The sequence below is a fragment of the Diadema setosum genome, unplaced genomic scaffold (assembly GCF_964275005.1).
Source record: "Diadema setosum unplaced genomic scaffold, eeDiaSeto1 scaffold_57, whole genome shotgun sequence".
Classification (NCBI taxonomy): domain Eukaryota; kingdom Metazoa; phylum Echinodermata; class Echinoidea; order Diadematoida; family Diadematidae; genus Diadema; species Diadema setosum.
Genome location: NW_027307683.1, coordinates 1 through 132,500, shown reverse-complemented (window position 1 = coordinate 132,500; position 132,500 = coordinate 1). Strand labels below are relative to the sequence as shown.

General features: G+C 38.4%; 3 protein-coding genes across 3 annotated transcripts; all 3 read left to right on the top strand.

The window, feature by feature from the left end:
* The first annotated feature begins 2,789 nt into the window (after positions 1–2,789).
* On the top strand, positions 2,790–5,541 carry LOC140245904 (uncharacterized). Its single transcript, XM_072325381.1, has 3 exons — positions 2,790–3,008; positions 4,666–4,760; positions 5,373–5,541. The coding sequence occupies exons 1-3, from the start codon at positions 2,790–2,792 to the stop codon at positions 5,539–5,541; spliced, it is 483 nt and encodes a 160-aa protein (XP_072181482.1).
* Positions 5,542–12,600: 7,059 nt separating this feature from the next.
* LOC140245905 (uncharacterized) lies at positions 12,601–14,892 on the top strand. Its single transcript, XM_072325382.1, has 3 exons — positions 12,601–12,810; positions 13,669–13,763; positions 14,733–14,892. Exons 1-3 carry the CDS (start codon positions 12,601–12,603, stop codon positions 14,890–14,892), a joined length of 465 nt encoding a protein of 154 aa, XP_072181483.1.
* Positions 14,893–71,248: 56,356 nt separating this feature from the next.
* LOC140245903 (uncharacterized) lies at positions 71,249–128,879 on the top strand. The gene is made up of 4 exons (XM_072325380.1): positions 71,249–71,499; positions 76,964–77,165; positions 127,759–127,862; positions 128,588–128,879. Exons 2-4 carry the CDS (start codon positions 76,965–76,967, stop codon positions 128,727–128,729), a joined length of 447 nt encoding a protein of 148 aa, XP_072181481.1. The 5' UTR covers positions 71,249–71,499; position 76,964; the 3' UTR covers positions 128,730–128,879.
* Positions 128,880–132,500: the final 3,621 nt, after the last annotated feature.

The following is a 132,500-nucleotide window of genomic DNA, read 5'->3' as shown; positions in this document are numbered from 1 at the left end:
GACTAATATCCCATTCTCACTTTGGCCATGCAGTCACATGATTTTCACAAACACGACTCATAAAGATAATCAAGACGAAAGGGCGAAACTTCAACAACCTGTGATGGGGCTGGCTCGTCTGTGTGCCAGGGTCGGTTCGCCTGTTGGGAGAACAATGATACATCCAACAATACGTGTTTTAAAACAATTTGTATAAGAGAAACTTGAGCCAAAGAAATAACATTTGCCGAAGGACTGGAACAAATAGGCTTATCCAAGTTGTACAAAATGCAAATGTAGGTGACACGTAGATGGATTAACTCGTCCAGACTCGAAACGGTGGTAAGAAAAAATGCTCTGAAACAACAATATATTCGTCTGAGAGTAGCCAGATTTGATAAAACATTTTCAACATAGTATGGAGAGCGGTGATAAGCTGTACAATACGTACTGTGCTCATAAGAAGTGATTCTAGTGACTAATGACTTCAATCAAAACATATCCATGACTATCATTCTTGACTTTCTCTTCAAAATGGCAGCGTATAGGGCATGGCAAATAAAAAAAAAAACTGTCCAATTAAATTTTAAAGTCTCTAAAATTAACTGTTCCTTAACGCAATTGGCAACACCTCTTCAAACAGTTTGAATAAAATGTGCCTAATTCATGCTACTGTTGAAGTTGAATATCAAGAGAGTTTAGTAAACATGTATAAACGGTCAATATTTTGTGACCACGAGTACAAACGTGTGTAACGGTTTAAAATTCATAACACTTGCATTTCATTCAGTGGTTTCTCACGAAATATGTAAAATTTCATTGAGAATTGGTAATTTTAGGAAGAACAATTTGTTGAGTAACTCATGAAAGAAAAACAAAATAAAAAACACCATGTTTATAATAACATTGCATGACTAGCAATTAGTGAACATTAAATCGTTTTTTTCAGATATCGTAAAATAAGTACAAAGGTGATCAATCAAATCGGATGAAAGGATGAACGGGAAGAAAGAAATTCGAGAAAATACTGAAGCAATAGCTCTACACAGGGTTGTTACGTCTGGATGTTTTCTAAATTACTTTATATATTTCCCAGTAGCACTTGAGCAACAAATACTTTAAGGGGGAAGAGATTGCAATTGATAATCATTGACCCAAAACACTATTTCTCATGATATTTTGTGTCCAAATAAAAGGAGAGTTGTGAAATAATCCCGTCTCTGCCTCTTACAATTTGAATGTTTTAATGAAAACATTAGATATTTTAGAATGCTTTTACTTTCTTACTTTAAGTCCGACTTTTATATAACAATTTGACCGTGTTTGGAATTGCATATTACGCATCTTACACACGGCGAGACAGCTTATTTCATGATATTCCTGTGTTGTATGACCCGCAGTGGTGTTCTTGGTAGTTTGCTTTGGATCTTGATTAAGAACTTTAATGAATGTGCTTGACGATGATTATTATAGGATCTAGAATGCTGAGAACTAGATTGCTTCTTCAGTTTGTCAGAAAAGAATCCGATGGATGCCACATAGCAGCTGTTTATAGGACATTGACAATACTCCTCAAGCACTGTCAAGTGCCATGCATTCTCGCAGTGACTTATGTCGCTCCCAAAAACTCAAAACAGCCACAGGAACCACAAACCTATATTTTGTTGAGATACTGTGCAAAGTTCAGGCTTTGGTTTGGCTTTAATGGCGTCAAGACAAAAGGTCTAAAGTAGATCTGCTGTGTTCAACTGATATTGCACGCACAGATACGCAAACAATTTGTATGTCAAGAAGTCTACGTGCTCATTTTGGTGCGGGGGAATTCCCAAGCACTTCGATGCTTCCATTGCAGCTGGTATTGTATAACTCGCACACAAGCAAATTGTATCAATATTTGTGAGAGACTGTCACGGTATTGTCTGGACATTACTTCCTAAAAGAAACCTGATGCAGTATTCCATAGTACTACTACAAGTGTCCGAAAGACATATTTGAGGGAACGGTAAGAATGCATTTTTTAAGAGCTCCATTCTTTAATAGTTGTTTGATTTAACTTTTGATTAAAAAAAGAATCTTTTTAACGAGTAGACCCCTTTGATTTTGGTGTACCCTATACCCCCTATTATACCAAAGATAACAACAAGAACTTGAAATATACCACAGTTTGTAAGATACAACGCGCTGTTTTATTGTTTTTACGAAGACGCCCTATAACTTGGATGGAAACATTGATACCACGTTGCAAAATCTTCGTGTAAGTAATCAGCGGAAATGAGACTGAAGTCTATTCTTGAAAATATAATACAACGCAATACGAATGTAAGAAAGTTGTTTAAAATGCTTGCTGTATTCAAAAACTATAAATGTCTTTATAACCCTATGCTAGTTCTTAAGCATTACATTTCTATTTTACCTCATGTGCAGAGGGTTGAAGAAAATAATAGGCTTTTGTCCCCTTGATCACTGAGGGTTGCTCCGATATATAGCAGGGCATTCCTAAGTTTATCCTAACCCCTTGGTCAATATGTGTGTTAAAACAAAAAGAAAACTCACATTGACTCGAAAATATTGCTGAGTGTACGCCTCGTCTTGCTCTCGTGCACGGAGTTAGAATTGCTCAACATCAGGCTTCTTAATATTTACAGTTTACACCCAATTTTATACTTAAATGAGGATCAGTGGGGAAAATGTCTTACTCGCAGGTATGTTTACGAGTGTCATGATCAAGACTGGAATCGCGAACTTTAAATAGTCTGCTTCGTCACTGTATAATCGCGTCTTTGCTGAAAAGTGGTCAGAATTTGGGCGCCATGGCAGAGTTGGAAGAGTTGGAAGAGTACAGCCAGTATTCTGATGCGATCAGAGAAGTGATGGATTCGGAGGGTGTATTTCCAGACGAGATTCCCAAGGAGACAGCGAGGCAGGGGGTCCGTGGATACGCAGTGGTCCATTGCAGCCACTGCGAGTGGTCATGGAGTAGCTACAGATCTCATGTCGTCATTCATTTAAGGAAACAGAGGGTGGTTAGGGTAAGTGGCAAAAATCTAAAACCTGTACTGTTGAAATGCTTTCCATGGTTCATGAGATCAGTTCATTAATTTTTCATGACTTGAATGGATTTTGCGATTTTTTTAACGCAAGAATCCCACTGTCTTGTTGAACTGCGGGAGGATGGAATAAACATGTCGCAATATTGCTCTGGTATTCAGCAAGTGTATTAGTAGCACAACACGATCATTATTTTTGTTTAATACAACGTATTTTCATACACGCACCCACACAAAATCAGTAAAATAATGTAATCAAGGTGACTACTATTAACCGAAGTGCACTGAATGTTGTGACTTTTATGATAAATTATAGGTAAGTGATTAGGTATCATTGGCCGAGTCTGCAATCAGCATAGTCAAACATTCATGATGACGACTCATGAAGCTTGCATCGCCTTCCTATCTAGCCTTTATTCAAGGCTTGCTTTCTAGCATGTATAGCTAAACGAAAGTGCAAACTGACTCCTTTTTCACCCAGAATCTGATAAAACAGTGAAAGAATTAAAACAGAGAATTTGAGAGTTTCCCCATGTTTTCATGAAATAAAAAAAGCACCAAGATTGACAATAAAAAGAGGAGACGATAACTTGTATAGGCCTACGAACCTCATTCTTCCCATTGGTTGTTATGCAAAGTGTCATAAAATCCTATGCTTTGTTAAACTACAATTTTCCATCCGGAATGAACATTGCTTGTTTATTACGACACTACGAACAAATTGAGGAGAAGGACACATCCCATATATCTACACCTGTGCATTATTTCTCACAATAAAGAGAAAAGAATACCAATTCCTGAGTATGAGGACTGGTCAGTGTAATGCTTAACATGTAACAGGAGTCGCGAACCAAAACAATTATGGAACGAACCAAAGCGGTAGTGGTATTAGAGAGGCGATAGAAGTCGCATGGCCATACATTCTAAACTTACACTATGATATTGATCTTTTTGATAGTCATCCGACGCCGTCAGTTATTAGTATCGTCGCTCCCATGTGGAAACTATTTAAAAATCTCATTCGTTAATTTTTGTGAGCTCCACTAAATGGGGACATTTTATTAGCATGAGTTCAAATATCATTTTTTTATATCGTTTATTTTGATATCAATATTGGCTGAGGTAAATTGTTTTCAGGCCCTATCTTTGATAAAACAACAAACAAGAGTTTTGTAATAGGTATCCACCTGTCACGTAATAATGGAGGTAGGCTGTCATTCTCTCGAATTTACCCTTGTGGTTCTTTTGCAGTGGTTCTTTTGCAGTTCAAATATCAATTTTTTATATCGTTTATTTTGATATCAATATTGGCTGAAGTAAATTGTTTTCAGGCCCTATCTTTGATAAAACAACAAACAAGAGTTTTATAAAAGGTATCCACCTGTCACGTAATAATGGAGGTAGGCTGTCATTCTCTCGAATTTACCCTTGTGGTTCTTTTGCAGTGGTTCTTTTGCAGTTCAAATATCAATTTTTTATGTCGTTTATTTTGATATCAATATTGGCTGAGGTAAATTGTTTTCAGGCCCTATCTTTGATAAAACAACAAACGAGAGTTTTATAAAAGGTATTCACCTGTCACGTAATAATGGAGGTTGGCTGTCATTCTCTCGAATTTACCCTTGTGGCTCTTTTGCAGATCTGGAAGCAGAAGTGCAAGAAATGCGATACGGAAAATGTGATGACTTTTAGAGATGTAGACTTCACGCCACTCGTCGAAAAGGCCTTAAGGCAGTAAGTTTATAATGTTGTTGATAATTATTTGACACATATTATTTTGAAACATCATAATATCCAAGCGCTATTACAGCAATCCCTAGAAATGGCAAAATGTTGCAGGTTCAACACTCTTTATTTTCATACAGCTAAGTGTCTAAAAATAAGCAAAATTTCATAGGTGATAACTCTTGATTATGTTAAACACACGTAATTGTGTACTGATGGCATCCTGTGGAGTTATCTGCCCACAAAAATTAAAAATAAGTGTTTAAACAAGTTGAATCAATAGCAGATTATACATGCGACGAATGGGCAAAATACACAGAATTTCTTACAGAACATTGAAGCATTCATTTGACATTGAATACATCGCAGTTAAATGAGTTGTAGTATAGGCATAATTCTACGGGAGAATTACGAGGTTTTCTGTCTTATATTCACGATTTGTAGCTGCTTTTGCATGTTTATCAATTGTTTATTTGCTTTACCTCTGAACCTGTTACTTGACACAGCAGTTTGGCGCAATCAGTACCTAACTCATGTATTTGACCCCGCTTGCACATATAACAGGCACATACTCCCACAGTTTACCCCCACTTCACACTCCTCTTTCCCGTCAATGCACAGAGAGAAAAAATTCCGGAATTTAACGCACAGGCACGATGATGACGTCGTCGACGATGATGACGTCGTCGACGATGATGGCGGACGTCGAGCTGGACCTCCGCATGAGAGTAGTCTCTGTGAGAAGTGTAAATACGGCAAAACTCGGTGCTGGTCTCCAACCTTCAAGTAGCTTCACGACAGTGAAACTTTGAAGGATATGGAAATTCGGGGAGAATACAAAACAATGGTTTATTATCGCGTGTAGAAATTTGACTGTCTTGACACCATAGAGCTTATAATGAATAGGTACTACGAAAAATCTCTTTTGTTTGACATCAGTTGAACCTATATGCACATCATGATCCAAGAATGTGTGTTTTTTCCCTGTAAGCTTTGCACAAATTGCATCCGAGCATTGAAGCACATAAGCATTCCTGTCTTTTGATTATTAGTAGGGACAGAGTACATGATATGGACCATGCAAACTTTTCAACAACATAAGCTTTTAAGCTTTTTACTTAGGATAGAACCAAAACAAAATGCTTTACCTCCTTTTTTCTTTCCCTATAAAAATCTAAATGAAACAACGCAAAACAAGCAGCCACCAAAGCACGTAAATCCTATGTTACTGGGTTCTTACATTTTCAAGAAACACCGCCTTTTTTCTATTCACTGACATATGCGAAACTTTCATTTTTAATCATGTTTTGTCATATAAAGCAACCATTAATGATTTAAGTCTTTCAAAAAAAGTTCACCATTTTTAGTAGCTGTTGATAGGATGGCGTCATATCTTATCTACAGTGTTTGCCCTGATGGTATTCAAATAATCATTTCCCTCTCTATTATCATGATTATACAGTTATGCATATATATAGCTTGATTCTTGAATGCTGCAAACATAAATTTCTTTATGTTTTCTGCACATCGTTCTTCAAACATGACATCACGAACACTCTTTTCAAGCAGCAACACCTGCACAAAAACTTTCAAAAATATTCATAATTTTTTAACGGATTGTCCTCAAACTTTCACCTGTGTGTTTAACTAACACAAATTGTATTGCTACATTCACTCAGCTCACACAGAACGTTCGGGCGAACTGGTTCTTTCATGTGTGAATGGACAAAGACTCTGTACTAGCTCTCAGCCTCCTTCTTTTGCTTTCTTCTGATAGCAGAGGGAAAAAAAGGCTATAGTTGTGTTCAGCTTTGTCAATTGAAAAGAGCATCTCACACCTTGGAAGAGGTTCATCTAATTGGTAATTCTCTAATTAAGGCGAACTTTCGTTTGTACACAACCAAAGAAAACTATTTACCTTGCGTGAGCTTTCGCCTACTGTCTGTAGGCTTCATCAGACTGGCGTTGACTCTGAGACTGTAAGACTGCCTACACCCCATCTACGGCGAGTCAACGAGTCAATGAATATCGCATGTCATGGGAAAAATCATGTTTATGCCTCATTTCAATATCAAATAATAAAGTTAGACACAGTGAACTTACAAAGTGTAGACACAGCACTTGGTTTTTCAAGCCCTTTATCATACCTGTCAATATTGACACACCTATCATTGCTTGTAATTGTTCTGGTAGTTATCAAATAAATTCATTTCAATTTATACTGCTTTTTTTTTTCCTTATTCCAAGTGACAATAAGTTGCTTTTCAAGCCCTTTTTTGTACCTTCTTATATCTACATTCGTTTTGATGTTTTATTTCATTGTTTTATTGGAATATTTTTCTCTTTTTTTTTCCAAGTGCTTTGAAATTTGATGATTTTGTTGGCCCGGACCGGCCACCAAGAAAATAAAGTGAGTTTCAAGCCTGGATATATCTATCTATCTATCTATCTATCTATCTATCTATCTATATATATATATATATATATATATATATATATATATATATATATATATATATTAGAGAACCAGAGAGAGAGAGAGAGAGAGAGACAGAGAGAGACTTTGATGGGAGATAAGCAGCTGTATACTAAGGCCAATATTTGGTTCAATTGTTCTACATTACTAACTTTCCTGGTAAGGCTCTTACAAAGATTGTCCGGAGACGTTCAGGAATCTATCATTAGCTCTATAAACTAAAGAACGTCAATGTTATCATAGCCGAATACAAACCCCCTTGCAAGAAATATTTGTGCTGTTTCAGTTGTTGAAGGTATGCTGCACTGAAATGTCCCAACCCCAAAGTTCCCAAAGTTCAGTTCAGTTCAATTCAATTCAGTTCTCATTTTCCATCCAACAAGGACTGAAACAAAAAATAGTTAAATATAAAGCATGCATAAAACAATCACATCGTTTGATTGATTTCACTCACGGAAAAAGAAATGCAAAACTAAAAGTGAATCGCATGGTATAGTATACAATAAGATATGAATAGTATAATTAAGAACACCTATGCATGCTTGGAAGGATAACAATAAAGTAGGTATGGAGTCCGAGATTACAATCTGAAAGAAGGCTTATTTCAGCACTGACAAAAAAAAAAATGATGCTGCCCTTGATACTCTTAACAGGAGATTCAAATCCTGCCTAAAATGTAAACTTGGAGATCTTTTTTTTTTTTTCACAATGTCCCTGTTGTCTCAGGTGTATGAATATTAGTATCTTTTAGTAGGAATGACAGGGCCATCTGAACAACCAGTTCCAGCACTGAAGAGGCAACTCTGTGTAAGAAGACCATAAGCTGTTAAATTGACATCAGTGTCATTGTTATATAATAATTGTGATTATTATTGTTAGTATCATTGTCACTATGATCATCATTATTAAGATATCAGGGAAATAGATGTATACTTATTATATCTACGCATAGATGAGTCTATTCTTCGTGATTGTGACCAACATACTGCATTGAGCTCGATTTGTTCTCCATTTAAGCTCAAATTGCAAAATAAAGACGTTTACGCAATTCATATTATTCCTTAAATTACCTTGTGAAAAAAAAAATCCGGCCGTTACCATAGCAACTGATTCCATTCAATTAATGAAGATACCATGTTCATTGCCTCTTTCACTACCTCACGTTGCTCCATCGCAGATTAACCGCGCAGCGACAGTGCAATAATTCAATGGCATGATGATATATGATATAATTTTTCTGAAATATTACGTTTGCACAAACCAATCAAATACTTCACCACAGACATGTAATCTAACATTATCTTCTCAACAGAAATGTGTTATGTAGCATTGGCATACAAGAAAAAAAAAATAGATTCAATTCCTGTATAACACTTCCGAAGTATACAATAATCATACTTTACCATAATTTCAAACACAACAAGGTGGTTATGTGAGGTGGTGGTTACATGTTATAACATGGAAAGGTCTTGTGATGCAGCATTCTTTGTTGAAGCATGCTTTCTTTGCAATCAATGTAAATGCATGGAGCGTTTTTGTTAAACATAATTGATGAATCACTGAAACAAGTGTCAAACTCAAAACTAAAACTCCAGATCATCACTTTAATGTCAATTGCACAAGCACAAAATAATATTCTCATTAAGTTTGACCTTATTTTGCACGTAAACAAATCACAACTGTGAACTCCCTTATTCCTGCAGTGCTCTACGTTGAATAAATAGCAAAACTCATGTCTGAAATGACCGAATGATCATGATGATTCGTTTGTATAGGCTCAAGTATTACATACAACAATTTCATATTTTAATTAGCACGAGGGCTACCTGTTTTTACAGTTAAATCAAATTTTCACACAACCACTGACGCATTAGATTCATATCTTTGTAAACACTTTTGTAATTCATAAGCGTTGAGGTTAGCAATATCAATGCTTTGGGCCCCAATCTATGTGCATGTATTTCGAGGGTGATGTTCGTTTTTCCGAAGACTCTTTAATCCGGAAATGAAATTGGGTTCATTAATCCGAACATTTTTGGCGTTATTCCAAAAATGTAATAAGGTTCGTTATTTCGTTATCATTACTAGTTGTTCTTTTTCCAATCAGATCCGATTATTCAATGCTTTCTCACAAAAAAGATATATATACATATCTATATCTATCTATATATATATATATATATATATATATATATGTATATATATATATATATATGTATATATATATATACATATATATATATATATATATATATATATATATATATATATATATATACATATATATATATTTAAAGAGTAAAATCAGTCGTATAAACACCGCAGGAGCCAAAAAAAATTTCGACTGACGTTTCGGTCAAAGACCTTTATCAAAGACTTTGATAAAGGTCTTTGACCGAAACGACAGTCCAATTTTTTTGGCTCCTGCGGTGTTTATACGACTAATTTTACTCTTGATATCTATTTACTACACACCGACGCAGAACTTTCATGTTTTGATATATATATATATATATATATATATATATATATATATATATTCACAATCCCATTGAGTGATTCGTAATTTTGAGAAAAAAAAAGTTTGTTTAGTAATCAATGGAAGAGAAATGTAAATAGAAAGTAACACCATTATGACTTACAGTTCCTGTAGCAATTAGTAAACATGACAAGTATATTGTTTCCTTGTTCTTCAGATAGCGGAAAATAAGTACAAAGGTACTCAGTCAAATCAGTTGCGGTCCCTAAGAAGAACGGAATTCGAGAAAATACGCAGCGATAGCTCCATAAGAGGGTTGTTACATCTGGATATATCTAGATTTTCAGTAGGAGGTGAGTAACGATACTTGGGGGGGGGGGGAGTTGCAGTTAATGAATCATTGACCAAAAACACGATTTTTGTATGTTTTTCTACACTAAAGGCGAGTTGTGAAGTGATATCGTCACTTTCTCTTCCAGTTTGCCTGTGTTTAATGAAAGCATGAAAATTTTGAACATGTTTGGCATTGCACATTGGGCATCTTACACACGACGAGACAAAATATTTCATGATAATATTATAAGGCTATATGACCCGCAAATACTGTTCTGTTTGTTTGCTTTCCATTTAGAATGAGAAATGTAATGAATTGGCTCGATGACTCAGCAACTGTTTGTGGGACGTTGACAACAAACACTGCTATGCATTCTTGCAATGATTCAAGGTGCTCCCATTAACTCTGAACAGCCACAGGAACCACACAGGAACCACAAACTTAAAAAAAAAAAAAAAAGGTGCTCCCATTAACTCTGAACAGCCACAGGAACCACACAGGAACCACAAACCTAAAAAAAAAAAAAAAAAAAAAAAAATCATTTAACTAATGTGCACGCACAACAATTAACTACGTCAAGCAGCCGACGTGCTACTTTTGTATACGGAGGAATTCCCAAGCAATTCGATGCTTCCATTGTAGCTGCTATTGTAACTCGCGTACACGTCATAAACAAATTGTATCGACGCCTGTGAAAGATTGTTACGATTATAGTGTCTGGACACTACTTTCCAAGGAACCTGCATTTCCATACCAACACCAGTGTCGGAAAGCAATTTTAAGGGAAAGGTAAGAATGAATTGCGTAAGATTTGCTTTCTTCATTGGTTTATAAGTGGTTTTTTTTTTTTTTTTAAATCTATTTCCCGAGTAGGTCCCTTTTTGGTCTACTCTACCCCGCCTATAGCCCCGGAGACCGCGCCGCAAGGCGCGGTCCTGGCGGCTACCCCGGAGCTGAGCTGGAGCAAAAATCACGAATAACTCCCTATTGCCACATACGGCGACTTCACTATCTCAATAAAGCATGGCTTAATTTTTATCATAAACACAGTGACAATAAAAAATGAAATTTATATTACCCAATCGACTTGGTTCTTCTCACCGATTTATCTGGAAACTAAAACATTTTCCACATTTTTTAGGAGTAATAAGCGGCCTGCCCTAGTGGAGAGACTTGCTGCTATATCCATTAGTACGCATCTACGCATGCGTAAACAATGACGTCAACGTTACGGATGCTCAAGGATATGAATAATGCATCATCGCACGGTGCATATAAGGTGAAACGAATATGGATCATGTCGCGAGCAATACAGCTGTCAATGCACTGCACTGAATGCATGCTGTGCGCATGTGCAAGTGATTGTGAGTTTTAGTGAGCATCGGTGAGCTGAAGATATTTGCCTTATAAGACAGCATTTTCTGCATCATAAGCAATGAAATGCATCAAACAGTCACCGATTGGAATCATTTAGGTTTAATTGATCCATGTAAGTATTCCTAGTAGTTTTTGTTGAAAAATTAAGGAAATATAGCGCCGCAACGGCACCCGTTTTGTACAACTCTTAGATCTTTGATGCGAAAACGGCGCAGCCGTGTGGCGGCTGTCGCAGTTACCCCGCCTATAACCATAGGAATGTATACCACACACCACATCTCGAAAGATAACGTGCTGTTTTAGCGTTTTTACCAACACGCAAGATAACTTGGATGGAAACATTGGTACCATGTTCTTATCTTCGCGTCATCAGAGGAAATAAGACTGAATCAGTGAGAAAAAGTAAAGCCCCTCGAATGTAAGAAAGTCGTTAAAAATGCTTGCTGTATTAAAAAAGAATACATATCCTAAAGGGATGGTATAATATTGTTTGAGGTGAGGATTCAGCTTTGTACTTTTTGCGAGATGCTTAGAAATAACTTTAAGAAATGTTGGAGAGCATATGGTGCTAGTAGGAATATCAAACTTTATTTGATGCAAATCCGTTATCAACTGGCTGCGATATAAAAAAAGAGTAAAAAGAAAGTAATACTAATTAATTTTGGGTCCCACCTTTTATTAGGATAGCTTTCTTTTGGATATGTCAGCAATTTCAAGGATAACATTCATCAACTAAATTCTAAATTCATTTTAGAAATACATTTCATCTCACATTTCATTACAGGTTTCTCATTTAAAAAAAAAAATCCTCAAAAAGGTTGAAAACCTGAACCCCCATCTCAACCCAAGACTGTACCAACCCGGGACCATCCCTTTATTACTTAATAACCCGATGTGCTAGTTTTTGAGCATTACATCATCCTTGGTTTTAAATTGCGTTTTGCTAAGTTACCTTATGAGGATTGAGGGTTCTTTCCTTGGTCACTGAGAGCTGTTACTATCACAAGGTGTTTCTTGCCCCTTAATCGATGTGTGTGTTAAAAAACAAACAAACAAAAAAAAAAAACACCTTACGTTGACTCGGAATAGTATTGACAAAATTTGGCCTGCTCCCGGGCACTTGTGCTTACGCCATTGTATCACATTTTTGCTGATTTTTTTTTCCAGAGTTTGGGCACTAGCCATGGCAGAGGTGGAAGAGTACAGCCAATATTCTGATGCGATCAGAGACGTGATGGCAACGGAGGAAGCATTTCCCGATGAGATTCCCGAGAAGACAGCCAGGCAGGGGGTCCGTGGATTCGCAGTGGGGCATTGCAGTGGATGCGCGCGGAACTGGAGTAGCTACCGAGCTCATGTCGTCATTGACTTAAAGAGGCAGACTGTGCACAAAGTAAGTGGCAAACATTTAAATCCTTTACTCTCAAAATGCATTCCATAGTTAACTTGAACTTGTTTGTAAATTTCTGTACGTTAGGGGTACAGTCTGTCTCAACGTGCTGTTGACGTGTGGGGGCAAGAAATGAATACGTCGCAATAGTAGTTGTCTTGGTACAGTAGTTGCATTGGTAACACACCAGCGAAATAAGTGTTTGGGCATCGTTAGTTGGGTGCAGTCTGCTGATTGGGCAATCATTCGTGAAGATGACACACAGTCTCAGGCCCGTAACTTGAGGGGGGGGGGGGGGATAAACGACACCCTGTTGATGAACGGCACGGCCTGTTGTCAGGTATGTATAGCTCACGATATATAGTACAATCTCACACTAAGCAAACAGAGTAGAAGAAGTTTCATCAAAATCACTAAAACCATGAGAAAGCTTTGAAAAGAGGAGTTGAAATCATAACCTCACGACTACCAATTGGTATAGTTTGGCAAAATATAAAGCATGTTCTCAGCAGTTAATCTACCACCCTTTACTCACCAGAAATGATTGCTGCCCCTTTATTATACGACGCTACATTATTTTGAGAAAGGTACATCCTTTATCTATACACGTAAAAAGATAAACTAACTGATTATTTGAGGACTTGTTATTATGACATATAATATGTAATAACAATCACGAACAAAAACAATAGTTTGACGAATCAATGGCCATACATTCTTAACATACATCGGAATATTAATCCTGTTTAGGCTTTCAACACGTTCAGTTGTTAATATCATAGTGTTGTGATAGGTATCCATTTATCACACGTGTTGGAGAGGTGTCATTCTCCTAAATTTCCATTCGTTATTCTCATACAGATCTGGAAGCAAAAGTGCAAGAAGTGTGATACGCCAAATGTAATGTCCTTTAAAGATGTGGATTTCAAGTCGCTCGTCGAAAAGGCCATAGAGCAGTAAGTTAACAGCGTTGTTGATCATTTTGACACATACTTTGGTACGGTCTGATGTCCCTCACGTACAACAAGCCAGCAAAAGCGCATAAACTTGAAAAAAAAATGTCGTTTTCAAGTACATTTACTCTTAATTTCATGCAGATAAGTTTATAATGTAAACTCATATCACTTCAACTTATATCAACTCATATAACTCATATTATGAGCAAAACATTATATATTGAAGTTGATAACTCTTCCCGAGACCTAAATCAATTTCACTGAATAAACTCTATCATGATGTGACGATATCATGTGGTATAATCTTTCGACTGAGACTGAACATTTTAAAGCACTTGTATTAAAGATATAATTCGTGTAGGGATTTGTTCAGGGTTTTTGTTTCGTATTACAAGTTAGGTTAGTTATAGGTCTTTTTGTCTTACCTTCTCTTGTTTCTTCCACTTTTTATGTATATCAGTCAATCGATCATATAATTTCTTGTATTACGTGTGGGGGGGGGGGGAATGCACCCTACAAACACTGCTTCCACATTCCTCCCCATTTCCGACATATCCGTATACTTACAATATTTTGTGAACTAATCCTTTATTTTGTATCATGATGAAATCTTTGTATTCAATTTCTGTAATATATCTATATGTTTCTGTTTGAAATGAAAAAAAAATAATGAATGAAAAAAAATGAATATATCATAAACAAATGCGCACAATGCCCCCCCCCCCGCAAAAAAAAAAAAGAAATACACAGAAGTGCTGATGGAACTAGGGCATATTCCTTCATTTAACAATAACAATATATATCATAAACAAATGCGCACAATGCCTGTATCAAACTCATGCGTTTGACCCCCCCCCCCCCAAAAAAAAAAAAAAAAGAAGAAAGAAAAAAAGAATCAGCTGCTTGCACATCATACAACATCTCACAGTTTGCACTCCCTTTCCACGACTTTTTCCCGTCAATACACAGAGAGAAAAAATTCCGGAATCCAGTGCTCAGGCACGATGATGACGTCGACGACGACGATGGCGGACGTCGAGCTGGACCTCCGCATGAGAGTAGTCTCTGTGAGAAATGTGAATACGGCAAAACTCAGTGCTGGAAAAAGAGGTCTTCAACCACCAACTAGAATGAGATTTTGAGGGATAATGGCAATTCGTGCAGAATAGAACAAAGCAATAGTTATTATCGTGTGTAGAAATGTGACAATTTTGAGATCAGTCAAACAGTGTAGACCCTGCATCATGATCCAGGAAACTTTTTTCTTTCTTTCTTTCATGTCTTTGCAGGAATCGCATTGAATCATCCGCATTCCTATATTTTGATCAATAGCCATGATAGCAGGGACGGAACAAGTAGCCTATTATGGACTCCTTAGAGGCAAATCTTTTCAACAACCTTCACTTTTTTCAGCTTCTTGTGTAGAATAGAACCACAACTTAATGTTTTGCTTCTTCTTTTCGTTCCCTATAAAAAAATCAAATCAAAACAAAGCAAAACAAAAACAACAACAGCAGCTAAACAAAAGTCATTGTAACTGACTTCTTAAATTTTCCAGAAAGACCACATTTTGTCTAGTGATTGATACGCAATTTTCATGCTGGATCATGACTTGTCATACAAAATAAACAGTAGTAACGTCTTTCAAGAAATTCTCACTATTTTCACTCGCTCTTGATAGTGGGTGCACGTCACGAAACCGACACCCACGAGTCACGCAGCCCATGAGTCTACAGCCAATGAGTTCGACACCAAGGAAACAAGGCCCACGAGACCGACACATTAAGCCCCGTGTTGTGTCTGTCGAACACGTGGGCTCTTTTTTAATACCTAGAGTCGAACTCATGGGCTTTATTTGCCTAGTGTCGAACTCGTAAGCTGTATGACACATGAACCTTTTTTTTTTTTTTTTCAGTGTCGAACTCGTGGGCTGTATGACTCGCAGATGTCGATCTCGTGGATGACCCTTTTGAAGGTTAGGTGTATTTCATTTATACAGTACATAGCCTGATGGTATTCAAACATTGATTTTTTTCTCTATTACAGAATATGCTGATATGTTGATTCTTGAATGATGCAAATTGCCTAACCATTTTTCTTTTTGTTCACTTCATACATTCGATTTGATCTGGTGGACACAAACGCCATGACTTTCAGACAAACTAACAAATACTGAGCTCTGACGGTACTGCTATGTTAGATTGTTGTTAATGAGTGAATAAATACAGACTTTTACTTTCTCGTGTTTAACTAACAGCAGAGAGAAAAGACTCATTTCTTTGTATTGTTGAGCTGAAAGAGAATCTCATATTCATGTTTCAGAAACGGCTGTCATTTTTATACGGTGGGAATGAATCACTATCGATTCATACAGTAAGTCTAGCTAAAGACCGTCAAACATTTTCCTATTGTCACAGTCAAAATATGGATAGGCATTTCTATGGTTCGAAGTGTCCGTGTTGGGCATTTAACATTTAACCCCTTTTTGTGTTCTCTGCCAGTTATCATGATCAAATTTTATCAAAAATTAGAATTAGGTAAACCTCTATGATTAATGTAATCATTTCATGAATATCGGTTGTTATAGGTAAAGTCATGTTTATGCCTCATATCAAATGTGTTAGACTCAGTGAACTTACAAAGCGAAGTCACAGTACTTGTTTTTTCAAACCCTTTATTATACCTGTCAATAATAACACAACACATTCATCATGTTTTTTTTTGTTTTTTTTTGTTCAACATTCATCATTATATCACTAAACAATGTGACATGAAAGGCCTAGGTTGAGTCCTGGATTAAACAGGAGGCACAAGGCAAAAACAAAGGACAATAGAGAAAAAAAAAACATGTAAACACATCTTACATAGTAAAAAAAAAACACACTTGTCAAGTACAGTTACATAATCACAAAGAAATTGACCAAAAAATACATTCATACAAAAACAGATTAAAACATGCAATATTTCATTTCAAAACATACCTTTCCATCGTAATAATGCAACTGTATCTCATTCTATTTTTTCATCTCTTTACCTTTTACTATATAAATCGTTCTCTTTAACCTTTCTCTCCCTCCCTCTCTCTCTCTTCTCTCTCCCTACCTACCCGTCCTATCTTTCTTATACCTTTCTTTAACTCCATTACCCATTAATTCATTTTACACCTTCTTAATTTCTTCTCCAAAAAACTTCACTTTAACTTTCTCATTAAAAATAACAACAATCCATTAACAATACCAAATCATATACCATCAAATCTTATATATCATATAATAACAATAAACTAAAAATCTCAAATTCTTTTTTCCTTGTGTAAACCTAATCATAAAACCTTAGCACTCAAAAAAAAAAAGAACTTTACTAATGATAATATACAAACATCCTATCTCTGTCTCATTGTTATGATATCTATCAAATATTTCAATTTGTGGTGCTTTTCTCTTACGACGTATAAATGCGTCGAAAATTTGGTATAAATAAATATCACTGATTGACTTGAAAATACCGTACTCCTCTCCTTTGTCATCTCTTCTGTATTGGTACCAACTCGCAGACTATACAGGGCCTATTATATATGTATATATATATATATATAAGTATTATATTTTATATATATAACATATATGCATATAATATATGATATGGTTGTTTGCGTGTTTGTGCGTGTGTGAAAGTGTTTACATGTGTACGTTTCTGTTTCTTATCATTTATTTAACGCGCTTAGAAACATCAGTATTAAGCGCTATATAAGTGTTATTCATTATCACTATTATCATTTCTAATCAACCACCCCGAACATCATCTTCTATATTACAGAATACTATTCCCCTCTGAACAATAATGATCTTTAGATAAGTGTACCGAGGAAATTCTTTCACATTGTTCAATTAAGCTAGGAAGATAAACAGCAGTATATTGAGGTTATTATATTTGGTTGAACTGTTCTTCATTACTAACTTTTCCTGGTAAGTCTCTTATAATGATTGCCCGGGTACCTTCAGTAATCATTCGCTCTTAAACTAAAGAACATCAGTCTTACTGTAGCCGAATACAAACCCCCTTGCAAGCAATATCTGTGCTGTTTCAGTTGTAGAAGACAGTTCTGCAGCATTAAGATGTCCCAACCCAAAAGTTCCTAAAGTTCGAGATTATATCTGAAACAAGGCTTATTTCAGCATTGACAAGAAATTTGATGCTGCCTTTGATACTCTTAACAGGAAGGCATGAGTTCAAATCCTGCCCCAAATGCATACTTGGACAAGTTACTTTCTCTCTCTCTCTCTCTCTCTCTCTCTCTCTCTCTCTCTCTCTCTCTCTCAGTGTCCATTTTGTCTCGGGCGTATGAATATTAGTATTCATTAATAGAGGTAACAGGACCACCAGAACAACCACTGCCAACACTGAAGAGGCAATTTTGTATAAGAAGACCATAAGCTGATAAACTGACATCATTGTCATCGTGATTACTATTGTTATTGTCATTACGATCATTATATTAAGATATTAGGGAAACAACAGCTGCTGTACTCATTATATCTACGCATAGATGAGTCTAATTCTTCGTGATTGTGACAAACGATGCTGCATTGAGCTCGATTTTTTCTCCGTTTAAGCTCAAATTTCAAAATCAAAAAGTTAAATAATCCAAAATTACGCAATTCATATTATTCCTTCAATTACCTTGTGAAAAAAAATCCGGCTGTTACCATAGCAGCTGATTCCATTCCATTCAATTCCATTCCACGTTGCTCCATCGCAGATTAACCGCGCAGCGACAGTGCAATATCATTTAATTTGATGAGATGATGATGTGTCATATAATTCTTCTGAAATATTACCTTTGCAGAAATCAATCAAATTCTTCAACACGGAAATGGAATCCAACATCATCTCGTCAACAGAAAAATGTATATTGTGTAGCATACAAAATAAATTCAATTCTTGTATAACACTTCCGAAGTATACAATAATCATACTTTACCATAATTTTAAACACAATAAGATAATTAGTTATTACATAGTAATTACTGTCATATGTTGCCGATTTAATGCTATCTAGGTCAGCATATATGCTTATTACTATGCTGCCGATTTGATATTATCTAGGTCAGCACATAATACATTCGGAAATTAATAATAAAATATAATAATAGGCAATTTCTGAATTATGTCTACTTTCGGATCAGGTATGCTGGTAACAATAATGGTAGCGTGATATCACCCAGGGTATAAGTGGTAAGTTTGTGGGGCGTCTTGCCTCACATCAGTGTGCGGATATACACAACAAACTCATGATCTGTTGACAGAATTGTTACAATATATAAAGCTGGATCGTCATAACTGTTGATAATTTTTTGTACAATTATTGAACATACTCATATAAAATATGAAGAAAATAATGCAATATGATTTTGGTCAGGATTGATCTCTTGCATTATATTTACATGTATATATATACAATCAAACCTACCTTAGCGACCACTTGTCTATAGCGGCCACTGAAAAATCCCCAAGAGAAAATGCCATGTTATATACCCTGTGTATAGCAGCCACCTGTCTTAACGCTTCCAGCGGCCACCAATTTTGCATCCCGTGGTAGACTTTAACCTGTCCATAGCAGCTCTATAGCCGGTCACGACCCATACGGAGCCGTAGCCGAGCTGATGATTCAGCATGTTTTTTTTTTTTTTTTTTTTTTTTTTCGCTTTGCAGCCGTGCCTGTCATTCATGGATAGCATTCAGTCATGGCGCCCCGATACATTCACCCACCATGCAGTCATAGTCATTATGATAATGCACATAATAGTAAAATATCTTGCTTGAAGTAGCCATGCTACTGTGCAACAACTCGATCAATACCGGCATTGTTCAATACATGGAGCACACGCGTGCACACGTGTACATATACTATAACAAGTATTTTCAGTACATTATGATAACTGGCTGACGTAAAAGAATTTCATGAATTTGAATGACGTAAACCCGCTTGCCAAAACAATACATGATTTAAATTGCCCACGGTGGGAAATCCCCGTGAACGCTTCGCTGTTTCGCGATACCCACCATGCCCACACTCTTATCCGTAGGCGCTATAAGCGATATGCATAAGTTTGTTGAGTGGCTGGTCCAGCCTTACTATGCTACACCGTACAAGTGTCTCTAAGGAAATTTCGAGGTAAAGGTAAGTATAAAACTGTTTACAATTTCCTTGACTGAAATCTCAAAAATATATAAAGTTTTTTTTTTCTTCTCTTAATGTTATAGGGCCTTCTCTTTTAGTTCTTTTTCCTGCCTGATATATCCTCAAGACTTCGTTCCTATACCCATTGTGAATGTGGTATATTAAAATTGTGCTAAAAACGTCAAGTTATTCAAAATTAGCATGCTCTGGGTTCATAGCTTACAGGTTGTCGTTGTCAAAGTAATATCATTCAGTCATTAGAGTAGGTCATTTCCCTTTAGTCGTTTGTTTTTGTATTTAATGTGGGATTTCACATATACAATGTAGATCATTGGAATTCAGGTAACGAACCCACTGGCTGTGCCCACCCTAATCTTCTGTCGCCGTGTGTGTCTGTTCAACCTCGCAGTGTAGGCCTGCCCTTGCCTTTTTGTCATTGAGGCGTACAGAAACTCAAAGCTAAAACCTTGCTCTTCGGTGTCTTTGTGTGTCAAATTCAAAATAATACGCAAAATGTGTATATACTCGAAATAGACTCCTGAGAATCTTTCCCGCTCTTCTTCGAAAGAGAATGCATATTTTGTTACAGGAGTGTGGAAGATTGATATCTATGATCTATTTAAAAATGTTTTCAATATGCGCATATTTTTGTATCTTCGGCTAGTCTATGCACCTATAGTCCATAAGTTAGGCAAGGCCAGGTAATCGTAGAACTACCACCTGAGGTGGCAAAACCCTTGTGGTGCTAATTTGCTCGTTGGGCATATAATGCTAATGATAGCAATATGTGTAACTAGTAGCAGCAGTAGTAGTAGTAGTAGTAGTAGTAGTAGTAGTAGTAGTAGTCGCCGTCTTCGTCGTCGTCGTAGTAGTAATAGTAATAATGATAATTATAATGATAACAACAGCTATAACAATAATAATAGGGGTTATTTACAATGCCCTTTACCACTCAGTCTGAGTGATCAAAGGGCACGAAAATCTCACAGCATGAGAGAGAGAGAAAGAAAGAGAGAAAGAATAAAGTTATTGACTAATCATAAATTTTGTTATATATAACCGTGCAACACAAAACAAAACGTCGCACCCCTTGATTTTACGTGAGGACTTAAAAAACGTGAAATGGGTCAACCAAGTCAATCTTGAGTTTTTCATATTTTCTGAAAGAACTTTCTTTCTTCTACGTTATTCTTTAGTTTGGGATCATAACACAAATGGGAAAGTGTGTTTTCTGAAGTTTTCCTACAACCTCTATTTGGAGGAGAGTAGAATGATCAGGTATGTATTAGAAGTCCCTTTTCATTTCTTGAAATCCTTTGTACACTCTTCACTTTCAAGTCTAATAGCTTTTGAAAGGATGAGGCTAACTGCTTTGAAATTTTTCATAAATCATGGACAGAATGTGTTAATAGAACATGTTCAATTTCAGCTTAATCTGATATTCCCTTCATTGTTGTTCCTCCGGTGGTTGACATATCCTGTGTTTTGTCCCTTTCATCGCACAGCTAGCGGGCGGCTTGGTGAAAGATTAAGCGCTTGAATAGACCCTGTACTTCAGAGCCTCTTTTCTAATTCAGTTTACACTATTCCAGAGTGCATGCTTTCTATCCAGTATTTAGGTAGGTTAGGGGAGTCCATTTGGATTGAGTTATACATCATTTTAATGCTTAGAGTCTGCTCTTTCAGAATCTGCCCTCGACTAAAAATCCATGTGTGGCGACTTTTTATTGGTTTTGTGATGCAGTGTCATAATGAGATAAGTATATGTTTTCAGTGCTGTCTTAAAGGAATCTACTGAGGAGATAGCACAAAATGTGCAAAGAGAGCTTGTTTCAGAGAGGATCTAGCGTGAACAAAAGACCTGACACCCGACACGTTTTTGTTTTTGGAACAAAGAGGAAGCCAGTTTACAAGAAAGGAGTGATTTTACTGCATGGAGTGTACTATTATAATAGAGAAGCATTGTACTGTGGAACAATCAAATCATAGCCAAAAAATAACAGCTTTAATTGAATGCGGTACAGCAAGTAGCCGGTGGAGAGATTTAAGTACAGGAGCAATATGAGTTTATTTTGGTACTTCAGTTTTGGACTTTTTGCAATTGTGGCAGCTGACTGTGAGGCAAACCAAAGAGAAGGACGTTACCAAAATCTAAACGAGAAGAGATCAATACACGAGGAAAAATAATTATGGATGTTATGACATTTTGAAGTTTTCAAAACAGTTCACGTACAGTGGATATAGTAGAGCAGATAAGCCGAAGAATTGTGCAAAATTTGACTAAAGCATGAAACTTTCACCATTGTTAGTACATGCTATAAGATTAATTTTAAGATCGGGAGGTAAGTCTGAATTGACCTCTGATGACCTCTAGAGGTCAATGACCTCAAAATCTAAGAAAATTGATATTTTGCGTCATTGGTTAATGATAAACACAGTAATGATGTACTAAAACTTAATATTTGTCACAGTGAAATTGTCTTTATGTTCCACAGAGCCCTGACAGGTTTCTACCTTTGACCTCTGATGACCTCCAGAGGTCAATGACCTCAAAATGTCAGAAAATTGATATTTTGCATCATTGGTTAATGATAAAACACAGTAATGATGTACTAAAACTTAATTTTTGTCACAGTGAAATTGTCTTTATATTCCACAGAGCCCTGACAGGTTTCTATCTTTGACCTCTGATGACCTTCAGAGGTCAATGACCTCAAAATGTCAGAAAATTGATATTTTAATGCGTCACTCATAACTGAAACACGATAATTATGTACTAAAAACTAATTCTTGTAAGAGGAATTGCCTCAATGTTCCACTGAGCCTTTCGAGTCAGATTTCTACCTTTGACCTCTGATGACCTCAGATGACCTATGATGAGGCCAATGACCTCAAAATGTCAGAACATGATATTTGGTGCAATTGGTTGATGACAAACATGATTTAGATGTTATATTCATTTGTATTACAATTGAATTGTTTTCCTATTCCACAGAGCAAGAGAAATTACTCACGTGTCTCTACCTTTGACCTCTGAGGAAGGTGACAGGTCAATGACCTCAAAATATCAGAATATTGATATTCTATGTATAGTCAATGGTCAACTTTGTAATACCCGATGTACAATCATTTATGCTATTATAGAAGAATCTTGTCATTCCATGGAACATTGGTCGTTAGCCTGTGCATTATATCCAACTTTGACCTCTCAGGACAATGAGAGGTCACTGAGGTCACATGTGTAGGCTTACCTGTATTGATGTTTGGCTTCATTGGTGTAATCGTAAATGCTTAATCATGTACAAATCACGCACTGATGTTTTGATCAAAGTATGTATGCATATTCCACAGAGCATTGGTTTATAGTAACAGGTCTCTGAAATGTGAGAGGTCAATTACTTCAGAAATAAGCTTAAGTTTCTTGAGTGATGGCAGTGACCTCAAATACAACTGTTATGTTTGGGTTAGTTATGTAGACTAGCAAATATAGGCAAATATGGCCATTATCTCGACACTCGAGGAAAACAAGGCCCACGAGACTGATATACAGAGTGTTTAATCTATTCAGTGTAAGTCTCATAGATCTTTTCCCCCATTTGTCGGACTCATTATGGGACTGGTTTGCCTAAGTGTCAAGCTCATGGGTAATATTTGCATAGTTTCCAGCTGGTGGGCCTGTATTGGCCAGTGTAAAGCTGGTGGGTTGTTACAGTATGACTGCGATGAATGACTCATGGTCCTGGAGTATACAGTCCACAGCTGCGACATCATGGACCATCTTGAAAACTTCGACATACTGTGAGGCCCAACATGCATTCCACATGAAGCAATCCTGTGTATTGCAACTAGCTATTGCCATCCGAGACCTACCCAGGGAATAGATAAGCATTCATGGCAAACCATGGAGAAAGCGGATTGTGCAAAATATTTTGGAGTTCCAATAGGAGGCTCAGCTGGAATCAAATCGCCACAGCAGTTTAAAAAGGTTATACTTCAACCAAAGACTCTCTCCAGACGAAGATACGAGTATCATAAAGTTCAGGTGTTTTGCTACTCCATGCCGCTCAGGACTGTCCTGGAATATGCATGCATCATCTGGGATCCATTCACCCAGGTGAAACATCATGAAGTTTGGAATGATCCAGAGAAGATATGCACTCTTTAACTGCAATGACCATCATATGCAAAACAAGCAGTGTTACAGCCACACTTGAAAAACAAAACAAAGCAAAACAAAACAAAACTACAATGGCAATCCCTGTAAGAAAGTACAGCTCAGGCAAATTCAGCGATGATGTTCTGCATCAAGAACCCCACAATATTCACTCCGCAGGAAGTTGTGGCTCTATTGCTGCATTCTTCAAAAAGGGCAAATGACCAAAAATGTCAGGCATCATTTGCAAGAACACAAAGTAGGCCTACTCCCAAAAAAGGTGGCGGCTACTCTCGGCCACTGTCTCTTGTATCTCTTTAAAACACTTCAGGAGAGAGATACTCAATATTCAGCTCTGTTATTAAAGATACATATGTCTCTCTTTTTGTTTTTGCATTTGTTTGTTGTTTTTTGCTTCATATAGCTCTTTGGATACCTTCTTTAACCAATTAAGAAAAGGCTCCATGGCAGAATATTACAAGATTACACAGTATAATGAAGAAGAAGAAGAAGAAGGAGAATAGGAAATGAGATCTGCTGTCAATGATGCAGAGCCAATACCAATCAGTTCCATGGCAGATCTTAGTCGGCACTGCAAAGGTTTGGATGTCTCTCTCTGTTGACAAAGGATATTCTAAAGCTCCAAGTAAGTCCATGGGGTGGTTTACATTGTCTGGGCATAGAGGGTTGGGTTGGGTATATGAGGATATGATGCTTTGTTATAACAATTAGGTCTGAGATATCTATTTTTTATGTTTGTTTTGACCATCCCGCATGGATCTCCAACGAAAAGGAATGATAATGTGTTAGACCCAGCCGCCATCGTGTTTTTTCAATAGATTTTGATATTACAGTGAAGTTGAGAAAAAAGTAACCGCTCATTGTCCTAGATGGAAGTCAAAATTGAACTGTGTGTGGAATACTCTGCATACAATTTTGGACACACACACACACACACACACAAAATGCATTTTTTTGGAATATAATTATTATTTCATAACAGCTGGCCATTACAAACCAATGAGACCAGACATAAATATTCTTACATTTTGATGCATATCTTTCAATATCCTCCAGGGGTCAGAGGATCATCGCTAATGTTCATGTAAGTGAAATGAGTACACGCCTTTTGAATTGCTCACTTTTATTGCTATAGAAATACACAATATGTGCATCATGTCAATCATTAAATATTGTATCAGTTTCATTTTCAGTCTTGGATTATTTTTTCTATGTACAAATGAAATCGTGGCAAAGTAAACAACATTCACATCAAAATATAAACGAGAATACTAAAAAAGAAATGGATGTAATAACGTGCAAGGCAAATACCAGGCCTACATCATCTTAAGGTATACAGGTGAAGAAAATCACCTTATTGATAAACAATTAACTTGACTGGGATAGCGACCACTGAACAATATTGTTTCTTAAAACTCTCTCTTCTTTTCAACAAGTGGAATAAAACACATGCACATACCGGGGCATCAGTTTGGAGGAGGGGTGGGGTGGTGGCAAGGATAGTTGACCCCCACCCCATTAAATTCTTAGATGTGGACTATGTTTTGTTATTGTTAGTTTTTGTTGTTTTTTGTTTTTTGCTTTTTAGACAGAAAACTGCCCAGTTTTTCACTTTAAGTGTGCATCGGATTGTTAAAATTTAATTCTGAAATGCAAAATCTCCCTTCTGTGAGAGGGGATATCTCCTTTCGATAGACTCCTTCCCCCTGCTTGGTTCCTTCCACAGATATAACATACTTTGGGGAATGATTATTTCCCTTATTCTATGAAAAATGTTTTTAAGAGATATTTTTATTTGAATTCCAAAGATGAAAAGGCTTTCCTATTGTATATGCACGATTGTTCATTTTGGAGGGCAAGAGGCATTTGCCCCGCCTCCCGAGAAAATATGGGAGGGGGAATGGTGGGGACATAAAACTTTGCCTCCAAGTATTTCCTGAGATTGAGATTTCTTTTCTTCACTTTTTTGACAGAAAATGAATTGTCACTGAACATTTCAGCTATGGTATGCACCAGATTAAAAGGCAGAATCTCCTTTGCATACCCCCTTCCCCACACTATCTTTCGTTATGTCCCCTTCCATATACGCTCAGTGCTTTTGTCCCATTTTTTGTTCTATATCATCACAAAGTATGTACTAGATCTTTAATTTCAGTTCCGACATATTAAAGAAAATCCCTCTTGTTGGAGGGGGTAGTGTATCTTTCAATTAACAATCCCTCCTCGGTTTCTACCCTTAGATTTGGTACACTCCTTTTACTGAATTTCCCAATTATTCCATCATAAATGTGTATACTAGATTTTTTTTTTTTACATTTCTATTCTTACTGCAAAGGCTCCCTCGCATGGGAAGGATTGGGGGACAGCCCCTTTCATACCCTCCTCTCGCTGTATCAACCTCTCCTCCATGCATTGATTATGGCTACACATTTGGGTATGGACTTTTTTTTTTTTTTCAAAATGGTAGTTCAACCAAGAGTGGCACGAGATCATTGAATTGCAAACAAAAGAATGCAAAGCTCCATAATGTGGGAGGGGGATACCTCCACCCACATCCTTCTGTCGATTGGTCTTCCTCCATAGATGGCTGACTTACTACACCTTTTTGATACAATTTCGAGGTATTCCTTCAAAAGTGCCTGTGTGCCAGGTCGTTGAATCTCATTTCTCAAAATACAAGAGCTCTGTCGAATGGGAGTGGAATACCCTACCCTCGCCGACGCTGCGCTTGCTGGGTTCCCATCCATATAGACTTGGTACACCTTGGTGATCCATAATTTTCCAAATATTCCCCAAAACGTATGCATCAGATTCTTAAAACAAAAAAAAAACTTCGTCTTTGGGAGGAGGGTAGGTGAGATGCGCCCACACCCCATCAACTTCCGTATAAGTGATGACGCACACATTAAACAAGAGCTACACTGAATCACTGATTTCAGGTCTAAACCTGCAAAAATTCCTATCCCCCACCCACATCCTCCCCCTCCGCTTCATTCCTTTGCACCATGAACTTATGCTTTAATATTTTCCAAGTTCCCCCCCCACGTGAAAACAGCTCGACACCCTTGCTCTGTGCACATACCCGACTTAGATAATTACCTGAAAAGTTCTGCGGAATGAGTAGCCACTTTGTTGGTAACAGAAATGCATGGTTTGTAAGCCCTACATTATAAACAATTATTAACTATTAACTATCGCAATATCAATATTAACATCCTCACATTTCATTCGAGGTATTTGACCTTGTGTGATTTTCATAGGTGAACGGTAATGGCTCGTTAATAAACATGGCCTACGAGTGCTCTCTAAAACATCATCATGTTTACCATTGATGATGCCAAACTATTCTGATAATTTGAGGTCATTGACCTCTCGAGATCATCAGAGGTCAAAGGCAGAAACTCGTCTGTGTGCCTTGGAATATGAAGACGATGTCATTGTACACAGATATGCTTGTTTTGTACATCTTTACCATGTTTGACCTTTCACCAATGATGTCATACTTCAATATTCTGATATTCTGAGGTCATTGACCTCTCAAGGTCATCAGAGGTCAAAGGTAGAAACCTGTCTGCTCTTTAGAATATGAAGACAATTTCATTGTAAGACAGATATGCTTGTTTTGTACATCTTAACAATGGTTACCATTAACCAATGACATCACAGATCAATATAATATTTTGAGGTCATTGACCTCCAAAGGTCATCAGAGGTCAAAGGTTAAAACCTGTCAATACTCTGTGGAATCAGAAAATGGTTTCCCTGAAGTATAGATGCCTGTTTAGTGAATCATAACCACATATATCATTCACAAATGTCTAAAAACATCAATATTTTGATATTTAAAGTTCATTGACCTCTGGAGGTCATCAGAGGTCAAAGGTAAAAACCTGTCAGTGCTCTGTTGAATCTGGAAATGATTTCTCTGTAGTATAAATGCATGTTTAGTGCAACATAACCACATATATCATTTGCAAATGTCTAAAAACATTGATTTTCTGATATCTAAAGTACATTGACCTCTGGAGGTCATCAGAGGTCAAATCAGACTTACCTCCCGATCTTAAAATAAATCTTATGGTATGTACTAACACTGGTGAAAGTTTCATGCTTTAGTCAAATTTTGCACAATTCACGTGATTTTGAGGGCTTATCTGCTCTACTAATATGAATATGCAAATGAGTGAGCTAATCATATTATTCTCTCACAATTTTCCATTAATCGTGTACCAAAAAATGACGAAAATTCAATATTTCTGTCATTGAAGTATGAAACATGATGTTATTCGTGGTTGAATTACTTCAAAATAATGATCAGTTAGAAATACCATGATTTAAGTCTCGGGCATAATTGCGTTTGAATTAAAAACTGGAAATGTCAAAATTTTATGTACAAACTATATGGCAAGTTGTGGGGGATGACATGCTCACTTTACTCCTGTACATAACACAACTCACGCATTATTAGCCTTCATTGATAAAGTAGCTCATGCTTTAGATGATGCTTCCCACACCATCGGTGTTTTTCTCGATTTTTCGAAGGCTTTTGATACCATTAACCATTACATTTTGCTTTATAAGTTAAGCCATTACGGTATCCGTGGGAGGGCTATAGAGTGGTTTAAAGACTATCTCACAAACAGAAAACAATTTGTTTACATAAATGATTATTAGTCAAGTATGACGTCAACTTCTTGCGGTGTCCCCCAGGGTTCTCTTCTTGGCCCACTTTTATTCATACTGTACATCAACGATCTCCAAAATTCGTCACAGATTCTTTCTTTTATTTGTTTCGCTGATGATACAAATTTATTTCTGTCTCACCGTAATCCCACTACCCTTGTAAGCATAATGAATAATGAATTGAAATCTGTTCAGTCCTGGATTTACGCTAACAAGTTATCATTAAATGTTGATAAAACATATCATATGTTATTTAGCAATTCCCTGCAAGTTATTCCTGATGATGTTAAGATTATTGATGTTAATCTAACCCGAGTAGATATTACCGAGTTTTTAGGACTTTACATCGATAGCGACCTCTCCTGGAAAACTCATTTTATTTTTTTAAGCAAAATTTTGTCACGAAACACAGGAATCCTAAACAAACTGAAAAATTTTTTGCCCAACCATATTTTGCAGATTGTATATTCAACCATGATTTCCCCATATCTTAACTATGGAATTCTTACGTGGGGTAACGCATCCAAATACTTGCTGGATTCGCTTTTTCTTCTTCAAAAGCGAGCGATCAGAACTATTATTCATGCTGGGTATTTATCTCACACAAACGCCTTATTTCAAAAAAATAAGATTATAATATTGATAGACTTGTTTGATTATAACTTAGGTATTCTTATGTATAAATTTTCCTCAAAAGATCTTCCTGATTTTTTTTTTTTTTTTTTTTTTTTTTTTTTTTTTTTTTTTTTACAGATGTTCATTAGAAACAATTCTGTCCACCACTATCCAACTCGCCAGAGTGACGCTTATGGCCTTCCACGTACTCGAACAATTTTCGCTAAAAACACAATTATGTATACAGGTCCAAAATATTGGAATGATCTCCCAACAGAGGTTACAAGCTGTGTGTCATTATCATCCTTAAGCGTAAACTCAGACAGCATGTATTGAATAGCTACAACACACAAGTGCACTAACATTCCTTTTATTATGCTCATGGCTGTTCTGTTATACTACTCGATTGTTGCCATGTGAACAGACTTATGCATATATACATTTAGTTACATGCTCTCTCAAATTCCTGCCCATCGGTGTTTTTCCTTCCACTTCTAGTAAGATCTTCGGTCGTGTCGCATAGCGTCCAAAGTTCCCCCTTCTTTCTTTCTTTCCTTTTTTTATGCGGCATTGCAGCTGGCTGGTATATCACATATAGGAATTGCAACTGATTCATGTTTTCCATTTTTCGAATCTTTCCCCGTGTCTATGGAAGCCGGAATATTTAAAACCTATATTTATGTCGTATTCACACTATCACTCCCATGTCAAAATTGCTATTTGAGCAACTGCTATAGTGTGCAGCATGTGGTTACTTGTTCTCATTTTATCACACACATACATATATGTGAGAAGAATCTTTTGTATCCCCGGGTATTAATAGTCATTCTCTTTTGTTTATCCTTACTTTTGGTCTTTAATTGTACCCGTGCTCCTCATCCGTACCCCACACTAGGCCGCTTGTTGGGACCTACACTCAACAAGCTTTGCTTTTTAGTAGGTTCCATCGTATTTCTCTTTGCATCCTTTACTTTGATTGAAAATGACACATCGACCGCTATGTATTATGTTTGTATTCCTATTTCTTTATATATGTATCCAAGCTGGAAATGTATTATCATATTTTGTTATATATCATGTATTTTTCATCGAGAAATACGAAAATAAAATTGAACTTGAAAATTGAAAACTTTGCCATCTGCATATTCATATTGACCGTTCAAGAGCTTAAAAATGTCATAACTTCCTTATTATTCAACCAATTTCGATCAAAGTCTTAGCGTTGAACTCTTAATATTTTACTCTTTCTTATCAGACTAACTTTTTTTTTCACGCATCTCTCTCTCTCTACCATGCAACAGATTCTTAGTAGGTATTTTTCTTTGTCTTGTTTTTGTTTTTCGTTGTGTTTTTATTGAGCGAATTAAAAATTAAGTTGTATGATAATGAGGTTGATCGTGAGTAACAAAGAAAACATCAGCAGCAATAATGGGTTGGAAATGTTTGTTTTTTTTCCCCCAAAACTTTTTAGCCCTTCATGGACAATTTTATTATCTCCATGTCAACATAGTACAACTCAAAACATTCAACCATAATCTCTTTTTTTAAACATTTCTCTCGTAAACATTTACACGAACAAATGTTGGAGTGACTGCCACTTTAAACTGAACTTGTTGCGAGTACCCGATACAGAATAATATCTCTATCTGCATAATATTCAATATTTTTTTTTTCTTCACAGAGTTAAACCTAGGGACTTGGTTTTTAACTTTTGTACAAACAGTTGTTGCTTAATCAAAATCACAACACAATCTAGAGCGTCGTTTCTTTTTTCTTTTAAACTAAAATTAATATTTTCCAGACTAAACTTTATCTGTGCTCTAGAACCTTGATTTATCCATTTTCATTTTCACTCCAAATTGACTTACTAGTTTCACATTCATAAAAGAAATGTACAATATCTTTCCACTCTTCTTTACAAAACGAGCATTTATCACTACTCTTATGCAGTTCCTTATTTAAAAACAAAATCCTATTTACTATTTTATACTGAAAATATCTCAACCCAATGTCCAGAGTGAAACGAAATATCATAATGTGATACTTTTCCATTATTACAGTATCAGGGGGACTATCCAAATGTTTTTCCCATTTAGAACATATCAAAGGCAAACATTTGTTTTTCCAAGAAGAGCTTTATAAATATACCTACATCCTATAAATTCTTGCAGTAGTATTTTATTACGTGACGGCAATAACGGATATACATTTTATTTTTAATGTACATCTTTGAAAATAACCGCCCTACCAACACTTAATTATTTGACTTACCGAATAATATGACAGGTAATCAAGTTTACAACAAAATTTCCGTTCACATTCTTCAAAGGTCAACAAATTTCCCTTGTTATCAACCAAATCGTTGATATGCCTGATACCTTTTTCATGCCAAGATTTGAAAAATACAGTTTTCTGCCCGATTTGAATAAAACTATTTATCCACAATGGGTAAGTTAAGAAATCAGATCCCTCTGCACGACATGATAGGGACATGGCATAAAATACATCTTTCAAAAATGGATTTGCAACTTCATGGGATAAAGTTGCAAAATGTTCATCGTCAAACCCTTATTCAAATGGCTTTGTTATAAATGACTGCATTAATTGACTGACATCATTACATGTTCCTAAAACAATTCTTCGAATCCATGTCAGTTTTAATGACATACCAAAATACTCAACATCTGGCATCCTATGACCCCCTCTTATGTACCAACCACTTGTTTTCTTTTTTTAAATCTGGCTTATGAAAATGGTTATGCTTGTTTCCTACTAATTATATCTGGTTTATGGAAATGTTTATTATAATGAATTACAGAAGAATAACAATAAGAATGTGTAATTATGTACTTTCCACGCTGTTACATATTGCAGCTCGTACTTGATTACCGATATCTATATGTTCCATTATAATGCAAGATCATCTTAAGTCTATCTACATGTTTTGTTTTTATCTATTTTTTCATGTCTTTACCTTTAATATATTTGTCTAATTCTGCAGTTAAGGAAATTCCTGACGTAAAACCATAATAGTAAAATATCACCATTTTTTACTCAACGAAATAAAGTCCTTCCTGGAATGAGAAAATAAAAAATACATGTGTTATCAGTAGAAGCAGTATTGTCACCATTATTATATTTGGGATTATCATCATCATTCTCATTAACATCATTTGCATTATAATGATTAAAACAATGAACATTTCTTCTTCTTCAACAGATGAGTCTGTTCTTCGTGCTGAAGTGACCACGAAGGAGTCGGGACTATCTGTGGCACAATTAAGTCTGGACATCTCGGAGAGCTGTTCCAACCAGCACGTGCCTTCAGCAAAGGGGTGAGTTTGGTTTAGTGAAAAGGAAAAGAAAGACGAGCAAAAAAAAAAAAAAAAATAGCTTATTGCAGTGTTTATACTGATTGCAGTGTTAGCTGTGTTGTCACCCTTTAATCATGGGAACTTAAAGGCATAATTTACCATTTGCAGATGAAACAATAACCCAGCATTAGTGCTTTAATATAGTTCTAAAATGTGAGTTAGGAATAGGAGCAACTATTGTAAAAATTTGAATCCGTATAATCGATTTTAAGTATTGTTAAATACACAAAATGTGAACAATAGTTATAATAAAAATGTTTCCAGACTATTCAGACTAAACCGACTACAGTTACGGTTTTATGAGAAAAATGTCTCCTTATGTTTTAGGCTTTATTGCAAAAATTGTATGTGGTAGGATGTTTTGTGATACATCTGACCTACAAATATGCATCAAAATCAAATGTGGTATCTTGAACATTTTTCAAATCACTGCTCCAAAGGTAAACAGGACCTTAAGTTTGACATATCATGTTATTCCTATGAAAATCGCAATATCTCCCAGCCAAAATGTTAGTAGGCCTATACATCACACCAGAAAAGAGGGTCTGATTATTCTACATCATAATACCTTGCATGTCTGTATCTTAAATCGCACTGATAATATTATGACTGATGCATTGTTATGTCGGAGAAAAGTAACAGAACGGATATCCGTTGTGTGAGTATGCATTGACTAGCAGTTCCTATAATGTTTTTGAAGAAAGATCACGGTTGTCTGGTTTAAAGTTGCTGCACCAGTCGGCTGTTTTTCAGTTTAGATATTCTCTATTGTGCCCTTCTGTCTTGGTCACACGATTGCGTATTTAGTTGCGTACTGCAGCGCTTTGCGGGGAATGTGTACCCAGCAATACGAGGCAATATTTTAGGTAGCAGTCACACTGTTGCGTGTTAGTTCGTACACTGTAAAAACATGGGTGTTAGATTTAACACCACGAGTGTTAAATCTAACACCGATCAAACTTCAATAAAGGACCACACCCACAGGTGTTAAAAATGCACTGTGATGGTGTTGAAAAGTGTTCACCTGACACTTCGTGGTGTTAATTTGACACAGTACCAGGTGTTATTTTGACACTGTACTGGTGTTAATTAAAAAATGACACCACATGGTGTTGATTTGATACTTGTTGGTGTCAATATCAATGGTTTAACACCCGTCCAGCTTCAATAAGGGACCACACCAGCTGGTGTTACTTTGGTGTAAAATTATTTTCACATTTTTTCAAAAATCTAGTATTTCAACGTAAAATTCTTGATCGTCTTGTTTAAATTAAAAATCAACAAGAAGTGCAGTTACTAAGAAACTCTTCAAAAAACAGTTTAAAATTTGGAAATGACACCCGGGGGTGTTAATTTAACACCATAAATGAGCACCGAAAATTTAACACCAGCTCGGTGTTCACTATTTAACACCGGACTTTTTGCAGTGTAGGTGGCTCGTGTGCCGCTAGCACAAAGACTGTGTACTGTTTGGCTCGCTGGTGCTCATGTAGCATTACGACTCAAGACTCAGTTTGCTCGCCACGTTGCGATTGTAGTCAGGAGTATTGCCGAGCGTGTTACAAGTCACAACTTGGGAGAAAGTTTTGCAAATATCGCAAAGTGCCAGTGTTCCACGCGTGAGTTGCAAGTGAATCCGTCATTTTGCACGAGTATTTATACTAGAGTGGAACTAGAGTGATAATGAGTGTAATTGAAGACCGAGAGAGAGTGATATATGAGTTTAATAGAGTAATGCGAGTGAAGTCGAGTTTGAATGGAAGAGCAATAACTTACGCACGAGTAAGGCTGCTCTATCTACGAGTTGACACGACCTTATTAGGAGTGATATAAGAGCTTTGTGTGAGTTGTTGGAGTTCCACACAATCATAAACATTCCCACAACAATAAACATGTGACACTGCGAATACACGAAGCAGGCTTCAAAGTTGTGATATTACCTTCAATCTCGAAATCCCCAGGTACATAATACTCCTCTGAAGCATCTGTACCCTCAATCATGTATGTACAATTTTATTCGCCGATGATAGCGACAGAGAAAAATGATTAAATAAAAGAAATAAAGAATACACAATATGCATTTTTCACTTATGGATCTTAGAGAAATAAGAATCATGTATTATCACTCATTTTATACTCCCTTTAAACACATTGAGTACCCTACCTCTATACCTTTAAAGTGATGGTATAGTTTTGGTTGAAATGAGGATTCAGGTTTTTACTGTTTGTGAGATAATTTCAAACCACTATAAAGAGCATGCAATTCTGATAGGAATTAATTTTTTTTTTGAAAATTGGTTTTGAAATGGCCGAGATTTCCAAAACAAAATAAAACAACTTGTATCAGAATGTCCTTTTAAAAGTGGGTCCCACCTCGCAATCTTCAAGTAAGTGATATACGAGTTTCTAAGAGTGGAGTACGAGCACTACGACTGTGTTGCGAGTCAGGCTCAGCACCCGCTCAGTTGCCCATGAGACAATTATGTCCCAGTCACACAGTGCCTTACGATGGGTTACGTTCGCCGCGGATAGATACGGATGAGTGGACGCAGGGGGACGCAGCGTGGACGCAGGCATCCGCAGGGTCGTATGTGAACGTAACTGTATGTAACTAATCCGTAAAGAAACGCAAAATGACGGCGCCAAGCCTGCGAAATTTTGAAATGTTCAAAATTTCGCAGAAGGACTCCACGGATGCAGCCTTACGCAAGTAACCGTAACTAAACGTAATTACCCCTAACTGAACGTAACTATCCGTAGCTTGGACGTAGACCATCCGCAAAAATGTTTACCTCCCGTCCATTTGTGTTCATTTGAGTCCACCGTAAGTATCCGAAATTAACCGCAAGTTAACGCATTACAACACTTACGTCCGCTTACGGACAGTTACGGATGCTGCGGGCGATTGCGTCCCTTGACGTTTTCCGTTTTCCACTCCCATGGGAACAGAGAGTCATGGGAACCACACCACTCATGTTGCCAAAATGCAACGCATGTAATAGAAGGAATACTACAACATATTATTCGGAGCGGTGGAGCGGCAAAACCGCATGGCCGAGTTATGAAATTTCTCCCATAAATGGTCATTTTAGGCGGCACCCATATAAAGATGACATCGGTTGACCATTGGTGCTGAACTTTTTTCTTACACTCTTTGAATGTATATTTTTCGAAAAAGGTCAATATTTAGGGTAGGGGATGGGGTGACAACATTTTATTTACTTTTCTGGTCGAGGAGGGTGTGGGACAGCGATAAACTATATAAAATGAGCACGAATTTATTATTTCTCTTACAGTCTTAGCCACTTTACACTCCTGAATGTGGATTACATTTTTTTATATTGTATGTGGATAGGGGAGGGGGTGTTCTAAAGTCCATTTTTTTTTTAAATCTGGAAATTAATCAAGCATTACTTTATGATAACAGTCTCCTTATCATAACCCATTAAGTCATGAATATCGATAAACAATTAAAACGTAACCAAAGTTTGCCTATTCCATGACTGTAAATTATATTTTCTTCCCCTATTGTTTAACTTATCGAACAATATTGTATTTCATTTGTGGTATAATTGTATTATGTATTTTGTTCATTAATGATATATATCAATATTTGAGTTGAACAAAATTCAAACTTCAAGTTCAAAATTTCATTTTTCTTTTATTGCTATAAAACATATTTAATGAATACTAAAAGTCTTCACAACTTGTTCGTAATATGATTTTAGTTTTCCCCAGTGTACATAAGACAGTCCAATATGTGATAACCTTGTTGCCATGAATACACTGACTGAGCAGGGATCGGCACAGAAAACAACATTGCCCATAATTATTCGCAACAATCTGTACCTATCCGTAACTATCCGAAAATATTCGAAACTCCGTAAATATTCGCAACTCTCCGCAAGTGTTCAGAAGTATTCGGAAGTTAACGCAAGTCGAAAAAAACAAATTACGTGTCAATTCGTAAGATTATCCGCAAGTGTACGCAAGTATCCGTATCTGTCCGTATCGCCCGCATTTTTTCCCGTATGTTTTGTAAAATTTTCTGGTGACGGCAAGGAATCCGCGGGAGTCCGCAGAAAAATTGACTTTTTTGGACGTAACGCCGGACGCAGAGCATTATGTGACTGGGGCCTAATTAAGTGCGAGTTCAGAACGCGCACAGCGAGTTCGCAAGAGCGAACAAACAAAACATGTCAACACATACAGCACATAGTTCGCTTAGTCAGCGTAATGGCTCGTAATTCCAATCGACTCTGTAGTTGTATTTCACATTGTGCGGAGAAATATTGTGCAGAAACTGTGCTGCTAGATAAATTGAGAATAGTACAAATATCACTATAATCATCAGCATCATTACAATAATCATTCTTATATTGCGTTTGTTGTCTTTTTCTCATCATTGTCATCGTCGTTATGACCATTGTCATGCATGAGTATATGGAAGTGTGGAACATTTCAGAACAGCACGTGCATCATTTATTGCATTTTTGTACTGTTTTTGTTGTTAAAAAGACATAATATGAAAAATACCTAGCCACGCATTTCTTTTTCTTGTTCTGTCTCCCTGGCTTTTATATGAATATACTATCATGAAAGGAAAACAAAATGCTACATTTTACTAAATGAGCACATAATTAGGCCAAAGTCAACCACATCTGGCCCGGTGTCACCAAAACAATTAGTTATGGGCACCCGGTGACCTTGAGTGGCTGTTGAAAATCAAAGTGTAACACTAAACCATGTTCAAGTTGGTCTTACTTAAGCCCCAGTCACATAATACTCTGCGTCCGGCGTTACGTCCAAAAAAGTCATTTTTTCTGCGGACTCCCGCGGATCCTTTGCCGTCACCAGAAAATTTGTATAAAACATACGGGGGAAAAATGCGGGCGATACGAACAGATACGACCAGATGCGAATACTTGCGTCCACTTGCGGATATTCTTACGGATTGGCACATAATAGTTTTGAACACTTGCGGAGAGTTGCGGAAATTTTCGGATAGTTACGGATAGTTACAGATTGTTATATTGTGGACAATATGGTTTTCTCTGACGATCCCTGCTAAGTCAGTGTATTATGACAGCAAGGCTATCACATACTGGACTGTCTTGCATTGTACACTGGGGGAAACTGAAATTGAATGGCATATAATACAAGTTGTGAAAAAATCGTAATCCTATAATTTGCTTTACAGTAATAAAAGGTATATGAAATTTTGTAATTTTATTTGTGCAACTCAAATAATATATGACTAGGCGTCATAAATGTAAAGAATACATAACATAATTATACCACAAATAAAATACAATATAGATCGATAAGTTAAACATTAGAGAAGCAGTCATAGAATAGACAAACTGTGGTTACGCTGTCATTGTGCAGCGATATTCATGACTTTTATACTGGGTTATGTTAAGGAGAGTTTTATAATAAATCAGTGCTTATCAAATTTCAAGAAAAAAAGACATAGGGACTTTCAAACACCCCTCCGACATACAAGTACAATATATATATATATATATATATATATATATATATATATATGAAGAGTTTGTTTGCAAAAAACAATAAGTCCATTTTTGACGATTTTGAAGTACGGTCTCTGTCATAAAGTACAAAATAATACCTTTTAAATGATATATTGGTCACCACATATAAAGGTATATTTTTGAAGTTATTATCAAAAAAAGCAAAAATGTTATTATTATTCTCTTTATTTTTCTTGACCTTTAATCGCAAATTTGACAAATATGGACTTATCGGTTTTTGCAAACAAACTCTTCATATATACATTCATATGTGTGTGTGTGTGTGTGTGTGTGGAGCATAAAGTGGGTAAGACTGCAGAGAAATATAGGTTTTCCCGGCTAATTTCGCACTTTTGTCAGTCCATTTGATAAAAGGTTCATTCAATTTATCGAAAATCCTCGTCACTGCACATTCTGTCATTGCAAGTTGGTCGTTCAATTTAGCATTTCGATCAATGAAATTTGAACATGTGCCTTTCGAATTCGTAAAACGGGCATTCAAAATTGGTATTTCAGTCATTCAATTTCGCGTATGGACAGTCCCAAATTCCAAACATGTTCATACATATTAACGTCATGTTATTTCTTTTTTGGAAAGGTAATAGCATTTAAACGCGTATTTCTATGTGACTTTTTTGTTTCATCCACGCACTGTTAAGCAGTAAAAGTATCATACTTTTGACCCTATATAACTCGAGTTTGTTGTTCTGTAACGCCCCCTTTCTTTCATACATTTCATTTTAGGCCTACATGTACCAATACTACAGATTAACTTCATCTTCTTACAGTCATGACAAGACAAGCACAAAGAATTATAGGAACATTTGATGATCATAACCTTGACTTCCTAGAACTGGCAGACACACTCAGAGTAAAGCCCTCAACGGCCAGATAAGTTGTGGCCACATGATGCACTATCTTCAAACTAAAAGACTCACTAAACACATTGAAGAAAAAAAAAAAACTGTTGCCAAAATCTCTAAAATGAGTACGAAAATATGAAATGTAATGACGCTTTCAAAACAATAACTTTGTTGAAAAAAAAAAAAACTGAAGAAAGAACCAAAGCATAAACATGCGTGTTAAATTGACTGCAAAAGATGTTAAATTGGATGCCCAAAAATGAATTTGAATGAACGAGTGCAGCATGTCCGTGATCACGTGACTATATCATTTTAAATTGAATGAAAGAATAACGAAATGGTGCTTGTTTTACGAATTTCAATTGAAAAAGTGTTAATCAGAATGAGGAGAAAGGTAATTTAAATGCTCCAAAATGAATTTGAATGAAGAGATCATATTGAACTACCGATCATGTCATCTACGCTAAATTTTGCTAAAGTGAATGCAGCAATTAGGAATTGGACTGACAAAAGTGCGAAATTGGCCGGGAAAACCTTTATTAGATTCGTTCTCATTTTATAATATAGTTATCGTTGTCCCACACCTTCCCCGGCCAGAAAAGTGAATAAAATGCTGTCACCCCATCCCCTACCCAAAATATTGCCTTTTTCGAAAAAAATACATATTCAAAGAGTGCAACAAAAAAAGTTCAGCACAAGGGACAACCGATGTCATGAGTAGGCCTATGGGTGCCACCTGAAATGATCATTTCATAATTTGACCATGCGGTTCTGCCTCTCCACCGCTCCGACTGTGTTGTAGCATTCCTTCAGGTAAATGCGCTGCAGCTTGGCAACATGAGTTGTGTGGCTTCCCACGAGTCTCTGTGTTCCCATGCGAGTGGAAAACGGAAAACGTAGAAGGACGTAATCGTCCGCAGCATCCGTAACTGTCCGCAAATATCCGTAAGCCGTCGAAAGTGTTGTGATACGTTAACTTGCGGTTATTTTCGGATACTTACGGTGGACGTAAACGAACGCAAACGGACGGGAGGTAAAACTATTTGCGGATGGTCTGCGTCTAAGCTACGGGTAGTTACGTTCAGTTACGGATAGTTACGGATAGTTACGTTTGGTTACGTTTACTTGCGTAAGTTTGCATCCGTGGAGTCCCTCTGCGAAATTTTGAACATTTCAAAATTTCGCAGGCTTGCCGCCGTCATTTTGCGTTTCTTTACGGACGAGTTACGGACAGTTACGTCTACATACGTCCCTGCGGATGCCCGCGTCCACGCTGCGTCACCCTGCGTCCACTCATTCGTATCTATCAGCGACGGACGTAACCCATCGTAAAGCACTGTGTGACTGGGGCATTACCTGAGTAAAATCAGCTGGCCGGAGTGGTATTTTTTTTTTTGAAGATCGGAAATAGAATAAACTTTGCAGTTACTTTTCTTTACCCTACTTAATTATATCATAATCATATTAGTCCCGAAATGACAGCAGCCGTCACGTCTCTGTACAATTGTACACAATCTTCTTTAAATTTCCGTTTTGTACCTCTGCCAAGCAAGTTATGTTGTTGCCGGTTTGGATTGTTTGTCTGCTGTTTGCAAATTAACTCAAACGGATTTGGATGATATGTGCGCTAAAAGTTGACGATGTCACAGAGGACAAATGGTTAAATTTTGATGGTGATAATTATTATCATCAGCCATAATTCTATATGTGTAATTGTACAATCCTACATGTGCCATGTCTGTATGCGTGTGTGTATGCGTGTGTAACATAAGACAATTTGTTTCCGGCAATAATTATTACGTTAGATATGACAGAGAGCATGATGTTGTGACAAATAGACGAGATCATAATAATATAGACAATGAATTTGACAAAGGCAATCAGGAGAAGTTTGTATTGGCATTCTATCTGCTCCAGAATGGACTACGTAAATATAATACTCGAGGAGATTGCTGCATTGGAGAAGAGGCGATCGAAGAAGCTGGTAGATATCGTCGACAAGAGGAACGCCAAGATCGACATCAAGGGAAAAGGAAGGGCGAAATGCGGACAATGCAAGAATAAATGGACCAGTTATCACACAAGCGTGTCTTTCAATTTTAGGGCCAATGACTCACAAAACGAAAAAGTAAGTCCAGACACTCGTTGCACAGCATATAGGTCCCAATAGGAAGTTTGTTTCCATGAAGTGCTTGTTTCTATCAGAAGCTTTTTCCCCACAAGTTTTCCTATACTCAAGCTGCTTGTTCACATTAAACAAAAACTGTTCCCACTGGAAGATTGTTCTCATCAGAGGCTTAATCTATTATAGCAGAAACCTTCGTGTTTTTTTTTTTTTTTTTGGAAGCTTGTTTCCATTGGGTGCGTGTTCCCATTTGAAGCTTCTTCCCATAAGACGCTTGTCCCCAGGAGGAGCTTGTTCCCATTAAAGGCATTTTTCACCATTTTTTCACCAGATGAAACAAAAACTCAGCAGCTTTGGTGCTTCAAAATAGTTCTAAAATGTGATTTAGGGATAGAAACAGCCAATGTAAAAATTTGAATCAGTGTATGTCAATGTTAGTATTGTTACATATACAAAATGTGAACAATAGTTATATTAAAAATGTTTCTAATTTAAACCGTCTACAGTTACATAGTTTAGTCAGAAAATAATGATAACTCCTTATACTATAGGCCTGATTAGGAAATTTCTACAGGATAGGATGTTTTGTGATGCAATTGACCTACACATTATTCATCAATGTGATATCTCGAACATTTCAAAATCACTGCTCCCAATGGTAAACAGTACCTTTTAAAACGTGTATCCACTGCATGGAAGCTTGTTTTTGCATCCCTGCAGCTATTAAGTGAAACATTAATCTTTTCATAGCAGGTTACAAACATTTTTAGAACCTAAACCTCCAAAAACAACAACAACAAATCATAACCAAATCAAACATAATTACCTTTACCTTTCCCTCTGGTCTGGTCATGTTTGAGAACATTGGTATTATCATTTGTAAAATAATTTCAACATACAGTGATATTTGCGATTTTCCTGAACTTACTGCAATCAATTATGTTTCCAGTCTCAAGAATGGTCGTTTCGTCTCTTTAGTAGTTGTTTTAACAAATCATTTAACATTCAGCTCATAAAAATGCATCACTTCCTAGAGTGTGAGATAAATTTATAAGACAACCAATGAAATATATAATATTTGCTGACCTTTCTTTCTCAGTACGTCATTATTTGGAAACAGAAGTGCAAAAGATGTGACGGTGCCTACGATATGAAAATGAACGAAGAAGAGTTTCGAAGCATAACCCAGGCAGCCTTAAAGAGGTAAGGCCAAAGAATTCCAGATTCTGATGTTCGTTTCCTTTGGAAACTAGAGAAAACTTTGGAACATACAAACACGTTTCTTTCCTCACAACTTAGTTGAATCACTTAAGTAACTCTTTTACAACTTTTGAGACCATTTCATATACCGTCTTATTTCATGGGAAAGCATGGAAAGGAAGGGATTAAAAATTAGTTAGTAGGGATTTCGAAATGATGTACTAGTTGGTGTGGCCACTTATTTCGATATCGTAACGGTCGACGAATGAGGTCCTCGTCTGCATGTCATTGTCGATCTCGTCAGTGTGGCTGGGGGGTCCGTTGAGCGGTCTGCCTTCACGACCTCATTCAACACTTTGTCGCCATCACTGTCAACTTTGTATCAGTCTGACAGGGTGCTTCAAGTCCATCTCCAATGACACCAGTTGAATATTTTGGAGTTTGTAATTGCACTCCAAATTGGCGTAAACCAAAGTTCTGTCTTATAGTAATGCACAGTTTCTCCTCATGACGGTCAGATCATCATCATATTCACAACGTACACATTCACAGCTTACGTCGATGGTGCATTTATCGTCGGGGGGGGGGGGGCATGATGTATCAAGGATGGGGAGCTCCTGACTTCATCTCTGTGGTCTCCAACTATATATTCTCAAAGTGCCTCAAACTTCCAAAATACTCTGGAGCCTTTGCTTCTCTACATAGTGTGAAGCCGCTCCCATTGTGCTTGCAACTCCAATGTATTTTCTCGGCTCAAACATGGTCTCTTATAACTAATTTACTATTGGTATCCTTTCCCTAAAAACATTTCATTGGCTCAATCTTATTTTGGGGTGTGGTATTCACTGGAAATTAATTTTTTATTGGTCGAATGTTCCATTAGCTTCTTCCCTTTGTTTATGTGAAACTCCATTTTCTCTGATTCATCATCAACATCATTTAATTTCTTTATTTCCTTCTTCTCTGTAACCACCGGTCAAGCTGTGATTATTTCTTAGATAGCAAATAATAAGCCAAGTGAATGATAGTGTCCTTATGACATCCAACGTCATCGTTGTTCTGGGTCGTTGTCCCTAAATTTGTCTTTGGAATTCCAGTCTTACCCACTCCACGAAACAATACTAAAATAAGAGAGAGAAAGTCTGGCAGGAAAACGACCTCCCAGCTCAGAGGTTCATTCATGTTTAGGGATCAGAGAACAAAAGCACGTCATTCCGGTAATTTGGAATGGGGCTTTGGGGATGGAGAGTGCAGGGAACTGACCACTAGCGGGGAAAAGTAGCCAATGTCAAGCTCATAAAATCCTAAGACCAAAGACTTTATTGGGAGAGGAGAATTGAAAAAAGGAAAGTCTAGCTGGAAGCAACATAAAGGGGTTTTATTAACTCCAAAAAGGGAAAAAGACTGAGCATATTGACGTCACAGGGTGACTAGGAAAACGACTGCAGTGTTCTTTTTCTTTCACTTTCTATCCTATATTCTATTCGATTCTATTCTATTCTATTCTATTCTATTCTATTCTATTCTATTCTATTCTATTCTATTCTTTACAATATGTTCTAATGGCCATCTGGGCTACATGTATATACGTATATATAATGTGCGTGTGTGTGTGTGTGTGTGTGTGTGTGTGCGTATGTGTATGTGTGATGAAATTGTATTGTAATCTTTTTGATAACTACAATACAAACATAATTGTGTACAATAAACATTGGGCATGCCAATAAGAGAAGATATCATTCACATCTGGGTTTTTTTAACTCACCTGATCCAAAGGCTCAAGTGAGCTATTGCGATCGCTCTTCATCCGGCGTCCGTCGCGCGTCGTCCGTCGTCCGTCGTGCGTAAACTTTTTACACTTTCATCTTCTTCTTTAGAATCCCATAACCGTTTTTCACAAAATTTGGCAGGGAGCATCCCTAGGGGGATAGAATCTCAATTTGTTCAAATGGGCACCATGCCCCGCCTGGGCCTAACCCCCAAACTTAAGGAATCTTAAAAAATCTTCTTCTATAGAACCAGAAGTGATAGAGCTGAGTTGATACTATGAGTCGGAACATTGATGTCTGTAGTTTCAAGTTTGTTCATGGAGGAATGAGGGGTGCCCCCTTGGGACCCAGAGGAAGGGGGTGGGGAGGGGTCCTAATGGGGCCTAAATTGTACATTTTTATCTTTTTCTTGAAAATGCCGTAATGAATTTTCACCAAACTTGGTAGGCAACATCCCTATCCGTGAGGATAGAATCATCATGTGGGCACCATGCCCCACGGGGGGGGGGGGGGGGGGGCAGGGGGCCTAAATTGGGGCCTAAATTGTAAATTTTCCTCTTTTTCTTGGAAACCCCAAGATGTATTTTCACTAAACTTGGCAGGTAGTATCCCGGGGGGGGGGGGGGGGGGGGTAGAATCTCAATTCCATCAAATGGGCACCATGCTCCACCTTGGGGCCCCCAGGGGGCCCAACCCACCCCTCAGTAAGGAATCTTTAAAGATTTTCTCTATAACCAGAAGTAATTGAGCTAAGTTGATACAATGAGTCAGTATATTGATGACTGTTGTTTAAAGTTTGTTCATGGCAGAATCATAGGGGTGGATTGGGTCCAAATGGTGATGTAAATTGTACATGTTCATAATCATTGAAAACCCCTTGATTAATATTCACCAAACTTGAAATGCCAGGGGGTTAAGATCTCAGTTTGTTCAACAGGGCACCATGCTCCCCTTTGGGAACCCGAGGGGGCCCAATCCCCCTCCCCCCCCCCCCCCCCGCATTAAGGAATATTTACAATTCGAGTCTTCTCTAGAACCAGACTTGATAAAGCAAAGTTACTTTGAGTTTATACATTGATGACTGTAGTTCCAAGTTTGTTCATTGCAGTCCCCCCCCCCCCCCCCGTGGGGGATCCAAACGCACCTCCGAAATTAAGGAATATTTATTAATATTGTTCTGTAGAATCAAAATTGATAGGGCTTTAAGTCTTTTTTTTTCAAACTACATAGTCCAACATTCTATAAAGTACAGTGTACCTTGCAGGTATTTTTACCAGTATGATGGAATATGCAAATGGATACCATGCCCCCAGCGCTGAAATCTACCCCACCACATGGCGTTCTCCGGTAAGAATCTGCCAGAATGCATGGAAGGTGAACTTGCGATACTCAGGTGAGCGCGAGACCCCCGGGTCTCTTGTTTTTTTTTTTTTTTTTTTTTTTTTTTAATTCTCTGACATAAGATGTCATGGTCGTGTTTTTTGTTGTGTATATTTATACATTCAGGGGGAATATATGAGTGGGATCGAAATTTGAAAAAAAAAAGCAATAACCGGAAAAGAAAAAAGAAGTTGTATGCTGATTATCATTCAAGATGCATATCTCATGTACTGTTAACAGCAGCGAAGCTTTAAAGAGTTCTAAACGGGATGGAAACACAAGTGTGCCTTGCCTGCGACTGTCTCTGAGAATGTCTCTATAATTGTATTGAATATTTTCATGTATTTATTTCATTTAGTTTGTTTATCTGTGATTCCTCCTCAAACACTTAATATATTTATTTTTCCTTTTTCGCTTTTTTCCCAATTTTCATAGAATGGAAAACCGTCAGAATGGTATCAAAAGGGATACGAACCCCAACAATTTCCGCAAAGGTCCTCCTCATAGGTGTCTCCTGTGTGAGAAATGCAACTGGGGCGACGGTCCTTGCTGCGTGGATGGGAATGAGTGTAACAAGATTGGGACGAGGTGTTTGTAGTCTATATTGCGTTATATAGACACAAGAAATGGAAGACACTGATGCAAAACGTAAATCATATTACAACATATTTTGTCTTATGGAGTATCATTCTCACTCTTTCACACTCTCTCTTTATCTCTCTATCTGGGTCATTGTTATTGCCTATGCGTTTCTCTCTTGCTTTCTCTGTTTCTCGTTTCTCTTTCTCTCTTTCTCTCTCTCTCTCTCTCTCTCTCTGCCTTTGCTAATTTCTCATTACTCTATTTTCAGTTTGATTTCAGCTCTTAATTCTCATTTACGAAAAACAGACCACCTTTTAATTTTCTAGTCATGAGGAAAATGCGATATGTGTGATATACGCTTTTGAATATTCTTACACATTTTACTAGAAGAATGAATAGCTGTTTTTCTTCAGTTAGCCTCAGGGGCAAGAATGAAGATAGTGAAAGTCTGTGCAAGTATGTGAATTATCAATACAACTTCCTTTACTTCCCCTCACCTATTATGATGTTGAACAGGGACCAGTTAAGTTGTTCCATTATTAATGTCTCTTATACGTGAGCTCGTCAAGCCTGCATGTTGGTACTTTGAAGGGAAACATACCACAGGCTATATAGGTGCGTTCAGTTAATGCAGGCAAATATATTTGGTGAAAATCAGACAAATCGCTGTGAATTTTTTACAGTTTGCGTTAAATCATTTTGCTGTCCTCGCTTGATGCGAAGGTTACGATAATATAGGCAGTGGTATCACAGTACACGGGGACGATGCAAAGAAAATAAAAAGAGAATTCTGCACAATTTAGTTTTTATGAAAATACACATTCCTGTGTCGTATAACTGACATATTGTGTTAACTGATGTATTTTTCAGTTTGTTTGATTCTATTTCTCGTAATGGGTAAAACTGTTGATATCAAGAGCACAAATTATTCTACATTGTCAATTGCAAAAAAAAAATAAATAAATAGATAATATAGGCGAACAGCAAAGATTGTAGCGGTAGTTGGTTTCATCAAACTAAAGGTTCTAGTTGTAATAGAAGTGAGTTATAATAAGTTCCTAACTGTGACGTCAAACTATTTTTTTAAGCCTTCTTAGTTCTTATCCAGCGATGATGGCACTTGGTTTGAAAAAAAAAAACGTTATAAACTCATTACATCTAAGTAGTGCAATATCGTCAGATATATTTCATATGAGCGACGACTTATTCACTTTTTATTTTTTGAGATGTTGTTCATCTCGTGACTCTAGTTACTGGTTGGTTAATTTTTTTTAAATAAGATTAAGTTATTGTTGACTACTAATATCATTAACCTTTTCTTTACAACTGTTTGGCCAATCCCATCCAACTATCATACTATTATTTCCTCTCTGTTAAGAAAATTACATCCAGTGTTAAAGGGAAAAGTAAGGAAAAGGCTTATGAAAAGAATACCCCAGTGAATCATAAATGTCTTCTGTACTTCATTTTATTATAAGACCGTATACCCAATTTGTTTTTAACATACACTGGAGGCATTAAGAAAATAAAAACAAACAAGCAAACAGTTGAATAAGGCTTAAAAAAGAGAAAAAAAAATCTTGCAAACATGAAAATGTCACAGATTTTGGAGTATTGAAGAGTAGCTCACGTCAATCTCGTGGTATTCATCTTGTTTCGAAATGACTACTATACTCAAAACCAAAAAGTGTGTAGTTTCATGTATGTATGTTTGATTATATTTCTTAAAAAAGGAATTGTAAATGATACCATACAGAGGATAAATAAATCAAATCAAATAAAAATCAAATCAAGTGTCATCAACTTGATTATTAAAGTATTTTACTTTTTGCAGAAATAGCCTCTTAATGATGTGAAGACGAAGAAAACTCTAAATCAGTTACCTAAGAGAAGCATATTTTGGTAACATCATCACATGTTTACACACGCACACACACATACAAACACACACGTGCGTGTGTTCGTGTGTTTGTGTATTACAGTTTCGTTACTGCCATCATGTCGATGATATACATTGTATCATTATTTGTAAGAGAGAGAGAGAGAGAAAGAGAGAGAGAGAGATTTAGTTGAGCAGTCTATAAATCTTATCTTAAAGGTATACTATTTTAACATGTAAACAAAGGCTAATTACACGTATTGTGTACGTCTGAGTTCGAATCCGTCATTGGATTTTCAAAAATATGATTCGTTTTCACGAAAAAATGCCAAAAACCCAAGTCTATCGGGAAAGCCCCTAAAAAAATCCGGCTCAGCGGCGGGTGATTGACAGATGTGTGTATACGTCACAATCAGAATATACGAGCAGCTCGGCTTCGAAGGAGCTCGCATATCTGCATTGCACTGCGTGTTAAAAAAATACGTGTGAGCGATGATTTTGCCCTCTTCTGAAAGCACGATTATGAAGTATTGAAATTGTAAACTAAGGGAAAAAGCCCATGTTTAAGGAATTTGAACATTACTCTACATACACATACGATGTATTTTGATTTGGGCCCATATTTTACCCAGTTTATCTTATTGATAGTCAACGTTGTTTTATTCTTCCCGAACCTGTTAGTGCGAAAATGTGTTGCATACGTAGACGTCAATACAGGCGTTTTATTTCTCCGCTCTAATACTCGGGCACTTGTTAACACTGGCATTGTCTTGCGTACACAATAGTTTGATCAATATACGACTGACTAGCGCAACTGGCGTTGTTGGATTCACAATAATTGGATTCACAATTGTACATTATTGGATTCACAATTGTACATCGCCTCAGGATGGGGAACTTAGGTTTAAATGACAATTTGTTTCAAATAAACCAACATGTGTCGGGTGTGTGTGAATATTGTAACGTCCCAGAAACAGTTGATCATTTTCTTATGTTCTGCCCCAGATATAATATACCCAGAGCTATGATGTTAGCTGAAACAAAAATTCATGAGAACAGCATTCAAAGCTTACTAATTTCAACAAACCAAGTATACCAAAGAGCTCTTGTGTTATATGTTAAAAGATCACAACGATTTTAGATAAACTTTCATGCATGTTATGAGTGTACATAGTTTGCACTAACTCTGCCTCGAGGTATTCTGAAGAGGCATGCGCACCACAGCCCAGAGATTGCTTACTTTACTAAAAAATGTATATGTGATTACTATATATATTTGTATTTTATTAATATTGCTTGTTTGTTTTGTTTGGCTCTGAATCGGACCAATCGAGGTTCCTGTGCTGGTAAGCATCGGACTCTACTGCCTGCATATCGGAGGGGCCTAGGCCGCTAATAACGGCTGAGAAGTCTGCTCGAGACAATGAGCCGGATTGGCCAGAAGATATGATATTTTAAGCAGGCAAATAGACGTACCGACAGCTGACCAAGGATACTCATTACAATACTTTTTTTTTTGAAAAAGAAAATGATAAAAGGAAAAGAAATTTATAGATAAGTGTTTGGCGTAAATATTCTAAAGAGAATGGAAAACGCCACTAAACACAAAACAACAACAACAACAACTAACGTGTTAGCGTCTGCGTTCGGACTGAATTTTATTCTGTAGCTTTGAAAATTTGAGAAAACGCCGCTTCTTGACAATCATTGATCTGGGGCTTGAGTCGGATTTGGTGGTCTGAACCCGAAACTGAGATGGAGGAATCAGATGACGACAGTGGAGACGAGCCAACGGCCCTATTTGTTTGAGCCGCTTGCAGAGGTGGAGCCCCATGCCAGGCTGAGGCCGAGCCGGTGGACGCGCCTCCGGGCGGGCTCGGGGAAGATGCTGAAGCTCGTGCCGCTGATCTTGACGGCGACGCACCTGCGCCTGCTGCTGCAGGAGCAGTCTACTGTGAGACTGGGAAATAAACTGGTAGATTAAAGTTAACTTGTTCTTCTCATTACCAGTCATAGTTTCAAATATATTATGATCATTTGTTAATCTATAGTCTAGCGTTTGTTACATATCTTTTGAAAGTTTGAAATTATGTTTTGAAAAAGGACAACATAGGGCCTAAGTCTTATTTTGTACATTATAGTATAAAGTGAGATTATTATTCAGAACAGAAGTGAAAGAAGCTTCGGAAGTGGGCTGCTGGTGACACAAAGAAGAACAGTAGCCTAACGTTAGGCCTATTTAGAGGTCTACCAGTTACTTGTGATAGACCTATGCTATAACGTTAGATGTAATTTCTTCCTAAGTAACTTTTATGATTATCTTCTCGTAAAAGTATGAAGTAGAGTCTCCAATTCACTAGATCATGAAATATTGCCACTTAAGCAGAAAATACACAGCATTGGAGTGACAAAGCTCTATATTTTGTGATAGTGCCAATAACTGCTATTTACTGCATAGAGATTATGGCAATCATTCACTTTAGTGGGATATGTTTGGTTGCTGATTTAGCCTTAGCTCTTGGGTATACTTGAAGGGAATAAACCCTCAACTGAAATAAGCCAGGCAACCAAAAATAATACATTCCACTAAAGTGGATGATTACCACAAACTCTATACAGTACATGTACATAATAGCAGCTGAGCATTGCCATGGGGTGGCAAGCCATCGTTCACAAACAATGGGGTGTTTTTATGGGAGACGCCTCTGGTAAATATAGTGATAGACTTATTTTGTAGAAATTTTGCGTGTATAACTCAACATCTTGCGGAGGTCATCTCAACCTCTGGATGGCATCCCAGCAATGTTACATGTACATGTATGCTGCATGTATGTACATGCTCGCATGGCTATTTCATGTATTAATTTGTGCAGACAATTCACTGTTGCAGAAGTAACTACATATAAACAACCCCTTTTAGCATCACTTTATATTCATGCTTTGTATTTTGATAATACAGGTGTTCATGCAGTGGTGGGTGTATCCCAATGCAGTCAGTGAGGGAGTCCATACGTGTTATGCTGCAAAGAATTCCTGTACTGGTGAGGAAAATGAATGACTACACTGACGGTGAGGAGGACCTGAATTGCATCACGGAGCACCCAGGATTCCAGCCAGTATGTCTAGACAAGTGGGTACTGGAGACAGCGTATTTTCAGTATGTACAGCAGTATGAGGGTCACCACCAGAGGGATGTAACTGAGAATGAGTGAGTACCTATACTAGTGCAAATGTGCTACTACATGCATGCTATTGAACTTTAGAAGTTTATCAGATTTGTGAGAATGGTTTACACTATAACAAAGTTATGTATCATCAGTAAAAAAAAAAAAAAAAAAAAAAAAAATGTTATTTACATGTCCCCAAATTGGAAGTAGTTGGAAACAACAACGAACACTTTTAGTTACATTTTTTTATTAATAACTGCTTATAAGTAAGAGTATAATTCATAAACCATGTTATAAGGCTGTACAGTGGAACTTCATTTAGTTGAAAAAAAAATAACAAAGCGCTAATATCTAAAAATTTTGCAGGTCCCAGCTCTTTATATGAAAATTTTTGTTTTTGTACCATGATATAACAAAGTAATTTTCATGGTTCCATGGTCCTCTTTAGGACCTGTTCATTTTTTTTTATTTATTTATTTATTTATTTATTTTTTTTTTTTTGGGGGGGGGGGGATCTTCTCTATCTAGCTATGTTATAGCCTCAAGCCTTTTCGGTAATTACATGTAAAATGTTATGACATCAAATCATGTGATGTAGAAATGTTTAGAGAACAAAATATTCATGAACAAATCAAAAGGGGGAAAAACAATTCTATGCCTATGCATTCAAGTACTGAGATAATATATCAACATGCTTGCTAACCCCCATGTCTTTCTTGTATTTCCTATTTTCTGTGCAGGCGATCAAGGCACATTACATACAGCCAGCTGGCTCAGTGGTGTTGGGGTTTTCTGGGCAGGAGGGTTCGTGTTCGCCTTCCTTCATGTGCCGTCACAACCATCCACAACTCTTATCCATCCGAGGTGTACAGGGGATTCGAGGACATATAAAATTTGTTTCTTGGATCTTCAAGTGTGACATTTGAGGGACTGGGATTGGGATTATTTTCTTGTATGTTGCATTGTATTACCCATGGCTGTACACCTCTGAGTAGAATCCAGAAAGTCAAGTTCAGAAACCATTTCTACAAGACTCTGGATGCTTGTCATGTATTCTGTTTTACTTAGTATCTTACTATCTGTTTTTAGAACAAACTATTGAGTTTGAGAGTATTGCAGTGATACAAATTTTAATGTGTTCAAATATAGTGCCGCATTTGTTTCTTTGATTTACATCTCCTACGTGTGGTTATTATACATAGTATTTATCTTGTCCTAATCTGTTGTAATCATAATTCAATACTAGTATGTTTATGCTACTCAAGCGGAGCATATAGACTGAACGTGCATAAATTGTAAATAGAGAAGGGAAATGCCTCATGAGAATGATAGGTCATGAAGCTGTAAATCATATTTTTGCCACTAATGTAGCTTGTTTCTATTCATATCCATTTCCTGTTTTCCTATGACATTTTGAAGTGGGGAAATGACAAGTTTTGTGTTCTCATGAAATGCTTGTACGTTGTACTTTTTTTTTCCAGTGTCGATATGTTCCCTGCTCTTTCAAAATGAGGTGAAAGTTGCTGACCATGAAAATGTAAATTTGTGGAGCATTATTTATTCACAATTAGTTGAGCATTATTTATAGTTAGGTAATGGCTTTCTCACACGTTCCACATCTAGATATGATCAAACAATAAATGTAAGTGATGCAATGCAGTGACAAGTATTCTTGAGTGATAGATCTTTTTTTTTCTTTTTTTTTTAACATAGTAACCCATCTCCTTCCCTTGAAATGTTTCTTGCCCTGATTCATTTGACACCCACATGTTTCTGTGGTGCCGAGTACAGATGCAAATAGCACAGAGAGATTTCAAAGTGATTCTAAACGTGAGGATGTAATATCATTTACAGAATCATTTTACAATCTTTCTCAGCTCTCTGTATCTGTACTATAAGCAACAAAAACATGCGGTTGTCAGATGTAACAGACACCAATTTCATAAATTACACCCCTTAATTATGGAAATACCCAAATAGCAATTTTCTTACTAATTCAGAACACACACAAATACACACAACACACACTCACACACACACACTCACACACACACACACCCTCACACACATATACCCATACAACTTGTGTAAAATTTGGCTAAAATTATCAAGAGAACACCTTCCATGTAATGCTGTGTAGTACTTCTACATTTATTCATCTCACAATGGATGAAGTAAGCTTGAATTCTTCTATGAGATGATTCAAAGGTATCAACATTCAACCAACATACATGTAGAAATGTTTTATGATACTGGATACAAATACCGTTTTAGTGAGGAACATTTAACCAAATGTTCAAATATGAGTTTTTGAATGGCTAAAATATCAACAGAAATTAGAGCAAACTTTTTACATTTATTTTTCTACCCAGATATAATGAGATAGTACATAAATTAAGGTAATACTAATTTTCATAGTCCCTCAATACTTGTTATAACAGGGTTCCACTGTACGAGCTGAATCCTACGTCAAAATCTAAAACATGGATGAAACTAAAAAGCTATCTTTTACAGTTGCTAATTCAACAAGTGTTGTGTATTTCTATGTTTCTGATCTGTGATGTTTGACCTCATAAACACACAGACTCATTACGTCGACACAATACCAAGTAAATATCTACCAGGTTAAAAGTTCATATTTCAAACAGTTCTCGACATATCACAACAGTGTATTTTCAGGCACATATATAATATTGACCTGGTAACCTTTGACCTTTTTCCTCATGAACCCATAATCACATTACATCATTTACACTTTACAAAGTATACACTTGCCAGGTTTAAAATTCAAAATTGTATCTTGAACAATACTTGGTTATCTTGAGAAATGTGTATTTTCAGGCATACCACCTCCATGACCTTTGACCTACCTAAGTTATCTCACCTTTACACACAACTTCACTTCAATATGATCCATCTATGCAAGAATGCATGAATTTTACCAAACAATAAATGAGTTATATTCACAACAATTTGCTAATGGACAGACAATACAGGCCATACCATAAGGCATATAAAAAGTGGTGATGCATGTACTTACTAACCAGTTCATGGCCAGTTCATGTTTAATTATAACAGCAACTTTTTACCCAAAATATTTCACGACTCATTTCATTGAAACAGTCATGTACATAACTATCCTACCGGACGATCCGACGAGTTCCATCTTCCATTAATGAGAACCGCACATGCCCAAAATACATTTCTTTATACCGGACCCAGACTTTGGAATAATCTAGATAATAGCTTAAAAGATTCCCCCAAATTCCTCACATTTAAATACAAATTCGGAAAACACTTATTATCTACTTATAATTCCAGATAATTTAAATTTCTTTAATTCATGCTTGAGGTTTCACCTGTCCTGATGTCGCAGTACTTGGCGTGTTCTGTATGCAGACCTCTCTTCTCTCTTCTTTCCTCTTCCTTTACTGTTTTTTGTTCTTCGTAGACTTGTATTGTTATTGTCTTCTCTCTTCTCGGTACTGTCTCGCGTCTTACATGTGTGTGGGTAACTGAATGTCTGTACGAGTGTGTCGTCCTTGTCATATTTTCCCGGTACACGCAGTTCAATGAACACTGTCTGGGCATTAGCATTGCTACTCTATTCTTATTTCTTATAATTACCAAAGCCAGCGTATCTCAAAATAACTATATTTTTACAAATGACTTAAGTAATTTATATTTAATACAATAGCTGTAAAAAAACCCTTGAATAATATATTGCTTACTCATTATTTATCTAGCGATCCACGTCCCACAAGCTTTGCTTTTTAGTGGATCGCTATTTTCCATAATTGAAGTTATTGTCCGAATGCTCGCGAAGTATACATGCATTGTTCTTCGTAATTATTGTACGTGTATGTTGTTGTATATAATTTATTTCGTATACTACATTAGTCTTTTGTAAACGTTTGGACAATATCATTTCATGACATGTATACTTTGTATTATGTTTCGATTTTCGTTGATTGGAAATAAACTATGATTGAATTGAATTGAATTGAATTGAATTGAATTGACAATTATACTTAACAACCAGACTGTCAAAATACTTCTGTGACACCTACACTGTATTTTTCTTCTTTTAAGAATGCTTGGTGCAATAAAACATTTCATGGGTCTTTCTGGAGACCCTTTATTGGGTATCTGTATTGAAGGTATTTAACACCCCCCCCCCCAAAAAAAAAAATACAACAAAATTGATGAGTAAATAAATAAGATGAAATAAATGAAAACATATGTTGACTTACATGTAAGTCCTCCATCATAAATGCACACAATGCTTATTTGTTTTACAACATATTCTGCAAAATTCAATTATCCAATCAACTCTTTCCTTGGTTCTAAAACTTGATGTTTTGATGCCTTTTGGTTTTCGTGACATATTTTACTTCCAATAATGACAAATTTCATGAGGATGTCTCACCCAGTTACTGGCACATAGAAAAACTTACACAAAAATTTAAAGCAGGCTAAAAGTCATTGACCTGTGTGACCGTTGACTCCATCCCAATCCCACTGTCCCTAGGAACTCTGTACCAAAAAGGTTTGGACAAAACTGAGCATGGTGGAGCCAAGTTATGACAGACGGGTAGATGATAGAAACCATTTCAATCCCTCAGTCTCTTATCCTTCAGTGGGCTCGACAAAAATGAAAAAAAAAAATTGTAAGGTGCACCCCATCCCCTAGCCCATCAATATATCCTATCTAAGCCACTTTGTCCTTTTATTTATTCTACAGGTTGTTCCGATGATAAATTACCACTGGACAGCATTTTTTTTTTTCTTTGTAGCCTTGTGTCCTAAGAAGTCTAATCCACTCGACCTCACTTCATTCATGGGCTGAACTGAGTCGGGTCTGATGCTGTTGAATGACATCTTCTTTTGATGGGCAAGTGTGTTCACTGGACAGTGGAGGTGGTGACGGCTGTCTTGCATGTGGAGATGCCTCACTGTCATACTTTGAAACTTCTGTCATGTGTTCCTCAACATATGCTATAGAACAGAAAAAAAAGGGGGAAGATATAAAACACATTAACACGCAGATGTTTTTCTTCACATTTAAATGTAGTGCATCTTTTATTTTGAATGATAAATTTCTCCCTATTTCTGCATTTCTTTATTTATTTTATTTTTTTTTTGGTAGTGGGGAAGCACTGTTATAATTACCATTACCAAGTGATATACTCTATAATTTTTCTATGTACAAAGTAGGCTTACTACGACAAAACTAGACAGCATCCTATTTTGCTTATCAAAGCTTTAACTTACAGTAGGTGGGAGGTTCTTTGATGGGCTTCGCAGTCGCTGATCCAGGCTTGTATTTGGGCTTGCTGATGATGAAACGACGCTCTCCTTTACTGGTGGTGGCTTGTTGCCGGTCACTGATAGGGTTGTGATGCAATGCTGCAAGGTGAAGCCTGTAACAGAAATATGATATAAGAACTTGGTGATGAAATTCAGCCATTGGACACAAGGTTATATGTAGAAAAAAAATATGTTCAGTAGTAATATAACATTGGAACAACCATTCAAATAAAAGGACAAAGTGGCATAGCTAGGTATATTAATGGAGGGGGGGGGGGCACTTGGATTTTACCTTGTGAATTTAGGTATTCTACTTCTCATTCTCATGGCCATTGTCATTGTAGGAAGGAACAATATGTCACTATTTTCATTTCATTTCATTTCATTTCATTTCATTTATTTCCAAATTCTCATTAAAATACATGTGACAAAGAACAAGGTGAAGATAATAACATTACATTCGGTAATAGTATACATGTACGAGAAAAACAAGCACAATGAAGAGAGAAAAAAAAATTAGAAAAACAAAGAGGAAATTCTAAGAGAGAAAATGGAGGAGCCAGCAGAGGCCATTGGCCTTTCTACGGCTGGACTCCCACTTGAGATTTTTTTTTTTTTTGTACATTATAAGATACACTTAAATGGAGGGGGAAAAAAGACGATTAAAAAACAAGAAAAATAAAAAATAAAGACAGGCAAACTACGAGTGAAAATATGTAGAAAAAAAAATACACATTGCAGACATCATATGAACGTTGTCAGATTAAATTTCTGCAGAAACTTCAATTATAATTATTCAACAAATATATTTTATATCTACGTTTAAAAGAGTCAAGGGAAGGACATAACTTCATTTCTTCAGGCACAGAATTCCAAACATGTACTCCTTGATATTTAACAGATCTTTGCGATGTAACATATCTCAGAAGAGGTAAATATATAAGTTACCAGTTTGTCTAGTGTTATATAAATGAATATCTCTTGTATATTTGAACATATCATCAAAGACAGAGGGTAATAACTTATGAGTATACATATACATAAATGAGGCTGTTTGTAATTTACATATATCAAATACAGTAAGAAGCTGGAGCTTTTTGAACAGAGGTTGGGAAGGTGTTAAAGGGTGAGAATTTGTTATTGCACGCAATGACCTTTTCTGAAGTGTGAACACACGATTTAAAAGAGATTTTGCACATTGGCCCCAGATCATTGTACAATATGTTAAATGTGGCAATATAGTGGCGTTATAGATATACAATAAAATCCTCAACGATAACAACTGTCTTATCCTATAAATCACACCTGTTGCACATGATATTTTATGCAAAACATCATCTATGTGGGGCGCCCAATTAAGATGTTCATCTAACATAACACCAAGAAATGATGTACAAGACACTCGTACTACCTTTTGATTATTTATAACAACATCAGCTATATCATCTGCTATTCTCTTATTTTTCTGTTTAAATACTATACAGTTTGTTTTCTTCATATTAACCAACAGCTTATTTGATAAAAACCATTGTTCAAGTTTGGGTATTTCAGTTGTTATGATAGATGTTATTTGGGTGGCGTTTCTACCAGATATAAATACATTTGTATCATCTGCAAAGACAACTGAACTCAAATTACTACTAACATTTTGTATATCATTTATGTACAATAAAAATAATAAAGGACCTAGAATAGATCCCTGGGGGACACCTGAGGTAATTCTTAGGAACGTGGAGCTATTGCCATCAATACAAACAAATTGTTGTCTATTGCTTAAATAACTCTTAATCCATTCCAAAGAAATTCCACGTATGCTAGAAGTTGTAAAGTGCATTAAAACATTGTCTTTGAACTAAGGAAAGACACCTGAAGACTCAAATATTTGTTGTAAAACAAAGATTGGGAAGTCAAGTCAGTACATTTCTTTCCTTTCTTTTTTTGTGCTGGTGGTGGGGGGTGCTGGAAGGGCAGGGGAAGGGTATGGAGCACAGATTAACTAAAACACAAACAAAAATATACTTGCCTGCAAAGCATGCCATGGTATCTGTGACTTCATCTTGGGTGCAAACTGATCGATCACACTTTGAAACGATTCCAGAGAGGAAGTTTGTTGCCCACATGACATCTTCTTGATATCTTTGAGGAGAGTTGTGCTGCAAATGATGTCATCCAACTTTTCAGCGACTTTCGTACCTGGATATCAAGAACAAAAAAAATGAATTGGAGAGGCAAATCAAAGAGAAAATGGTGTTGGTACTGTAACCAGGCGGCTGGTAACGAGAATAGAATTTTAAATGTATAACATGTTCCCCTTCCCGCATTTTGAATCACGTGTGAACGGGATTCTAGAACCTTCCCTTTCGCCGGTCACGTGACCACACGTCGTCGTGAACCGCCTTTATGAAGCCCTTATTTTATGGTAATTTGGTCTGGTATTAAATTGTTTAAAATATGCAAATATCCCCCACCGGAAGTCAAGAACACCACTCGGCGACTTATCGCAGTTCGTCCGACGTCGATATCACCTTAACCATTCCTCGTCTCTTGCCTCCTGTTTTACAGAGTTATTTTCGTAGCCAGTCTTCTTGTAACAAAGACGGGTTACATTTTGGCGTAGTCGGCAGGATTCGGACGAGCTGTCTCTCTGTTAAGCAGGTTGGCACACAATTGCGAGGGGGAGGACACACGACCGTGTCCCAACATTGACCAGGCTGTCTTGGGCTGGATCTTGCTTTCGCCAACGGGGACTGAGGGTCAACGCTGAGGGACTACACGACATCGAAGTCAACGCTGAGGGACTACACGACATCGAAGTCAACGCTATATCCCTGAGGGACGCCACTGGACGAGCAGAGGAATGAAGGAGCCCTCTACATGGGAGCATAGAAGTTGAAAGCAGAATTTGTTCTATCCCTCGAGATCTTTGTCGATGGTTTAATGATTTGTATTTTTATCTACGAAATTGTATATGTTTGTTTGTGAGTGGGCGGATATTAGTGCCTACTCCATATTCATTTTGCTTGTTCGACGCTAGATTGACTAAGCTCAATTTGCATTTTCATTTTGTCCCCTTTCTTTGAGGTCTGTTGTTTTTTTGTCCTTTGCCCCCCCCCCCCGTAGATTTCCCTTTATCATTAATTGTTAAGTTTTAAGTTAGACATTAAGAAATGGCTACTCGAGCAGAAGCGGAATTACTCATCGACGCCCCAATCAATCTGTCGACTCAGCAGGAGGTTCCCACTCCGACGGGCCCAGCTTTCACCCAAGTTAGGGGGGTCCCTATTTTTAGCGGAAGGGAGTCGAAGATGGGCATCGACGACTGGATTAGGGACCTTGAATACTTTTTCTCCGCCAGCCGTACCCCGCCCTCCCTCCAATTCTCTACAATTGTTAGAAATCTAGGTGGAGAAGCTCGTCGTCTGGTTTTAAATCTGGCCTACGAGGAGCAGACTCCAACAGCGGCCTTCAATGAGCTGAGGGCCGAATATGGAGACGGCTCTACAGAGGACCCATTCGCCGCCTTCTACGAGCGAATGCAGAGGACTGGAGAAAGTGCCCAGTCCTACGCGATCGCTCTCCAGTCCCTATTTACGCGTATCGCCAATGATTATCCGCAGGCCGCCCATGATGGGCAAGGGGAGTGTATCCTCGTTAACCAATTTATGCGCGGCTTGAGGGACGAGGAGCTCAGACATCGGCTTGCCCCCATGAGGCCTCGCACCATGTCATTCCGGGGTCTGCGCGAGGAGGTTAGGAGGTTCACGAGGGAGCGACAGGGAAAGACGCGCCGGCCCGCTGCTAGCTTCGCCCATGCTGCCGCAACTCCTGACCACACCGAGGACACCAGGGCCAGACTCCTCCAAATCAGCAAGTCATCGGAAGACACGCTGTCCCTGCTGAAAGAGGTGGTCGCCACACAGAGAAAGACCACGGAGAGGGTGGCGGCACTTGAGGGGAGGCTTGAAGCCCTGGAACTGGCGTCAAGCAGTCCCAAGGGGCCCGTCGGTCAACGCCAGGAGTGCTGGGAGTGCGGCCAAGCAGGACACTGGCGGAGGAATTGCCCGACAAGGATGGGGCCAGGGGAGAGTGCGGCACTCCAGGGCCGGAGGGACGCCCTTCATCAAGCCCAGCAGTTAAACGGGCAAGGCCCGCACCGGCAGTAGACGGGCCGAGTGTGGGCAACAAAATTTCAGTGCTGGGGCCCAGCAATGTAGATTCCCTGTCCATAAATAACATCCCTTGTACAGCCCTTATCGATTCCGGATCCCAGGTAACGACTGTGTCATATTCCTTTGTTGAATCCCATCCAGTTCTCTCCAAAGTACCCCTTTCCCACTCTACAATAGAAATTAAAGGTGCCGGTGGCCACACCCTTCCTCACTTCGGCGTTATCCCCATTGATGTTGCTCTACACGGACATCACTACCCAGATGTGCCAGCATTGGTTGTCCCTCCGGACAGCTACGGGCATGGCGTCGAAGCTCTGATCGGGACGAATCTGATCTGGGCTTTTCGTAACGAGCAGCGGTGCATGCGGGGAGCAGCGTACCTTTCTCATGTGAGGGATGTCAGCACCGCGTGGTACCTTGCCTGTGCCGCTATGGACGACGCGATGCCTGGTGACGACCAGGGAAGGCTTGGGACCCTCGCCTACTTGGGAGCCCCAAGACTGATCCAACCGGGTGAAGAGGTTGACCTTCCCTGCCGTCCACCGACGGGACCTTGGCAAGCATGCACCGCTCTGGTCGAACCACTCGACCCGACTCTACCTGGTCTCCATATGGCTGTAGGACGGACTATGGTCGACGTCTCGCCGGGTAAGAGTGTTCCAGTTAGGGTACTCAACTTTTCAGACCAGCCCCTCAGAGTAAACCCGAAACACAAATAGCACAACTATACGTCGCCCATGCCTACGAAGACCCCCGTCATCCCCAGGACTGTAAGTCTGCTAGGCTGAACAGTTTAGCAGTGGATTCCCCTTCTACACGTGGCCCAATGAATGCAACCCCCGAGTTAGATTTGTCTAATTCCCTCTTCGCCAACCCAGAAGAGGAAGTAGAGATGGCCTCCTTCCTTCAACAATATGCAGATGTCTTCTCCCAACACGACTTTGATTACGGATGTGCAACAGGAGTCGAACATGAAATCCCCCTTGTCGACGACGAACCCTTCCGGCTACCCTACCGTCGAATCCCTCCCTCACAATATCAGGACGTCCGGAAACACATCCAAGAGATGGAGGAGGCCGGCGTTATCCAGAAGAGCACCAGCCCCTATGCATCCCCCATTGTAGTCGTGCATAAGAAGGATGGTACCATTCGATTGTGCATCGACTACCGACGCCTCAATAGTAAAACCCGCAGAGACGCCTTCCCGATGCCCCGGATTGACGAAGCCCTTGACTCCCTTGGCAAAGCAAGATATTTTTCTACCCTTGACTTGACAAGCGGATATTGGCAGGTCAAGGTAGCTGACCAGGATCGACCGAAGACAGCCTTCACTACCCCAATGGGCCTCTACGAATGCATTCGTATGCCCTTTGGGCTACAGAACGCCCCAGCGACCTTTCAGAGGCTGATGACCAACTGCTTAGGTGACCAAAACTTTGAGTCAGTTCTCATTTACCTTGACGATGTCATTGTGTTTTCGGAGACATTTGAGGAACACATGACCCGACTGAGACTTGTTTTCGACCGACTGAGACAACATGGACTAAAACTGAAGCCGCGAAAGTGCCACCTCTTGCAGAGAGAGGTACACTACCTTGGCCATGTCATCAGCCAAGATGGTATCGCGACAGACCCGGACAAAATCCAGGCGGTTGCAGACTGGCCACGGCCCCAGACCAGTCGGGATGTTCGCCGCTTTCTGGGATTTACGGGATATTACAGGCGGTTTGTTAAAGATTACTCCACAATAGCGAAGCCCCTGTACGAACTGACGGAAGGAGGAGGCAAGAAGAGGAAGTCCAGGAAACCACCACCTCCCTTTGAATGGACCCCGGTGCAGGAGGAGGCCTTTAGGACCCTAAAGGATCGGTTAACCTCACCACCAATTCTTGGCTTCCCAGACTTCAACGAGACCTTTCTTGTGGAGGTGGATGCGTCCGGGTCAGGCCTTGGGGCTGTGCTCTCCCAGATGCAAGATGGGAAGAAACGGGTTGTTGCCTACGGAAGCAAGAGTCTAACGCCGTCAGAGAAGAAGTACCCTGCACATAAACTGGAGTTTCTAGGGCTAAAATGGGCAGTGACGGACAAGTTTAGGGAGTATCTCCTCGGACGGCGCTTCCACGTGCTTACCGATAGCAACCCACTGCTGTATGTGACCACATCCGCAAAACTCGATGCTACGGGCCAGCGTTGGGCCTCGGCCCTTGCCGACTTCGACTTCAGCATAGAGTACCGGAGTGGACGGTCCAACAACGCAGCTGACGCCCTTTCCCGGTTGCCAGAACAACACTCAGCGGACCCAATGAGTAACTCTATGTGTAATCCAAAGGTTGTCATGGCCGTGCTGCAGCAGCCTGACGGTGATGCACCCTACCTGACCTGTCCCCAGCTCGCAGCCAACCTCATTGGAGATCCATCGATACTGAGACGCAATGATGACCCTCCACCAGGTACACCCTCCATTGACAATTTGTCCCCAGACACACTGCGCCGGCAACAGTTAGCAGATCCTGACCTATCTGAGATCATCAGACTGCTCGAGCAAGGGGTGAAACTCCGAAGGTCTGACTTGAGTAGAATGACCCCGCACGCTCGGACACTGCTCCACCAAGTAAAACGTCTAGTTTTCAGGGATGGCGTACTCTACCGGCGATCCCAGGATCAGGCAGGAAAAACGTGCTTCCAGCTCGTCCTACCACACTGTTATCATAGGTTGGTACTCGGACACCTCCATGATGACATCGGTCATCCAGGATTCGAGAGGACTCTGGACTCGGTACGGCAGCGTTTCTTCTGGGTGAAGATGGCGAGGGATGTTAGGGCGTGGTGCATCACATGTAGGCGGTGTTGCCTCCGGAAGACGCCAACTGCCAACAATCGTGCCCCCTTGAACAGCATCCACACCTCGGAGCCCCTGGAATTAGTCTGCATTGACTACCTAAAGTTGGAGAAGTCGAAGGGTGGAGTGGAAAATGTGCTCGTAGTCACTGATCATTTTACCCGCTACGCACAAGCCTACCCGACCAGAGACCAGCACGCCACTACGGTTGCACGAACTCTGTGGAAAAATTTCTTTGTGCACTACGGATTCCCCCGGCGGATCCATTCAGATCAGGGACGCAACTTTCAGAGCAAGCTTATGGCGGAACTCTGTAAAGTTGCGGGTGTGCAAAGAAGTAGGACCACAGCCTACCATCCCCAGGGCAACGGAACTACCGAAAGGTTCAACAGAACCTTGATCGACATGCTGGGCACTCTGTCACCGGAGGATAAGGCTGACTGGAAGGAGCACCTTGGTCGTCTCACCCATGCCTATAATGCAACACGGCATGAATCGACAGGATATGCACCATTCCACTTGATGTTTGGAAGACATCCAAACCTTCCTGTCGATGTGATGTTCGGCCTACAAGAGACTCAAGAGGACCAAACCCACGATGAGTATGTTTCTAACTTCCGTGATGGGCTGCAAAGGGCATACGAAGTTGCCGCGGCGGCGTCAGCCTCCTCCAAGCTCCACCAAAAGGGCCAGCATGACAAGAGGGCGAAGTTATCACCCTTGCTGCCAGGTGACCGGGTGCTGGTCATGGACAAAACGGTAGGCGGACGTAAGCTTGCAGACAAATGGGAACCCATCCCATATGTCATAAGAAATAAGCACCCAGACCTACCGATCTACCGTATAGAGAAGGTGGATGGTAGCCGTGAGAGGACTGTCCACAGGAACCTACTAACGCTGTGCATGTTCCTCCCGGTTGAAGAAGTCCTGGATCCTGACCGAAACGTCCCAGAGGAGGAATCAGGTATTTCGCAGGCTGAAGGACCTCTATCTGTCGCTCCAGATCACGCAAGCCTTGGGGATGACTGGGCAGTAATGAGACATAGACATGTTTCCTCACACATCGACAACCTTCCCCAGCCTCCTGAACATCGGGATTACATCCCACAGACCCTCGAGAGCCCTGACCGACCTCCAAGCGCACCAGACCAAGATCACGACGACCTAAATCCCACAGAAGCTGTCACCGAATCAGACCCTACCACGCCACACGTTGAAGCCCCTAGATCGGACACACCTTCTCTCCTGGAAGATCGCCAGCCCGCGGGACAGGAAACTCCTCCGGAAGACAGGACGACGGCCTGCCAGGGTGAAGGGAGCGAGGACACGCCCCAGCCACGACGCAGCACCAGGCACCCAAAACCCATTGACCGGCTACAATACACTGTACTTGGCCGCATAAATGCAGTGTCCATCTACCATCGAAAGCTGGAAGCTGGTCGACGATTGTGGGCGCGTTGGATGAGTCCGGCCATGGCTGCTGAGAGAGCCAGACTAGGAATTGTAATTGACCATTGATGATAATTGAATTTAAGGATTTGGCGTTGACCAGAGCTTGTGTTCCGATGGTATTAGTTAATGCCGTGGGCGGCATAGTTTCAAAGAGGGGGAGAGTGTAACCAGGCGGCTGGTAACGAGAATAGAATTTTAAATGTATAACATGTTCCCCTTCCCGCATTTTGAATCACGTGTGAACGGGATTCTAGAACCTTCCCTTTCGCCGGTCACGTGACCACACGTCGTCGTGAACCGCCTTTATGAAGCCCTTATTTTATGGTAATTTGGTCTGGTATTAAATTGTTTAAAATATGCAAATATCCCCCACCGGAAGTCAAGAACACCACTCGGCGACTTATCGCAGTTCGTCCGACGTCGATATCACCTTAACCATTCCTCGTCTCTTGCCTCCTGTTTTACAGAGTTATTTTCGTAGCCAGTCTTCTTGTAACAAAGACGGGTTACAGTACTACCTCCAGCAAATGAATTCTTGGGGCTCTAAGGTATGAAATCAATTTTGGGAATTCATCAACTGTAGGTTTCCTTTGAATTGCATTCACACTTCAGTGCAACAGTCACACAAAATGTCTGATATCCCTTTTACTGTAGTCCAGCTTTAGCCCATTTTTGAAGCGGGATTTACTTAGTAACCTAGCTTTGTAACCGCAAATGCAAAATTTATTAGTGCTACACTTTCCCTACTGGTTTCAGTTCAGTTTTGTGCGGCATTAGAGGCATATGGTAAATACTGTGACTATTGCAATTGTCCTAAAGATCTTGAAATGTTTATGACCACTTTTGGTTCATTAGTTTTGGAAAAAGTTACCCATACAAACACACACCGCATACAAACATACAAAGCAGAACATGCAAAATCCCTCTTTTTCTTTATTTGTTTTTTTTTCTATTCTTTCACCCCTGCATGTGTCACTGAATTTAGACCAAGCGAAAAATCAAGATACATTTTATGCTGATGTTAGCTCGGGCCTGAAGCGGACCTGAATTCCTTCAATGAAGCAGATAATTCCCAGTACACGTGGGATATTAGTAGGCCTACATGTATTAGCACTATAGTAGGCCTATGAATAAGTACGGTTGCATGCAAATTATTCCACACCCTCGCATTTTGGACATTCTGGCAAAATTAGTAACATTACAAGTAACTGCAGACATCTCTACTAAACCATTCAAGTGGTGAACAGATAGAATTCAAGCAAAATTCAAGATTTAATTCATAGTCCATTCAAATTGCAACCTTCACACAAAAAGCAGGATTCAGCTGGATGTTTGGTACCGCTGATGACTTCAGCATTCGTTTTGTTTTTTGTTTTTTTAAAATTCCAAACTGGTGGGAATGCATCCCACTCTCGACGTAATCGTCTTCCTTGAAATGGGTACTGCAAATCACACTGCTCTCCGATCGATGGCACACTCCACTTTGCTCTAGTCAATTTAACTTTTGCAGTCCACATTCGGCGAATGTTTTCGTCCTTTGGGAATTGATGCAAACTAACACCATCTTTTGTGGTGTTGCTGCATCCTGCAACAACACATCGCTGTGGCATTTTCGCTAAATATCCGACAACAACTCAAGAAACAGAAAGTGTCAACACTCGAAACATACGTAACATACGCGATGACCGACTGGGATCGAGCGTCGGTCGTCTGGTTGTGAGGTCACAGGTCACATGATCGAGTGAATATCGCCGATTTTTAGCGGCGGGGCGCGAATATTTTTTTCGTAAATGGAAACGCTATGGGACATGAATTATTCATAAGTTGAGCTTAAATTTTGACGTGCGCAAGCGCGTGGACTTCTATAGCTTGGCCAATTTGTACAGGATGAACGGACTCGCATACTGTACATATTTACATACATGATCACGTGTGATCACTGCATGCGTACGTACGTGCTCGCTATTTAGTTTGCATTCGATTCGCAGTTCGAGTTCATGAACGCCCTACGTAAAGCCCCAGTCACATAATGCTCTGCGTCCGGCGTTACGTCCAAAAAAGTAATTTTTTCTGCGGACTCCCGCGGATCCTTTGCCGTCACCAGAAAATGTGTACAAAACATACGGGGGAAAAATGCGGCGATACGAACAGATACGACCAGATGCGAATACTTGCGTCCACTTGCGGATATTCTTACGGATTGGCACATAATAGTTTTGAACACTTGCGGAGAGTTGCGGATATTTTCGGATGGTTACGGATAGTTACAGATTGTTATATATAATTGTGGACAATGTGGTTTTCTCTGACGATCCCTGCTAAGTCAGTGTATTATGACAGCAAGGCTATCACATATTGGACTGTCTTGCATTGTACACTGGGGAAAACTGAAATTGAATGACGTATAATACAAGTTGTGAAAAAAATCGTAATCCTAAAATTTGCTTTACAGTAATAAAAGGTATATGAAATTTTGAACTTGAAGTTGCAATTTTATTTGTGCAACTCAAATAATATATGATTAAGCGTCATGAATGTAAAGAATACATAACATAGTTATACCACAAATAAAATACAATATAGATCGATAAGTTAAACATTAGAGAAGCAGTCATAGAATAGACAAACTGTGGTTACGCTGTCATTGTGCAGCGATATTCATGACTTTTATACTGTTATGGGTTATGTTAAGGAGAGTTTTATAATAAATCAGTGCTTATCAAATTTCCAGAAAAAAAAAAAGACAGGACTTTCAAACACCCCTCCGACACACAAGTACTATATATATATATATATATATATATATATATATATATGTGTGTGTGTGTGTGTGTGTATGTGTGTGTATGGAGCCTAAAGTGGGTAAGATTATAGAGAAATATAGGTTTCCCCGGCCAATTTCGCACTTTTGTCAGTCCATTTGATAAAAGGTACATTCAATTTAGCGAAAATCCTCGTCACTGCACATTCTGTCATTCAAAATTCCAAGTTGGTCGTTCAATTTAGCATTTCGAGCAATGAAATTTGCACATGTGCCTTTCGAATTCGAAAAACAGGCATTCAAATTGGCACGTGCTCTTCAGTCATTCAAATTCGCCAGCGCTGGCCGAAAGGGGTATTTCAGTCATTTAATTTCGCGTATGGACAGTCAAATTCCAAACATGTTCATTCAAATTAACGTCATGTTATTTCTTTTTTGAAAAGGTAACGTCATTTAAACGCGTATTTCTATGTGACTTTTTTGTTTCATACACGCACTGTTAAGTAGTAAAAGTATCATATTTTTGACCCTATATAACTCGAGTTTGTTGTTCTGTAACGCCCCCTTTCTGTCATACATGTCATTTTAGGCCTACATGTACCAATACTACAGATTAACTTCATCTTCTTACAGTCATGACAGCACAAGTTAGATACAGACGTATTTCTCAAGAAGAAAGAAAAAGAATTATAGGAACATTGATGATCATAACCTTGACTTCCTAGCACTGGCCGACACACTCAGAATAAAGCGCTCAACGGCCAGATAAGTTGTGGCCACATGATGCACTATCTTCGGACTAAAAGACTCACTAAACAAATTGAAGAAAAAAAAAAACTGTTGCCAAAATCTCTAAAATGAGTACGAAAATATGAAATGTAATGACGCTTGCAAAGCAATAACTTTGTTGGAAAAAAAAAACTGAAGAAAGAACCAAAGCATAAACATGCGTGCTAAATTGACTGCAAAAGATGTTAAATTGGATGCCCAAAAATGATGAACGAGTGCAGCATGTCCGTGATCAAGTGACTATATCAATCTAAATTGAATGAAAGAATAACGAAATGGTGCTTGTTTTACGAATTTCAATTGAAAAAGTGTTAATTAGAATGAGGAGAAATGTAATTTAAATGCTCCAAAATGAATTTGAATGAAGAGATCATAAACTTGAACTACCGAACATGTCATCTACGCTAAATTTTGCTAAATTGAATGCAGAAATTAGGAATTGGACTGACAAAAGTGCGAAATTGGCCGGGAAAACCTATATTAGATTCGTTCTCATTTTATATAGTTATCGTTGTCCCACACCTTCCCCGGCCAGAAAAGTGAATAAAATGCTGTCACCCCATCCCCTACCCAAAATATTGCCTTTTTCGAAAAAATACATATTCAAAGAGTGCAAGAAAAAAGAGTTCAGCACAAGGGACAACCGATGTCATGAGTAGGCCTATGGGTGCCACCTGAAATGATCATTTTATAATTTGACCATGCGGTTCTGTCTCTCCACCGCTCCGACTGTGTTGTAGCATTCCTTCAGGTAAATGCGCTGCAGCTTGGCAACATGAGTTGTGTGGCTTCCCACGAGTCTCTGTGTTCCCATGCGAGTGGAAAACGGAAAACGTCGAAGGACGTAATCGTCCGCAGCATCCGTAACTGTCCGCAAGTATCCGTAAGCGGACGAAAGTGTTGTGACACGTTAACTTGCGGTTATTTTCGGATACTTACGGTGGACGTAAACGAACGCAAACTGACGGGAGGTAAAATTTTTTGCGGATGGTCTGCGTCCAAGCTACGGGTAGTTACGTTCAGTTACGGATAGTTACGTTTGGTTACGGTTACTTGCGTAAGTTTGCATCCGTGGAGTCCCTCTGCGAAATTTTGAACATTTCAAAATTTCGCAGGCTTGCCGCCGTCATTTTGCGTTTCTTTATGGATGAGTTACGGACAGTTACGTCTACATACGTCCCTGCGAATGCCCGCGTCCATGCTGCGTCCCCCTGCGTCCACTCATTCGTATCTATCCGCGGCGGACGTAACCCATCGTAAAGCACCGTGTGACTGGGGCATAACCCCGCTGGAAATATGCGGGGAGCGGAGAGCATCGTGATTGTCAGCCAGGGCAGCCGGCGTGGATAGGAGAGCAGATACATGCGTAGTTCGCGTGAAATGTACAACTTAACAAGTCACAACCTCTACATACATAGGCTTGGAATTGATGCCACATTACCACTATTCGTACATGCATAAATGGCCAAATTAGAGCTCTTCCGAAATCTTTTGCACAACATTTTTGTGGATTACGGGTACTAGTATTCATACGCCGTTACCACAGTAGGCCTACTTCGTACTTGGCTATGATTTATGAAGCGGACGTGTATTCACAATCGACTTCTCAGTGCTGCCAGTGAACATGGTGACTCGAGCATCTCGAGTGCACTTTCGAATCACAATAAGATCATTACCAATCCACATGTGAACTAATAATAGTAGACCGAACTTGAGTAGAGTCTGGTTCTGTGTTTTCAAACTGATAAGTCAATTAGACGTACGCGATATGTGAGCGTGATGTATCTGATGTACAGGGTGCTATATGTGTGCAATGTGATGTGTGTTGTAGAGCCATCGCAAGCGACAGTTCAGTTTCTTGCATGTTGTTCGTTGATCGGACGAACCTTGTGAGTGCAGTGACATGTTTACGCACGTACGTAGACATGCACAACACACACACACACACACACACACACACACACACACACACACACATACACATCTCCAGGTACTAAGTCCTAGTAATAGCTAGCTCGCTGCATCGGGCGTGCGCTGCATGTGTTGACACAGAGAGTAGGCCTGTGCGAGTCGAGTCTGTTGATGCAAGCCCACGCGCTTGCGCACTTCAGTCTTTTAGCTCAACTTATGAATAATTCATATCCCATAGCGTTTCCATGTACGAAAAAAATATTCGCGGGCGGGGCATAGCATCGGGTAAAGTGTCAGAATATGGAAAATGAAAAATTCATCTTAAAAATATGGATACAATTATTAACCGAACTTTCCCATTTTTGATATCTATATGACCCATATATTCGTTGGAAAGGCCATTGTTAGATTAAAATAGTATACCTTTAAGCTTTCCTACGCTTTGAGCAAAACTTTGTTAAGGTTTGTGACGCTTTGATAAGCTTTAATACGCTCTCCCCGCTTTACGCAATTCGTGACAGATCGCCTACAATTTTTAAACAGTTTAACATTTTTTGGAGCTCTTGCCGAATGTCCCGAATTGCTCAAAGCTTTCTCACGCTCTATTACGGTCTTTACGCTTTAATCAAGCTTTGTTACGCTTTGCCGCCGCTTTGCTCGCCGATTTAATTCGCCATCAATTCGGCGTCGGTGTGAACTAGGTATTATGGGCTTGTAATCGTGGTGATGGTGACTATCGCCGATCATCCCCTCCCCCCACTTCTCAGTACGGATTTACGCCGTTGCCAGCTGCGTTATCAAGCTCATTCATAGCATGCTCAGTATAAACGCAGACGTTCTAAGCAAAGAAGCGCACTGCGTACGCTTCTATACTCGTCTGTTCTCAATAAACAAACCTCCAAGATTTTGCATATGTCTGACAAGCCAGCATAAAACTGCATCACTCCCAGCTGACAAGATTGTTGAATCTGCATTCCAGGTAAGCTGATCAATGGGGACATATGGTGATTACCTCTGTGTTGTTAGTGATTTGTTGTTGTTGTTCTGATGCAATTTATAATTGTCTTCGTATGTGATAATATGTAAAGCTTTTAAACTCTCTTTTGGTTCCACTATCCTCTCTTTTAGTGCAATTCCATCAATATGATTTATGGTATTCGTGGTATTTCTAGGGTTGACAAAGTCTGATAAAGAGCAATAGAATTATCAAAATACTGTAAAAGAGGTAAAATAATGATACATGCGTCGGGTTTATTTCCACATTATTGTTCAACACTTCTTCCATCTTGTTTTCACAACAAGAAATACAAACACCCCACCCCCCATATACTGTACGTGACATGATAAGAAGATTGACTCAACTCGATTAGACTTAACTGCAGGTGTTAAACAAAACTTTTATACTGTGTAAATAGGACGAAAGAATACGCAATCCACTTTGTTTTTTCTTAGATGACTTACCAAAATCTCTGTCAATTTCAAAAGTAATATTCTGTTTTCATCACATATCGGAGGTGTATATAGGTCCCTTTTACCAACTTACATTCCTACTATATGCAGTGGGTGCATGCTTAACTGTGAGTTAACCCGTGGTGTGACTTGTTTTTGCAGCAGGGCTGACAATAAATGTTGCTGAACTTCCGCTTCATTGCTGAACTTCCGCTGAACTTCATTGATGTTGTGATATCATGCACGTAGTCACACTATATAGCTCTGCTGCCAAGCAATGCTGACATGTGAGCAGTAGAACCTTCCATTTTGCATCGCGAATCTGCTCGATATCTATCTCCATTCAAATTGTTTAGTTAAAGGGATCGTATAGTTTTAGTTGATACCTCACTTCAGGTTTCTAACATTTTTTTTTATGAAATAATGAGAAACCCCTTATGAAATATGAAAAAGCATGTAATTTCAAGAGGGTTTCAACGTTTATTTGATGAAAATTGGTTTTGAAATGGCAGAGATATCCAAAACAGCGCAATGCTGATTAAAGGTGGGACCCACCCTTATTAAGATCGCTTTGTCTTACTTTGTTTTTTTTTTTTTGGACATCTCAGCCATTTTAAAACCGATTTTCATCTAATAAACACGTAATTGCTCTTAAAATGGTATTCTCTGTATTACTTCATAAGTGGTTTCTTGATATCTCGCAAAAAGTTGAAAGCCCTAACCTCACCTCATCCAATACTTGATCTAAATCATTCCATCAGATACCATGTGTGACACTACTATCGATCGTTATCCTTATCACAGTCTGGTATTGTCGTTGTACCAAGCTCAGTAAACCCATGTAGTTATATTCTCGTCTCGTAGTCTCTTCATATCAAAGCGAAACGTGGTGTCAGGAGTACCGGATGTGCTGGAGTGATATAAATCACTAGGAAAGACAATTGCTGCTACGTTTGTTTGTTCATTTTCCATCTAAGAAGATGGCTGGATAGCCCATATTCAGCTACGTTAAGCTGGTCTTCCATGGGGTCCAGCTGGATGTACGGTGGGACCACTTCACCGGGTTAAACACCCTGCTCTTTGCGATGGATGAATGAAGCGGGATCTTTTACGTGCATGAGTTGCGTGACTCTCTCATACACGGGACCTCCATTTTTATGTCCTATCCGAGGGACAGGACATAAAATCAGAATTTGACGTTGAATCAGAATTTGACGAGTAAAACCATTGCATAGTGCTGGAAATTGCACCATAAACTTGTAAGTACGATCTATGATTTTGCACGAGTGTCCGTAGGGCGTGCAGTCCTACCAATTACTGAGAATGGCGTCTCGTCAAATTCCTGTGCCGCAGTGGATGTGTTGCAAGGGGAATTTGGAAACAAACTGAAATGAATTTAAGGAATAACGGGACGATTACCTTATTGCCACAAAGTTAGGTAAGAAGTAGCCACTCTTCGAGCAGTGATGATGGGACAGGAGTGCAAGGATAGTCTGGCTATACCTTCTTGCCAATAAGCGATGAAGAGGTGTAAGGAAAAAAAAAACTTAGAAAACTTTGAAAACTTAGAAAACTTAGTTTGAGACAACCAACCAAATCCTGGAAGTTTGAAGCTCCGGAAGAGGAAATGAGAGACAGTTTGGTACTTGATGCAAGTTTAAGCAGGCTCACAAGCACGCCTCTTCTGAGAGCAGGACACAACACTTACCCTTAAGAAAGCCATAGCAACTCTGGAAGTGGGTGAGATGAGAGCAGCTACACCTAGAAAGTTGTACAAGTTCAAGAAAGCATCCACCTTGTGCGAACAAAATTCAGAAATGATGAAGCCGGAGGAAAAGTTAAGTCCTAGGCAAAGCAGAAACAAAACAAGGACAAAAAAAAAAAATCCTGGAAAGAGTCTGTCAACATGCAAAAAGATTAGTGCAGATTCTGCGGTTCAGGGAGACGGCGAAAGATATCCAACCTATTGGAAGACATGTAAAAAAGCGAAGATCTTCTCAGTCCTGGGTGCCAAGGATGGCTTTTGGTAGGTGAAGCAGTGAACTGACAGCTTTTCCAACACCCTTCGGTCGTTACCGATGGAAACGCATGTTTGCTTGTTTTTGACATATCGACAGCGCATGAAGAGTTTCAGCGCCGCCAACTTGAGATCATTAAAATACTGACTTGCGTAGAAGTTGTAGCAAAGAACTGTATGGCATTTGGCAGTGGAGCTACACAGGAGGAAGCCCTGATTGACCGTGACAGAAATCTCAAGAACTTCCTGGACAGAGCACGAAAGGTCAACCTGAAAGCTGCTGTTTAAGAAGAATCTGCTGCTGCGCTTCAGCAAAATGCCGTACATGGGACATCTATTGACGAGTGATGGTCTCAAGCTAGAGCAAGATAAGGTGGAGGCCAAGGTGGAGGTGGAGATGCCACGCGGAGATGCCACCTCCCACAAACAAGAAAAGAGTACTATACAACGTCTCCTTGGAGATGTCACCTGTCACGTACTTGTCCAGATCTCTGCCGAGACTAGACGAACGCAGATGTCCATTTCGAATGGAGAGATGACCATGACAAAACTCTCAATGAGTTACAGGTCTACTGACAGAGGCTCCTATACTGAAGTACTACAACATGAAGGAAGATGTGACGATCCAGTGTGATGCATCACTACACCAGAATGGACAACTAGTCTATTTCGTCTCAACGATCCTCGTAAAGACCGAACAAAACTATGTTCAATTGAGAAAGAATACCTGGCCATAGTGTACAGTGCAGAGAAGTTCGATCTGTTCATACAGGGGAGAAAGGTGACGGTGAGTATACTGACTACAAGCTGTCGGTCCCGATATTCAAGAGAGCCCTTCACAATGCCCTGAAGCGGCTGGAGAGGATGTTGCTTCGGCTACAGAAATACGACATTGACCAGCTGAAGTGCTGCCCTGGGAAGGATATGCTGCTTGCATATTGGCTCAGCAGAGCCTACCTGCGTGACACTGGAAGGAAAAAAAAAATAGATCTATTATGAGCTGGAACAAATCAACCAGAGTCAGTATGTGAGGATCAGTGATGCCACATTACTCCCGGCTTACAGAAGGAAACACAAAGAGATGCAGTTCTCTAGACTTTGACACCCATTGTCATGAACACTTCGCCGGAGATCAGAGAGGAAGTGCCTGTTGTGGGCTGAACATACACCACTTTAAAAATGAAATAACTGTGCAGAGCGAAATTCAGTGTAAGGGAATGAAGGCCATTGTGCTCAGAGCAATAAGGCCACTAGCTGATGTTGAGTAGAAGCCGCAGCAGCCATCTGGGAGCGGAAGCAGTGAGAGAAAAGATAACGCAACATGTTCTCTTGTCTCAAAGAACCTGTTCTCACTGAAGAATGATGATTATCTCATCACAGTCGACCATTACAGTGACTAGGCCTACTGAGAACTGGACAATGTGACTGGTTATGTGCGTCAGTAGCGCATTTCGCAAGATATGGACGACCAGACAGAGTCATTACCGACGTCCGACAATAGTCCTCAATTCCTCGGCCGAGATTACGCTAAATTTGTATACTACTGTGAGTGTCAGCATCTGACTTCGTCACCACTGCATGCGCAAAGCAATGGAAAGGCGGGGTATGCAGTAAAGATCGTAAGGATGATCGGGAAGACAACTGCAAGGCAAGGAGAGGATGTCTTCCGAGTTATCCTAGATTGGAGGAACACACCTGATAGCACTGAAATAGTCCAGCACAGAAGTTGATGGCACGACGAATGATTACTCTCTACAAACGCCTGAAGCACTGCTTAAGCCACAAGTGGTAGAGGGAGTACCAGAAAATATCATACACCGGAAGCAACTCGCCAAAAAGCAGTATGACAACTCGGCAGTGCCCTTCCGGAGTTGGAGATTGGAGAAAGGGTTGACCCTGACAAATACGGGACCCTGAGAAGGAACCTGAGCAACCCAGCAGTCCGTGAAGTTGGATACAATCTCCACTGGGGTGTCATCTAAAGAAACGTCAGCCAGCACTGGTCGCGATGCTCAGCAGCAATGAATAAATCTGGCCCACAAGATCTATCATAACCAGGCAAAACATCCGTATTCCAGCAAAGTTCAGCAGTTTGTTCGTGGGTAGTTTGAAAAGAAAGCACAATAACAGCCAATAGCAACCAAAAACAAAACAAAACAAAACAAAAACAACAAAGCTTGGGATTTATATGAAGAAGTAGAACTGTGCACGCATAAGATCAGACTGTTTTTTAGTTGTTTGAAGAAAAAAAAAAGATTTAAGATATTGTATAAGATTGTTTCATATCCATTGGAACATTTAAGCCATCATGTGAATTGTATTGAGGACTGCACTTGATCAATAGCCTGAAGAAAATGACGCCTTTTCAACCCCATGATATCAGTGGGCATTGGACTTTGTTAATGAGCATTGATTTAAAGCGCACACAGGTGGAGCTTTCAACGACGCAAAGAACTCAGAGGATCGTCTATTGCAATGTTTGGCAGTAAAACTTGTAATGTAGTTGGGATACCCATAAACACACCAAAAAAGAAGAAGAAGAAGAAGAAGAAGAGAGATAATGAAGAAAAGAAAAAAGAAATGAAATACAATTGGATTTTCCATTGTTTGAACTATCTTTATTTTTTAAGGAAGGGAGATATGACAGCACTATCGATCTTTATCCACATCACAATCTGATATCGTCGTTGTAACTAAGTCAATAACATGAAGTTATAAACGCACGTTTTCGGCTCAAAGTCTTTGTGTTTTTGAAGTGAAACATCATCAACCATCTCACAGAACAATAAATAAGCAGGTACTCCGAGTTGCTTTACACGAGTTCGCTAAAACTTATTATCACCATAAGACAAATCTGAGATTATGTTTTGATACTTCTCCTCATTTTTGCCTCGTGTGACCAAGAAGAAGATGCTCGAATTGGGACGAGATTCATTGGTAAGAAATTAAAAGGAGATAGTATTTTTCTCGCCTGCAGAATGGACTACTTGTATATCGTAGACGAGGAGATTGAGGAGTGGGAAGACAGTCAAAATTTGACACTGTCAAATATCTCCAAGAAGAACGCCAAGGTCAATGTGAAGGGAAAAGGGAAGGCCAGTTGCATCGATTGCGGACACGAGTGGACCAGCCGTCACACACGAGTGTCTTTCAACTTTAGAGCTGAGACTGACGACAAAGTATGCATGCATTTTTAGTGGTTCACGTTAAATCTTTATTCCTATGAGTTTCACAGAGTTTTTTTTTAGGTGATACGCTATCAGCGTATCACCTATTGTGATTGTCAAAATCTCTCTTTATTTTTAGGTGATACGCTATCAGCGTATCACCTATTGTAATTGTCAAAATTTCTCTTTTTAGGTGATACGCTATCAGCGTATCACCTATTGTAATTGTCAAAATTTCTCTTTTTAGGTGATACGCTATCAGCGTATCACCTATTGTGATTGTCAAAATTTCTCTTTTTAGGTGATACGCTATCAGCGTATCACCTATTGTGATTGTCAAAATCTCTCTTTATTTCTTTTTATTCTTCTTTCTTTCTGGACAATTTTGTGTCATCAATATCTCAAGAATGACATTACGGAATAACATGACATTTTCAGGGAACATGTCTCATGACAATATCTAGCCACAATAAGGTTTTCATGACAGTAACATATCTATGACGTCATCTAGGCGCCATTTTGTGATTTTCGGACCATGTTACATGATCGATCATAACTTCATAACTAAAGGTTATTTCTGTATCATTTTCGGTGGACATTAAGTTCAGGTCACGCTCTATCTTACATTTTAATGCTAATTACCTAGGACATTATTACGCGCGCGTACGCGCGCGTCAAACTTTTAAAAGGCTCAAAACAACTTACCAATGGGAAATCTCGAAGTTTCAGACAATTTTAAGCGTTTCGCGCGTTCGCGTCCGTCCGCACATTTTCGCGCGTAGTGCGCGTAAGCAACATGAAAATGCACATTTTTTGACAGATTTGGATTCCTGATACATTAAGCAACAATATCCATTGATTTTCGATCAATTTTGACCTATAACAAAGGAATGCGTTGGCGTCAAAGTTGAAATTTCGTGTGCGCGTCTATGTGCAAATATAGCGAAAAACATGTCTTTGTTTATTTCGCCATAGCTCTTTAAAACGTCTGGTTACCCTATGTTTTTATTGCATAGTACAAAAACATATGAATTGGAAATAACGTTTCAAGTATCAATATCTCCATGAATACAATATGACGTCATCATATCATCATCTGAAATCAAAAAAGTGGAATTAAATTTTTTAAGGTACTGTTTCTGACATTCATTTGCTCGTATCTCTGTTGTTTAAGCTCAATATTATCCCAAATTCAGATATGTTGTACTTTGAACATTTGCCTTTTAAGTCCATGTCATAGTTTTGAAATTTGATGACGTCATCATGATTTAAATTGTGTTTAAAGGTAAAGATGCAAAATCGGACAAGTTTACGTGTTATGTCTATGGGAGGTGATTTTTTTAGAAACCATGCATTGACTTGACAACGTTTAAGCACCTTTATCTCAGCTGATTTTGCTTCATTTCCTCTGAAACTTAAGTATGTTGTAGCTGTGACAATAAGCTGCAGTAATCATGCATTTTATTCTTTGAAATCTCCTCATGAGGTTGACAATTTTGCAATTTAAAACTGAAAATGAGAATGGAATGCGGACGAAACGATTCCTGATTCATCTTTCACGTACATAAGTTTACGTTCCTCCAATTTTCTCGTCGAGACGTATGGCCGAGTGGTTAGAGGCGTCGTCTCAGAAACGTGAGGTTGCACACGTACGGGTTCGATCCTCACAAGAGCACGAAAGAAACAATTATTTTTTTTTCTTTTTTTTCTTCAATGGAGTACTAAACCTTCGTCAATGTAGAAATTACGTTTCCATGTAAACACACCTATACGCACACACTCCCACAGCATACCTTTGTTTTGCGTTGGAGACTGCATTACTTCGACTGCTGCAAAATTTTGCAGGCTGGGCTTTTCAAACTGATATAGTATATTGTTACAAAATGAAATTTGTTCATATCAATTCAGTAACACAATGTAGTCGTGGTTACTTTGTGCTGATTTATACATGTAACAAGCTATACATTGTAAAAAAGGTATTTTCATTGTTCCTTTAAGTCAGTCTTCTGTATTGATGATTATTTGTCAATTAGTGGTTTTTGTGGAGTTTCAGATAGTGATAAAAAGTATGGATGATAAGTGCAGCGATAATTCCTACAGTTAGTTCAAAGTTGTGTTACAGATGTTTGATACATACATTTAGCATTGTGTGTGTGTATATACGTATGTATACAGGTTGGCCATATGACACATTCTAGACAATTAATCTTAATTAATTAGCAAACATGATCAGCTATGGAACTGAATATGGTACTAATGTATGATGTTAATGATTCTAATTAAACTGTGACGAGTTTAAAGGGATAGCATAACTGTGTGTAAAAATAAGGCAATTATAAGGAAATTTTAGGGGAATTTGATAACCATGCCTATAATAATTTCATACAGGTACTAATACCTGCCTCATATTCATGTGATATATCTTCATGTCAATAGCAAACTGACAACGTACGATGAATGTGTTATATATGGAACAACTGTCTTTCAAGTCCATAACGTTTCCCATATTTTCTCGTCGAGACGTATGGCCGAGTGGTTAAAGGCGACGTCTCAGAGACGTGAGGTTGCGGGTTCGAACCCCACAAGATCACGAAACAAAATACTTAGCTATTTTACTTTTTTTCTTCAATTTTGTATTACATACTCGTCCATGTAGAAATCGCGTTCGTATATAAACGCACCTATACACACACAGACACACAGACACACACCATATCCCTCTTTTTTGTGTTGGAGACCACATTGCTTCGACAGCTGCAAAATTTTGCAGGCTGACTTTGTCAAACTGATCATAGTATGTAATGACGACGACGGAGGTGTTGTACTTTGAACAATTGTCTTTCAAGACCATGTCATTGTTTTGTACTTTGATGAGAGACGTCATCACACTGAAAATTGTGATTAAAGGCAAGGTATCAAAACCAGCCGATTATAGGCTTTATGTCTACGGCGCGTATTTTTCCCAAGTTGCCAGAAATGGCATAGCGACATCAGTCGTTACAAGCCCGCATTTCCGTCTAGCAATGCAATACATGTTCACGCGGCCACGATTGTTGAGTGCATGGGCATTGACTTTTTCCCCCTGTAATATCCATACATTTCTTTTTGGCCTTACCATTTCCGGGGATGTCCCGTGGCCGAGTGGTTAGAGAAACGGTTTTGCATGCACGCTCAATATAACTTCAAGGTGCCTATATCACATTCTTTTCTTTGTCGATCACAGATGACCGACACCTGATGACCCCAAGCGTATCACCTAACTCGTCAGCGTGACGAGTTTCATATCTCGTTTCTTATTCTTCTTTCTTTCTGGCCTATTTTGTGTCGTCAATATCTCAAGAATGACATTACGGAGTAACATGACATTTTCAGTCAACATGTCTCATGACAATATCTAGCCACAATAAGGTTTTCATGACAGTAACGTATCTATGACGTCATCTAGGCGCCATTTTGTGATTTTCGGACCATGTTACATGATCGATCATAACTTCATAACTAAAGGTCCTTTCTGTATCAGTTTTTGTGGACATAAAGTTCAGGTCACGCTCTATCTTTCTTTCTCTGATGCTAATTACCTAGGACGTCATCTAGGACGCGTAAGCGCGCGTCAAACATTTAAAAGACTCAAAACAACTTTCCAATGGGAAATCTCGAAGTTTCAGACAATTTTAAGCGTTTCAAACAATTTTGCGCGTGCGCGTCCGTCCGCGCATTTTCGCGCGCACAGCGCGTCAGTAACATGAAAATGCACATTTTTTGACTGATCTGGATTCCTGATACTTTGAGTAACAATATCCATTGATTTCTGATCGATTTTGACAAATAACAAAGCAAAGCACTGGCGTCAAAGTGGAAATTTCGCGTGCGCATCTATGTGCAAATATAGTGAAAAAACATGTCTTTGTTTATTTCGCCATAGCTCTTTAAAACGTCGGGTGACCCTATGTTTTTATTGCATATTACAAAAGCATATGAATTGAAAATAACGTTTCAAGTATCATTATTTCCATAATTACAATATGACGTCATCATATCGTCATCTGAAATCAAAAAAGTGGAATTAATTTTTTTAAGGTACTGTTTCTGACATTCATTTGCTCGTATCTCTGTTGTTTAAGCTCAATATTATCCCAAATTCAGATATGTTGTACTTTGAACATTTGCCTTTTAAGTCCATGTCATGCTTTTGATATTTGATGACGTCATCATACCTTAAATTGTGATTAAAGGTAAAGACGCAAAATCGGACAGGTTTACGTGTATTGTCTATGGGAGGTGATTTTTTTTAAAAGCATCAATTGACTTAACAACGTTTAAGCACCTTTATCTCAGCTGATTTTGATTCATTTCCTCTGAAACTTTAATATGTTGTAGCTGAGACAATAAGCTGCAGTAATCATGCATTTTATTCTTTGAAATCTCCTCATCAGATTGACAATTTTGCAGTTTAAAACTGAAAATGAAAATGGAATGTGGACAAAACGATTCCCCATGTATCTTTCACATACATAAGTTTACGTTCCCCATATTTTCTCGTCGAGACGTATGGCCGAGTGGTTAAAGGCGCCGTCTCAGAGACGTGAGATTGCGGGTTCGAACCCCACAAGATCACGAAACATTTTTTTTTTATTTTACTTTTTTTTTCTTCAATTTTGTATTACATATTCGTCCATGTAGAAATCACGTTCGTATATAAACGCACCTATACACACACAGAGACACACACACACGCCATATCCCTCTTTTTTGTGTGTTGGAGACCACATTGCTTCGACTGCAGCAACATTTTGCAGGTTGACTTTGTCAAACCGATCATAGTATGTAATGACGACGACTGAGGTGTTGTACTTTGAACAATTGTCTTTCAAGACGATGTCATTGTTTTGTAATTTGATGACGTCATTACACTGAAAATTGTGATTAAAGGCAAGGTATCAAAACCAGCCGATTATAGGTTTTATGTCTGCGGGACGTATTTTTCCCAAGTTGCCAGAAATGGCATAGTGACCTCAGTCGTTACAGGGCCGCTTCTCCGTCTAGCAATGCAATAGATGTTCACCAGGCCACGTTAGTTGAGTGGGCATTGACTTTCCCCCTGTTATATCTATACATTGTTTTTTTTTTTGTCTTACCATTTCCGTGGATGACCCGTGGCCGAGTGGTTACAGAAACGGTTTCGCATGCACGCTCAATATAACTTCAAGGTGCCTATATCACATTCTTTTCTTTGTCGATCACAGATGACCGTCATCTGATGACCACAAGCGTATCACCTAACTCGTCCTCAATGTGACGAGTTTTCATGTCTCGTTTCTTATTAGGTGATACGCTTTTAGCGTATCACCTATTGTGATTGTCAAAATCTGTCTTTTTTCTTATTAGGTGATACGCTATCAGCGTATCACCTATTGTGATTGTCAAAATCTGTCTTTTTTCTTATTCTTCTTTCTTTCTGGCCTATTTTGTGTCGTCAATATCTCAAGAATGACATTACAGAGTAACATGACATTTTCAGTCAACATGTCTCATGACAATATCTAGCCACAATAAGGTTTTCATGACAGTAACGTATCTATGACGTCATCTAGGCGCCATTTTGTGATTTTCGGACCATGTTACATGATCGATCATAACTTCATAACTAAAGGTCCTTTCTGTATCAGTTTTTGTGGACATAAAGTTCAGGTCACGCTCTATCTTTCTTTCTCTGATGCTAATTACCTAGGACGTCATCTAGGACGCGTAAGCGCGCGTCAAACATTTAAAAGGCTCAAAACAACTTTCCAATGGGAAATCTCGAAGTTTCAGACAATTTTAAGCGTTTCAAACAATTTTGCGCGTGCGCGTCCGTCCGCGCATTTTCGCGCGCACAGCGCGTCAGTAACATGAAAATGCACATTTTTTGACTGATCTGGATTCCTGATACTTTGAGTAACAATATCCATTGATTTCTGATCGATTTTGACAAATAACAAAGCAATGCACTGGCGTCAAAGTTGAAATTTCGCGTGCGCATCTATGTGCAAATATAGTGAAAAAACATGTCTTTGTTTATTTCGCCATAGCTCTTTAAAACGTCAGGTGACCCTATGTTTTTATTGCATATTACAAAAGCATATGAATTAAAAATAACGTTTCAAGTATCATTATTTCCATAATTACAATATGACGTCATCATATCGTCATCTGAAATCAAAAAAGTGGAATTAATTTTTTTAAGGTACTGTTTCTGACATTCATTTGCTCGTATCTCTGTTGTTTAAGCTCAATATTATCCCAAATTCAGATATGTTGTACTTTGAACATTTGCCTTTTAAGTCCATGTCATGCTTTTGATATTTGATGACGTCATCATACCTTAAATTGTGATTAAAGGTAAACACGCAAAATCGGACAAGTTTACGTGTATTGTCTATGGGAGGTGATTTTTTTTAAAAGCATCAATTGACTTAACAACGTTTAAGCACCTTTATCTGAGCTGATTTTGCTTCATTTCCTCTGAAACTTTAATATGTTGTAGCTGAGACAATAAGCTGCAGTAATCATGCATTTTATTCTTTTAAATCTCCTCATCAGATTGACAATTTTGCAGTTTAAAACTGAAAATGAAAATGGAATGTGGACAAAACGATTCCCCATGTATCTTTCACATACATAAGTTTACGTTCCCCATATTTTCTCGTCGAGACGTATGGCCGAGTGGTTAAAGGCGCCGTCTCAGAGACGTGAGATTGCGGGTTCAAACCCCACAAGATCACGAAACATTTTTTTTTTATTTTACTTTTTTTACTTCAATTTTGTATTACATATTCGTCCATGTAGAAATCACGTTCGTATATAAACGCACCTATACACACACACAGACACACACACACGCCATATCCCTCTTTTTTGTGTGTTGGAGACCACATTGCTTCGACTGCAGCAACATTTTGCAGGTTGACTTTGTCAAACCGATCATAGTATGTAATGACGACGACTGAGGTGTTGTACTTTGAACAATTGTCTTTCAAGACGATGTCATTGTTTTGTAATTTGATGACGTCATTACACTGAAAATTGTGATTAAAGGCAAGGTATCAAAACCAGCCGATTATAGGTTTTATGTCTGCGGGACGTATTTTTCCCAAGTTGCCAGAAATGGCATAGTGACCTCAGTCGTTACAGGGCCGCTTCTCCGTCTAGCAATGCAATAGATGTTCACCAGGCCACGTTAGTTGAGTGGGCATTGACTTTCCCCCTGTTATATCTATACATTGTTTTTTTTTTTTTGTCTTACCATTTCCGTGGATGACCCGTGGCCGAGTGGTTACAGAAACGGTTTCGCATGCACGCTCAATATAACTTCAAGGTGCCTATATCACATTCTTTTCTTTGTCGATCACAGATGACCGTCATCTGATGACCACAAGCGTATCACCTAACTCGTCCTCAATGTGACGAGTTTTCATGTCTCGTTCTTCTTTCTTTCTGGCCTATTTTGTGTCGTCAATATCTCAAGAATGACATTACGGAGTAACATGACATTTTCAGTCAACATATCTCATGACAATATCTAGCCACAATAAGGTTTTCATGACAGTAACGTATCTATGACGTCATCTAGGCGCCATTTTGTGATTTTCGGACCATGTTACATGATCGATCATAACTTCATAACTAAAGGTCCTTTCTGTATCAGTTTTTGTGGACATAAAGTTCAGGTCACGCTCTATCTTTCTTTCTCTGATGCTAATTACCTAGGACGTCATCTAGGACGCGTAAGCGCGCGTCAAACATTTAAAAGGCTCAAAACAACTTTCGAATGGGAAATCTCGAAGTTTCAGACAATTTTAAGCGTTTCAAACAATTTTGCGCGTGCGCGTCCGTCCGCGCATTTTCGCGCGCACAGCGCGTCAGTAACATGAAAATGCACATTTTTTGACTGATCTGGATTCCTGATACTTTGAGTAACAATATCCATTGATTTCTGATCGATTTTGACAAATAACAAAGCAATGCACTGGCGTCAAAGTTGAAATTTCGCGTGCGCATCTATGTGCAAATATAGTGAAAAAACATGTCTTTGTTTATTTCGCCATTGCTCTTTAAAACGTCAGGTGACCCTATGTTTTTATTGCATATTACAAAAGCATATGAATTGAAAATAACGTTTCAAGTATCATTATTTCCATAATTACAATATGACGTCATCATATCGTCATCTGAAATCAAAAAAGTGGAATTAATTTTTTTAAGGTACTGTTTCTGACATTCATTTGCTCGTATCTCTGTTGTTTAAGCTCAATATTATCCCAAATTCAGATATGTTGTATTTTGAACATTTGCCTTTTAAGTCCATGTCATGGTTTTGATATTTGATGACGTCATCATACCTTAAATTATGATTAAAGGTAAAGACGCAAAATCGGACAAGTTTACGTGTATTGTCTATGGGAGGTGATTTTTTTTTTAAAGCATGCATTGACTTAACAACGTTTAAGCACATTTATCTCAGCTGATTTTGCTTCATTTCCTCTGAAACTTTAGTATGTTGTAGCTGAGACAATAAGCTGCAGTGATCATGCATTTTATTCTTTGAAATTTCCTCATCAGATTGACAATTTTACAGTTTAAAACTGAAAATGAAAATGGAATGTGGACAAAACGATTCCCCATGTATCTTTCACATACATAAGTTTACGTTCCCCATATTTTCTCGTCGAGACGTATGGCCGAGTGGTCAAAGGCGCCGTCTCAGAGACGTGAGATTGTGGGTTCAAACCCCACAAGATCACGAAACATTTTTTTTATTTTACTTTTTTTTTCTTCAATTTTGTATTACATATTCGTCCATGTAGAAATCACGTTCGTATATAAACGCACCTATACACACACACAGACACACACACACGCCATATCCCTCTTTTTTGTGTGTTGGAGACCACATTGCTTCGACTGCAGCAACATTTTGCAGGTTGACTTTGTCAAACCGATCATAGTATGTAATGACGACGACTTAGGTGTTGTACTTTGAACAATTGTCTTTCAAGACGATGTCATTGTTTTGTAATTTGATGACGTCATTACACTGAAAATTGTGATTAAAGGCAAGGTATCAAAACCAGCCGATTATAGGTTTTATGTCTGCGGGACGTATTTTTCCCAAGTTGCCAGAAATGGCATAGTGACCTCAGTCGTTACAGGGCCGCTTCTCCGTCTAGCAATGCAATAGATGTTCACCAGGCCACGTTAGTTGAGTGGGCATTGACTTTCCCCCTGTTATATCTATACATTGTTTTTTTTTTTGTCTTACCATTTCCGTGGATGACCCGTGGCCGAGTGGTTACAGAAACGGTTTCGCATGCACGCTCAATATAACTTCAAGGTGCCTATATCACATTCTTTTCTTTGTCGATCACAGATGACTGTCATCTGATGACCACAAGCGTATCACCTAACTCGTCCTCAATGTGACGAGTTTTCATGTCTCGTTATTTAGGTGATACGCTTTTAGCGTATCACCTATTGTGATTGTCAAAATCTGTCTTTTTTCTTATTAGGTGATACGCTTTTAGCGTATCACCTATTGTGATTGTCAAAATCTGTCTTTTTTCTTATTCTTCTTTCTTTCTGGCCTATTTTGTGTCGTCAATATCTCAAGAATGACATTACGGAGTAACATGACATTTTCAGTCAACATGTCTCATGACAATATCTAGCCACAATAAGGTTTTCATGACAGTAACGTATCTATGACGTCATCTAGGCGCCATTTTGTGATTTTCGGACCATGTTACATGATCGATCATAACTTCATAACTAAAGGTCCTTTCTGTATCAGTTTTTGTGGACATAAAGTTCAGGTCACGCTCTATCTTTCTTTCTCTGATGCTAATTACCTAGGACGTCATCTAGGACGCGTAAGCGCGCGTCAAACATTTAAAAGGCTCAAAACAACTTTCCAATGGGAAATCTCGAAGTTTCAGACAATTTTAAGCGTTTCAAACAATTTTGCGCGTGCGCGTCCGTCCGCGCATTTTCGCGCGCACAGCGCGTCAGTAACATGAAAATGCACATTTTTTGACTGATCTGGATTCCTGATACTTTGAGTAACAATATCCATTGATTTCCGATCGATTTTGACAAATAACAAAGCAATGCACTGGCGTCAAAGTTGAAATTTCGCGTGCGCATCTATGTGCAAATATAGTGAAAAAACATGTCTTTGTTTATTTCGCCATAGCTCTTTAAAACGTCAGGTGACCCTATGTTTTTATTGCATATTACAAAAACATATGAATTGAAAATAACGTTTCAAGTATCATTATTTCCATAATTACAATATGACGTCATCATATCGTCATCTGAAATAAAAAAAGTGGAATTAATTTTTTTAAGGTACTGTTTCTGACATTCATTTGCTCGTATCTCTGTTGTTTAAGCTCAATATTATCCCAAATTCAGATATGTTGTACTTTGAACATTTGCCTTTTAAGTCCATGTCATGCTTTTGATATTTGATGACGTCATCATACCTTAAATTGTGATTAAAGGTAAAGACGCAAAATCGGACAAGTTTACGTGTATTGTCTATGGGAGGTGATTTTTTTTAAAAGCATCAATTGACTTAACAACGTTTAAGCACCTTTATCTCAGCTGATTTTGCTTCATTTCCTCTGAAACTTTAATATGTTGTAGCTGAGACAATAAGCTGCAGTAATCATGCATTTTATTCTTTGAAATCTCCTCATCAGATTGACAATTTTGCAGTTTAAAACTGAAAATGAAAATGGAATGTGGACAAAACGATTCCCCATGTATCTTTCACATACATAAGTTTACGTTCCCCATATTTTCTCGTCGAGACGTATGGCCGAGTGGTTAAAGGCGACGTCTCAGAGACGTGAGATTGCGGGTTCGAACCCCACAAGATCACGAAACATTTTTTTTTTATTTTACTTTTTTTCTTCAATTTTGTATTACATATTCGTCCATGTAGAAATCACGTTCGTATATAAACGCACCTATACACACACACAGACACACACACACGCCATATCCCTCTTTTTTGTGTGTTGGAGACCACATTGCTTCGACTGCAGCAACATTTTGCAGGTTGACTTTGTCAAACCGATCATAGTATGTAATGACGACGACTGAGGTGTTGTACTTTGAACAATTGTCTTTCAAGACGATGTCATTGTTTTGTAATTTGATGACGTCATTACACTGAAAATTGTGATTAAAGGCAAGGTATCAAAACCAGCCGATTATAGGTTTTATGTCTGCGGGACGTATTTTTCCCAAGTTGCCAGAAATGGCATAGTGACCTCAGTCGTTACAGGGCCGCTTCTCCGTCTAGCAATGCAATAGATGTTCACCAGACCACGTTAGTTGAGTGGGCATTGACTTTCCCCCTGTTATATCTATACATTGTTTTTTTTTTTTGTCTTACCATTTCCGTGGATGACCCGTGGCCGAGTGGTTACAGAAACGGTTTCGCATGCACGCTCAATATAACTTCAAGGTGCCTATATCACATTCTTTTCTTTGTCGATCACAGATGACCGTCATCTGATGACCACAAGCGTATCACCTAACTCGTCCTCAATGTGACGAGTTTTCATGTCTCGTTCTTCTTTCTTTCTGGCCTATTTTGTGTCGTCAATATCTCAAGAATGACATTACGGAGTAACATGACATTTTCAGTCAACATGTCTCATGACAATATCTAGCCACAATAAGGTTTTCATGACAGTAACGTATCTATGACGTCATCTAGGCGCCATTTTGTGATTTTCGGACCATGTTACATGATCGATCATAACTTCATAACTAAAGGTCCTTTCTGTATCAGTTTTTGTGGACATAAAGTTCAGGTCACGCTCTATCTTTCTTTCTCTGATGCTAATTACCTAGGACGTCATCTAGGACGCGTAAGCGCGCGTCAAACATTTAAAAGGCTCAAAACAACTTTCCAATGGGAAATCTCGAAGTTTCAGACAATTTTAAGCGTTTCAAACAATTTTGCGCGTGCGCGTCCGTCCGCGCATTTTCGCGCGCACAGCGCGTCAGTAACATGAAAATGCACATTTTTTGACTGATCTGGATTCCTGATACTTTGAGTAACAATATCCATTGATTTCTGATCGATTTTGACAAATAACAGAGCAATGCACTGGCGTCAAAGTTGAAATTTCGCGTGCGCATCTATGTGCAAATATAGTGAAAAAACATGTCTTTGTTTATTTCGCCATAGCTCTTTAAAACGTCAGGTTACCCTATGTTTTTATTGCATATTACAAAAGCATATGAATTGAAAATAACGTTTCAAGTATCATTATTTCCATAATTACAATATGACGTCATCATATCGTCATCTGAAATCAAAAAAGTGGAATTAATTTTTTTAAGGTACTGTTTCTGACATTCATTTGCTCGTATCTCTGTTGTTTAAGCTCAATATTATCCCAAATTCAGATATGTTGTACTTTGAACATTTGCCTTTTAAGTCCATGTCATGGTTTTGATATTTGATGACGTCATCATACCTTAAATTGTGATTAAAGGTAAAGACGCAAAATCGGACAAGTTTACGTGTATTGTCTATGGGAGGTGATTTTTTTTAAAAGCATCAATTGACTTAACAACGTTTAAGCACCTTTATCTCAGCTGATTTTGCTTCATTTCCTCTGAAACTTTAATATGTTGTAGCTGAGACAATAAGCTGCAGTAATCATGCATTTTATTCTTTGAAATCTCCTCATCAGATTGACAATTTTGCAGTTTAAAACTGAAAATGAAAATGAAATGTGGACAAAACGATTCCCCATGTATCTTTCACATACATAAGTTTACGTTCCCCATATTTTCTCGTCGAGACGTATGGCCGAGTGGTTAAAGGCGCCGTCTCAGAGACGTGAGATTGCGGGTTCGAACCCCACAAGATCACGAAACATTTTTTTTTTTATTTTACTTTTTTTTCTTCAATTTTGTATTACATATTCGTCCATGTAGAAATCACGTTCGTATATAAACGCACCTATACACACACAGAGACACACACACACGCCATATCCCTCTTTTTTGTGTGTTGGAGACCACATTGCTTCGACTGCAGCAACATTTTGCAGGTTGACTTTGTCAAACCGATCATAGTATGTAATGACGACGACTGAGGTGTTGTACTTTGAACAATTGTCTTTCAAGACGATGTCATTGTTTTGTAATTTGATGACGTCATTACACTGAAAATTGTGATTAAAGGCAAGGTATCAAAACCAGCCGATTATAGGTTTTATGTCTGCGGGACGTATTTTTCCCAAGTTGCCAGAAATGGCATAGTGACCTCAGTCGTTACAGGGCCGCTTCTCCGTCTAGCAATGCAATAGATGTTCACCAGGCCACGTTAGTTGAGTGGGCATTGACTTTCCCCCTGTTATATCTATACATTGTTTTTTTTTTTTTTTTGTCTTACCATTTCCGTGGATGACCCGTGGCCGAGTGGTTACAGAAACGGTTTCGCATGCACGCTCAATATAACTTCAAGGTGCCTATATCACATTCTTTTCTTTGTCGATCACAGATGACCGTCATCTGATGACCACAAGCGTATCACCTAACTCGTCCTCAATGTGACGAGTTTTCATGTCTCGTTTTTTATTCTTCTTTCTTTCTGCCACATTTTGTGTCGTCAATATCTCAATAATGACATTACGGAATGACATGACATTTTCAGTCAACATGTCTCATGACAAAATCTAGCCACAATAAGGTTTTCATGACAGTAACATATCTATGACGTCATCTAGGCGCCATTTTGTGATTTTCGGACCTTGTCACGTGATCGATCATAACTTCATAACTAGATGTTATTTCTGTATCATTTTCGGTGGACATGAAGTTCAGGTCACGCTCTATCTTACTTTTTAACGCTAGTTACACAGGTCATCATTACGCGCGCGTAAGCGCGCGTCAAAATTTTAAAAGACTCAAAACGACTTCCCAATGGGAAATCTCGAAGTTTCAGACAATTTTAAGCGTTTCAAACATTTTCTCGCGTGCGCGTCCGTCCGCGCAATTTCGCGCGCAGAGGGCGTAACCAACATGAAAATGCTATTTTTTTGACTGATTTGGATTCCTGATACTTTGAGTAACAATATCCACTGATTTCCGATCGATGTTGACCTATAACAAAGGAATGCGCTGGCGTCAAAGTTGAAATTTCGTGTGCGCGTCTATGTGGAAATATAGCGAAAAACATGTCTTTGTTTATTTCGCAATAGCTCTTTAAAAAGTCCGTTGACCCTATGTTTTTATTGCATATTACAAAAGCATATGAATTGGAAATAACGTTTCAAGTATCAATATTTCCCGAAATACATTATGACGTCATCATATCATCATCTGAAATCAAAAAAGTGGAATTAATTTTTTTGAGGTACTGTTTCTAACATTCATTTGCTCGTATCTCTGTTGTTTAAGCTCAATATTATCCCAAATTCACATATGTTGTACTTTTAACATTTGCCTTTCAAGTCCATGTCATGGTTTTGAAATTTGATGACGTCATCATACTTTAAATTGTGATTAAAAGTAAAGATGCAAAATCGGACAAGTTTACGTGTTATGTCTATGGGAAGTGATTTTTTTTAAACCATCCATTGACTTGACAACGTTTAAGCACCTTTATCTCAGCTGATTTTGCTTTATTTCCTCTGAAATTTAAGTATGTTGTAGCTGAGACAATAAGCTGCAGTAATCATGCATTTTGTTCTTTGAAATCTTCTCATGAGGTTGACAATTTTGCAGTTTAAAACTGAAAATGAGAATGGAATGTGGACGAATCGATTCCTGATTCATCTTTCACATACATAAGTTTACGTTCCTCATATTTTCTCGTCGAGACGTATGGCCGAGTGGTTAAAGGCGCCGTCTCAGAGACGTGAGGTTGCACTCGTGCGGGTTCGAACCCCACAAGATCACGAAACAAAATACCTAGCTATTTTACTTTTTTTTTTCTTCAATGGTGTATTACACATTCGTCCATGTAGAAATTACGTTCGTATATAAACGCACCTATACACACACACACACACACACACACACACACAATATCCCTCTGTTTTGTGTTGGAGACCACATTGCTTCGACAGCTGCAGAATGTTGCATCCTGACTCTGTCAAATAGTATGTAATGACGACAACGGAGGTGTTGTACTTTGAGCAATTGTCTTTCAAGTCCATGTCATTGTTTTGTACTTTGATGACGTCATCACACTGAAAATTGTGATTAAAGGCAAGGTATCAAAATCAGCCGATTATAGGTTTTATGTCTGCGGGACGTATTTTTCCGAAATTGCCAGAAATGGCACAGCGACCTCAGTCGTTACAAGGCCGCATTTCCTTCTAGCAATGCAATACATGTTCACGCGGCCACAATTGTTGAGTGGGCATTGACTTTTTCCCCCTGTAATATCTATACATTTTTTTTTCGGCCCTACCGTTTCCGTGGATGTCCCGTGGCCGAGTGGTTAGAGAAACCGTTTTGCATGCACGCTCAATATAACTTCAAGGTGCCTATATCACATTCTTTTCTTTGTCGATCACAGATGACCGACATCTGATGACCCCAGGCGTATCACCTAACTCGTCAGTGTGACGAGTTTCATGTCTCGTTTTTTATTAGGTGATACGCTATCAGCGTATCACCTATTGTGATTGTCAAAATCTCTCTTTATTTTTAGGTGATACGCTATCAGCGTATCACCTATTGTGATTGTCAAAATCTCTCTTTATTTTTTTTTATTCTTCTTTCTTTCTGGACAATTTTGTGTCGTCAATATCTCAAGAATGACATTACGAAATAACATGACATTTTCAGTCAACATGTCTCATGACAAAATCTAGCCACAATAAGGTTTTCATGACAGTTACATATCTATGACGTCATCTAGGCGCCATTTTGTGATTTTCGGACCTTGTCACATGATCGATCATAACTTCATAACTAGATGTCATTTCTGTATCATTTTCGGTGGACATGAAGTTCAGGTCACGCTCTATCTTACTTTTTAACGCTAGTTACACAGGTCATCATTACGCGCGCGTAAGCGCGCGTCAAAATTTTAAAAGGCTCAAAACGACTTCCCAATGGGAAATCTCGAAGTTTCAGACAATTTTAAGCGTTTCAAACATTTTCTCGCGTGCGCGTCCGTCCGCGCAATTTCGCGCGCAGAGCCCGTAAGCAACATGGAAATGCAATTTTTTTGACTGATTTGGATTCCTGATACTTTGAGTAATAATATCCATTGATTTCCGATCGATTACGACCTATAACAAAGGAATGCACTGGCGTCAAAGTTGAAATTCCGCGTGCGCGTCTTTCTGCAAATATAGTGGAAAAACATGTCTTTGTTTATTTCGCCATAGCTCTTTAAATCGTCCGTTGACCCTATATTTCTATTGCATATTACAAAAGTATATGAATTGTAAGTAACATTCCAAGTATCAGTATTGCCAGGAATACGCGATGACGTCATCATATCGTCATTTTAAATCAAAAAAGTGGAATTGATTTTTTTGAGGTACTGTTTCTGACATTCATTTGCTCGTATCTCTGTTGTTTAAGCTCAATATTACCCCAAATTCAGATATGTTGCACTTTGAACATTTACCTTTCAAGGCCATGTGATGGTTTTGAAATATGATGACGTCATCATACTAGAAATTGTGATTAAAGGTAAAGACTCAAAATCAGACAAGTTTACGTGTTATGTCTATGGGAGGTGATTTTTTTTTTAAACCATGCATTGACTTGACAACGTTTAAGCACCTTTTACCTCATCTGATTTTACTCCATTTCCTCTGAAACATAAATATGTTGTAGCTGAGACAACAAGCTTTAGTAATCATGCATTTTATGTTTTCAAATCTCCTCATCAGGTTGACAATTTTGCAATTTAAAACTGAAAATGAGAATGCAATCTGTACGGAACGATTCCCAATTTTTCTTTGCAACTGTATATTGATCGAATCCACGCTGCCACTTGTGGGAAGTTGAATAGCGCCATCACAAGTCAACACTGTCACGATAGTATTTAGATTTAAGTTTCGCACTCGATCTTCAGGACAGCCATGTGGCATAATCGGTTAGCGCGCAGGTTGTTCATAACGCCATACCGGAAGGCGAGAGGTTCGACTCCCGCAGGACTTTTATCCGTTCTTTCTTTTTTTTCTCTTTTCTTTTTCGGCAGTTCAGCTTTACTCCGATGTCATTTATCGTATTACTTTATCAAGTGTACGTAACCCGTGAACACGGCTGCTCTATTTCCCTTGTTTTGTATTGGAGTTTGGAGATTGGGTTTGCTTCATTAATTTTGTCACACTTAATGTTGTAAATTGCCCCTTGTTACAGTGTCCCGCTTGCCACCTTTCGTTTGCTCTTTCCTTTTCTCTTCATTGGTTATTGTTATACTGTAACAGGATAGGTAGGAACATGTATGTTTAAATAACTTGCAGGAATGGGAGCTGAATTGATTAACTCTAGTCCAGGTGTATGGCGTCTCGCTCATCTCTTTGAAATTCCAGGTTGTTATTGTTTGACCCAATAACGAAGTTGTAGACAGGTTATATGTTGTTATAGAGGTATCTTGTGCCACATGAATGGAAAGCATCACTGTTTAGTAGTAGTAATGAACTTGTTCATGTTGTATATGGTATAAATATTTAAGATAAATATATATATATATATATATAAATAAAAAAAGATTAAAGATAAATTTCACATCCAATCTTCGGTACAGCCGTGTGGCTTTATAGTCACTTAGCGCGCTGCATGGTCATTATGCACTACCTTAGGACGAGATGTTCGAGACCCGCAGGACGCTATCATTTTTTTCTCTCTCTTTCTTTGTGTTTCTTTTGGCAGTTCAGCTTTATTCCGATCGATGTCATTTATCGTATTATCTTATCAATTATACTACCCCACGACACACAGTCGCTCAAGTTCCTCTTTTTTTTGTCGGAGGCTCTAGGTTGGATTTGCTTCATTTATCATACGTATTGTTTAAATTGCCCTTGGTACAGTGCCCCGCTTGCCACCTTTCCTTTTCCCTTTCCTTTTCTCTACGTTTGTTCCTGTTATATTGTCACAAGACAGGTCGGAAAATAATTTGCATAACTCAACTGGAGCAGGAATGGCAACTGAATGAATTAACTCTAGGCCAGGTGTATGGCGTCTCGCTCATCTCTTTGAAATTCCAGGATGTTATTGTTTGACGCAATAACGGAGTTGTAGACTGGTTTTATGTTGCTATAGAGGTATCTTGTGCCACATGAGTAGAAGGCATCACTGTTCAGTAGTATAATGAACTTTTTCATGTCCCTCCATGTCAATTATAGTGTGGTTTAAAGGGGTTGTGTGTCTATCTGCCAAAGAAAAGGAATAACTTATTTTCGTCATGGCTGTTTCTCTATACGTAGCCGTAGGTAATGAGTGTTGTTGGTATCTGAGCAGTGAAGAACAGAGCATCAGGCTAAAATCCCCCTTAGTTATACGCGCTAAGCGTTCAATTTGATATATCTTTCTTTATGAAGTCAATCCCTGCTAATGGAGTTACAGAATTATGTTATGACACGTTTCACTGAAAGTTTGTAAAGCAAAGTTTATGGACAAGGCAAGCAATTGTACATGAATATACCTACCATTGATTTCAGAGGGAAATTATGGTATGCATAAATGTAAGGGTATCATTGCTTTGGAATTGCTGAGACAATATGCTTGGCACGAGGGCTTCCACTTCTAATAACTGATCCCTTTGAAGATGTGTCGGTCACGGGTGATCGTCATGATTCGTCTTTCACGTAGAAGCTTGCGTTCCACACTCTTGGTTCAAGAAGACTTACCATCATACCTCAAATTGTTATTAAAGGTAAAGACTCAAAATCAGACAAGTTTACGTGTTATCTCTATGGGAGGTGATTTTTTTTTTATGTGCATTAACTTGACAACGTTTAAGCACCTTTATCTCAGATGATTTTGCTCCATTTCCTCTGTAACTTAAGTGTGTGGTAACTGAGACAATAAGCTGCAGTAATCATGCATGTTATTCTTTGAAATCTCCTTATTAGTTTGACAATTTTGCAGTTTAAAACTGAAAATGAGAATGGAATGTGGACAAAACGATTCCTGATTCATCTTTCACATACATAAGTTTACGTTCCTCTTTTTTTTCTCGTCGAGACGTATGGCCGAGTGGTTAAAGGCGACGTCTCAGAGACGTGAGGTTGCACACGTGCGGGTTCGAACCCCACAAGATCACGAAACAAATTACTTAGCTATTTTACTTTTTTTTTCTTCAATTTTGTATTACATATATCGTCCATGTAGAAATCACATTCGTATATAAACGCACCTATACACACACACAGACACACACACACACCATATCCCTCTTTTTTGTGTTGGAGACCATATTGCTTCGACTGCTGCAAAATTTTGCAGGCTGACTTTGTCAAACTGATCATAATATGTAATGACGACGACGAAGGTGTTGTACTTTGAACAATTGTCTTTCAAGACCACATCATTGTTTTGTACTTTGATGACGTCATCACACTGAAAATTGTGATTAAAGGCAAGGTATCAAAACCGGCCGATTATAGGTTTTATGTTTACGGCACGTATTTTTCCCAAGTTGCCAGAAATGGCATAGCGACATCAGTAGTTACAAGGCCGCATTTCCGTCTAGCAATGCAATACATGTTCACGCGGCCACGTTGGTTGAGTGGGCATTGACTTTTCTCCCTGTAATATCTATACATTTCTTTTTTGCCTTACCATTTCCGTGGATGTCCCGTGGCCGAGAGGTTAGGGAAACGGTTTTGCATGCAAACTCAATTATAACTTCAAGGTGTCTATATCACATTCTTTTCTTTGTCGATCACAGATGACCGACACCTGATAACCCCAAGCGTATCACCTAACTCGTCAGTCTGACGAGTTTCATATCTCGTTTTTTATTCTTCTTTCTTTCTGGACAATTTTGTGTCGTCAATATCTCAAGAATGACATTACGAAATAACATGACATTTTCAGTCAACGTGTCTCATGACAAAATCTAGCCACAATAAGGTTTTCATTACAGTAACATATCTATGACGTCATCTAGGCGCCATTTTGTGATTTTCGGACCTTGTCACATGATCGATCATAACTTCATAACTAGATGTCATTTCTGTATCATTTTCGGTGGACATGAAGTTCAGGTCACGCTCTATCTTACTTTTTAACGCTAGTTACACAGGTCATCATTACGCGCGCGTAAGCGCGCGTCAAAACTTTAAAAGGCTCAAAACGACTTCCCAATGGGAAATCTCGAAGTTTCAGACAATTTTAAGCGTTTCAAACATTTTCTCGCGTGCGCGTCCGTCCGCGCAATTTCGCGCGCAGAGCCGGTAAGCAACATGAAAATGCATTTTTTTTTGACTGATTTGGATTCCTAATACTTTGAGTAACAATATCCATTGATTTCCGATCGATTTCGACCTATAACAAAGGAATGCACTGGCGTCAAAGTTGAATTTCCGCGTGCGCGTCTTTCTGCAAATATAGTGAAAAAATATGTCTTTGTTTATTTCGCCATAGCTCTTTAAATCGTCCGTCGACCCTATATTTCTATTGCATATTACAAAAGTATATGAATTGTAAATAACATTCCAAGTATCAATATTGCCAGGAAAACGCGATGACGTCATCATATCGTCATTTTAAATAAAAAAAGTGGAATTGATTTTTTTGAGGTACTGTTTCTGACATTCATTTGCTCGTATCTCTGTTGTTTAAGCTCAATATTATCCCAAATTCAGATATGTTGTACTTTGAACATTTGCCTCTCAAGTCCACGTGATGGTTTTGAAATATGATGACGTCATCATACTAGAAATTGTGATTAAAGGTAAAGACTCAAAATTGGACAGGTTTACGTGTTATGTCTATGGGAGGTGATTTTTTTTTAGAACCATGCATTCACTTGACAACGTTTAAGCACCTTTACCTCAGCTGATTTTGCTTCATTTCCTCTGAAACTTAAGTATGTTGTAGCTCAGACAATAAGCTGCAGTCATCATGCATTTTATATTTTCAAATCTCCTCATCAGGTCGACAATTTTGTAGTTAAAGACTGAAAATGAGAACGCAATCTGTACGGAACGATTCCCGATTGTTCTTTGCAACTGTATATTGGTCGAATCCACGCGGCCACTTGTGGGAAGTTGAATAGCGCCATCTCAATCAGCAGTGTCACGATAGTATTATCATATATTTAAGTTTCTCATGGGATCTTCAGGATAGCCGTGTGGCGTAATCGCTTAGCGCGCTGGGTGTTAATAACTCCATACCCGGACGGCGAGAAGTTCGACTCCCGCAGGAGTTTTCTCTTTCTTTCTTTTTCTTTTTTTTTTTCGGCAGTTCAGCTTTACTCCGATGTCATTTATCGTATTATTTTATCAAGTATACGTAACCCGTGAACACGGCTGCTCTATTTCCCTTGTTTTGTATTGGAGATTTGGAGATTGGGTTTGCTTCATTAATTTTGTCACACTTAATGTTGTAAATTGCCCCTTGTTACAGTGTCCCGCTTGCCACCTTTCGTTTGCTCGTTCCTTTTCTCTTCATTGGTTCTTGTTATATTGTAACAGGATAGGTAGGAACATGTACGTTTAGATAACTGGCAGGAATGGGAGCTGATATGATTAACTCTAGTCCAGGTGTATGGCGTCTCGCTCATCTTTTTGAAATTCCAGGTTGTTATTGTTTGACCCAATATCGGAGTTGTATACAGGTATTATGATGCTATAGAGGTATCTTGTGCCACATGAATGGAAGGCATCACTGTTTAGTAGTAGTAATGAACTTTTTCATGTTGTAAATGATATAAAGATATGAATTTCACATCCAATCTTCGGGACAGCCGTGTGGCCTTATAGTCGCTAAGCGCGCTGCATGGTCATTATGCACTACCTTAGGACGAGATGTTCGGGACCCGCAGGACGCTATTATTTTTTTTTCTCTCTCTTTCTTTGTTTTTCTTTTGGCAGTTCAGCTTCATTCCGATGTCATTACCCCACGACACACAGTCACTCAAGTTCCTTTTTTTTTTGTCGGAGGCTGGAGGTTGGATTTGCTTCATTTATCATACGTAATGTTGTAAATTGCCCTTGGTATACAGTGCCCCGCTTGCCACCTTTCGTTTTCTCTTTCCTTTTCTCTACGTTTGTTCCTGTTATACACTGCACAAGACAGGTCGGAAAATAATTTACATAACTCAACTGGAGCAGGAATGGCAACTGAATAAATTAACTCTAGGCCAGGTGTATGGCGTCTCGCTCGTCTCTTTGAAATTCCAGGTTGTTATTGTTTGACCCAATAACGGAATTGTAGACAGGTTTTATGTTGCTATAGAGGTATCTTGTGCCACATGAGTAGAAGGCATCACTGTTTAGTAGTAGTAATGAACTTTTTCATGTCCCTCCATGTCAATTATAGTGTGTTCAAAGGGGTTGTGTGTCTATCTGCCGAAGAAAAGGAAAACCTTATTTTCGTCATTGTTATTTCTCTATATGTAACCGTAGGTGATGAGTGTTGTTGGTATCTGAGCAGTGAATAACACAGCATCAGGCTAAAATTCCCCTTAGTTATACGCGCTAAGCGTTCAATTTGATATATCTTTATTTATGTAGTCAATCACTGCTAATGGAGTTACAGAATTATGTTATGACACCTTTCACTGAAAGTTTGTAAAGCAAAGTTTATGGACAAGGCAAGCAATTGTACATGAATAATACCAATGATTTCAGAGGGAAATTATGGTATACCTAAATGTAAGGGTATCATTGCTTTGGAATTGCTGAGACAATAATTATCTTGGCACGAGGGCTTCCACTTCTGATAACTGATCCCTTTGAAGATGTGTCGGTCACGGGTGATCATCGTGATTCATCTTTCACGTAGAAGCTTCCGTTCCACACTCTTAGTTCGAGAAGACTTACCATCATACTTCAAATTATGATTAAAGGTAAAGACTCAAAATCAGACAAGTTGACGTGTTATGTCTATGGGAGGTGATTTTTTTTTAAAACCATGCATTGACTTGACAACGTTTAAGCACCTTTATTTCAGCTGATTTTGCTCCATTTCCTCTGAAACTTAAGTATGTGGTAGCTCAGACAATAAGCTGCAGTAATCATGCATTTTATTTTTTTCAAATCTCCTCATCAGGTTGATAATTTTGCAGCTAAAAACTGAAAATGAGAATGGAATGTGGACCAAACGATTCCTGAATCATCTTTCACATATAAGCTTACGTTCCTTATGTTTTCTCGTCAAGACGTACATGGCCGAGAGGATAAAGGCGACGTCACAAGAGACGTGAGGTTGCATACGTACGGGTTCGAACCCCATAAGAGCACGAAACAATTAAAATGCTTACATCTTTTGCTTTTTTTCTTTTATGGAGTATTCACCTTCGTCCATGTAGAAATCACGTTTTCATGTAAACGTACACACACACACAGGTATACACACACACACATACAATATCCCTTTGTTTTGTGCTGGAGACCACATTGCTTTGACTGTCAACTTGGACTTGAAATTACAAATGTTAAAGTGAAGATGACTCTTAAAAGACCGCATGGCCATGTTTGATTTTCTTTTACAATATAAAGACCTATTGGTAAATACTCATTCACATATCTTTTCCAATCAACTTACTTGGACACGCCGACACCACACGAAATTTTCAGTTGGTTGCATGACAGAAACAATTCCATCTGAATTATGTAGGACTGTATAAAGAATTGGACTTCACGAATATTTCTCAATATTACTTCAAGTCGCTACTTAACATTATTTTCGTTGTCGATCACTGAAAATGAGAATGGAATCTGGTCGAAACGATTCCCGATTTATCTTTGCAACTGTATATTGATCGAATCTACGCGGCCACTCGTGGGAAGTTGAATAGCGCTATCAGTCACTTGACGTATATCGCCAAAAAACTGAATATCAATGTAAATTTGTGTTGTGTATAGCATCCATAGATAGATTTAAGTTTCGCAGAAGATCTTCGGATCTTCCGTGAGGCAGAATCGCTTAGCACGCTGCGTGTTTATAATGCCCGACCGGAAGGAGAGAAGTTAATCGAGTCCCGCAGGACTTTTTCCTTTTATTTCTTTTTTCTTTTTTTTTCTGCAGTTCAGCTTCACTCTGATGTCATGAACACAGCTACTCTATTTCCCTTGTTTTGTATTGGAGTTTGGAGGTTGGGTTTGCTTCTTTAATTTTGTCACACGTTATGTTGTAAATTGCCCCTTGAAACAGTACCCCGCTTGCCACCATTCGTTTTCTCTTTCCTTTTCTGTTCATTTGTTCTTGTTATACTGTAGTAGGATATTTAGGAACGTGTACGTTTACATAACTAACAGGAATGGGAACTGAATTAATTAACTCTAGTCCAGGACAGGTGCATGGCGTCTCTCTTTGTATCTCTTTGGAATTCCAGGTTGTCGGTTATTGTTTGACCAAATAACGGAGTTAAAGACAGGCAGGGAAGGAAGTGACTTGATATTGCTTCATAATGAGGAATTTCGGGCAACACCTTTCCAAGTGTAGTGATTATGACGGGGTTCTCTGTCGTTTATTTTCGTCATGGCTGTTTCACTAGTTTAGCCATAGGTTATATTATGTTGTTGGCATCTGGGAGAATAGAACAGATGTGTACCAAACTGGAATAGCCCTATAAGCAATGTGGTAAGCGTTCAATTTTTTGCATTATCTTTCTTCTTTAAAGTCAATCACTACTGATCGAAATACACAATATAATATGACACGTTCCATTGGTAGTTTAGGAAAAGGGAGTTAATGCACGATGCAATGATAAATGTGCTACCATTGATTTTAGAGACGTCATTGTGGTGTGGTACTGGTGATGGTAAGGGAACCATAGATTGCTTTTAAAGTAATGAGACAATCATTGGACCTTTGCATCAAGACCGTATTCCCATCTAGAATATAATGCATGTTCGTGCGGCGTTTTTTTTTTTTTTTTTAAATCCTGACGTGGACATTTTCTTTTTCTTGTTTTTAATTTAAGAATGTTATATCTAAATTTGTTTCTTTCCCCTAACATGTTTTTTGGTTGAATATAAAGTTGGACGTTCCGTGACCAAGCAGCGATTTAGTTACAGTTTCAATGCATCTTGTTTACCATCTTCTCTGACATTAAATTGATGGTTTTTATATTTGGCATTGTCTGTCTATTTGCCTGTTTATGCTCATAAAACACTGCTATAACAACTAATACATTTGCTTCACTTGTCACACGCAATGATATGGATTGCAGTTGTGCATGCAGTTTTACTTCCGCCACCTTTCGTTTTTCTCTCCCCTTTTCCCTCACTTTGGTTTTGTTATACTGCAGATGGGAATGATTACAATAACATAACCCAACTTGAAGTAGGAATGAGAACTGAATAGATTAACTCTAGGCCAGGTGTATATAGCGTCTCGCTCATCTCTTTGAAATTTCAGGTTGTCATTGCTCGATCAACGGAGTTGAAGACAGGCTTTATGTTGCTGTAGAGGTATCTCGCGCCACATGAATGGAATGCATACGCTGTTTAGTATTAGTAATGAATTTTTTCATGTCCATCCCTGCCAATAAAAGTGAAGTGTGTTTGACGGGGTTCTGTGTCATTCTGCCTATGAGAAAGCAATGTTTTATTTTCGCCATGGCTGTTTCTCTATGCGTGACCGTGGGTGATGGGTGTTGTTGGCATCTGGGCAGAAAAGAACCGAGTATCATGCTATAATACCGCCACCCCACGTTAGGTTCTAAGCGTTCAATACTGGTGATATATCTCTCTTCTTTATTATGTCAATCACTGCTGATGGAATTACAGAATTATGTTATGACACGTTTCACTCAAAGCTTAAAAAACAAAGTTTATGCACGATACAAGTAATGGTGCATGAGTCCTATAGGCCATTGATTTTAGATGAGAAATTATGATATGCCTATAATAGTGGTGTCATTGATTAGGAATTAATGACACGATTAAGCACTCCTTCCACTTCTAACTGTCCCCTTTGAATGTGTGTCGATCACGTGAGATCGTCATAAATTATCATTCACGTATAAGCTTACGTTCAAAGTGTACTCTTAGTTAGAGGAGACCTATAGTTACATGGTTAAAGGCGATGTCTCTTTCGCTGGAGCCGTACGTTTGGCCCGTTTTTCTTTTGCCCTTTTCTCTTTAATTGAGGCATCACTTTCGTCCAGGATAAATCACATTCTCATGTAAACAGACTCACTTGCTCAATATCCCTTGTTTTGTATCGGAGGCTTCATTGGTTTACTGCCGGTAAATCTCACAGGCTTGTATATAGCTGTAAGAGCTCTCTGAAAGAATCATTATGATAGCAAGATTAGAGGGAGTCATAATGGTCAAAGGTCATGTTTTAAAAGGCCACTGTTAAAGCCAAGATGGTTATAAACACTTAATTGTCATGTTTTATTTGTACGTGTCGAGGATCACTTGGGCCCCGTTTACAGTGCGAGGCTCGGCCGCGGCTCGGCCGCGCCGAGCCCACCTTCATTTCGGTGTAAATGCGCAAAAGGCCCAATGCGGGGCCAAAATTGGCCTCGCATTAGGCCACGCTCTGGAGGTGGTCTCGGCCGCGGCCGAGCCGCGGTCGCGCCCGGCCTTTTTCTCAGTGTATTAAACGCAAACTGGGCTAAATGCGCGGCCAATTTTAGTCTGGTTTCCAAACCCTAGCCTGTACTATTTCGTTATTCAGGATATTAACCACTTCAACGTCGAAAACTAGTATAGTTTAAGGTAGTTTTGTCCTGCAATGGATTTTCTCCTTCGGCAAAGGCCTTTGCCGCCCGAACGGCGACTTTGTCGCCACGGAATTCAGTTGGCAAAGGATCTGAAAACCAGACAATACCAAATTGCGTTTGTTTACAAGTAGAGCGCCACTACGACAAAATATTGAAAGGTTTGAATCAAAAGCGCGGCCGAGCCCGGCAGTGTAAACGGACTAACTTGCGGGGTTCGGCCTCGCAATTGAGGTTGGCCGCGGCCGCGGCAAATGTGATCTGAATAATGTAGGCCTAAAAAAGTTCAACTAAGTATCTCATTATAACTTCAAGGTGCTATATTACATTCTTTCCTTTGTCGATCACGGATGACCGACATCTGATGACCCCCAGCGTATCACCTAACTCGTCTTCAGTGTGACGAGTTTCATATCTCGTTCTTCTTTCTTTCTGCCACATTTTGTGTCGTCAATATCTCAACAATGACATCACGGAATGACATGACATTTTCAGTCAACATGTCTCATAACAATATCTAGCCACAATAAGGTTTTCATGACAGTAACATATCTATGACGTCATCTAGGCGCCATTTTGTGATTTTCGGACCTTGTCACATGATCAATCATAACTTCATAACTAGATGTCATTTCTGTATCATTTTCGCTGGACATAAAGTTCAGGTCACGCTCTATCTTACTTTCTAACGCTAGTTACCCAGGTCATCATTAGGCGCGCGTAAGCGCGCGTCAAAATTTTAAAAGGCTCAAAACGACTTCCCAATGGGAAATCTCGAAGTTTCAGACAATTATAAGCGTTTCAAACATTTTCTCGCGTGCGCGTCCGTCCGCGCAATTTCGCGCGCAGAGCGCTTAAGAAACATGGAAATGCAATTTTTTTGACTGATTTGGATTCCTGATACTTTGAGTAACAGTATCCATTGATTTCCGATCGATTTCGACCCATAACAAAGGAATGCACAGGCGTCAAAGTTGAAATTCCGCACACGCGTCTTTCTGCAAATATAGTGAAAAAACATGTCTTTGTTTATTTCGTCATAGCTCTTTAAATCGTCCGTTGACCCTATATTTCTATTGCATATTACAAAAGCATATGAATTGTAAATAACATTCCAAGTATCAATATTGCCAGAGAAACGCGATGACGTCATCAAATCGTCATTTTATATAAAAAAAGTGGAACTGATTTTTTTGAGGTACTGTTTCTGACATTCATTTTGCTCGTATCTCTGTTGTTTAAGCTCAATATTATCCCAAATTCAGATATGTTGTACTTTGAACATTTGCCTCTCAAGTCCATGTGATGGTTTTGATATATGATGACGTCATCATACTAGAAATTGTGATTAAAGGTAAAGACTCAAAATCAGACAAGTTTACGTTTTATGTCTATGGGAGGTGATTTTTTTTCAAACCATGCATTGACTTGACAACGTTTAAGCACCTTTACCTCATCTGATTTTGCTCCATTTCCTCTGAAACATAAATATGTTGTAGCTGAGACAATAAGCTGCAGTCATCATGCATTTTATATTTTCAAATCTCCTCATCAGGTCGACAATTTTGTAGTTAAAAACTGAAAATGAGAATGCAATCTGTACGGAATGATTCCCGATTGTTCTTTGCAACTGTATATTGGTCGAATCCACGCGGCCACTTGTGGGAAGTTGAATAGCGCCATCTCAGTCAGCACTGTCACGACAGTATAATCATACATTTAAGTTTCGCATAGAATCTCCAGGACAGCCATATGGCGTAATCGCTTAGCGCGCTGGGTGTTCATAACGCCATACCGGAAGGCGAGAAGTTCGACTCCCGCGGAAGTTTTCTCTTTCTTTTTTTTTTTTTTTTCCGGCAATTCAGCTTTACTCCGATGTCATTTATCGTATTATTTTACCAAGTATACGTAACCCGTGAACACGGCTGCTCTATTTCCCTGGTTTTGTATTGGAGTTTGGAGATTGGGTTTGCTTCATTAATTTTGTCACACTTAATGTTGTAAATTGCCCCTTGTTACAGTGTCCCGCTTGCCACCTTTCGTTTGCTCTTTCCTTTTCTCTTCATTGGTTCTTGTAATATTGTAACAGGATAGGTAGGAACATGTACGTTTAGATAACTGGCAGGAATGGGAGCTGAATTGATTAACTCTAGTCCAGGTGTATGGCGTCTCGCTCATCTCTTTGAAATTCCAGGTTGTTATTGTTTGACCCAATAACGGAGTTGTAGACAGGTTTTATGTTGCTATAGAGGTATCTTGTGCCACATGAATGGAAGGCATCACTGTTTAGTAGTAGTAATGAACTTTTTCATGTTGTAAATGATATAAAGATATGAATTTCACATCCAATCTTCGGGACAGCCGTGTGGCTTTATAGTCGCTTAGCGCGCTGCATGGTCATTATGCACTACCTTAGGACGAGATGTTCGGGACCCGCAGGACGCTATTATTTTTTTTTTCTCTCTCTCTCTTTCTCTGTTTTTCTTTTGGCAGTTCAGCCTCATTCCGATGTCATTACCCCACGACACACAGTCACTCAAGTTCCCCCCCTTTTTTTTTTGTCGGAGGCTGGAGGTTGGATTTGCTTCATTTATCATACGTAATGTTGTAAATTGCCCTTGATATACAGTGCCCCGCTTGCCACCTTTCGTTTTCTCTTTCCTTTTCTCTACGTTTGTTCCTGTTACACTGCACAAGACAGGTCGGAAAATAATTTACATAACTCAACTGGAGCAGGAATGGCAACTGAATAAATTAACTCTAGGACAGGTGTATGGCGTCTCGCTCGTCTCTTTGAAATTCCAGGTTGCTATTGTTTGACCCAATAACGGAATTGTAGACAGGTTTTATGCTGCTATAGAGGTATCTTGTGCCACATGAGTAGAAGGCATCACTGTTTAGTAGTAGTAATGAACTTTTTCATGTCCCTCCATGTCAATTATAGTGTGTTCAAAGGGGTTGTGTGTCTATCTGCCAAAGAAAAGGAAAACCTTATTTTCGCCATGGCTATTTCTCTATACGTAACCGTAGGTGATGAGTGTTGTTGGTATCTGAGCAGTGAATAACACAACATCAGGCTAAAATCCCCCTTTTATACGCGCTAAGCGTTCAATTTGATATATCTTTATTTATGTAGTCAATCACTGCTAATGGCGTTACAGAATTATGTTATAACACCTTTCACTGAAAGTTTATAAAGCAAAGTTTATGGACAAGGCAAGCAATTGTACATGAATAATACCAATGATTTCAGAGGGAAATTATGGTATACCTAAATGTAAGGGTATCATTGCTTTGGAATTGCTGAAACAATATCTTGGCACGAGGTCTTCCACCTCTAATAACTGATCCCTTTAAAGATGTGTCGGTCACGGGTGATCGTCATGATTCATCTTTCACGTAGAAGCTTCCGTTCCACACTCTTAGTTCGAGAAGACTTACCATCATACTTCAAATTGTGATTAAAGGTAAAGACTCAAAATCAGACAAGTTGACGTGTTATGTCTAAGGGAGGTGATTTTTTTTTTAAACCATGCATTGACTTGACAACGTTTCACCACCTTTATTTCAGCTGATTTTGCTCCATTTCCCCTGAAACTTAAGTATGTGGTAGCTCAGACAATAAGCTGCAGTAATCATGCATTTTATTTTTTCAAATCTCCTCATCAGGTTGATAATTTTGCAGCTAAAAACTGAAAATGCGAATGGAATGTGGACGAATCGATTCCTGATTCATCTTTCACATACATAAGTTTACATTCCTCATATTTTCTCGTCGAGACGTATGGCCGAGAGGATAAAGGCGACGTCACAAGATACGTGAGGTTGCACACGTACGGGTTCGAACCCCATAAGAACACGAAACAAAATACTTACATCTTTTGCTTTTTTTCTTTTATGGAGTATTCACCTTCGTCCATGTAGAAATCACGTTTTCATGTAAACGTACACAGACACACACACACACACACACACACACACACACACACACAATATCCCTTTGTTTTGTGTTGGAGACCACATTGCTTTGACTGGCAACTTGGACTTGAAATTACAAATGTTAAAGTGAAGATGGCTCTTAAAAGACCGCATGGCCATGTTTGATTTTTTTTTTTACAATATAAAGACCTATTGGTAAATACTCATTCACATATCCTTTCCAATCAACTTACTTGGACACGCCGACACCACACGAAATTTTCAATTGGTTGCATGACAGAAACAATTTCATCTGAATTATGTAGGACTGCATAAAGAATTGGACTTCACGAATATTTCTCAATATTATATTATACTTCAAGTCGCTACTTAACATTATTTTCGTTGTCGATCACTGAAAATGAGAATGGAATCTGGTCGAAACGATTCCCGATTTATCTTTGTAACTGTATATTGATCGAATCCACGCGGCCACTCGTGGGAAGTTGAACAGCGCTATCAGTCACTTGACGTATATCGCCAAAAAACTGAATATCAATGTAAATTTGTGTTGTGTATAGCATACATAGATAGATTTAAGTTTCGCACGGGATCTTCGGATCTTCCGTGTGGCAGAATCGCTTAGCACGCTGCGTGTTTATAATGCCCGACCGGAAGGAGAGAAGTTAATCGAGTCCCGCAGGACTTTTTCCTTTTATTTCTTTTTTCTTTTCTTTTTTTCAGCAGTTCAGCTTCACTCTGATGTCATGAACACAGCTACTCTATTTCCCTTGTTTTGTATTGGAGTTTGGAGGTTGGGTTTGCTTCATTAATTTTGTCACGCGTAATGTTGTAAATTGCCCCTTGAAACAGTGCCACGCTTGCTACCATTCTTTTTCTCTTTCCTTTTCTCTTCATTTAGATTTTGTTCTTGTTATACTGTAGCAGGATATTTAGGAACGTGTACGTTTACATAACTAACAGGAATGGGAACTGAATTAATTAACTCTAGTCCAGGTGTATGGCGTCTCGCTTATCTGTTTAGAATTCCAGGTTGTTATTGTTTGACAAAAACGGAGTTAAAGACAGGCAGGGAAGGAAGTGACTTGATATTGCTTCATATTATATGAGGAATTTCGGGCAATACCTTTCCCATTAGTGTAGTGATTTTGACAGGGTTCTCTGTCGTTTATTTTCGTCATGGCTGTTTCACTAGTTTAGCCATAGGTGATATGTGTTGTTGGCATCTGGGAGAATAGAACAGATCAGTACCAAACTGGAATAGCCCTATAAGCAATGTGGTAAGCATTCAATTTGTTGCATTATCTTTCTTCTTTAAAGTCAATCACTACTGATCGAATTACACCATATAATATGGCACGTTTCACTGGTAGTTTAGGAAAAGGGAGCTAATTCAATGCAAGATACAATGATATGTGCTACCATTGATTTTAGAGACGTCATTGTGGTGTGGTGCTGGTGGTGGTAAGGGAATCATTGCTTTTAAATTAATGAGACAATCCTTGGAACTTTGCATCAAGAATATAATGCATGTTCGTGCGGCGTTTTTTTTTTTTTAATCCTGACGTGGACATTATTTTTCTTTATCTTGTTTTTAATTCAAGAATGTTATATCTGAATATGTTCGATTTAGTTACGGTTTCAATGCATCTTGTTTACCATCTTCTCTGACATTAAATTGATGGTTTTTAAATTTGACATTGTCTGTCTATTTGTCTGTTTATGCTCATAAAACACTGCTATAACAACTAAAACATTTGTTTCACTTGTCACACGCAATGCTATGGATTGCAGTTGTGCATGCAGTTTTCCTTTTGCCACCTCTCGTTTTTCTCTCCCCTTTTCCCTCACTTTGGTTTTGTTATACTGCAGATGGGAATGATTACAATAACATAACCCAACTTGAAGTAGGAATGAGAACTGAATAAATTAACTCTAGGCCAGGTGTATATAGCGTCTCGCTCATCTCTTTGAAATTTCAGGTTGTCATTGTTCTATCAACGGAGTTGAAGACAGGCTTTATGTTGCTATAGAGGTATCTAGCTCCACATGAATGGAATGCATACGCTGTTTAGTATTAGTAATGAACTTTTTCATGTCCATCCCTGCCAAGAAAAGTGTGTTTGACGGGGTTCTGTGTCATTGTGCCTATGAGAAAGCAAAGTTTTATTTTCGCCATGGCTGTTTCTCTATGCGTAGCCGTGAGTGATGGATGTTGTTGGCATCTAGCTGGGTAGTAAAAAACCGAGTATCATGCTATAATACCCCCCCCCCCCGTTAGGTTCTAAGCGTTCAATGTGATATATATTTCTTCTTCATTATGTCAATCACTGCTGATGGAATTACAGAATTATGCTATGACACGTTTCACTCAAAGCTTAAAAAGCAAAGTTTATGCACTATACAAGTAATGGTGCATGAATCCTATAGACCATTGATTTTAGATGAGAAATTATGATATGCCTATAGTAGGGATGTCATTGATTGGGAATTAATGACACGATTAAGCATTTTCATAATCCTTATCCTTCACTCTAACCTCCGTGAAAATATCATATTTGAATTCAACCAATAAGATGGTAAAAAATGCATGCATTCATGTTTTATCAATATACAATGTATGGACTTTCCAAACATTCAACAGCGATTATCTCAAAATGAACATTGTGTGGGTTAGCACTATATTGCATCGACCCCTTCAATTGTCTATCAAGTTCATGTCGATGTTTTCTAATTTGATGACGTCATCATACTAGAAGTTGTGATTAAAGGCAAGATATCAAAATCAGCGAAGATTACTAATCGCTGCCTCATGTTCCTGTGTTTGATCGTCCAGTCAATACCAAACTGACGACATACGTTGAATATGTTATACTTTGAACAATTGTCTATCAAGTCCATGTCGATGTTTTCTAATTTGATGACGTCATCATACTAGAAGTTGTGATTAAAGGCAAGATATCAAAATCAGCGAAGATTATGTGTTATGTCTATGGGGGGATTTTTTTTTTTAACCATGCATAGACGATAACGCTCAAGCACTTTTACCTCACTTGATTTTGCTTCATTTCCTCTGAAACTTAAGTATGTTGTAGCTGAGACAATAAGCTGCAGTAATCATACATTTTATTTTTTTTCAAATCTTCTCATCAGGTTGACAATTTTGCAGCTTAAAACTGAAAATGAGAATGGAAGGTGGACGAAACGATTCCTGATTCATCTTTCACATACATAAGTTTACGTTCCTCATATTTTCTCGTCGAGACGTATGGCCGAGTGGTTAAAGGCGACGTCTCAGAGACGTGAGGTTGCACACATTCATTCATTCATTCATTTTCATTTTCATTTCATTTATTTCATTCCTTCTTTCTTTTTCGTCAAACATAACACGAAATGTATCAGAAGATATAACATAGGCATGTATTCGACTTTACATGGTAGATAATGGTTAACAAATACGAAATTATACATGCATACCGGCAAAATACAAAGTTATGTTTGGAGGATTAAAAAAAAAAGAAAGAACTGAGAGGTTCACTGAAAAGCATGCTTGTAAATTGTGAACCACTCAAAAGCATTCTTGTGAATACATTAAACTTTTTTTTTTTTTTTTTTTTTTTTTTACAAAGACGGGAGAGAACAAGACAGTAGAAACACAACGACATTACATGACTTTACAGTAGGGTATACCATGACACATGCGGGTTCGAACCCCACAAGATCACGAAACAAAATACTTAGCCATTTTACTTTTTTTTTTCTTCAGTGGTGTATTACATATTCGTCCATGTAGAAATCACGTTCGTATAGAAACGCACCTATACACACACACACACAATATCCCTCTTTCTTGTGTTGGAGACCACATTGCTTCGATTGCTGCAAAATTTTGCAGGCTGACTTTATCAAACCGATTATAGTATAAGTAATGACGACTACGGAGGTGTTGTACTTTGAACAATTGTCTTTCAAGACCATGTCATTGTTTTGTACTTTGATGACGTCATCACACTGAAAATTGTGATTAGAGGTAAAGACGCAAAATCGGACAAGTTTACGTGTTATGTCTATGGGAGGTGATTTTTCTTTTAAACCATGCATTGACTTGACAACGTTTAAGCACCTTTATCTCAGCTGATTTTGCTTCGTTTCCTCTGAAACTAAAGTATGTTGTAGCTGAGACAATAAGCTGCAGTAATCATGCATTTTATTCTTTGAAATCTCCTCATCAGGTTGACAATTTTGCAGTTTAAAACTGAAAATGAGAATGGAATGTGGACGAAACGATTCCTGATTCATCTTTCACACACATAAGTTTACGTTCGTCATATTTTCTCGTCGAGACGTATGGCCGAGTGATTAAAGGCGACGTCTCAGAGAAGTGAGGTTGCATACGTGCGGGTTCGAACCCCACAAGATCACGAAACAAAATACTTTGCTATTTTACTTTTTTTTTCTTCAATGGTGTATTACATATTCGTCCATGTAGAAGTCAAGTTCGTATATAAACGCACCTACACACATACACACACACACACACACACACACACAATATCCCTCTTTTTTGTGTTGGAGACCACATTGCTTCGACTGCTGCAAACTTTTGCAGGCTGACTTTGTCAAACCGATCATAGTATGTAATGACGACGACGGAGGTGTTGTACTTTGAAAAATTGTCTTTCAAGACCATGTCAATAAGCCAGTTCGGGGTTAGCTCATGGGCACATGGGTACAAATGACCTTTCTTCTTTCTCAGTTGATTAGGCACTCCACTAGTTTCAAGCGACAGAAGGCATGAGCTTGCCCAACGTAACAATTTATGGAATTCATCAGTCATGTTCAAACAAAGGATGAACTTGCATAGACCAGGTGACCAGAATGATCCTTCCATTGACATTTTGGAAAGCATCCATTTCATTATTTTGCATTGAATGTATTAACAATCTCTTTCTATTGATATTGTCAGACACCGCTTTTGCTGTCATGTGGATGTGCTGGCAAGCACCACTTATAGGGATCAGTTGAATAATCATTACATTACAGATGCTTATCTCAGTGAATTTAAAAACCACCATGCTCTGCTGGTACAGATGACCTTTTTCTGCTCATGCTCAAAGTGGAACCCCGAACTGGCTTATTGTTTCGTACTTTGATGACGTCATCACACTGAAAATTGTGATTAAAGGCAAGGTATCAAAACCAACCGATTATAGGTTTTATGTCTACGGCACGTATTTTTCCCAAGTCGCCAGAAACGGCATAGCGACATCAGTCGTTACAAGGCCGCATTTCCGTCTAGCAATGCAATACATGTTCACGCGGCCCCGTTTGTTGAGTGGGCATTGACTTTTTCCCCCTGTAATATCTATACATTTTTTTTTTGCCTAACCATTTCCGTGGATGTCCCGTGGCCGAGTGGTTAGAGAAACGGATTTGCATGCACGCTGAATAATTTCAAGGTGCCTATATCACATTCTTTTCTTTGTCGATCACGGATGACCGACATCTGATGACCCCAAGCGTATCACCTAACTCGTCCTTAGTGTGACGAGTTTCATATCTCGTTTTTTATTCTTCTTTCTTTCTGCCACATTTTGTGTCGTCAATATCTCAACAATGACATCACGGAATGACATGACATTTTCAGTCAACATGTCTCATAACAATATCTAGCTACAATAAGGTTTTCATGACAGTAACATATCTATGACGTCATCTAGGCGCCATTTTGTGAGTTTCGGACCTTGTCACATGATCAATCATAACTTCATAACTAGATGTCATTTCTGTATCATTTTCGCTGGACATAAAGTTCAGGTCACGCTCTATCTTACTTTCTAACGCTAGTTACCCAGGTCATCATTAGGCGCGCGTAAGCGCGCGTCAAAATTTTAAAAGGCTCAAAACGACTTCCCAATGGGAAATCTCGAAGTTTCAGACAATTATAAGCGTTTCAAACATTTTCTCGCGTGCGCGTCCGTCCGCGCAATTTCGCGCGCAGAGCGCTTAAGAAACATGGAAATGCAATTTTTTTGACTGATTTGGATTCCTGATACTTTGAGTAACAGTATCCATTGATTTCCGATCGATTTCGACCCATAACAAAGGAATGCACAGGCGTCAAAGTTGAAATTCCGCACGCGCGTCTTTCTGCAAATATAGTGAAAAAACATGTCTTTGTTTATTTCGTCATAGCTCTTTAAATCGTCCGTTGACCCTATATTTCTATTGCATATTACAAAAGCATATGAATTGTAAATAACATTCCAAGTATCAATATTGCCAGAGAAACGCGATGACGTCATCAAATCGTCATTTTATATAAAAAAAGTGGAATTGATTTTTTTGAGGTACTGTTTCTGACATTCATTTGCTCGTATCTCTGTTGTTTAAGCTCAATATTATCCCAAATTCAGATATGTTGTACTTTGAACATTTGCCTCTCAAGTCCATGTGATGGTTTTGATATATGATGACGTCATCATACTAGAAATTGTGATTAAAGGTAAAGACTCAAAATCAGACAAGTTTACGTGTTATGTCTATGGAAGGTGATTTTTTTTCAAACCATGCATTGACTTGACAACGTTTAAGCACCTTTACCTCATCTGATTTTGCTCCATTTCCTCTGAAACATAAATATGTTGTAGCTGAGACAATAAGCTGCAGTCATCATGCATTTTATATTTTCAAATCTCCTCATCAGGTCGACAATTTTGTAGTTAAAAACTGAAAATGAGAATGCAATCTGTACGGAATGATTCCCGATTGTTCTTTGCAACTGTATATTGGTCGAATCCACGCGGCCACTTGTGGGAAGTTGAATAGCGCCATCTCAGTCAGCACTGTCACGACAGTATAATCATACATTTAAGTTTCGCATAGAATCTCCAGGACAGCCATATGGCGTAATCGCTTAGCGCGCTGGGTGTTCATAACGCCATACCGGAAGGCGAGAAGTTCGACTCCCGCGGAAGTTTTCTCTTTCTTTTTTTTTTTTCCGGCAATTCAGCTTTACTCCGATGTCATTTATCGTATTATTTTACCAAGTATACGTAACCCGTGAACACGGCTGCTCTATTTCCCTCGTTTTGTATTGGAGTTTGGAGATTGGGTTTGCTTCATTAATTTTGTCACACTTAATGTTGTAAATTGCCCCTTGTTACAGTGTCCCGCTTGCCACCTTTCGTTTGCTCTTTCCTTTTCTCTTCATTGGTTCTTGTAATATTGTAACAGGATAGGTAGGAACATGTACGTTTAGATAACTGGCAGGAATGGGAGCTGAATTGATTAACTCTAGTCCAGGTGTATGGCGTCTCGCTCATCTCTTTGAAATTCCAGGTTGTTATTGTTTGACCCAATAACGGAGTTGTAGACAGGTTTTATGTTGCTATAGAGGTATCTTGTGCCACATGAATGGAAGGCATCACTGTTTAGTAGTAGTAATGAACTTTTTCATGTTGTAAATGATATAAAGATATGAATTTCACATCCAATCTTCGGGACAGCCGTGTGGCTTTATAGTCGCTTAGCGCGCTGCATGGTCATTATGCACTACCTTAGGACGAGATGTTCGGGACCCGCAGGACGCTATTATTTTTTTTTTCTCTCTCTCTCTCTTTCTTTGTTTTTCTTTTGGCAGTTCAGCCTCATTCCGATGTCATTACCCCACGACACACAGTCACTCAAGTTCCCTTTTTTTTTTGTCGGAGGCTGGAGGTTGGATTTGCTTCATCTATCATACGTAATGTTGTAAATTGCCCTTGATATACAGTGCCCCGCTTGCCACCTTTCGTTTTCTCTTTCCTTTTCTCTACGTTTGTTCCTGTTACACTGCACAAGACAGGTCGGAAAATAATTTACATAACTCAACTGGAGCAGAAATGGCAACTGAATAAATTAACTCTAGGACAGGTGTATGGCGTCTCGCTCGTCTCTTTGAAATTCCAGGTTGCTATTGTTTGACCCAATAACGGAATTGTAGACAGGTTTTATGCTGCTATAGAGGTATCTTGTGCCACATGAGTAGAAGGCATCACTGTTTAGTAGTAGTAATGAACTTTTTCATGTCCCTCCATGTCAATTATAGTGTGTTCAAAGGGGTTGTGTGTCTATCTGCCAAAGAAAAGGAAAACCTTATTTTCGCCATGGCTATTTCTCTATACGTAACCGTAGGTGATGAGTGTTGTTGGTATCTGAGCAGTGAATAACACAACATCAGGCTAAAATCCCCCTTTTATACGCGCTAAGCGTTCAATTTGATATATCTTTATTTATGTAGTCAATCACTGCTAATGGCGTTACAGAATTATGTTATAACACCTTTCACTGAAAGTTTATAAAGCAAAGTTTATGGACAAGGCAAGCAATTGTACATGAATAATACCAATGATTTCAGAGGGAAATTATGGTATACCTAAATGTAAGGGTATCATTGCTTTGGAATTGCTGAAACAATATCTTGGCACGAGGTCTTCCACCTCTAATAACTGATCCCTTTAAAGATGTGTCGGTCACGGGTGATCGTCGTGATTCATCTTTCACGTAGAAGCTTCCGTTCCACACTCTTAGTTCGAGAAGACTTACCATCACACTTCAAATTGTGATTAAAGGTAAAGACTCAAAATCAGACAAGTTGACGTGTTATGTCTAAGGGAGGTGATTTTTTTTTTAAACCATGCATTGACTTGACAACGTTTCACCACCTTTATTTCAGCTGATTTTGCTCCATTTCCTCTGAAACTTAAGTATGTGGTAGCTCAGACAATAAGCTGCAGTAATCATGCATTTTATTTTTTCAAATCTCCTCATCAGGTTGATAATTTTGCAGCTAAAAACTGAAAATGCGAATGGAATGTGGACGAAACGATTCCTGATTCATCTTTCACATACATAAGTTTACATTCCTCATATTTTCTCGTCGAGACGTATGGCCGAGAGGATAAAGGCGACGTCACAAGATACGTGAGGTTGCACACGTACGGGTTCGAACCCCATAAGAACACGAAACAAAATACTTACATCTTTTGCTTTTTTTCTTTTATGGAGTATTCACCTTCGTCCATGTAGAAATCACGTTTTGATGTAAACGTACACACAGACACACACACACACACACACACACACACACACACAATATCCCTTTGTTTTGTGTTGGAGACCACATTGCTTTGACTGGCAACTTGGACTTGAAATTACAAATGTTAAAGTGAAGATGGCTCTTAAAAGACCGCATGGCCATGTTTGATTTTTTTTTTTACAATATAAAGACCTATTGGTAAATATTCATTCACATATCCTTTCCAATCAACTTACTTGGACACGCCGACACCACACGAAATTTTCAATTGGTTGCATGACAGAAACAATTTCATCTGAATTATGTAGGACTGCATAAAGAATTGGACTTCACGAATATTTCTCAATATTATATTATACTTCAAGTCGCTACTTAACATTATTTTCGTTGTCGATCACTGAAAATGAGAATGGAATCTGGTCGAAACGATTCCCGATTTATCTTTGTAACTGTATATTGATCGAATCCACGCGGCCACTCGTGGGAAGTTGAACAGCGCTATCAGTCACTTGACGTATATCGCCAAAAAACTGAATATCAATGTAAATTTGTGTTGTGTATAGCATACATAGATAGATTTAAGTTTCGCACAGTATCTTCGGATCTTCCGTGTGGCAGAATCGCTTAGCACGCTGCGTGTTTATAATGCCCGACCGGAAGGAGAGAAGTTAATCGAGTCCCGCAGGACTTTTTCCTTTTATTTCTTTTTTCTTTTCTTTTTTTCAGCAGTTCAGCTTCACTCTGATGTCATGAACACAGCTACTCTATTTCCCTTGTTTTGTATTGGAGTTTGAAGGTTGGGTTTGCTTCATTAATTTTGTCACGCGTAATGTTGTAAATTGCCCCTTGAAACAGTGCCACGCTTGCTACCATTCTTTTTCTCTTTCCTTTTCTCTTCATTTAGATTTTGTTCTTGTTATACTGTAGCAGGATATTTAGGAACGTGTACGTTTACATAACTAACAGGAATGGGAACTGAATTAATTAACTCTAGTCCAGGTGTATGGCGTCTCGCTTATCTGTTTAGAATTCCAGGTTGTTATTGTTTGACAAAAACGGAGTTAAAGACAGGCAGGGAAGGAAGTGACTTGATATTGCTTCATATTATATGAGGAATTTCGGGCAATACCTTTCCAATTAGTGTAGTGATTTTGACAGGGTTCTCTGTCGTTTATTTTCGTCATGGCTGTTTCACTAGTTTAGCCATAGGTGATATGTGTTGTTGGCATCTGGGAGAATAGAACAGATCAGTACCAAACTGGAATAGCCCTGTAAGCAATGTGGTAAGCATTCAATTTGTTGCATTATCTTTCTTCTTTAAAGTCAATCACTACTGATCGAATTACACCATATAATATGGCACGTTTCACTGGTAGTTTAGGAAAAGGGAGCTAATTCAATGCAAGATACAATGATATGTGCTACCATTGATTTTAGAGACGTCATTGTGGTGTGGTGCTGGTGGTGGTAAGGGAATCATTGCTTTTAAATTAATGAGACAATCCTTGGAACTTTGCATCAAGAATATAATGCATGTTCGTGCGGCGTTTTTTTTTTTTTTTAATCCTGACGTGGACATTATTTTTCTTTATCTTGTTTTTAATTCAAGAATGTTATATCTGAATATGTTCGATTTAGTTACGGTTTCAATGCATCTTGTTTACCATCTTCTCTGACATTAAATTGATGGTTTTTAAATTTGACATTGTCTGTCTATTTGTCTGTTTATGCTCATAAAACACTGCTATAACAACTAAAACATTTGTTTCACTTGTCACACGCAATGCTATGGATTGCAGTTGTGCATGCAGTTTTCCTTTTGCCACCTCTCGTTTTTCTCTCCCCTTTTCCCTCACTTTGGTTTTGTTATACTGCAGATGGGAATGATTACAATAACATAACCCAACTTGAAGTAGGAATGAGAACTGAATAAATTAACTCTAGGCCAGGTGTATATAGCGTCTCGCTCATCTCTTTGAAATTTCAGGTTGTCATTGTTCTATCAACGGAGTTGAAGACAGGCTTTATGTTGCTATAGAGGTATCTAGCTCCACATGAATGGAATGCATACGCTGTTTAGTATTAGTAATGAACTTTTTCATGTCCATCCCTGCCAAGAAAAGTGTGTTTGACGGGGTTCTGTGTCATTGTGCCTATGAGAAAGCAAAGTTTTATTTTCGCCATGGCTGTTTCTCTATGCGTAGCCGTGAGTGATGGATGTTGTTGGCATCTAGCTGGGCAGTAAAAAACCGAGTATCATGCTATAATACCCCCCCCCCCCCCGTTAGGTTCTAAGCGTTCAATGTGATATATATTTCTTCTTCATTATGTCAATCACTGCTGATGGAATTACAGAATTATGCTATGACACGTTTCACTCAAAGCTTAAAAAGCAAAGTTTATGCACTATACAAGTAATGGTGCATGAATCCTATAGACCATTGATTTTAGATGAGAAATTATGATATGCCTATAGTAGGGATGTCATTGATTGGGAATTAATGACACGATTAAGCATTTTCATAATCCTTATCCTTCACTCTAACCTCCGTGAAAATATCATATTTGAATTCAACCAATAAGATGGTAAAAAATGCATGCATTCATGTTTTATCAATATACAATGTATGGACTTTCCAAACATTCAACAGCGATTATCTCAAAATGAACATTGTGTGGGTTAGCACTATATTGCATCGACCCCTTCAATTGTCTATCAAGTTCATGTCGATGTTTTCTAATTTGATGACGTCATCATACTAGAAGTTGTGATTAAAGGCAAGATATCAAAATCAGCGAAGATTACTAATCGCTGCCTCATGTTCCTGTGTTTGATCGTCCAGTCAATACCAAACTGACGACATACGTTGAATATGTTATACTTTGAACAATTGTCTATCAAGTCCATGTCGATGTTTTCTAATTTGATGACGTCATCATACTAGAAGTTGTGATTAAAGGCAAGATATCAAAATCAGCGAAGATTATGTGTTATGTCTATGGGGGGATTTTTTTTTTTTTAACCATGCATAGACGATAACGCTCAAGCACTTTTACCTCACTTGATTTTGCTTCATTTCCTCTGAAACTTAAGTATGTTGTAGCTGAGACAATAAGCTGCAGTAATCATACATTTTATTTTTTTTTCAAATCTTCTCATCAGATTGACAATTTTGCAGCTTAAAACTGAAAATGAGAATGGAAGGTGGACGAAACGATTCCTGATTCATCTTTCACATACATAAGTTTACGTTCCTCATATTTTCTCGTCGAGACGTATGGCCGAGTGGTTAAAGGCGACGTCTCAGAGACGTGAGGTTGCACACATTCATTCATTCATTCATTTTCATTTTCATTTCATTTATTTCATTCCTTCTTTCTTTTTCGTCAAACATAACACGAAATGTATCAGAAGATATAACATAGGCATGTATTCGACTTTACATGGTAGATAATGGTTAACAAATACGAAATTATACATGCATACCGGCAAAATACAAAGTTATGTTTGGAGGATAAAAAAAAAAAGAAAGAACTGAGAGGTTCACTGAAAAGCATGCTTGTAAATTGTGAACCACTCAAAAGGATTCTTGTGAATACATTAAACTTTTTTTTTTTTTTTTTTTTTACAAAGACAGGAGAGAACAAGACAGTAGAAACACAACGACATTACATGACTTTACAGTAGGGTATACCATGACACATGCGGGTTCGAACCCCACAAGATCACGAAACAAAATACTTAGCCATTTTACTTTTTTTTTTTCTTCAGTGGTGTATTACATATTCGTCCATGTAGAAATCACGTTCGTATAGAAACGCACCTATACACACACACACACAATATCCCTCTTTCTTGTGTTGGAGACCACATTGCTTCGATTGCTGCAAAATTTTGCAGGCTGACTTTATCAAACCGATTATAGTATAAGTACTGACGACTACGGAGGTGTTGTACTTTGAACAATTGTCTTTCAAGACCATGTCATTGTTTTGTACTTTGATGACGTCATCACACTGAAAATTGTGATTAGAGGTAAAGACGCAAAATCGGACAAGTTTACGTGTTATGTCTATGGGAGGTGATTTTTCTTTTAAACCATGCATTGACTTGACAACGTTTAAGCACCTTTATCTCAGCTGATTTTGCTTCGTTTCCTCTGAAACTAAAGTATGTTGTAGCTGAGACAATAAGCTGCAGTAATCATGCATTTTATTCTTTGAAATCTCCTCATCAGGTTGACAATTTTGCAGTTTAAAACTGAAAATGAGAATGGAATGTGGACGAAACGATTCCTGATTCATCTTTCACACACATAAGTTTACGTTCGTCATATTTTCTCGTCGAGACGTATGGCCGAGTGATTAAAGGCGACGTCTCAGAGAAGTGAGGTTGCATACGTGCGGGTTCGAACCCCACAAGATCACGAAACAAAATACTTTGCTATTTTACTTTTTTTTTTCTTCAATGGTGTATTACATATTCGTCCATGTAGAAGTCAAGTTCGTATATAAACGCACCTATACACACACACACACACACACACACACACACAATATCCCTCTTTTTTGTGTTGGAGACCACATTGCTTCGACTGCTGCAAACTTTTGCAGGCTGACTTTGTCAAACCGATCATAGTATGTAATGACGACGACGGAGGTGTTGTACTTTGAAAAATTGTCTTTCAAGACCATGTCAATAAGCCAGTTCGGGGTTAGCTCATGGGCACATGGGTACAAATGACCTTTCTTCTTTCTCAGTTGATTAGGCACTCCACTAGTTTCAAGCGACAGAAGGCATGAGCTTGCCCAACGTAACAATTTATGGAATTCATCAGTCATGTTCAAACAAAGGATGAACTTGCATAGACCAGGTGACCAGAATGATCCTTCCATTGACATTTTGGAAAGCATCCATTTCATTATTTTGCATTGAATGTATTAGCAATCTCTTTCTATTGATATTGTCAGACACCGCTTTTGCTGTCATGTGGATGTGCTGGCAAGCACCACTTATAGGGATCAGTTGAATAATCATTACATTACAGATGCTTATCTCAGTGAATTTAAAAACCACCATGCTCTGCTGGTACAGATGACCTTTTTCTGCTCATGCTCAAAGTGGAACCCCGAACTGGCTTATTGTTTCGTACTTTGATGACGTCATCACACTGAAAATTGTGATTAAAGGCAAGGTATCAAAACCAGCCGATTATAGGTTTTATGTCTACGGCACGTATTTTCCCCAAGTCGCCAGAAATGGCATAGCGACATCAGTAGTTACAAGGCCGCATTTCCGTCTAGCAATGCAATACATGTTCACGCGGCCCCGTTTGTTGAGTGGGCATTGACTTTTTCCCCCTGTAATATCTATACATTTTTTTTTGCCTAACCATTTCCGTGGATGTCCCGTGGCCGAGTGGTTAGAGAAACGGATTTGCATGCACGCTGAATAATTTCAAGGTGCCTATATCACATTCTTTTCTTTGTCGATCACGGATGACCGACATCTGATGACCCCAAGCGTATCACCTAACTCGTCCTTAGTGTGACGAGTTTCATATCTCGTTTTTTATTCTTCTTTCTTTCTGGACAATTTTGTGTCGTCAATATCTCAAGAATGACATTACGAAATAACATGACATTTTCAGTCAACATGTCTCATGACAAAATCTAGCCACAATAAGGTTTTCATGACAGTTACATATCTATGACGTCATCTAGGCGCCATTTTGTGATTTTCGGACCTTGTCACATGATCGATCATAACTTCATAACTAGATGTCATTTCTGTATCATTTTCGGTGGACATGAAGTTCAGGTCACGCTCTATCTTACTTTTTAACGCTAGTTACACAGGTCATCATTACGCGCGCGTAAGCGCGCGTCAAAATTTTAAAAGGCTCAAAACGACTTCCCAATGGGAAATCTCGAAGTTTCAGACAATTTTAAGCGTTTCAAACATTTTCTCGCGTGCGCGTCCGTCCGCGCAATTTCGCGCGCAGAGCCCGTAAGCAACATGAAAATGCAATTTTTTTGACTGATTTGGATTCCTGATACTTTGAGTAATAATATCCACTGATTTCCGATCGATTACGACCTATAACAAAGGAATGCACTGGCGTCAAAGTTGAAATTCCGCGTGCGCGTCTTTCTGCAAATATAGTGAAAAAACATGTCTTTGTTTATTTCGCCATAGCTCTTTAAATCGTCCGTTGACCCTATATTTCTATTGCATATTACAAAAGTATATGAATTGTAAGTAACATTCCAAGTATCAGTATTGCCAGGAATACGGGATGACGTCATCATATCGTCATTTTAAATCAAAAAAGTGGAATTGATTTTTTTGAGGTACTGTTTCTGACATTCATTTGCTCGTATCTCTGTTGTTTAAGCTCAATATTACCCCAAATTCAGATATGTTGCACTTTGAACATTTGCCTTTCAAGGCCATGTGATGGTTTTGAAATATGATGACGTCATCATACTAGAAATTGTGATTAAAGGTAAAGACTCAAAATCAGACAAGTTTACGTGTTATGTCTATGGGAGGTGATTTTTTTTAAAACCATGCATTGACTTGACAACGTTTAAGCACCTTTACCTCATCTGATTTTACTCCATTTCCTCTGAAACATAAATATGTTGTAGCTGAGACAACAAGCTTTAGTAATCATGCATTTTATGTTTTCAAATCTCCTCATCAGGTTGACAATTTTGCAATTTAAAACTGAAAATGAGAATGCAATCTGTACGGAACGATTCCCAATTTTTCTTTGCAACTGTATATTGATCGAATCCACGCTGCCACTTGTGGGAAGTTGAATAGCGCCATCACAAGTCAACACTGTCACGATAGTATTTAGATTTAAGTTTCGCACTCGATCTTCAGGACAGCCATGTGGCATAATCGGTTAGCGCGCTGGTTGTTCATAACGCCATAGCGGAAGGCGAGAGGTTCGACTCCCGCAGGACTTTTATCCGTTCTTTCTTTTTTTTTTCTCTTTTTTTTTTCGGCAGTTCAGCTTTACTCCGATGTCATTTATCGTATTACTTTATCAAGTGTACGTAACCCGTGAACACGGCTGCTCTATTTCCCTTGTTTTGTATTGGAGTTTGGAGATTGGGTTTGCTTCATTAATTTTGTCACACTTAATGTTGTAAATTGCCCCTTGTTACAGTGTCCCGCTTGCCACCTTTCGTTTGCTCTTTCCTTTTCTCTTCATTGGTTATTGTTATACTGTAACAGGATAGGTAGGAACATGTATGTTTAAATAACTTGCAGGAATGGGAGCTGAATTGATTAACTCTAGTCCAGGTGTATGGCGTCTCGCTCATCTCTTTGAAATTCCAGGTTGTTATTGTTTGACCCAATAACGAAGTTGTAGACAGGTTATATGTTGTTATAGAGGTATCTTGTGCCACATGAATGGAAAGCATCACTGTTTAGTAGTAGTAATGAACTTTTTCATGTTGTATATGGTATAAATATTTAAGATAAATATATATATATATATATATATATAAATAAAAAAAGATTAAAGATAAATTTCACATCCAATCTTCGGTACAGCCGTGTGGCTTTATAGTCACTTAGCGCGCTGCATGGTCATTATGCACTACCTTAGGACGAGATGTTCGAGACCCGCAGGACGCTATCATTTTTTTCTCTCTCTTTCTTTGTGTTTCTTTTGGCAGTTCAGCTTTATTCCGATCGATGTCATTTATCGTATTATCTTATCAATTATACTACCCCACGACACACAGTCGCTCAAGTTCCTCTTTTTTTTTGTCGGAGGCTCTAGGTTGGATTTGCTTCATTTATCATACGTATTGTTTAAATTGCCCTTGGTACAGTGCTCCGCTTGCCACCTTTCCTTTTCCCTTTCCTTTTCTCTACGTTTGTTCCTGTTATATTGTCACAAGACAGGTCGGAAAATAATTTGCATAACTCAACTGGAGCAGGAATGGCAACTGAATGAATTAACTCTAGGCCAGGTGTATGGCGTCTCGCTCATCTCTTTGAAATTCCAGGATGTTATTGTTTGACGCAATAACGGAGTTGTAGACAGGTTTTATGTTGCTATAGAGGTATCTTGTGCCACATGAGTAGAAGGCATCACTGTTCAGTAGTAGTAATGAACTTTTTCATGTCCCTCCATGTCAATTATAGTGTGGTTTAAAGGGGTTGTGTGTCTATCTGCCAAAGAAAAGGAATAACTTATTTTCGTCATGGCTGTTTCTCTATACGTAGCCGTAGGTAATGAGTGTTGTTGGTATCTGAGTAGTGAAGAACAGAGCATCAGGCTAAAATCCCCCTTAGTTATACCCGCTAAGCGTTCAATTTGATATATCTTTCTTTATGAAGTCAATCCCTGCTAATGGAGTTACAGAATTATGTTATGACACGTTTCACTGAAAGTTTGTAAAGCAAAGTTTATGGACAAGGCAAGCAATTGTACATGAATATACCTACCATTGATTTCAGAGGGAAATTATGGTATGCATAAATGTAAGGGTATCATTGCTTTGGAATTGCTGAGACAATATGCTTGGCACGAGGGCTTCCACTTCTAATAACTGATCCCTTTGAAGATGTGTCGGTCACGGGTGATCGTCATGATTCATCTTTCACGTAGAAGCTTGCGTTCCACACTCTTGGTTCAAGAAGACTTACCATCATACTTCAAATTGTTATTAAAGGTAAAGACTCAAAATCAGACAAGTTTACGTGTTATCTCTATGGGAGGTGATTTTTTTTTTTTTATGTGCATTAACTTGACAACGTTTAAGCACCTTTATCTCAGATGATTTTGCTCCATTTCCTCTGTAACTTAAGTGTGTGGTAACTGAGACAATAAGCTGCAGTAATCATGCATGTTATTCTTTGAAATCTCCTTATTAGTTTGACAATTTTGCAGTTTAAAACTGAAAATGAGAATGGAATGTGGACAAAACGATTCCTGATTCATCTTTCACATACATAAGTTTACGTTCCTCTTTTTTTTCTCGTCGAGACGTATGGCCGAGTGGTTAAAGGCGACGTCTCAGAGACGTGAGGTTGCACACGTGCGGGTTCGAACCCCACAAGATCACGAAACAAAATACCTAGCTTTTTTACTTTTTTTTTCTTCAATTTTGTATTACATATATCGTCCATGTAGAAATCACATTCGTATATAAACGCACCTATACACACACACAGACACACACACACACACACAATATCCCTCTGTTTTGTGTTGGAGACCACATTGCTTCGACTGCTGCAGAATGTTGCATCCTGACTCTGTCAAATAGTATGTAATGACGACAACGGAGGTGTTGTACTTTGAGCAATTGTCTTTCAAGTCCATGTCATTGTTTTGTACTTTGATGACGTCATCACACTGAAAATTGTGATTAAAGGCAAGGTATCAAAATCAGCCGATTATAGGTTTTATGTCTGCGGGACGTATTTTTCCGAAATTGCCAGAAATGGCACAGCGACCCCTCAGTCGTTACAAGGCCGCATTTCCTTCTAGCAATGCAATACATGTTCACGCGGCCACGATTGTTGAGTGGGCATTGACTTTTTCCCCCTGTAATATCTATACATTTTTTTTTTCGGCCTTACCGTTTCCGTGGATATCCCGTGGCCGAGTGGTTAGAGAAACCGTTTTGCATGCACGCTCAATACAACTTCAAGGTGCCTATATCACATTCTTTTCTTTGTCGATCACAGATGACCGACATCTGATGACCCCAGGCGTATCACCTAACTCGTCAGTGTGACGAGTTTCATGTCTCGTTTGTTTTGTTTCTTCAATTCCATTTGCATGAAGTATTTTAATCCTATGCAATTCTTTGGATTATCAAATATTATAACATATATAATCTTCGAGGGTCGCTGCGTGTATATTGAGATAACGATATAATGATAAAAATACTTTCTAATTCCATCGAGATTTAAATCTTTACATTGGCGGATCCAGGAATTCCGTGAGGGGGGGGGGGCAAAAGGAAAAGATATTTCTGGTGTCACTTCTGGGTTTCATCGGCTGGCATGCATACAAAAAAAAAAAAAGGCTTCAACGCAATTTTGTGTTGCCACTACGCGCACGCGACCCTTTCATTTTTTTTATTCATTTTATTTCTTTTATTTTAAGACAATTTAAAAGGGGATGCACTCCCTGGATCCGTCACTGCTTTATCATATTTATCACGCTTTAAGAATGCACAACCGTGCGGCTTGCAAATTGCTATTTTAAACGTTTATCAAAATGAATTGAGGCTGTAAATAACAAGGCAGCACCAAAGTAAAATATTTGTAGTTTATAAATTACTTCAGTTCAAATAACAAAGTTCAAATAAAGTTGCTGTTCTATTTTCTAAGATTGTCTGGGGATGGTTCATTTTACGCATACTTATTGATTCATCAATTGAGCTGTAATTTGATAGCACGATTATACATGTTCATGCTGCTCTCTCACTTTGGGCTCAGGGCCAAAAGTATTCCTGTTTCTATGTTAAGAGCTGGTCTTCTACATTTTTATTAGAAGGTTAGGAATGTCCTGTAGCTGCAAAAAAAAAGTTTTAGGATTATATAGACGTGTCCATTCATCAAACTAATGAAAAATAATCACTGCTGAAATATTTGTGCACAATGAGCAGAAAACTAAGTACAATCTTATGTGATATAAATTATTTGTTGACAGGTTTACAAAATTGGGTCGCAAGGCTGCAAATACTGTGAACTTTTCTATGTCATGAGTATGACAGAGGAAGAGTTTCGGCGCATCACCATCGAAGCACTGGATAGGTGAGACAGAGAAGTATAACTAAAACAACAAATTAACTCTTCTTTTTCATGTCTGGGTAAAACATGTCCAGCACATTGGGAATTACACTGTACTTTCGTGTTTAAACAGTTTATTATCAGGTTAGTTGACACTTGTATTCTTACATCGCCTTGATGTTTAATGCATGTGAATGATTGTTTTTGAACAGCTCCGTGTAATATGTTTTGTTCATGAATATCTGTCATGGACAATCATTCAACTAATTATGCCTCAATTGAATATTGAATATGTTACACTTTACGTGACTTTAATTGTCAGTTATCATACCTGCGTTATTTCATACATTTAACATTATGCTTTACTATTATCTTAATATTTTGTTGAATTATATAATTTCTGTCTTCTTCCTTTATAATTCATAGAAATATTTGGTACTTAGAGCACTTTATGATACCTGCAAATTTCTTATGTTATTTCATCATCTACAAAATATTAACTGATTTCATCGTCTATACGTTTCTTTATTCTTTTTTTACACTGAAAAAAAGAAGAAGAAATTTTATGAACGTGGTGCCCAAAAACACATATTAGTGCATGTAGAGGCATGAAATAAACATACGTAAATAAATATAAGTATGTATATACAAGATGCGTATATTCAAACGCATCTCAAAGTATACACATGAATTATATGTCTTTACAAACATAACTAAAGTGGCTCTTTGTTTTTCCATATACTTAATAGAATGGAAGAGCGACACTACGGAGAGGGAGGAGGGAACTCAGTTGGGAACCGTGTGAGAAGAGGTCCTCCTCATTTGTGCCATCTGTGTGGGCACTGTCTAAATGGTTCATGCTGCATCAGTGGGACTGCTTGCAATACCTAGACCCAATTAATAGCGGCTTTGGGAGTAATAGAGTCTGGTAAAGGGAAATTTGATAGCAACGGGTTTGTGAATCTCTTTCCGTCTAGATATTTGTCTGTATAATTCGTTTATTTCTCTCCCACTTTCCTTTGTTTTATGCTGACTGGTAAGGGAACCCAAACCCAAAGAGCAATCAGGATTGAGAGAAGCAGCAACATTAGTAGAACACATCACTGAAAGTTTTAGGAAAATCGGGCAATTGATGCAAAAATTATGAATTTTTAAAGGTTTGGTGTTGGAACCGCTGGATGAGGAGACTACTAGAGGTTTTGACGTATACTTTAAAGGGGAAGGCTAGTAACTGATCAGTGGGAATCAGTGGAAATGCTGGGAGATGATTGTTCCAATCCTTATTGGATTCATTCAAGAGTTCATTGTATATCTGTTGTTGTGTGAAAATGATTTGCTTCAGAACGGTCTCATATTCAAGTAATGTGCAGATTAATGCTCCGTCACTGACCAGGGACGCTAACCTGGAAGCATTAAACTGCACATTACTTGAATATGAGACCATTCTGAAGCAAATCATTTTCACACAACAATAGATATACAATGAACTCTTGAATGAATCCCATAAGGATTGGAACAATCATCTCCCAGCATTTCCACTGATTCCCACTGATCAGTTACTAGCCTTCCCCTTTAAAATTTCATAACTTTTGCATCAATTGTTTGATTTTCCTCAAGCTTTCACTGGATGTGTTCTACTAATGTTGCTGCTTTTACCACTCAATCCACATTGCTCTTTGGGTTTGGGTTCCCTTTAACTTTTTTTTTTGGGAGACCTGCCATTCTCTCCCCCCCCCCTTCAAATAAAAAGAAAAAAACAACTCATATTCTTATTTCTTTGATTCATGAGACGGAAAACCTTATGGCTATCAATTATTCGCTCTAAGTTTATTTCCTACAAAGGAAGAAGTGGGTCAGCGCATGACTCTCTCAACTTCTTCAACTAAGCATCATCTTTGAGAATTTGACATGACATACAACCAACTTTTCGGAACCAGATCTTTAAAGTAAGCATGTTATCGGCGTATCTCTGTTTGGCAAATACTCGTAACGGAAGAGAGAGAGAGAGAGAGAGAGGGCGTTGGAGAAAGTATATTTTTAACAGGAGAGTGGCACAATAATACATTGTAAATGCTATGTCTAGTCGATATACCCTCCTCAGTTTAGCATATAGACCGGTGGCACCGGAAAAGTGGTGCAAAAAAAAATAAAATAAAATTGCTTCCCTCATTCCTCACAGTTAAGTTTATTGAAACGTTTCCATTTTGTGTGTGACCTAAATCATTAAACAAATTGAAAGAAAACTGATTGTGAATATGAGAGTATAAACATCGGTATAACGCACTAAGTAGTTGTTGAATACATTCACTTCGATGCTATGAATTTTTTCGTGATAAAACGTAATTGTTAACCTCTGATGTTGGCAGTGTTAGTAATGTCACTTTAAATCATTTTACAGCTATTGATTGATTAATTGATTTATTGATGTGGTTAGTATTTTACAAGTTTCTGTGTACATGCGTGCGTTTCTTGTATCGTTATCATGCCAATGATTCGAATTAATCATTGTTTATATGTCAGCTTTCGTAGAAAAGCAGTTGCAGTAGATATTGATCTCTCTGCTTATCGTAAATACTGATATAAAACGTATTTCCCTAAAGTGGATGAGAAATAGAATGCATTCCAACATCATCTTGGTTTGTTCTAATGCATTCTCGTTGTTTGCTTGTTTTTCTTGTTTTATTCTTTGTATCTTTTTGCTCTCTTTCCCTCTACGTCCCGCTCCTTCCTTTTAACGTTTTCGCCTGGTTATTACGATGTTTAGATAATAAGGAACATTTTCATCCAGGAACTTATACAATACAACCTTTGCTTTTCAGTAGATCCTCACATTCATGTTTGTGAAATTGTTTTTCTCTTGATTATGACTTCATGTCTTGTCTTATATATACTCTACCAATTGTATCATTACATTTGTGTTTGAAATGTGGAACAATAAAATCAAATCAAAATTAAGATAAATCATTGTAATGCTATAGTACCATACCATAGAGATAGAATTATGCGTGGGAAAGACAGAAGTTGAAAGTATGACAGGATGTAGCACATTACACGGAAGACGACGGTACATATTCCTAGCCGCAAGCATCACACGATTTTTCAAGAATATGTAATAAAGGTCACACATTATGTACTTAACGACCATTGTAATTTTTAGTGAGATTTTGGAAAAAGAAATGGATACCAATGTGCCGATGTTCTTGACGCTCATCCAAGTAATTTGACTTCAAAGAATTATACATTGTCACACAATTCACACACATGCATAGCTCTGTATCTCTGCCCCTTCCCCTTCTCTCTTTTATCTATTTCGTCTCTGTCTCCTTTCTCGCTCTGTTTCTGTTTCTTTTTTCTTTCTTTCTCTCAGGGGCTTGTTCAGTTGAATTGGCGTGGTGATGAATAAATGCAGTATCTCTTTGCAATCCAACTTGCAACAAGCGGTGTGGAATATGCTGAGCTTTAATCGGTGCCTTTCGTTATGATAATGTGAGTTATCGATAGTATGACATTGGTTTTGCATGAAATTATTGCAGTTTTTTAATAACCTTGTACTAATGGTTTTCAGGGTCAGAGAGATTGTTTCAATGATATTTTGTGGATATACGTGTGTTTGTTTGTGTGTGTGTGTGTGTGTATGAGTATGTGAGAGTTTGGAGGACATCACCTCTTCCAATTTTCTTCTTTGGTTGCAACCAATATGGTTTTAAATCCATTTCATTTCATGCATTTTCCGACATATTTACTGTAAAATATATATGTGCACAAAGTTATAAAAATCAATACAACATTGCAAACGAATGCTTTCTTTGTGTAAGTATATTCAATTTAATAACACTTTAAGCATTTTTCTTTTGTCCGATTTAGTATCAGCGTTATTGCTTGACTGTATAGTACTTAATTTGAACGTTACAGTAATTTGCTACCGTTAGTATGCGAAAGTGCAAATGTCATGTTCAACGAAAAGTCAATGTAATGATAATTGTATCTCATGTTTTTATTCTCCTACTTCAAACTCTCTTCTTTTATGTTTTTACTTTACGTTGCAAAGTGCGAGAATAAATAGCGTGATAGTGTACTTTTTCTTCTCATGGAATATATGATATTTATATTTTATACATAGAAATAATAATATTCTTATATAAGTTTATGCAGAATCTGCAGACCGCGTAAGTTTGGATCAGTGGTTATTAAGTGTTGCTTTATCTTTATTTGCCTTTCATGAGTGTATCCGTGTGAGTAGGTTACTTTCTTGAATGGAAATGAATAAATGCCATATTGAAAAAAAAAATTGTGTGAGTGTGTGTATGTGTGTGTGTGCGCGTTTGCGTGTGAGTGGATGGGTAGAGGCTGAGCGAGTTACCAAGGACGTGAGAAAAGGAGAAAGGGCGAGAGAGAGGGAGGAGTCAGTTGCTTGTATGTCTGTGGATTAATAATGTTTTGGTTTTTTATTTGTTCGTTATTCAATATCTACAGGGGAGCAGAATTACAGTTACCGCTTCATATTTGTAAAGTCGTGTCTTCGCGTATCATGAAAAGCTAAACTCAGCTGGCTACGTTTTCTTTTCATAACTGAAATATATGTGCTGACTCTCTCACTCTCTCTCTCTCTTTACATGAATATAAATAGATAAATATATACATATATATATATATTGAACAGTA

Bases quoted from the DNA above. Each gene is read 5' to 3' on its own strand.
- LOC140245904 (XM_072325381.1), top strand. From the start codon at position 2,790: ATGGCAGAGTTGGAAGAGTTGGAAGAGTACAGCCAGTATTCTGATGCG. The intron at 3,009-4,665 runs GTAAGTGGCAAA...GCTCTTTTGCAG, and splicing joins GGAAACAGAGGGTGGTTAGG to ATCTGGAAGCAGAAGTGCAA. The intron at 4,761-5,372 runs GTAAGTTTATAA...GTCAATGCACAG, and splicing joins GTCGAAAAGGCCTTAAGGCA to AGAGAAAAAATTCCGGAATT.
- LOC140245905 (XM_072325382.1), top strand. From the start codon at position 12,601: ATGGCAGAGGTGGAAGAGTACAGCCAATATTCTGATGCGATCAGAGAC. The intron at 12,811-13,668 runs GTAAGTGGCAAA...ATTCTCATACAG, and splicing joins AGAGGCAGACTGTGCACAAA to ATCTGGAAGCAAAAGTGCAA. The intron at 13,764-14,732 runs GTAAGTTAACAG...GTCAATACACAG, and splicing joins GTCGAAAAGGCCATAGAGCA to AGAGAAAAAATTCCGGAATC.
- LOC140245903 (XM_072325380.1), top strand. From the start codon at position 76,965: ATGGACTACTTGTATATCGTAGACGAGGAGATTGAGGAGTGGGAAGAC. The intron at 77,166-127,758 runs GTATGCATGCAT...ATTTGTTGACAG, and splicing joins GAGCTGAGACTGACGACAAA to GTTTACAAAATTGGGTCGCA. The intron at 127,863-128,587 runs GTGAGACAGAGA...TATACTTAATAG, and splicing joins ACCATCGAAGCACTGGATAG to AATGGAAGAGCGACACTACG.